This window comes from Salvelinus sp. IW2-2015, linkage group LG16 (genome assembly GCF_002910315.2).
Source record: "Salvelinus sp. IW2-2015 linkage group LG16, ASM291031v2, whole genome shotgun sequence".
NCBI lineage: Eukaryota > Metazoa > Chordata > Actinopteri > Salmoniformes > Salmonidae > Salvelinus > Salvelinus sp. IW2-2015.
In genome coordinates this window covers 27,317,338-27,461,516 of record NC_036856.1, presented here as the reverse complement: position 1 = coordinate 27,461,516, position 144,179 = coordinate 27,317,338, and the positions used below count along the sequence as shown (strand labels likewise).

At 41.6% G+C, this 144,179-nt stretch overlaps 3 protein-coding genes and 1 pseudogene across 3 annotated transcripts; all 4 read left to right on the top strand.

Moving 5' to 3' along the window:
- The first annotated feature begins 317 nt into the window (after positions 1 to 317).
- LOC111975984 (thiamine transporter 2-like) lies at positions 318 to 9,888 on the top strand (annotated as a pseudogene).
- A 36,895-nt stretch (positions 9,889 to 46,783) lies between these two features.
- Positions 46,784 to 72,218, top strand: rgs8 (regulator of G protein signaling 8). Its single transcript, XM_024003705.2, has 6 exons — positions 46,784 to 46,937; positions 64,596 to 64,687; positions 65,791 to 65,895; positions 66,132 to 66,193; positions 70,880 to 71,046; positions 71,925 to 72,218. Exons 3-6 carry the CDS (start codon positions 65,795 to 65,797, stop codon positions 72,117 to 72,119), a joined length of 525 nt encoding a protein of 174 aa, XP_023859473.1. The 5' UTR covers positions 46,784 to 46,937; positions 64,596 to 64,687; positions 65,791 to 65,794; the 3' UTR covers positions 72,120 to 72,218.
- Positions 72,219 to 86,563: 14,345 nt separating this feature from the next.
- Positions 86,564 to 88,350, top strand: rgs16 (regulator of G protein signaling 16). Its single transcript, XM_024004431.2, has 4 exons — positions 86,564 to 86,675; positions 86,954 to 87,099; positions 87,488 to 87,654; positions 87,817 to 88,350. Exons 1-4 carry the CDS (start codon positions 86,632 to 86,634, stop codon positions 88,015 to 88,017), a joined length of 558 nt encoding a protein of 185 aa, XP_023860199.1. The 5' UTR covers positions 86,564 to 86,631; the 3' UTR covers positions 88,018 to 88,350.
- A 27,471-nt stretch (positions 88,351 to 115,821) lies between these two features.
- On the top strand, positions 115,822 to 127,644 carry LOC111975983 (regulator of G-protein signaling 5). Its single transcript, XM_070447660.1, is given in 5 exon segments — positions 115,822 to 115,964; positions 118,430 to 118,547; positions 119,861 to 119,921; positions 125,294 to 125,460; positions 125,571 to 127,644. Coding segments are annotated over 5 exon segments (552 nt in total). The 5' UTR covers positions 115,822 to 115,920; the 3' UTR covers positions 125,733 to 127,644.
- The last annotated feature ends 16,535 nt before the right edge of the window (positions 127,645 to 144,179 follow it).

Sequence of the window (144,179 nt, the reverse complement as noted above, 5' to 3'; positions counted from 1 at the left end):
TGTCAAATGACTTCTGTATCACTCAGAGACAAAATTGAAACGGTTTTAGAAACTAGAGATTGTTTTCTTTCCAATGGTATTATTTATATGCATATAGTAAGAGCAATAATTGAATAAGAGGCAGTTTAATCTGTAGAGCAAATTATGCTAATGGAAAATAGCACCCCCTGTATTCTCAAGAAGTTAATAAACAGATCATCGACCATTTCGAATCCCACCGTACCTTCTCCACTATGGAATCTGGTTTCTGAGCTGGTCATGGGTGCCCCTCAGCCACGCTCAAGGTCCTAAACGATATCAGAACCGCCATCTATAAAATGAAAGTACTGTGCAGCCGTCTTCATTGACCTGGCGAAGGCTTTCGAATCTGTTAATCACCGCATTCTTACTGGGAGACTCAATAGCCTTAACTTCTCAAATGACTGTCTCGCCTGTTTCACCAACTACTTCTCAGATAGAGTTCAGTGTGCCAAATTGGAGGGCCTGTTGTCCGGAACTCTGGCAGTCTCTATGGGGGTGCCGCAGAGTTCAATTCTCAGGCTGACTCTTTTCTCTGTATATATCAATGATGTCGCTCTTGCTGCTGGTGATTCTCTGATCCACCTCTATGCAGACGACACCGCTCTGTATACATCTGGCCCTTCTTTGGACACTATACTAACAAACCTCCAAACGAGCTTCAACGCCATACAACACCCCTTCCGTGGCCTCCAACTGCTCCTCTTGACGCTAGGGGTCATATTATTATTATTTATTTTTTTAAATAACGTTCCCAAGGTAAACGGACTATTTCTCAGGTCCAGATCATAGAATATGCATATAATTTACAGATTCGGATAGAAACAAAGTTTCCAAAACTGTCAAAATATTGTCTTTGAGTATAACAAAACTGATTCTGCAGGCGAAAACCTGAGAAAATCTATCCCGGAAGTGACTTTTAATTTTTTTTTATCTGTGTATTTATGTATTTCACGTTGCTCTCTGTAATTATTCTGGCTGCTTCGGTGCTATTTGTGATGGTAGCTGCAATGTAAAACTATGATTTATACCTCAAATATGCAAATTTTTCGAACAAAACATAAATGTATTGTATAACATGTTATAAGACTGTCATCTGATGAAGTTGTTTCTTGGTTAGTGACTAATTATATCTCTATTTGGTCGGTTTTGTGATAGCTACCTATGCGGTAGAAACATGGTGAAAATATGCGGTTGAGTCTTTGGCTATTGTGGTTAGCTAATAGAAATACATATTGTGTTTTCGCTGTAAAACATTTTAAAAATCGGAAATGATGGCTGGATTCACAAGATGTTTATCTTTCATTTGCTGTATTGGACTTGTGATTTCATGAAAATTATATTATATGATATCCCTGTCCCGTTAGGCTAGGCTATGCTAGTCAGCTTTTTTGATGAGGAGGATCCCGGATCCGGGAGAGAGAATTGGTAGAGGTTCCAAGGTTCCAATTTATGAAGTTGTTTTAACCTCTCTAGGGGGTGTGGGACGGTAGCGTCCCACCTGGCCAATATCCAATGAAATTGCAAAGCACCAAATTCAAAAACAGAAATACTCGTTATAAAAATTCATAAAACAAACAAGTGTTATACATCGGTCTAAAGATGAACTTCTTGTTAATCCAACCACGGTGTCAGATTTCAAAAAGGCTTTACGGCGAAAGCATACTATGCGATTATCTGAGAACAGCGCCCATCAGACAAATCATTACAAACAGTTACCAGCCAAGTAGAGGAGATACACAAGTCAGAAATAGCGATAAAATGTATCACTTACCTTTGATAATCTTCATATGGTTGCACTCACAAGACTCCCATTTAGTCAATAAATGTTTGTTTTGTTCAAAAAAGTCCCTCTTTATATCCAAAAACCTCTGTTTTGTTCGCGCATTGTGTTCAGTAATCCACAGGCTCAAAGGCAGTCACAACAGGCAGACGAAAAATCCAAAAAGTATCAGTAAAGTTTGTAGAAATATGTCAAACATATACATATAGATATAGATATAGATACATACATATAGATGTTTATAATCAATCGTCAGGTTGTTTTTAGTCATAACAGTCAATAATATTTCAACCGGACAAAAGCGTCGTCAATATAAAAGGAAAACAAGAAAGACGCGCTCTCGGTCGTGCACATGAAAAACCTCTGCAGTGTCCACTCATTCAGAGTGATCTTACTCCCTCATTTTTCAGAATACAAGCCTGAAACAATTTCTAAAGACTGTTGACATCTAGTGGAAGCCATAGCAAGTGCAATTTGAGTCCTAAGTCAATGGAATATGTACCCACCTCCAGGATGGATTTTTCTCAGGTTTTTGCCTGCTATATCAGTTCTGTTATACTCACAGACATAATTTTAACAGTTTTGGAAACTTTGGAGTGTTTTCTATCCAAATCTACCAATTATATGCATATCCTAGCTTCTGGGCCTGGGTAACAGGCAGTTTACTTTGGGCACGCTTTTCATCCGGAGGTGAAAATAGTGCCCCATACCCTAGTGAAGTTTTAATCAATTAGTATATTTGAGTTTAACCACAATGTTTGTTATGTCTTTTCTGATGGATTAAACTGAAATTGCTGTCACATTGGTATGAAGAGATTCGGGAAGCAGGCGCAGGAATGCGTAATCGTTTTTTTTTATTGAGCCCAAATTACGGCGTGCTGAGTAAAGGCACGGGGACGAAGACAGAACAAACACTTAACAAAAACACAGGGTTGAAACCCAAACAAAAGAGCGAGGAGTACCTCGAATAAATAACACACGCGCACAATGATTATTAACACACAGGATGAGACCCGTAATCATCTGCGCAATCCACAAGGGCACGAAAGCCCAAACCACACAGCACAGGTACTCACAAGCACCAACGGACAATGTAACAATAATGGATAGCCCATTGGAAACCAAAGAGCACACTTATACAAGTACTAATCAGTGGGAATAGCGAGCGGACAGGTGTGTGTAATGAAAGTTCCGGACGGATCCATGACAATTGCAACCAACTTTCTATGACTTGTTTAAAAAAGAACAATATTTTGGAGACTATTTAGTTTTCAGATAATCTAAAGTGAGTGAGAAAAAGGCCCTTCCTGAACATGGGGTGAGACATTGTTACTCATTTGTAAATAAAGCCAGTTTGTTATTTAGAGTGATTTATTTCTGGTTTTAGAGGGAGAGAAACCAAAAGCCTACCACCACTTCATAGGTCTCCCAGTCATGGCTGGCATGGGTATTGAACTGGCATCTGTAGCAAAGCAGTTTGCGCTGTGATGCAGTGTCTTAGACTGCTGCGCCACACAGACACTGGAAAATGTCAGTCGTTGGGAGTAGGCTACAGTACTACAGTAAGAGCAAAATAATCCGAACATTTCCACACCCTAAATGTAGTCTAAGTTTCTCATAGAATAAAAACCTTAGAGTAACAACAGTTTTAGTAAGTGATACTGATTCCAGTTGCTGCTATTCCAGTTTCAACTGTTCTACCTGCGGTTATGGAACCGCCACCTGTCCCAGACCTGCTATTTTCAACTCTTAATGATCGGCTATGAAAAGCCAACTGAAAATTATTCATGATTATTATTTGACCATGCTTGTCACTTATGAATATTTTGAACATCTTGGCATAGTTCTGTTATAATCTCCACCCGGCACAGCCAGAAGAGGACTGGCCACCCCTCATAGCCTGGTTCCTCTCTAGGTTTCTTCCTAGGTTTTGGCCTTTCTAGGGAGTTTTTCCTAGCCACCGTGCTTCTACACCTGCATTGCTTGCTGTTTGGGGTTTTAGGCTGGGTTTCTGTACAGCACTTTGAGATATCAGCTGATGTACGAAGGGCTATATAAAATAAACTTGATTTGATTTGATTTGATGAGTAGTAACAAAAAAATAAGCGTATTTTTCCAGGTGTGTGCGTGCAGGACAGAGGAATAGCAATTCTTACACTATTGTTCTAAATTCAATCACCTTCTTCATCGTCATTATTCAGTTCATTGAAATTAAATTTTGAAGTCGGGCACAATTATCAGTTTCTATTTGATTAATGTCAACCATTCATTGTCAGTTAGAGACACAGTAGCGCCTTGAGACTCAAAAGCATAATCAGTGCTCTAACTCCCCCTTGCGCTGGTCTGGAGCAATGAAGTAGTGATGCAGGGTACCGTACAAAACCCAAAATTACCTCTAAATCACGCAGCATAATCACAAAACCTTTAGTTGAGCAACCACTGTAGTAAAAGTAATTCTGTCTCCCTCCATTTAGTATGATGGGCGGGCTGCTGCTGTATCATACTAATTTGGGTGTCCCGGATGTACGTTTACTTTGTTACGTCTAGTCTATGAGACCAGGCTGGACGGACAGACTGAAAGACAGACATGCACACACAAAGGAGAGTTGTCATTCTAAGCATAACGTTTGATTAGCTGACTTCTTTATTACTGTACCTTCCTTAGTATCCCTGTTGACCTGTGAAGGAGTAGAAAATCGGTCAATCGGTCAATCTCACCTTGGGCTTATCTCCACCCCCATATCACTGCAAATTAAACAGGCTGAATTAGACTGAGGTCAGTCCAGCCGTGGAGAGACATCCCTGTGGAACAACAAAGAGACGATGGGGTTCTGCTGGGACTGGAGCAGGGAGTGTGGGCCTCACGGCAGAGGCTGGGTGGACCTCACAGTGCTGCTCTGTATCTATGGCTTCTGCTCAATGATGAGGCCCTCTGAGCCTTTCCTCACGGACTACCTCACCGGGCCATACAAGAACCTCACCACCAAACAGATATGGCACATTAACCGTTTATTCATTTATTGATTTAGCTAGAGAATTCATATCACAAATTATATTTTATAATAATGGCAAATGCTTTTATGTTAATTTATTGTTGTATGACATATCCTGCCATTTTCCTTATCTTTCCACAGGTTACAAGGCAAGTGCTCCCAATATGTGCATATTCCAACCTCATCCTACTCAACCCAGTCTTCTTGGTGACAGATATCCTGAGGTACAAGCCTGTCATCGTCCTCCAGGCACTCAACTACATCTTGGCATTTCTGCTGTTCATCTTCAGCTCTGGTGTGGTGTTGACTCAGTGCGCCCTCTTCATTTACAGTATGGGCACCGCAGCAGATGTGGCTTACTATCCCTATATCTACAGTGTTGTCCATCCCCAGTATTACCAGAGAGTGACTAGCTATGCCAGAGGGGCTGTGCTACTGGGTTACGCAGCTGGAGCCATGTTTGGTCTACTCTTGGTGTCCCTGGGAGGGGTTTCCATCTACTGGCTCAATGTCATTACCCTGGGATCCCTCTGTGTGGCGCTGTTGGCTGCCCTCCTCCTGCCCATGCCCCAGAGAAGCCTTGGTCCTGGGGGGGACTCAGAATGATAACGGGCCATTCGAGGAGGTTGTGTCCAGTTCATGTGGATCCTGGGTTGTGTGGTGGCTGAGGAAGGAGAGGAGGACCGGGAGGGGGAAATGAGAGCTCTGAAGAGGTTGGCGGTGGATTGTAAAGAGTGTTACTCCTCTGTGGCCGTGCTGTTCTTCTGTGTGTGGTCAGTCATGGGGAAGTGCGGCTATCACCAGATCACAGGCTACGTGCAGCTCCTCTGGGCATCCAAACAGCCCCAATACAACTTCACAGAATACAATGGAGGGGTAGAGGCTGTCGCCACACTCTCAGGTAACATAACGATTCACTATAACACACTCGTCACATGACTCTTGGTAACGCGCTGGAGTTAAACTACATATTATCTCCACTTTCACTCTCCTAACAAATGTTGTTTAACATTGAACTTCAAGAGGACTCTGTATCATCAACTATTACACTTTATACCCCTTTTAAGGACATCCAGGACTACACATGCACTACTGTTCAAATTTTTTTGGGGGGGTCACTTAGAAATGTCCTTGTTTTTGAAAGAAAAGCAAATGTTTTGTCTATTAAAATAACATAAAATTAATCAGAAATACAGCACAGATTTTTTATGGAATATCTACATATTCCATTATCAGCAACCATCACTCCTGTGTTCCAATGGCACGTTGTGTTAGCTAATCCAAGTTTATCATTTGAAAAGACTAATTGATCATTAGAAAACCCTTTTGCAATTATGTTAGCACAGCTGAAAACTGTTGTCCTGATTAAAGAAGCAATACATCTGGCCTTCTTTAGACTAGTTGAGTATCTGGAGCATCAGCATTTGTGGGTTCGATTATAGGCTCAAAATGGCCAGAAACAAAGAACTTTCCTCTGAAACTCGTTAGTCTATTCTTGTTCTGAGAAATTAAGGCTATCCCATGCGAGGAATTGCCAAGAAACTGAAGAACTCGTACAACGCTGTGTACTACTCCCTTCACAGAACAGCGCAAACTGGCACTAACCAGAATAGAAAGAGGAGTGGGAGGCCTCGGTGCACAACTGATCAAGAGGACGAGCACATTAGAGTGTCTAGTTTGAGAAACAGACGCCTTATAAGTCCTCAACTGGCAGCTTCAATAAATAGTACACGCAAAACACCAGTCTCAACGTCAACAGTGAAGAGGCGACTCCGGGATGATGGCCTTTTAGGCAGATTTTACCTAATGCACAGCATTAATTACACTGGCTAATTACCTGTACGGTCTATTGTCTCCAGATGGCTCAGACCAGCTGGAACTCGTCACAGACAGGCTTTCCTTTGGCTTTTTAGCTCTGAAACGTTCCCTTATATCCCTGGAAACCACAGGCAATTACTGTGTTTAAATTACATCCTGCTTCATGTCTCCACTCTATACATTCTTCCTGTTGACATTTTTATCACAGTTTCTATGTGTTTGACTAAGTAAATTTACATTTGCCGATGTTTGAGGCCCAGTGCAGTCAAAAATGGGATTTTCCTGTGTTTTTTTATATTTCCACACTATGCGGTTGGAATAACACTGTTAAATTGTGAAAATGGTGATAATGCCCTTTTAGTGTAAAAGATGTTTGAAAAGACTGCCTGAAATTTTGGTGGGATGGAGTTTTGGCCTTCCATGGTGACATCACCATGCAATAAATTAGTTGATACTCCAATAAGAAAGAGAGTTCCAAACTTTTCCGTCAATTACAGCTATATGACAATGAACTTGGCAATAGGAATGTTATTGGAAACAGATTGGTGAAAAGCATGAACCAAGAATGTTTTGCATGAACATGTAATATATTCCTGATATCAAAAACCCTTATCCTCTTCATATATGAGTTCTACAAACGTTGGAGTTTTAACCATCAACATAAACCCATCCACTCCAAACAACACACAGTTCATAGAAAGGTCAAAGGGTTCTGTCCTCTCCATCCATCTTGTCTCTAAAATCTCCTGCCAGGATCAAAGGCACGCTCTGTAATACAAATTACCAGGAATGTGTCCCTGCTTATTTCATTTCAATGTATGTAATTATCTGACTCTCATGGAGGGATTAAAGACAACGCTAAGCTATTAGCAGGTCTATCTAATAACCCTCTTCAGATGGAAGGCCTCTCCTTCTCCTTCTCCTCCCCCTCTTTATCCTCCTCTCCTTTTTCTCTCTTCCTCCCCTCCTCTCCTTCTTCAGAATGAGATTAATTCCATCAGGTGAAACTGTACTCTCCTCAGGCCCAGAAATTGATTAAATACATCTCTAATACAGAGAGCGGTCAGCAGTGCTTATAAACCAGCTATTATTGATCTGCCAAGGCGGGATGGGCCAATGAATATAGGCGTTAAGTGGATTAAAACAAGCCCAAGCTAGCTATAGTAGCCTATATTGCGTTAGCATCACAGTGATATGGAGATTATACAGGGTCCTTTCCTTACTTGGTGTTGTCTCTTTCATTGTTACAATTCTGACTTACAGTTTATGTATGGACTACTCTATAGCCCAAAAGAAACATGATCAGTGGTGTATTTGGTTAAGGAATTTTTTACCGCATTCACCTCAGTTCTACCAGATTAGTGAGATTGTCTCTACCTGTGTTCCAGGGTCGGCAGCCTCCATAGCTGTGGGCCATGTGGCTCTGGACTGGTCAGTGTGGGGGAGCTGGTCCTGGGTGTGTTTACTGCTCTGACTGCTGGAGTTCTTTACCTGATGGACCTGACCAACAGCATCTGGATCTGCTACGGCTGCTACGGACTCTTCAAAACCATCTACATGGAGCTCATCACCATCTGCACGTAAGAGATATTTCAACTATAGGAAATATCAAGTTTATGGACTAGGCAGTCAATCAATCATTATTTTACTGTACAAAGTAGAATCCTGATAGAGGTGACTATGTCTAATGATTCCCTTTGTGTGTCTCTGTCAGGTTCCAGATAGCCCAAGGCTTGAGCAGGGAGCGCTATGCCCTGGTGTTTGGTGTAAACAGCTTTGTGGGCATAGCCTTGCAGAGTCTTCTCACAGCCATTGTAGTCAACACCAAGATCCTGCAACTCACCATCACCTCACAGGTACAGCAGAGAGAAGTACACTGACTACCACACACACATATACTCACCTCACTGAAATGAAATAATCTTACAAGCAATTACTGACAGTTACAGTTTGCAAGAACATACCGAAACATCAGAAAAAGTGGTAGGTATTGTGTAACTACTTGTACTTTTTAGCTTATAACATAGTAATAACAACAACATGTTGTTAGTTACACTGGTCGTTACTGTGTTATAATCATTTTGTAATGTAGCCTAATAAGAGTGTTCCTCTGATCTCCTTCCCCCGGCAGTTCTTGGTCTATGCCAGTTACTTTGCTGCCATGGTCGTGTTGTTCCTTATCAGAGGAGTGTATACTCTTCTCCAGAGCCGATTGATGGAGCTCTGCCCCGCTGAGGGCCTATCAGAGAGAAGAACTGACCTGCCACAAGTCTCACCTCTAGCATGACACTCAAACAAAGGGAAAGAACATACAGCACTGCCACCACACCTAGCCTAAATGGAGAACAAACCTATGCAAAGGATACACAACCACCTGTATTACAATTATTTATGTCCAAGGAGTGCAATATCTGTATTTAGCCACAAGACAGCACTGTAACCTTATGAACATGGCCATTATTGTTTCAAGTTTCCAGCTGACTCTTTACTAGCCTGAGTGCAAGTCTGTTTCTGCCATAGAGATTCTATTCAATTACTAGAGGGACTCATAAACCATTAATGTTCCAGAATGAAGTGAAAATGTCAGCCATATTGTTCAGGGAAAAATCCAAACCAGTCTAATTACAATTAATGTCAGTAGAAGCATAATCCTGAGTTTACTTATGCAGGAAAATAAAAGTAAGGCATGTGATTTATCAGAAATTGTGTAACAGAATTATTGTAAACATAAGATATTGTCATATAATTATAAATACAGTTTTTACATGTATTTCTTGGAATGCGAGTGCTATTATAAGATACAAGTTGCATTTACAACTTGTCTAAGTCCTATCATCAACTGATTTCAGCCAGTGTTTGGCTATAGATGGACTGCATTGTTTGAATTGAATGTTGGCATATTGGCAGTTAATAAAAAAATGTAATCATTCCTCTGAAACTGTATGGCTAGCTAGCTAACAAAGATACAGTGCAGATAAATTCTTCAAATTATTTTTTTTACAGAATATCTTATCACAGCACTGGCAGTGGTCGATCAAAATGACTGACCTTTATACCATCATAAGAAGGTTCATGTCCATTCTAGTGTTCTAATTCTTAATTACATGGTTTCTGCTTTCTCGCCAACTCCTTCTGGAATTGTAATTTAATGTCAAGTTGAATTACAATGACAATGGGGTAGGCACAAGTAAAATCAGATCTGGGACCAGGCTAACTTTTTATAACATCACTGGAAAATAGTATTTTGAATATGTCTACAGTACACCTGAAATGTATGTGCCAAACCATATTTGCCATTATATTTGTCTACAATCATGTTGATTAAAGTGACCACATGTTCCAGATTTTCGAGGACAGTAACGCATTGTGGCCCTTTGTCCCTACTCCCGCAACCAAATAATCATGTTCAGCATTTTATCAACAATTTCACACACCACTAATTTTGAAAAAAATGTAGATTTGTCCCCGTATTTCTGTCAGACATTCCAACCTGTCTCTTGTGGTCACACTGAGCTTATGAATCTATATATAGAAATACACTACCATTCAAAAGTTTGGGGTCACTTAGAAATGTCCTTGTTTTTGAAAGAAAAGCAAATTTTTTTATGTCCATTAAATAACATCAAATTGATCAGAAATAGAGTGTAGACATTGTTAATGTTGTAAATGACTATGCTAGCTATAAACGGCAGATTTTTTTTATGGAATATCTACATAGGCATACAGAGGCCCATTATCAGTAACCAACATTCCTGTATTCCAATGGCACATTGTGTTAGCTAATCCAAGTTTGAATATCTGGAGCAACAGCATTTGTGGGTTGATTACAGGCTCAAAATGGCTAGAAACAAAGACCTTCTGAAACTCGTCAGTCTATTCTAGTTCTGAGAAATGAAGAAATTGCGAGAAATTGCCAATAAACCGAAGATCTCGTACAATGCTGGGAACTACTCCATTCACAAAACAGTGCAAACTGGCCCTAACCAGAATAGAAAGAGGAGTGGGAGGCCCTGGTGCACAACTGAGCAAGAGGACAAGTACATTAGAGTGTCTAGTTTCAGAAACAGACGCCTCACAAGTCCTCAACTGGCAATAACATATCCTGACAGAATGTAAACTTTATACATTCCCCTTCTCCTTTAGTGACAAGAATAAGTATATTTCATATGTTCACGTTTATAAGTCAGAACCCATCAATACAGTGTCAAGTTACTTTTCAATGTGTTCCCAAAAAGAACAAATTGACATCTACAAGTAGCACTTTGTGTGAGTGCACAGGTGCACCCAGTTAAAACAACAATATCATTGCTTGCTAGCACAACTGAACCTGTGCGCAATTCAAAAGAAAACGCCATGCTTGTTAAAACTTCTTAAGGCTAGGGGGCAGTATTCGGAAGTTTGGATGACTCAGGTGCCCAAAGTAAACTGCCTGTTACTCAGGCCCAGAAGCTAGGATATGCATAGGCATGGTAGTATTGGATATACAGTGCGGCAGCAAAGTATTTAGTCAGCCACCAATTGTGCAAGTTCTCCCACTTAAAAAGATGAGAGAGGCCTGTAATTTTCATCATAGGTACACTTCAACTATGACAGACAAAATGAGAGAAAAAAAATCCAGAAAATCACATTGTAGGATTTTTAATGAATTTATTTGCAAATTATGGTGGAAAATAAGTATTTGGTCACCTACAAACAAGCAAGATTTCTGGCTCTCACAGACCTGTAACTTCTTTCTTTAAGAGGCTCCTCTGTCCTCCACTCGTTACTGTATTATGGCACCTGTTTGAACTTGTTATCAGTATAAAAGACACCTGTCCACAACCTCAAACAGTCAACTCCAAACTCCACTATGGCCAAGACCAAAGAGCTGTCAAGGACACCAGAAACAAAATTGTAGACCTTTCACCAGGCTGGGAAGACTGAATATCAATAGGTAAGCAGCTTGGTTTGAAGAAATCAACTGTGGGAGCAATTATTGGGAAAATGGAAGACATACAAGACCACTGATAATCTCCCTCGATCTGGGGCTCCACGCAAGATCTTCACCCCGTGGGGTCAAAATGAATCACAAGAACGGGTGAGCAAAAATCCCAGAACCACAGCGGGGGGACCTAGTGAATGACCTGCAGAGAGCTGGGACCAAAGTAACAAAGCCTACCATCAGTAGACACACTAGCCGCCAGGGACTCAAATCCTGCATAGCCAGACGTGTCCCCTGCTTAAGCCAGTACATGTCCAGGCCCGTCTGAAGTTTGCTAGAGAGCTTTGGATGATCCAGAAGAAGATTGGGAGAATGTCATATGGTCAGATGAAACCAAAATATAACTTTTTGGTAAAACTCAACTCATCGTGTTTGGAGGACAAAGAATGCTGAGTTGCATCCAAAGAACACCATACTACTGTGAAGCATGGGGGTGGAAACATCATGCTTTGGGGCTGTTTTTCTGCAAAGGGACCAGACGACTGATCCGTGTAAAGGAAAGTATGAATGGGCCATGTATTGTGAGATTTTGAGTGAAAACCTCCTTCCATCAGCAAGCGGCAATTGAAGATGAAACATGGCTGGGTCTTTTCAGCATGACAATGATCCCAAACACACCGCCCGGGCAATGAAGGAGTGGCTTCGTAAGAAGCATTTCAAGGTCCTGGAGTGGCCTAGCCAGTCTCCAGATCTCAACCCCATAGAAAATCTTTGGAGGGAGTTGAAAGTCGTGTTGCCAGCAACACCCCAAAACATCACTGTCTAAGGGAGATCTGTATGGAGGAATGGGCCAAAATACCAGCAACAGTGTGTGAAAACCTTTGTGAAGACTTACAGAAAACGTATATTTACGTATTGCTAACAAAGGGTAATAACAAAGTATTGAGATAACCTTTTGTTATTGACCAAATACTTATTTTTCCCCCATAATTTGCAAATCAATTCATTAAAAATCCTACAATGTGATTTTTCTGGAATTTTTTTTTTCTCATTTTGGCCCTGTGCATAGTTGAGAGTGTACCTATGATGAAAATTACAGGCCTCTCTCATCTTTTTAAGTGGGAGAACTTGCACAATTGGTGGCTGACTAAATACTTCTTTGCCCCACTGTATAACACTCTAAAGTTTCTAAAACTGTTAAAATAATGTATGTGAGTATAACACAACTGATTTGGCAGGTGAAACCCTGAGGACAATCCATCCAGGAAATGTATTTTTTGAGGTCATTGGACTTTCCAATACTTTGTATGGAAAGCCTAATTATTAGGACCCAGATTGCAGTTCCTATGGCTTCCACTAGATGTCAACAGTCTTTAGAAATTGTTCTATGTTTTTTTTTTTTTAAATGAAGAAGTTTTCGTATTCTTTCTAAGTGTCACTCAGGAGGACTCTAGTGTTTTGGTGCGTGTGAATGAGAGCACGCTCCTCGTTGTTTTTGTCCGGTATTGAAAACAGTTTATTCCATCTTAAATTTGATCGATTATTTACATATTAGTGTACCTGAGGTTGGATTAGAAACATTGTTTGAAATGTTTGGACTAAGTTTACAGGTAACTTATTAGATCCTTTGTAGGCATGTTGGGCGAGTTGGAACATGTGTATTTCTGAATCAAACGCGCCAAATAAACTGACATTTCTGGGATATAAAGAAGGACTTTATCGAACAAAACGACCATTCATTGTGTAACTGGGACCTTTGGGATTGCAAAAAGATGAAGATCTTTAAAGGTAAGCAATTTATTTTATCGCTATTTCTGACTTTCGTGATGCATCTGCTTGGTTGGAAAATGTTTTTAATGCTTTTGTATGCGGGGCGCTGTCCTCAGATAATCGCATGGTATGCTTTTGCCGTAAAGCCTTTTTGAAATCTGACAAAGCGGCTGGATTAACAAGAAGTTAAGCTTTTAAATTATGTAAGACACTTGTATCTTCATGAATGTTTAATATTACGGCTAGCCGTAAGGGATTCTAGCCGTAATTCTAGCCGGGATTCTAGCCGTAAGGGATCCCTAAGAGGTTGGTTAGAGCTAACACTATAAATAACCTAACTGTATAAATGAGACTGTTTTCAACACATCAACTGTTTTAAGACAATTTATTTTTAACCAAGCAAGACAAATAAATGTTAATTGGGCTCCCGAGTGGCGCAGCAGTCTAAGTCACTGCAGCTCAGTGCTAGAGGCATCACTACAGACCCTGTTTTGATTCCAGGCTGTATCACAAACGGCCGTGATGGGAGTCCCATAGGGTGGTGCACAATTGGTCCAGTGCCGTTAGGGTTTGGGGGGTTAGGTTGTCATTGTAAATATTGTAAATTGTAAAATTGTAAATTTGTTCTTAACTGATCTTGTCTAGGTAAATACAAATAAAATGAGAGAACAACAATTTACATTTTCATGTAAATAGTTAATGGTTACATGTTTATTATTTGTGTATTCTCCAGGAGCTTGATTGTGTGTCTTGAGAGATCAAGAAAAAGTTTACTCAATATTGGCTTAAATTAGTTTCATTTTTTTCGCTTCCCTCTGGAAGATCATATGTCAATATTAAATAAATACTAACAACTACATTATTTCTGTTGTCATTTGATATTATTGTTTACCTTTATTTAACTTTTATTGGTCATTATCTGATCAATGATTTTTTCACTTATAACAAAAAAAAATGTTTTGAATTCTCTGTCCATTTCCTAAATTTTCTGTACATTCTCTGGTTCTCTGTCCATTCTCTGATTCTCTGTTCATTATAAATAACATCCTAGGATATCCTGGAGCTAATATTTTAGATGAAGAGTCTTGTTTACCTGTTCTGATCAATCAATCAAATTGATTCAGGTTGTTTATGATAGGATGAGATGATTGGTGGGTGATTGGTATGTCCATATTTGGGAGATGTTATTCTAGTGTCCGGTTACATTTGAATGTCTATTTTGCAGATAATATATAATAAATATGATATTTGTACTTGTTGGCAGTTGATGTCAATTTCAAGGAATTTACCCTGTTGTATTATGTTGACATATTGCTAAGTCTACCTTTATGTTCCCATTCGTCTGCAACAGGTGTTCACAGAGACTAGAGGGCGGGGTGGGGTACTGTGCAAACAGACTATGTACACATCCTATTCTACTGCATAGTCTCTCTATCCTCATCATACCATACTGCTTCCTCTGGACAGGAAATGACAACCTTAAATGTTCATGTCACAAAGATGATGTATCTGAGTGTCTGATTTCCTTCTCTACTCCCTCTTTCTTTGTCTTTTGCTCTGTCACTTATTTAAAAAACCTGATAACAGTAAAAAAAGATGTCAGGACATAGTATAGTTTAGTGTGTTCCCATGTCTCAACTGTCACAAACAAAGAATGTCATATAGGCGTTTATGTACAACATTGCATGAAACAGAACAAAACAATTATTTATTATCTGTTTCTTCTCTGAAAACACGAGACCCCCCCACCCCACACACACACATACAGATGTAGGATCTTAATTTGAGCCAGTTTGCTACAGCAGAAAAATTATCCTGCAGCAACAGGAAATTTTAGATATTATCTGGATAATGATTAATGCACAATTTTATAGTGGTTGATACATTTTTCGTAATGGAAACTAATTTACTAATTTCAGAAGTTTTTTTAAACTGCATTGCAGGAAAGTTCTCCTGCAACAGGGTGATTMGATTGAGATCCTACATCTGTACACACAGTCTTTATATAATCAATAGCTATATACAGTGAGGGAAAAAAGTATTTGATCCCCTGCTGATTTTGTACGTTTGCCCACTGACAAAGAAATGATCAGTCTATAATTTTAATGGTAGGTTTATTTGAACAGTGAGAGACAGAATAACAACAAAAAAATCCAGAAAAACGCATGTCAAAAACGTTATAAATTGATTTGCATTTTAATGAGGGAAATAAGTATTTGACCCCCTCTCAATCAGAAAGATTTCTGGCTCCCAGGTGTCTTTCATACAGGTAACGAGCTGAGATTAGGAGCACACTCTTAAAGGGAGTGCTCCTAATCTCAGTTTCTTACCTGTATAAAAGACACCTGTCCACAGAAGCAATCAATCAATCAGATTCCAAACTCTCCACCATGGCCAAGACCAAAGAGCTCTCCAAGGATGTCAGGGACAAGATTGTAGATCTACACAAGGCTGGAATGGGCTACAAGAACATTGCCAAGCAGCTTGGTGAGAAGGTGACAACAGTTGGTGCGATTATTCGCAAATGGAAGAAACACAAAAGAACTGTCAAACTCCCTTGGCCTAGGGCTCCATGCAAGATCTCACCTGGAGTTGCAATGATCATGAGAATGGTGAGGAATCAGCCCAGAACTACACAGGAGGATCTTGTCAATGATCTCAAGGCAGCTGGGACCATAGTCACCAAGAAAACAATTGGTAACACACTACGCCGTGAAGGACTGAAATCCTGCAGCGCCCGCAAGGTCCCCCTGCTCAAGAAAGCACATATACATGCCCGTCTGAAGTTTGCCAATGAACATCTGAATGATTTCAGAGGACAACTGGGTGAACGTGTTGTCAGATGAGACCAAAATGGAGTTCTTTGGCATCAACTCAACTTGCCGTGTTTGGAGGAGGAGGAATGCTGCCTATGACCCAAGAAACCATCCCACCGTCAAACATGGTGGAAACATTATGCTTTGGGGGTGTTTTTCTGCTAAGGGGACAGGACAACTTCACCGCATCAAAGGGACGATGGACGGGGCCATGTACCGTCAAATCTTGGGTGAAAACCTCCTTCCCTCAGCCAGGGTATTGAAAATGGGTCGTGGATGGGTATTCCAGCATGACAATGACCCAAAACACACGGCCAAGGCAACAAAGGAGTGGCTCAAGAAAAAGCACATTAAGGTCCTGGAGTGGCCTAGCCAGTCTCCAGACCTTAATCCCATAGAAAATCTGTGGAGGGAGCTGAAGGTTCGWGTTGCCAAACGTCAGYCTCGAAACCTTAATGACTTGAAGAAGATCTGCAAAGAGGAGTGGGACAAAATCYCTCCTGAGATGTGTGCAAACCTGGTGGCCAACTACAAGAAACATCTGACCTCTGTGATTGCCAACAAGGGTTTTGCCACCATGTACTAAGTCATGTTTTGCAGAGGGGTCAAATACTTATTTCCCTCATTAAAATGCAAATGAATTTATAAAATTTTTGACATGCGTTTTTCTGGATTTTTTTGTTGATATTCTGTCTCTCACTGTTCAAATAAACCTACCATTAAAATTACAGACTGATAATTTCTTTGTCAGTGGGCAAACGTACAAAATCAGCAGGGGATCAAATACTTTTTTCCCTCACTGTAGTAAGTAGATAACCCATATTTACACCTGGATCTCGCAGCTAGCTAGCTGCTATCCGTGTGACTATTGGCTTACGTCGATCCCGGAGCAAACATCAATTATTCCAGAGCTAGCCAGCTGAAGAGTTCCATCAGCCACTCCTGGGCTAAAATTACCTATCCGGACCCGTTTTACTGCCGATGCGGAGCCCCACCGGGCCTTCACGAGTGGACTACCGACGTTATCTGCCCGAGGGAGTTATCTAACTGGCCCCTCCGTCGCGACGTTACCTGAACGCCCATCTGCGGCCCGCTAATCGTTAGCTGTCTTATCGGCTGCTATCTGAATAGGTCTATCTATCGGACAATTTTTCTTGGGTCACTATAACTATATCTATTTTGCCAATTGAATTGATCCCCTCTACCACACGGAACCCCACTAATCTACCGTCGGAAACGCACGAGGTGGCTACCCCAACCAACCTCACTACTCACTGGACTCTTATGATCACTCGACTAAGCATGCCTCTCCTTAATGTCAATATGCCTTGTCCATTGCTGTTCTGGTTAGTGTTTATTGGCTTATTTCACTGTAGAGCCTCTAGCCCTGCTCATTATACCTTATCCAACCTTTCAGTTCCACCACCCACACATGCAATGACATCACCTGGTTTCAATGATGTTTCTAGAGACAATATCTATCTCATCATCACTCAATACCTAGGTTTACCTCCACTGTATTCACATCCTACCATACCTTTGTCTGTACATTATACCTTGAAGGTATTTTATCGCCCCCAGAAACCTCCTTTTACTCTCTGTTCCGAACGTTCTAGACGACCAATTCTCATAGCTTTTAGCCGTACCCTTATCCTACTCCTCCTCTGTTCCTCTGGTGATGTAGAGGTGAATCCAGATCTTGCAGTGCCTAGCTCCACTCCTATTTCCCAGGCGCTCTCATTTGATGACTTCTGTAACCGTAATAGCCTTGGTTTCATGCATGTTAACATTAGAAGCCTCCTCCCTAAGTTTGTTTTATTCACTGCTTTAGCACACACTGCCAACCCGGATGTTCTAGCCGTGTCTGAATCCTGGCTTAGGAAGACCACCACAAATTCTGAAATCTCCATTCCTAACTACAAAATTTTCAGACAAGATAGAATGGCCAAAGGGGGCGGTGTTGCAATGTACTGCAAAGATAGCCTGCAGAGTTCTGTCCTACTATCCAGGTCTGTACCCAAGCAATTTGAACTTCTACTTTTAAAAATCCACCTCTCTAAAAACAAGTCTCTCACCGTTGCCGCCTGCTATAGACCACCCTCTGCCCCCAGCTGTGCTCTGGACACCATATGTGAACTGATTGCCCCCCATCTATCTTCAGAGCGCGTGCTGCTAGGCGACCTAAACTGGAACATGCTTAACWCCCCAGCCATCCTACAATCTAAGTTTGATGCCCTCAATCTCAAACAATCCTCGACTTTGGCGATGTCATTTACAAAATAGCCTCCAATACCCTACTCAATAAATTGGATGCAGTCTATCACAGTGCCATCCGTTTTGTCACCAAAGCCCCATATACTACCCACCACTGCGACCTGTACGCTCTCGTTGGCTGGCCCTCGCTTCATACTCGTCGCTAAACCCACTGGCTCCAGGTCATCTACAAGACCCTGCAAGGTAAAGTCCCCCCTTATCTCAGCTCGCTGGTCACCATAGCAGCACCCACCTGTAGCACGCGCACCAGCAGGTATATCTCTCTGGTCACCCCCAAAACCAATTCTTCCTTTGGCCGCCTCTCCTTCCAGTTCTCTGCTGCCAATGACTGGAATGAACTACAAAAATCTCTGAAACTGGAAACACTTATCTCCCTCACTAGCTTTAAGCACCAGCTGTCAGAGCAGCTCACAGATTACTGCCCCTGTACATAGCCCATCTATATTTAGCCCAAACAACTACCTCTCCGCCTACTGTATTTATTTATTTATTTTGCTCCTTTGCACCCCATTATTTCTATCTTTACTTTGCACATTCTTCCACTGCAAATCTACCATTCCAGTGTTTTACTTGCTATATTGTATTTACTTTTCCACCATGGCCTTTTTTTGCCTTTACCTCCCTTATCGCACCTCATTTGCTCACATTGTATATACTTATTTTTTTTCTACTGTATTATATGTTTGTTTTATGTTTGTTTTACTCCATGTGTAACTCTGTGTTGTTGTATGTGTTGAACTGCTTTGCTTTATCTTGGCCAGGTTGCAATTGTAAATGAGAACTTGTTCTCAACTTGCCTACCTGGTGAAATAAAATAAATAAAAATAAAATATTAGTCAATCCCTGTGTTGTCATGGAAGATTTGATGTGTGTGTGGGGGGGCATTAATTCAGACTGGTCTTTTCCCCCCACCCACCACTTGCCCAGCCCCAGTACATCACTCTGACGCATACAGGGTCTTCCTTTGCCTCTCCGCATAAATATGTGACATTACTCCCAGAGGAAGCCACAGCCTGCCACTGACTAGCATCGATCCAACCACCAGAGATATTCCACCCATGCCTCGCTTCACCCCAAGATATATTGTTCCCATAAGTGCTACCATTTAATGCCAGGGAGCAGAGTCTGAAATGTCACTGGGCACATAATTGGGAAGAAAGAGGAAGCAGTGTATATCAGTCACAGCCTGTGATCAGATTAATACCAGAGGGAGGAGAGTCGTGACGGGAGGTAAAGAACAATATCTGTCACACAGAATTCAACTAAAGTAGCTACATGGCGATATTCCATTGACAATTTACACTGGTGTTTAACCCAAAATACCTTTATTTTTCCATCTACGCAGATCGGCACCCATGTCTCACTGGGCCATGGTTACGTTTGATGTGCCCTGACTTGGGGCACAGCCCAGGCCCTGGGACCCCTTCAGCTTGTATTGACATAACAATGGCTAACTTTGAACTTGAACACCTCACAAAGCAACTGTCTTTCATGATGCAGAAGTTGTTGATTCTACTCGCCCCAAGTTCTTTGTGTCACACTCCTGATGGAAACAAGACTAGACTAGAGCTAAAACACTGGCGACCCAATGGTGTGGGGGTAAGTCTCATTGGAAAAACCCAAACAGTGTAGAGACTAGTGTTCCCTATGCTTTTGTTTGTCCTACTACAGTGCAGATGCAACCTCTCTTCATCTCGCTCTCTTTCTCTCTTGCTCACTTCAATAAAATTTAGTTCAAAGAGATTTTTTGGAATGGGAAACATATGCTTACATTTCCAAAGCAAGTGAAATATACAATAAACAAAAGTGAAATAAACAAAAATGAACAGCAAACATTAGTCACAAAAGTTTCAACGGAATAGAGGCATTTCAAATGTGCTATTATGGCTATGTACAGTGTTGTAACGATGTGCAACTAGTTAAAACACTAGTCTCAACGTCAACAGTGAAAAGGCGACTCCGGGATGCTGGCCTTATAGAAATAGTTCCTCTGTCCAGTGTCTGTGTTCTTTTGCCCATCTTAATCTTTTCTTTTTATTGGCCAGTCTGAGATATGGCTGTTTCTTTGCAACTCTACCTAGAAGGCCAGCATCCCAGAGTCGCCTTTTCACTGTTGACGTTGAGACTGGTGTTTTGCGGGTACTAGTTAATAAAGCTGCCAGTAGAGGACTTGTGAGGCGTCTGCTTCTAAAACTAGACACTCTAATGTACTTGTCCTCTTGCTCAGTTGTGCACCAAGGCCACACACTCCTCTTTCTATTCTGGTTAGAGCCAGTTTGCGCTGTTCTGTGAAGGGAGTAGTACACAGCGTTGTACGAGATCTTCAGTTTCTTGGCAATTTCTCACGTGGAATAGCCTTCATTTCTCAGAACAAGAATAAACTGATGAGTTTCATTAGAAAGTGCTTTATTTCTGGCCATTTTGAGCCTCGAATCGAACCCACAAATGCTGATGCTCCAGATACTCAACTAGTCTAAAGAAGGCCAGTTTTATTGCTTCTTTAATCAGCACAACAGTTTTCAGCCTTGCTAACATAATTGCAAAAGGGTTTTCTAATGATCAATTAGCCTTTTAAATATTAAACTTGGATTAGCTAACACAACGTGCAATAGGAACACAGGAGTGCTGGTTGCTGATAATGGGCCTCTGTACACCTATGTACATATTCCATTAAAAAAATCTGCCGTTTCCAGCTACATTAGTCATTTACAACATTAACAATGTCTACACTGTATTTCTGATCGATTTGATGTCATTTTAATGGACAGCAAATTTGCTTTTCTTTCAAAAACAAGGACCCCAAACTTTTGAACGGTAGTGTACCTATGGTGCTGATGTTTAGTTCAAGTTATGTACAGTTTTTTGTGTGCTCTATGGCAACGGTATCTAGATGGAATTTGTGTTTGTGGTCCTGGCAACTGGACCTTTTTTGGAACACCAGGTCTGACAGAATCTGTGCAAAAGTTACAGGTGTGGGCCCTCCGAGCATTGCAGAGCTGGCTACAATTTCAATTTCATCCCCCTGAAAAGGTAGAACAAATATTACAACAAATGTTATGGCTGAACTCAAATGTGCTGGTTGATAAAATACCTGTATTTATGGGAAAGATGTTTGAAAAGGGTATTTTGACCTTAAATTATATTGTAAATTGGGATGGTAGAGTTATGTATTTCATGGAGTTATCAGAATTGTATAGGAAGGTTTGCTCAATCCAAGAGTACAAACAATTGATTACAGCATTACCCAAATAGAGGAGGCAGGTGGCAGCGGGATCAGGTAGGGAACTGATCTGTCTGCGCAATATAAAGGATCAAAACTGTCAGAGGAATAAAAATTGCATAAATAGGAAAGTATACCAGTTTCATTTGAGGACCAGTATGTTGACAACTGTGCCATACAGATTGCAAAACAGTTTGGAAGAGATTTTTGATGTACCGATTCCATGGTATGAGTTGATATTTAAATGACGCAAGATTCAATACTTCGTGCTGAGGATACATAATCAATAGACAATTTATGTTGGTATTGCCCTCAGGTAGCCTGTTTCTGGTCTCAGGTTCAGGTTCAGGAATGGCTGAAAATGCATAACATAGATCTAAATGTAGAAATACTAGAAATAGTACTGTTAGGAGATCTGGAGAGACCGGGTCAGTCAATTACTAATATACTAATACTCTTTGTAAAAGTATTTATCTTCAACTCGCAATCTGTGGATTCGATTAGATAGATTGAAATTGTATGTTAAACGTCACAGCATAGTTGAAAGATATATGTTGTGTAGAAATCCAAAGAGGGTGGACAGCAGAGATAGGTGGGATGGGCTGAGGGAAGCTGAGGGTTGGGATGTGGAATTGGAGACAAGTGGGAGTGGAGTTGCTGGGCGGGAGATAGAATGATGGTCAAAGATGAAGTTTAAATAATAGAGTCAAAATTAAACATAACAAAAAGTAAGTTTGAATGACACTGAGAGTGTAATGCTCGTCGGAAGAAGTGGACCAAGGTGCAGCGTGGTACGTGTTCATGATTCTTTATTTAATCCGAATACCAAACAAAACAACAAAAGAAAAACGAACGTCACGTTCTGAAGGCTACATAGAGCTAACAAAAAACAACATCCCACAACCTAAGGTGGCAAAACAGGCTGCCTAAGTATGATTCCCAATCAGAGACAATGATATACAGCTGTCCCTGATTGAGAACCATACCCGGCCGAAACATAGAAACACAAAACCTAGAAATAAAGAACATAGAATGCCCACCCAAATTACACCCTGACCAAACCAAACAGAGACATAAAAAGGCTCTCTAAGGTCAGGGAGTGACAGTACCCCCCCCAAAGATGCGGACTCTGGCCGCAAAACCTGAACCTATAGGGGAGGGTCTGGGTGGGCATCTATCTGCGGTGGCGGCTCTGGTGCGGGACGTAGACCCCGCTCCACCTCTGGCTCACCCCACTTTGGTGGTGCCTCTGGTGCGGGGGCCAGCGGAGAAGGTCCCCGGTCCGGGTCGGCCTAGGGACTAGGACTAGGGACCCTCGTTGCGGGCCCCGGACTGGGGACCCTCGGGGACCCCTATTTTCTTTATTTTCTTGGGGGGTGATTGTGGGACGGGTCTCAGAGGGTTGAGGGACAGTTATGGGGAACTGTGGGTGGATCTTGGATGGTTCGCGTCCCCGTTTATTTTGCTTTGTGGGAGATCTGTCAACGTGCCCATGAGCAGGGCGTTGGTCCCTGGATGCTTCTGTGTGTCGCTCTGAATGGAATTCTGTTGAATTACTGGTGTGGTGTAGTTTTTGAGCGGCTTCAATGCAAGTATATTGTATGTTTTGCGTATTTAATTTTAAAAAATGTTAACATTATTTTAAAGAGTGGGCCATCCTTAGTTGAGGACAGAAGCAGCCGTCACCAATTCTTTGATATATATGTTGAAGAGGGTGGGGCTCAAGCTGCATCCTTGTCTCACCCCACGGCCATGTGGAAAGAAATGTGTGTGTTTTTTAATTCCTCTCTCACACGTCTCTATCTCTCTCTCTCTCTCTCTCTCTCTCTCTCTCTCTCTCTCTCTCTCTCTCTCTCTCCTCTCTCTCTCTCTCTCTCTCTCTCTCTCTCTCTCTCTCTCTCTCTCTCTCTCTGCTCTCTCTCTCTCTCTCTCTCTCTCTCCTCTCTCTCTCTCTCTCTCTCTCTCTCTCTCTCTCCTCTCCTCTCTTTTCTCTCTCTCTCTCTCCTCTCTCTCTCTCTACGTGTCATCTGTTTTGTCGTTTCTCTCCCCCACCGGTTGTCAGTTATTATTACTAATAAAACACCTTGATGAGAGACATCTCCATGTTAGTTGTTGTTCACAAAGAGAGGTATGAAGGAGTTGTTGTGGAAATTCTTACACAGGGACACTCTAAGTTAATCTTAATATGAATCATTGTTTATTGTCAGCACGCTGGAGAGGTTCCAACCAACTCAATGCACCATAGTACACATGTCAATCAGGAGCTCAGCTTGGGCAGTCCCAGGAGTTGTCTTATATACGGCTACACACAGACAGGTTATATTTGCATGATTTATTATAATTAATTAATCATTACCATTTTGTATCATTCATGTGACCGACCATTACTGGTCCATAACATGTGACAGACCAATATCACACAAGGCTTCTCTCTAAGCTGACACCTTTTAACTGAAATATCTTTTGTTCTCAAAACAAGGTCTGGGTGTACTGCCAAATTACAGCTAATTATAGTGAGGATTTGTTAAATCAGTCACTTGCATGAACACAGAAAATGGTTTATAGAACAGTACATGAATAGAACACAGAAATTAGTTATAAGAAAAGCACAAACATGAACATGTCCATTACATTACATCCTCGTATCACTTGTGTGATAATATTCATTACATTTTTTAATGTAAGCATTTAGATTTTAGCTTCTATTTCAAAATATTCTATACTCCTATTAAAGTAAGGGAAATTGTATTCATTTATTTTAACCTTTATTTAACTTCTCTGCGCTACGGATCCCTTTTACAGGATCATTTTCCTAAACAACCGTTAGAATTGCAGGGCGCCATGTCATGTTCTGACCTTTATTTCCTTTGTTTTTGTCTTTATTTAGTATGGTCAGGGCGTGAGTTGGGGTGGGCAGTCTATGTTTGTTTATCTATGTTTTTCTATTTCTGTGTTTGGCTTGATATGGTTCTCAATCAGAGGCAGGTGTTAGTCATTGTCTCTGATTGGGAACCATATTTAGGTAGCCTGTTTTGTATTGGGTTTTGTGGGTGGTTGTTTCCTGTGTCTTTGTGTATGTCACCAGACAGAACTGTTTCGTTTCGGTTTATTCTCGTTTATCGTTATTTTGTTGTTTTGTTCGAGTATTTCGGTTTTCATTAAAAGGAATATGAATACTCACCACGCTGCAGTTTGGTCCTCCTCTCTTTCTCCTAACGACGAGCGTTACACGCCAAATGCAAAAATATTACTAAAAATATTTAGAATCATGCAATCACAAGTGAAATATACCAAAACACAGCTTAGTTTGTTGTTAATCCACCTATCGTGTCAGATTTTGAAAATATACTTTACAGCGAAAGAAATCCAAGCTTTTGTGAGTGTAGCAATCAATGCCACAACAGCTAGCCCCAAATTAGCATGGTCACGAAAGTCAGAAAAGCAATCAAATTAATCGCTTACCTTAGATAATCTTCGGATGTTTGCACTCACGAGACTCCCAGTTACACAATAAATGTTATTTTTGTTCGATAAATATTACTTTTATAACAAAAAAACGGCATTTGGGTTGCGCGTTATGTTGAGAAAACTACAGCCTCGTTCCGGTCCTGAAAGGAAGAAGAAATTTCCAAACCTATCAGATTAACCTCTTGACGCTAGGGGTCATATATTTTACATTTTTTTAAAGAACGTTCCCAAGGTAAACGGACTATTTCTCAGGTCCAGATCGTAGAATATGCATATCATTTACAGATTAGGATAGAAAACTGTCAAAATATTGTCTGTGAGTATAACAAAACTGATTCTGCAGGCGAAAACCTGAGAAAATATAACCCGGAAGTGATTTTTTTATTTTTTTATTCTGTGTTTCCAGGCCAGTCTTTCTTCCATTTAAAAGGGTATCAACCAGATTCCTTTTCCAATGGCTTCCACAGGCTGTGACCAGGCTTTAGACATAGTTTCAGGCTTTTATTTTGAAAAATGAACGAGATCTTTCAAAAGTAGTCAGGTGTCCTCTGAATAGTGCCTTCTCTCTTATTGAATAGCTTATGGTCCGGTTGAAATATTATCGATTATGTTTGTTAAAAACAACCTGAGGATTGATTATAAAAAACATTTGACATGTTTCTACGACCATACTTTTTGGAATTTGTCGAACGGAACAAGGCTTTGGTTTTCTGAACATAACGCGCAACCCAAATGGCGTTTTTTTGTGATAAAAGTAATATTTATCGAACAAAAAGAACATTTGTTGTGTAACTGGGAGTCTCGTGAGTGCAAACATCCAAAGATTATCTAAGGTAAGCGATTCATTTTATTGCTTTTCTGACTTTCGTGACCAAGCTAACCAAGCTAATATAAGGCTAACTGTTCTAGCATTGATTGCTACACTCACAAAAGCTTGGATTTCTTTCGCTGTAAAGTATATTTTCAAAATCTGACACGATAGGTGGATTTACAACAAGCTAAGCTGTGTTTTGGTATATTTCACTTGTGATTGCATGATTATAAATATTTGTTGTAATATTTTTTAACTAGGCAAGTTAGTTAAGAACAAATTCTTATTTACAATGAATGCCTACCCCGGTCAAACCCTGTCCACGCTGAGCCAAGTGTGCAACGCCCTATGGGACTCCCAATCATGGTCGATTGTGATACAGCCTGGAATCAAACCAGGGTCTGTAGCAATGCTTCTAGCACTGAGATGCAGTGCCTTAAACTGCTGCGCCACTCGCGAGCCCTTAATCAACACAGAAAAAAACAGACACTTGATAATTTCAAACCCTTCCAATTAGTATGGTAATACTATAATCATAATAAAGGTTATATTTATTTTAATAGGAGTGAGTATCAAAAATACACACACATATACAAGGGATCTGTAGATTCAGAGTTGAATAAATCTCTCAATGTTAACCATTGTTTCCATATCTCTTACAACAATCGGGGGTTTGGTCCCTGGGACATCAACTTAGTCAAAATATAAAACCCCCAAAGGTTGGTGCTTGCTCATCAGCTCAGTGTTCCACATAATAGAAACAGGTTACGGGTTTAGATGACCTTTCCCACAACTTGTTAAAAGAAAACAACCTTCAATCATTATTCATCATCCGTATCTACAGGGGGAAATGGGGACTCATTCAGAGTTGGCAGCTCATTAGTTTCACCATCCTCTGGAGGAGCAGAAAACATGATTGCTGCTGAAATCTTATCAGTCAGAGGGGCACAGATCTCCTTACAGCATGGTAATAATATTTCACAGGGACGAGAGAGAGAGACAACACATGTTATAACAGTTTCACACCAACCTTGCTAAGAATGAGATTGTGGCAAGGTTAGCCCAAGCTACAATCTAGTGTCTCTCCTCACCTTTTAGGGCACAGCTCTGTCTCTAGAAGCCTAGCCTTTCCAAATCATAATTATAACTATTGATAAATTATCCAACCCAAATTTAGAATGACAGTCCTTAGTGCTTCACCTGTTGTTGCTGTGTTAGACTAGCACCCTGTTATTGCTGCTGTTATCTTACCTGTTGTTTTAGCTAGCTCTCCCAATCAAGACCTGCAATCACTTTATGCCTTATTGTATGTCTCTCTCAAATATCAATATGCCTTGCATACTGTTGTTCAGGCTAGTTATCATTATCATTGTTTTGGTTTGCAATGGACCCTGTAGTTCCACTCTCCGTACCTCTGATACCTCCTTTGTCCCACCCCCCACACATGCGGTGACCTCACCCATTGAGACCAGCATGTCCAGAGATACAACCTCTCTTATCATCACCCAGTGCCTGGGCTTGCCTCCGCTGTACCCGCGCCCCACCATACCCCTGTCTGCACATTATGCCCAGAATCTATTCTACCACGCCCATAAATCTGCTCCTTTTATTCTTTGTCCCCAACGCTCTAGGCGACCAGTTTTGATAGCCTTTAGCCGCACCCTCATCCTACTACTCCTCTGTTCCTCGGGTGATGTGGAGGTAAACCCAGGCCCTGCATGTCCCCAGACACCCTAATTTGTTGACTTCTGTGATCGAAAAAGCCTTGGCCTCATGCATGTCAACATCAGAAGCCTCCTCCCTAAGTTTGCCTTACTCACCGCTTTAGCACACTCTGCCAACCCTGATGTCCTTGCCGTGTCCGAATCCTGGCTTAGGAAGGCCACCAAAAATTCTGAGATTTCCATACCCAACTATAACACTTTCCGTCAAGATAGAACTGCCAAAGGGGGAGGAGTTGCAATCTACTGCAGAGATAGCCTGCAAAGTTCTGTCATACTTTCCAGGTCTATGCCCAAACAGTTCGAACTTCTAGATTTTTAAATTAAAAAAGCCTTAATCTTCCAGAAAATAACTCTCTTCGAACTGTTGCCCAGAGCCTGCTGCAATAAGCCCCCGCGCCCCCCCTCAAACTCTCTCCTCTCCTCTGACCCTCTACTCACCTCAGTGAAATGCTCTCTCACACTCAGCTCTCCAGACTGTGCATGCCTGACCACTATCTCATCTCTGTGAATTTGAACGAAGTTTCGAGGTCGCACACTATTTGGTCCTGAGTCTCTTCTCATATCGAGACTTGGTTTTCGAGATACTCACGTGGTTTGTATCTCCTTTAAACCAGTGGGACCTAATTAGCACGCTTATATCACCAGCACGTTACTCTATGTACTATATTATCTGCAGAAGCTTATATATACATGAGTCATCCGCCTTTTAGTGTGCTTTCCCTGTCTCTATTCCTACTCAGATGCTCAACTAGACACATATTCATTATTCAATTTCAAAGGGGAAACCGTAGTACACAGAGTGGTTTACATGCTCCCTCACCCTTTAATTCCTAACTCGAGGGCATCACCACACGACCCATGGAGTTCACTCATTTTCCCCTTTATACACTATATAGGGCAATGTAGTACCACTGGACACCAAAGAGCACACACGCCTGTCACCCCATCCTCTTTCAACACACATCTCCTTTTCTGAGGTGCCGATAACAGTTGAGAAAGATTCACAAGAAATATGACGACACCATACAGTGGATCACTTATGCGAAAAGCAATAGTTCAATTGTGTGTGTCTACATATAGAAAGCCAAGCACATCAGAGGATGCCTGTTCAATTATTGAATACCATACCATAAGGATCTCACGGTGGTTCAAACACGTTCCCTTAAATAGTAGCTTTTCAGGTGGCCGAGCAGTAGTTTGAGTATGGCCTTTTTTGTTTTCAATTCGACAGGCCGTTTGGGTTGGAGCCGGGGTACCTCGCCGAACGCGCACATCCTACTGCACCATCCATTATACCGTCAAAGTTGGCATGTGATCGCACTCACTGTGTCTGGATTCAATCTTTAAAAAGTCTAGCCTGCCTCACCCTCATATCTACCATGGGACACATATGACGATTGTCTTCATGAAATGGTCTAGTATGTATTGATCTTCAATTCCCCGCATAGCAATATACCCTTGTTCACTCGAGGACCCTGGACTGGCCGCTGGGGGACGAGTACTGAGAATACACATCTCTCTCTTGGCGATACTAGAGCAATAGAATCGGAAGAGCCCCTGCGATTTATGCACCTGTTACAGAGCGGAGTCAGAGACCATAACCAACGCAGTCCAAGTTCGAGGGAGAAAGGCAGAGAGGGAGCCTTATTCGAGGCACGAAAGATTGCATCTTGGTTATCACAGAACTCGAAAGAAGCTAATGGGGGATACTAAGTAAAAGTACCATGGAAGCAACAGAAGCAACCTCTCCCCAGGTCCCAACGTGTCAACTGAGGTGTAGGTATCAGCAAGGTCCTACCCGACCTGATAAAATTTTTACCGTCGATAAATTATTCGAAGTACGATGGATCATAATAGGCATGGTTTCATAGTCTCAAATGGCTGGCCAAATGCCCTTCCCTCCCTTGGCGAGTCTCTTCCAACTTTTGCCCAAAAACAGCCGCTGCCCTTCCTCTCCCGCTGCTATGAACCCGCCCAAATCAGCCTGCCAAGACGGGAGAACTACCATTACCCAAACTCCAGATAGCAGAAGTGTTGTCTGAGAACGAAGACTGAGTATGAACAATGACGCACAACGGCAATAAAACAGAATGGCAGGTTAAACTGGGCTTGACAATCTGGACCCCTATTTCTGAAACGAATCGCCCGCCCTATTGTGCGCACACCCCTATTACCAGCCTGTTCAACCTCTCCTTCGTATCATCTGAGATCCCCAAGGATTGGAAAGCTGCCGCGGTCATCCCCCTCTTCAAGGGGGAGACACCCTGGACCGAAACTGTTTACAGACCTATATCCATCCGTGCCTGCATCTAAGGTCCATACTCGAAAAAGCCAACAAAACAGATCACTGACCATCTCGAATCCCACCGACCTTCTCCGCTGTGCAATCCGGTTTCCGAGCCGGTCACGGGTGCACCTCAGCCACGCTCAAGGTACTAAACGATATCATAACGCGCCATCGATAAAAAGACATTACTGTGCAGCCGTCTTCATCGACCTGTGCCAAGGGCCTTTCTAGACTCTTATTTATTTCCAGAAAAAGCACCTCCTACACTCTGTTCAATTTCAAACTAGCTCATAAGCCCTTCGTTATCGGCAGAGCTGCTCAGGTATGCCTCGTTGGTTTTTTTCTTTAATGTGTAACTTTAGCAACTTCGATGGTTTTCCACCACACTTTAACCTTCTGCATAGACAGAGAGTTATTAAGTGTGTCAAAGTCGGAGGGCATGTTCTGGCCTCGGGTCCTTCTGCAGTCCTCCTTTATGGGCGGAGTCCAATGACAGTGGTTTCCAAGTTTCATCTGGATGCCGTACTCTTTTCTTTTTTATCATTTCAATGAATGTATGCTCCGTTGCTCACGAGCCGGGCTGATTAAATTCTCCTGGGGAATCCAGAGTTGTGAAAAGGAATCCTTCTACTGCCACTAAGCATTGACACCGGTGTTATCTCGGTCACTAAATGTTATCATTTTGTTCTCCGGCCCTTGGCGGTGGGGGAACTGGGTGCTACATTGCCGGGCGCTATATGGACGCAAATGCGATTAAGGAGCAAGAACGGAGTTCGAATTTGCCATAGGACCTTACTTAGCCTGCCTCTTCGACTACTGGCCTCTTTTCAGACGAGAGAGCTAAATGGGCCCGCTTTCATCTTGCAGATACACTGCCTAGTAATTATAACCACACACAATGCAGGTGCAACCCGCTTTTTTCGGAACCGTTCGCTAGTCTCTGGCACCTCAAGCACAATTAGAGACCCCATTTCAACCGCTACAATGTCACCATAACACCTGAGAGAAATCTACCCTTGGACGGTTTTCCTTTTTTGAAACCTTATTGAAATATCAGGATGCATTAACTATATTAGCGGCCTAACTTTAATATAGGACTGGCATCGAGACTGGCACAAACATGCTTATTCGCCTTGTAGACTCATAACGCCTTGACCAGACTCAAATAATCAAACATCATCCAAAATCAGGTCCAAAGTTAATACGAGCCAAAAGGTATCCAGTTTCTTTTCAATACACCGCAACATCGACTTTGCCCAGTACAAAAACCAATAAGGTCACTGCCGGCCAAACTTCACCCTATAAAACTGACTATCCTACGATCCTCGACTTCGGCGATGGTCATCTCAAATCGCTTTCCAATACCTCTATCTCAGAACTGGATTGCAGTGTTATCAGGCATTTCAGTTTTTGTACTACTAGTGCACCTTATACGACCCCACTGCGACCTGTATGCCCTAGTCGGCTGGCCCTCGCTACATGTTCGTCGTCAGACCCCTGGCTCCAGTCTCATCTAAAGGCTATGCTAGGTAAAGTGCCGCCTTATCTCAGTTCACTGGTCACGATGGCTACACCCACCCGCAGCACGCCGTCCAGCAGGTGTGATTCTCACTGATCATCCCTAAAGCCAAAACCTCATTTGACGCCTTTCCTTCAGTTCTGTCTGCCTGCGACTGGAACGAATGCGCAAAAATCTCTGAAGTTGGAGACTTTTATCTCCTCAACAACTTTAAAAATCTGCTATCCGAGCAGCTAACCGATCGCTGCAGCTGTACATATCCATCGGTAAACTACCCACCAATTAGCTACTAGCTTTTTCACCATCCCATGCTCGCTTGGCTATCTAAGTTTATACTTTTTCTTGGCTCTATGACACACCAGTATGCTCTTCTTTTCGCACATGATCATCTGATGATTTATCACTCAGGTGTTTAATCTGCTAAATTGTAATTTATTCGATTTATTGCCACCTCATGCCTTTTGCACACATTGTATATAAATTCTCTTTTTCTTTTCCTAACCAATGTAGTTACAACTTAGTTTTTATTGGTGTAACTCCATGTGTACTGCTCTCAGTAGCATTGCTCCTGTTTACACACTGGCCTACATGCTTTATCTTGGCCAGGTCGCAGTTGCAAATGAGAACTTGTTCTCAACTAGCCTACCTGGTTAAATAAAGGTGAAATAAAATAAAAAATAAAAAAACATTGATACTGGCAGAATGTACATTTACATTTAACGTATTTTTCTAGCATTATCTTTTCTCATCATGGCCCCCATTTGTGGTATTGACAGATTGTATCTCAATAGATTCTTGTCTAAATTACAGTACATTTTGCAGTGTGCAGACCTCCACAATCAATCTGATACCCTAAATAAACAATTTTGGATAAGCCTAAATAAATTACGGGCATGGCTGACCACCCCCCTCCATCCCCGGCATTTCTTCATGTTCTTCTTCAGATAGTGTTTCAGTTTATCCTTTTTAATGGCACATGTTCAAATTGGATGGCCCTTGATAATGTCTCTCACCTGAGCCACCAATGTCCTTTACAGTCCAGTATGTCTTTGTCCATTTCTCCTACCAGTACACCAACAGCATGAGAGAAATGTGGATGGGATCACTCTCCATGCTCACTCCACATGGACCCATGTCGTACTCCTGAGAGAAAAAGCATGAGAGAAAAAGTTGTATTATTATTACTACCTGATTCAGGAAATCCAGACTTCTAAAACAACACATAGTTGTAACCCCCCCCCCCCCCATTGGATTTTACTCCCCTATCATCTTGCATCTTGACAATCTCACTGCAGAGTTACAGGTCGGGGAATCAGAGGGTTATTCTTTAGGGAGAAATCCCAAACATCCAGCAGACCCAATCTGGTGAGATTTGTTATTGAAGCAAGACAAAAAACTAAAAAAACTAAAGAAAACAACAACAGCAATACACTTCTTCATATAAAACTAGAGGTGGGGAACTGTCATCCATTACCAACATCTCTTTATTTCCTTTTACAGGCAGATTTGAAAAAAATGTTTGCTTATTTACCAAAGGGCCCCAGGGGACCGGTAATTCCCCCTTTGGACACATGACTCACATTGTGATTCATGCGTCCCAAAAAAAAAACAACACTGCCTGTTAAATAAAAAATAAACAGATTACAATGAATCAGGAAATCAGAAGAGAGGTCAGAGGTCAGTCAGCCCTATTAAGTGAGTGTTTTTTTTCTGCACCTCAGACATTATTTAAATATATTTAAAGAACATTTCAAACATTTTGAGCATCAGGTTTACGTTGGGTTTTCCAGTTAATTTCTTCTAATCAAGAGAATTTACATGTGTGCAACTACAACTCTGACAATAAAAACATTAATTTATGTACAGCATCCTTTCTTACCCGTGAAAAACCCACGAAAACCAAATAAAAAGACCACACACTTTTAAATTAAACAGAGTATTAACCACTAAGAAATATTAATTAACAGGTGGGTTGTGTGTGGGTGCCGGCGTGTGTGCTCTATCAGTCCTGGAAGAAAGAAAATCAACTTGTATTTAGTTTCCACTATGCTACATTTTATTCAGTCCTAAACATTCTTAATCATTAATCGAGTTGGGCAGGAAGTCGGGCAGGAAGTCTTAATGTATGAGTCCAAAAATGGATGTAGTAACTAAGGAATGCCCCTTTAACAGGCAGTGACCTTCATATAGCAGAACTACACTACAAAAGTATGTGCACACTTGCTCTTCTGGGAAGGCTTTCCATTCAGCCACAAGAGCATTAATTAATGAGGTTGGGCAGTGATGTTCGGCGATCAGGCCTGGCTCGCAGTCGGCATTTCAATTCATCCCAACGGTGTTCAATGAGGTTGAGGTCAGGGCTCTGTGCAGGCTTATCAAGTTCTTCCACACCGATCTCGACAAACCATTTCCTTGTTTTGTGCATGGGGGAATTGTCATGCTGAAACAGGAAATGGCCTTCCCCAAACTGTTGCCACAAAGTTGGAAATACAGAATCGTCTAGAATGTCATTATATGCTGTAGCGTTAAGATTTCCCTTTCGCTGGAACTAAGGGGCCTTGCCCGAACCATGAAAAATAGCCCCAGACCATTATTCCTCCTCCACCAAACTTTACAGTTGGTACTATGCATTGGGGCAGGTAGCGTTGTCCTGGCATTCGCCAAAACCAGATTCGTCCTTCGGACTGCCAGATGGAGAAGCATGATTCATCATCCAGAGAACGCGTTTCCACTGCTCCAGAGTCCAATGGCAGCAAGCTTTACACCACACAGGCCGAAGCTTGGCATTGTGCATGGTGATCTTATGTTTGTGTGTGGCTGCTCGGCCTTGGAAACCCATTTCATGAAGCTCCAGACAAACAGTTATTGTACTAATTTTGCTTCCAGAGGCAGTTTGGAACTCAGTAGTAGGTGTTGCAACCGAGGACAGACGATTTTTACACACTACCCACTTCAGCACTCGGTGGTCCCATTATGTGAGTTTGTGTGACCTACCACTTCGAGGCTGAGCCGTTGTTGCTCCTAGACATTTCCACTTCACAATAACAGCACTTACAGTTGACAGGGGCAGCTCTAGCAGGCAGAAATTTGACTAACTGACATGTTAGAAAGGTGGAATCATTTGACGGTGCCACATTGAAAGTCACTGAGTTCTTCAGTATGGGCCATTCTACTGCCAATGTTTGTCTATGGAGATTGCATGGCTGTGTGCTCGATTCTATACATCTGTCAGCAATGGGTGTGGCTGAACTAGCCGAATCCACAAATTTGAAGGGGTGTTCACATACTTTTGGAGAATGTTCAGGAGCCTTTTGGTGTCAGACTTGATCCACCAGAAACTGCAAATTTCACATGTGAAACGTAGTGTTATGACTTTAAGTACTGTTCCCTAAAGAAGGGAAACGAGGTGCAACATATTATGGGGGAGTCGCACTCTGGTGACTTAGGTTGAAGGATCTACAATCACGCTTGACATGGCCTCGCTGGAAGCCCCGCATTCCACAGGTGATAAGTGTGTGGCTCGGATTCATTCCTTCAATTTAACACCTCTCTTTTCAGAGCCCAAGAATTGTCAGTGAGGGGCAAACATGTGTTGTACCTCGTTTTCTTCCATCAGGGAACAGTAGTTATAATCATAACGTTACGTTCCTTTTCAGTCAGCCAGTTTCGGTGCATATTAAGGGGAAATATAATCCCGCCCCAAGCCAACCCCAATGCATACTAAGGTGACTCACCTTAGAGTTGCCTGGGGCGAACTGAGTACCGGAAAGGTGTACAGACAACGGGTGGAGGTCCCCAACACATTTAACCAAGGCCAAAGCCATGAGCAGAGAGATTTTGTAAGAGAGTATCTTCATGTCCACTGACTCCAGAGGCTCAAAGGGGATTTCACGCAATGCCTCCAAATCCAGCGTCAAGTCCCATGTGGGCGCAATAGGTTTAGATACTGGTCTGACAAAATGTACACCTTTCAGGAACCGCACCACCAGGGTGCGACCAGGGTGCCCCAGATGAGGCTCCGTCAATTCCCACATGACAGGCTGAGATAGCAGCCATGTTCACTTTTTGCTCAAAAAGCTCCTCTAGGAACACAAGGATGTCCCTCACAGAGCACTGAAAAGGAACAGGTCTTTATTTTGGCACCAGAGCTCAAGCGCTTGCCACTTATACAAATACAGACTTTTCGTGGAGGGCGCCCTTGCAAACTACATGGTAGAAATAACATTCAGAGGTAAACCCCTAGCCAGCAGATTTGCCTTCTCAGGGGCCAGGCCCATAGGAACCAAATCTCTGGAATCTTGTGCCAAACCTGTCCTTTCACGTGGGACAACAGGTCCCTGCTCAACGGGAGTTGAGGCAAATGATCTTCGCAAACCAAGGCTGCCTGAGCCAATGGGGAGCCAAAATAATGAATTATAAGCCCTCCCGGTACACTCTCTCCAATGTGGGCTGAATCAGAACCACTGGTGGAAACGCGTAAAGGAGGATCTGAGGCCACTGGTGTGACAGAACGTCCGTTCCCAATGGGGCATTCGGATCCCTTATCAAGAAAAAAGACGACACTGCGTGTTTTCCAGCAATGAGTAAAGATCTATGTTGGCCCTGCCGAACTTCTCCCATATCTGGACAACCTCCCACTCCTGAGGACGAACCCCCCCCCCGAATAGCAGATCCGCACTCGAGTTGGAGCAAATGTGAACTGCTCCACAGCAACAGGGAGCAAGCCAAGGAGTGGGAGGGACCGACTCCCCCCGTCTGTTGATATATGCCACCGTCGTCATGTTGTCGGTTATGACCAGCACATGCAGGCCCGGAAAATGGGAGGAGGCACCTGAGTGCTAAGTACACCTTCAGAAGTTCCAGGTAATTGATATTCCCGGCACCCTGTGACACCGTCCATACTCCGAGAATTGACTAACCCTCGCACAACACGCCCCACCCTTGTAGGGATGCGTCTGTTGTGACCACCTTGCGGGACAACACCTGACCCATGAGAACCCCTTGTGATAGCAGCAGGGTATCCCTCCACTGGGCCAGTCCCCGAAGGCATATCAGGGACAGCTTAATCGAATGGTTTAGGTGGCGAGAAGCATCAAAGCCTGGAATGCCAGCATTAGAAATAGTCTCAGGGGAATGACCACTATCATAGAAGCCATTATCCCCAGAAAGCACAGGAACTGGCGAAAACGTACTGTGCGCCCCAATCAAAATTGGGCAGAAAAAAGTGATTTACGCACGAGACCAAAGACTATCGCTTCATAATGTAACTTTCTGTGACTGGGGTACATGRGCACATGAAAGTATGCATCCTTTAGGTCGATGGTGGTGAACCAGACCACTTGGGGGTACTGTTGTCACCATGGGTGTTTGGGGAGGCTGGCAAGGGAGAACCCGATCCTGTGCCACCTCCCATCCCCGAGCTAGGGCTGTCTCCTTCCCTGTGCTGTGGCAGGAACATCTCTCACCTCATCTCCACAAACTACACATATATCGTGAGTATCTTTCAGAGAAATTCTATAACCGCATGACTGAGGGCATGATCTCGACCCCAAACCAGACTTAACCATCATCGTCTCTGTTGCTTTCTTAGCAATCTTACTAATTTCGCTAGCAAAATGAAGAATAACTAATTGTTTGTGATTAGGAAACTTATGAGAACAAGTACAAACTTCAGCACACAATGTCCAGGGGGTGAGCAAGCTCTACTGCTATTGGACAGATTAGTTGGAGTATGAATCGTTCCTCTTCACACCGAGGTGAAGAGCGGAATAATTTAAGGAATAAATCCGAGCCTCACACATATCACCTTTGGCAGGCGGGGTGTCCACCGAGGCAAGGATTTTATTGGCCTTGTCAGGCGGGATTGTAGATCTTCAACCGAAGTCGCGAGAGTGGGACTCCCCCATAGTATGTTGTACCGAAGTTGTCTGTCTGAAAGGGAACTGCAATTCACATGTGAGGTAAAAACATGTTGTTCTCCTCAAGTGAATAGGTGGTGTTAACATGTAAACTCTAGATTGAATACACGTGATAATATGATTTGAAATTTAAGATCAACATGTGAAAACAGTTATTTTCAACTGCAAATTTGACGTATTTTTTTGTAATGGATCCCACATCTGAATCCTAGATATACAATACTATAAGCTGACCTACTTGTATAATATGTGCATGATAAGTAAATACTTTAATTGTGCTATTTCGGTCCAATGATGCCTTCTAACTTTCCCCAATAAAGTAATCTGGAAGTGTAACGACTTTCCTCTTCTTCTGACGAGGAGTAAGAGATATCGGACCAATGTGCAGCGTGGTAGGTGTCCATTTTAATATATAAAAACTGAACACTACAAAAATACAAAATAACAAACTGAATGAACAAACGAAAATCGAAACAGTCCCGTATGGTACAGACACAGGAAACAACTACCCACAAAACACAATAGACAACAGGCTACCTAAATATGGCTCCCAATCAGAGACAACGACTGACACCTGCCTCTGATTGAGAACCATACTAGGCCAAACACATGAAATAGAACAACAGAACAAAACATAGAAAAAACAACATAGAATGCCCACCCCAACTCACGCCCTGACCAAACTAAAATAAAGACATAAAAAAGGAACTAAGGTCAGAACGTGACACGAAGTGAAGTGAATGTGTGTGCTTTATGTGAGAGAACATAGCTGGTCAGGGGTACAGAAGTCAGACATCTGTAGAAGTATCTGCTTGCTGTGAGGCTGTGAGGAGGAGTGTGTCTGATAGAGCAGAGCTACAATACTGAATGTAGGCTTCTCAGCATGTGAGGGACGGAACATGTGCAGGTCCAGCAGACAGCGGCCACGTGAGACAGACAAAGAGACGGCAGAGAGATGAAAGGTCAATGGTTAGGAAGCAATAATAACAGGGATTCACTTTAGTTAAATGTTTAAAGAAAGAGAAAGGGGGGTGACATGTGCACACACATGACACACACTCTCACACAATTGCCGGGGAGGTTCTCCATGTCGATTAGTCATCTACAGCAGAGGTAAAGAGAAAGAATGGTTGAGAGAGAAAGAAGTGGGATTCGAATGACATCAGCGATGCCAGCAGCATTAGTTAGCTCTGACTGTAGTAGCCATATGAAAGGTGTGTGTCCTTGGTACCAAGTGGGCGGACATCTCACATCCCTTTCCTTTTGTACGGTTCTTCCTAGTATTGAAAAGGGCTCCATTTGATTTGCTTGCGGGTGATTCTCTCCTTGTGACAAACAAACTTTGCTTCCGTCTAACGTTGCCTGATGTGGAGGGAAGTTAAAGGAAAAAGACTTTGGCTCAGGGCTTTTCAGGGTGAGCATTCTGACAGCTATGTATATTTCTGATTGAATATGCTATGAAAAGCACTGGTTTATCTCTTTGTGCATTCTGTCATTCTGCCAATTGTCATTGGTGATATCAAGGGATGGCATGTTCATTGTTGTTCAGTAATTGGCAGCTACGTTCTTCCCACTCCCCAATGAGACTAGAAAGGGTTGTTCAGTAGTGAAGTGCACGTGCCAATTATGCCCCTGAACAAGAGACACAGAGAGAGAGAGAGACAAAAAGAAAGCGCTAGAGAAAGCGCTAGAGAAAGAGACAACCCTGGCTCTCTGTACTTCGGTTGTGCTGTTGCTGGAAAACGGGAAGTATTTCTGCTCCACCATGTGAAATAAAAACAAACACATCCAAACATTTCCCATGCTTAGAAAGGTTTTTTCTTCGTTCTCTACTGTCTAAGAAGAACACTGCTAACATGTATCTGAGCTGCTGCTGTGTTTGCCTCCCAACACCCTGACCCTAAGATTTCACTCCACTACAGCCCCCCTGCTGTCTCCCAACACCCTGACCATGAGACCTCACTCTACAGCCGCCCCCCTGTTGTTTCCTGCTGTGGATGAGTGCCCCTGTTCACCATGTCGCATCGCAGCACTGTATGACTGAGTTATGTGTGTGTAGTGTTTGTGTACAAGTGCATCCGTCTATGTTGTGTGCACATTCACTTAAACATTGGTGGGTTCTGAGCAAGGTTATTATAGTTTTGTGATTTTCTATTCATTTTTTTATGTCTTTATTTTAGTTTGGTCAGGGCGTGAGTTGGGGTGGGCATTCTATGTTGTTTTTTCTATGTTTTGTTCTGTTGTTCTATTTCATGTGTTTGGCCTAGTATGGTTCTCAATCAGAGGCAGGTGTCAGTCGTTGTCTCTGATTGGGAGCCATATTTAGGTAGCCTGTTGTCTATTGTGTTTCGTGGGTAGTTGTTTCCTGTGTCTGTACCATACGGGACTGTTTCGATTTTCGTTTGTTCATTCAGTTTGTTATTTTGTTATTTTGTAGTGTTCAGTTTTTATATATTAAAATGGACACCTACCACGCTGCACATTGGTCCGATATCTCTTACTCCTCGTCAGAAGAAGAGGAAAGTCGTTACACTTCCAGATTACTTTATATAAAGTTAGAAGGCATCATTGGACCGAAATAGCACTATTAAAGTATTTACTTATCATGCACATATTATACAAGTAGGTCAGCTTATAGTATTGTATATCTAGGATTCAGATGTGGGATCCATTACAAAAAAATACGTCAAATTTGCAGTTGAAAATAACTGTTTTCACATGTTGATCTTAAATTTCAAATCATATTATCACGTGTATTCAATCTAGAGTTTACATGTTAACACCACCTATTCACTTGAGGAGAACAACATGTTTTTACCTCACATGTGAATTGCAGTTCCCTTTCAGACAGACAACTTCGGTACAACATACTATGGGGGAGTCCCACTCTCGCGACTTCGGTTGAAGATCTACAATCCCGCCTGACAAGGCCAATAAAATCCTTGCCTCGGTGGACACCCCGCCTGCCAAAGGTGATATGTGTGAGGCTCGGATTTATTCCTTAAATTATTCTGCTCTTCACCTCGGTGTGAAGAGGAACGATTCATACTCCAACTAATCTGTCCAATAGCAGTAGAGCTTGCTCACCCCCTGGACATTGTGTGCTGAAGTTTGTACTTGTTCTCATAAGTTTCCTAATCACAAACAATTAGTTATTCTTCATTTTGCTAGCGAAATTAGTAAGATTGCTAAGAAAGCAACAGAGACGATGATGGTTAAGTCTGGTTTGGGGTCGAGATCATGCCCTCAGTCATGCGGTTATAGAATTTCTCTGAAAGATACTCACGATATATGTGTAGTTTGTGGAGATGAGGTGAGAGATGTTCCTGCCACAGCACAGGGAAGGAGACAGCCCTAGCTCGGGGATGGGAGGTGGCACAGGATCGGGTTCTCCCTTGCCAGCCTCCCCAAACACCCATGGTGACAACAGTACCCCCAAGTGGTCTGGTTCACCACCATCGACCTAAAGGATGCATACTTTCATGTGCYCATGTACCCCAGTCACAGAAAGTTACATTATGAAGCGATAGTCTTTGGTCTCGTGCGTAAATCACTTTTTTCTGCCCAATTTTGATTGGGGCGCACAGTACGTTTTCGCCAGTTCCTGTGCTTTCTGGGGATAATGGCTTCTATGATAGTGGTCATTCCCCTGGTACTATTTCTAATGCTGGCATTCCAGGCTTTGATGCTTCTCGCCACCTAAACCATTCGATTAAGCTGTCCCTGATATGCCTTCGGGGACTGGCCCAGTGGAGGGATACCCTGCTGCTATCACAAGGGGTTCTCATGGGTCAGGTGTTGTCCCGCAAGGTGGTCACAACAGACGCATCCCTACAAGGGTGGGGCGTGTTGTGCGAGGGTTAGTCAATTCTCGGAGTATGGACGGTGTCACAGGGTGCCGGGAATATCAATTACCTGGAACTTCTGAAGGTGTACTTAGCACTCAGGTGCCTCCTCCCATTTTCCGGGCCTGCATGTGCTGGTCATAACCGACAACATGACGACGGTGGCATATATCAACAGACGGGGGGAGTCGGTCCCTCCCACTCCTTGGCTTGCTCCCTGTTGCTGTGGAGCAGTTCACAGTTGCCTCAACTCGAGTGCGGATCTGCTATTCGGGGGGGGGGGGGTTCGTCCTCAGGAGTGGGAGGTTGTGCTATTCGTTTTTAGATTTACACTACCATTCAAAAGTTAGGGATCACTTATAAATTACCTTGTTTTTGAAAGAAAAGCACATTCTTTGTCCATTAAAAGAACATAAAATTGATCAGAAATACAGTGTAGACATTGTGAATGTTGGAATTGACTATTGCAGCTGGAATGATTTTTGGGGATGCTCCAGATACTAAACTAGTCTAAAGAAGGCAAGTTGTATTGCTTCTTTAATCAGGACAACAGTTTTCAGCTGTGCTAACATAATTGCAAAAGGGTGTTCTAATGATCAATTAGCCTTTAAAAATGAATAACTAGGATTAGCTAACACAACGTGCCATTGAAACACAGGAGTGATGGTTGCTGATAATGGGCCTCTGCATGCCTATGCAGATATTCCATAAAAAATCTGCTGTTTCTAGCTGCAATAGTCATTTACAACATTAACAATGTCTACACTGTATTTCTGATCAATTTGATGTTATTTAAATGGACAAAACATTTGCTTTTCTTTCAAAAACAAGGACATTTCTAAGTGACCCCAAACTTTTGATCAGTAAGTAGTGTGTATTTGAAATTCAGATTAGTTTTCAGGTGTGATTTACTGGTTTTTGTTCAGTTTCAGTTTGGTAAAAACATTTCTATTTTGTTTTTATTTGATTTAGTTTTGGTTTTAGTTTTAGTGCTTGGGAGGGTAGGAGCCATTTATGTGCTGTAGGCCTGTAGCAGGGGTACTCAAGTAATATTTGAGATGGTCCAGTCACACAAATGTCCTAGGTGGCAAAGACCCGGAAAGATATTTTGATTTATTGGCGTAGTAACAAACCCCCACCTTGCAAACCATAGGACCCCAAACTGTTCAAACTGTTCACACCCTTCTTGTTGGCAGAGAGACAAATTAGCAGTTTAAAGCTTATTATGCCATCAAGCAAACAAAACATTTAGCCATTTTTCCCCTGCAATTCCACAAAAATGTGTGTCTTGTGTGTTTATATCCTTACCAAATTCCTAAAATAAAATAATAGCTGTTTTACCTAGGTCTTTATCCTGAAATTCTTTGTGGGTATTGTTCAGATTAAAGTTGAGGTTGGTTGGGTTTTTCCCTTTTATCTCTGTTCTACTAAAGCTGCCATCTTCAGACACTACAATGTATTTGCTTATGTACTTTCCAGCAATTTACTCACCAGATTCAGAACCTTGAAAACACCATTAGAAAAAAAGAAGGGAAAAAAATTCAAACTAAACATAATTTATGATGGTTTTGATTTGAATTTAGTTYGTTTTGCAGTCAAAGATTATAGTTTCAGTATAGTTTTATTTTTTCAAATGTTTTTATTTTAAATTTTATTTCAGCCTATTAAATAAATAAAGGGAACACTAAAATAACACATCCTAGATCTGAATGAATGAAAYATTCTTATTAAATACTTTTTTCTTTACATAGTTGAATGTGCTGACTACAAAATCACACAAAAATTAGCAATGGAAATCAAATTTATCAACCCATGAAGGTCTGGATTTGGAGTCACACTCAAAATTAAAGTGGAAAACCACACTTCAGGCTGATCCAACTTTGATGTAATGTCCTTAAAACAAGTCAAAATGAGGCTCAGTAGTGTGTGTGGCCTCCACGTGCCTGTATGACCTCCTACAACGCCTGGGCATGCTCCTGATGAGGTGGCGGATGGTCTCCTGAGGGATCTCCTCCCAGACCTGGACTAAAGCATCCGCCAACTCCTGGACAGTCTGTGGTGCAACGTGGCGTTGGTGGATGGAGCGAGACATGTTGTCCCAGATGTGCTCAATTGGATTCAGGTCTGGGGAACGGGCGGGCCAGTCCATAGCATCAATACCTTCCTCTTGCAGGAACTGCTGACACACTCCAGCCACATGAGGTCTAGCATTGTCTTGCATTAGAAAGAACCCAGGGCCAACCGCACCAGCATATGGCTCACAAGGGGTCTGAGGATCTCATCTCGGTACCTAATGGCAGTCAGGCTACCTCTGGCGAGCACATGGAGGGCTGTGCGGCCCCCAAAGAAATTCCACCCCACACCATGACTGACCCACCGCCAAACCGGTCATGCTGGAGGATGTTGCAGGCAGCAGAACGTTCTCCACGGCGTCTCCAGACTCTGTCACGTCTGTCACATGTGCGTGTGAACCTGCTTTCATCTGTGAAGAGCACAGGGCGCCAGTGGCGAATTTGCCAATCTTGGTGTTCTCTGGCAAATGCCAAACGTCCTGCACGGTGTTGGGCTGTAAGCACAACCCTCACCTGTGGACGTCGGGCCCTCAACCACCCTCATGGAGTCTGTTTCTGACCGTTTGAGCAGACACATGCACATTTGTGGCCTGCTGGAGGTCATTTTGCAGGGCTCTGGCAGGGCTCCTCCTAATCCTCCTTGCACAAAGGCGGAGGTAGCGGTCCTGCTGCTGGGTTGTTGCCCTCCTACGGCCTCTTCCACGTCTCCTGATGTACTGGCCTGTCTCCTGGTAGCGCCTCCATGCTCTGGACACTACGCTGACAGACACAGCAAACCTTCTTGCCACAGCTCGCATTGATGTGCCATCCTGGATGAGCTGCACTACCTGAGCCACTTGTGTGGGTTGTAGACTCCATCTCATGCTACCGCTAGAGTGAAAGCACCGCCAGCATTCAAAAGTGACCAAAACATCAGCCAGGAAGCATAGGAACTGACAAGTGGTCTGTGGTCACCACCTGCAGAACCACTCCTTTATTGGGGGTGTCTTGCTAATTGCCTATAATTTCCACCTTTTGTCTATTCCATTTGCACAACAGCATGTGAAATTTATTGTCAATCAGTGTTGCTTCCTAAGTGGACAGTTTGATTTCACAGAAGTGTGATTGACTTGGAGTTACATTGTGTTGTTTAAGTGTTCCCTTTATTTTTTTGAGCAGTGTAGTTTTTCCACTTGTAGTTATTATTTTAGTTTCAATTTTGTTTACTATAATTTACTATAATGTCGCTACAATCATATATAGGGCAATATGACACCAATCTCGATGACACACTCCCCGCCATTCGTCATGAGCCGTACGTCCGTTACCAAAAACCACACACCAAATTTTTTACAGGTTCGTTAGCAGAATCTTTTGCCAGGAACTAGCTCAATATCTTGCCATTGGATAAGAACAAGACTACAGAGTCCATAAAGTGACCATTAGACTTGACACCTTTCGGACTGAATAAGTTTGTAGGGGCAACATTTTTGATTACATTTATAATTTATCGCTCTCACATGCTGATTTTTATCATCTATGCAGCACTCCGCCAATCAGGCCTTTATAGAAGTGCCCATATGGAAGCCACTCCTAAGTAAAAGGCACATGACAGCCCGCTTGGAGTTTGCCAAAAGGTACCTAAAGGACTCTCAAGCCATTAGAAACAATATTCTCTGGTCTGATGAAACCAAGATTGAACTCTTTGGCCTGAATGTCATGAGTCACATCTGGAGGTAACCTGGCACCATCCATAYGGTGAAGCATGGTGGTGGCAGCATCATGATGTGGGGATGTTTTTCAGCGGCAGGGACTGGGGGACTAGTCAGGTTCGAGGGAAAGATGAACAGAGCAAAGTACAGAGAGATTCCTGATGAAAACCTGCTCCAGAGCGCTCAGGACCTCAGACTGGGGCGAAGGTTCACCTTCCAACAGGACAACAACCCTACAGTGAGCACACAGCCAAGACAACGCAGGAGTGGCTTCGGGACACGAGGCTGTAATCGCTGCCAATGGTGCTTCAACAAAGTACTGAGTAAAGGGTCTGAATACTTATGTAAATGTGATAGTTAAGTTTTTTATTTGTAATACATTCGCAAAAATTTATAAAACCCTTTTTTTGCATTTTAGTATAAGTCTGTAACATAACAAAATGTGGAAAGAGTCAAGGGGTCTGAATACTTTCTGAGAGCACTGTATATCATTTGGCTGTATGTATTTTTAGATATAGGCCTATTGTAAATGTGTATTAACGTTGCATCACCATCTTTATTGCAAAAATAAATTAAAGTACAAACATAACTTTAAGCAACATATTATTTTAACAGGGGTAATGAATTGTCAATTGATCAGCACAGCAATTGATAAAACAGGACAATTTTTGACACACAATGGGTTCTGAGCTTATGTCAGTATTACACAGGTAATCTAACAGTTACAGAAATCCGGAATGTAGACAGGCTCTATCTATCTGAGCTACTGTGTTGTTATGTTGGGCACCTACTGACCAAAAAATTATGTCATTATGATTTTTTTTATGACACGTATTGCTAAAATAAAGGTTTAAGGAAATACATGCATACACCACATTATTACAAGACAAAACAGCTCAATCAAGCCTAATGGTCTTGTAATTATAAAAGCTTTCTTTTTTTCTTTTTTACATGAAAATGTAGCGTAATGGGATAATGTCTTACTGTGGTATGTGAAGAATCCAATACTTTACCTTGTATTCAATTCAAATCACATTATTGTGGAAGCACCTACTCTAGTATGTATTAGGTTGTTTGAGAAGGTTCGAATCCTAAGAAACCAGCCTACACATAGTTTGAAGCTGTGTGTTGGAAAACCTTGGTAGAGCATGGGTGGAATAGGCATTGTGGTGCTCATGTGAATGTCCTTTCTTTTTCGGCTTCAAACCAATGTGTGTGTGTCAGCGTAATATCTTATTTATTAGATATTCAGGGGGAGGTTTTCTTGATGTGGAAGCAGCACAGTGGTCACATCCTTGCTGTGTATATCTCCCTCTGCTGAAAGATATCAAATTCATATCTCTCCTCTCCTATCCTCTCCCTCTCCTTCCTTGCTTCTCCCTCCTCACCTCTCCCTCCTCTAAGAGAGAGGTGGATGAAAGGAAGGCWTTAGTCCATCTGCCAGCATCATTATTCTTTTTTATCAGCTGAATAACATTTCTGTCCTACCTCACCTCAGTGGTTATCCCGAAAATGTCTCAACATTCTCTGTCCAGAACAGTATTTCTATACAGCCCCTGTGTACAACTGTATATTTCTATACACTGTATTTTTGCCCATATATTGTTTAAGCAACTACTCTGCTTAAGCTTGGCTTGTCCTCAGAKAATTCTCTGAGCATTTACAGCGTTCTCTACCTCTCCCTCCCTCTGTTTCTCCCTTTCTCCATATTCCCCTCTCCCTATGCCCGTCTCTGTTTCTCTTTCTCCAACGTTTTCTAACCGATGAGCATGCTGTGTGGCTCCTAGCCTCCTACTCATCACTGCAACTGTAACAGTAACAGCAGAGATATCGCCACTCAAGAGGAGTGCCATCGCAGACATCTACACACACACAGTCACACACACACCAACGTTGGATGAACATCGGCTTATTCTTCTCAAACGTACGCTGGGGAGGTAGAGAGAGAGAGTGTCCACCTGCGCTCATCTCATACACAACAGGGCTAAGGTAAAGCATCATCCATATTCATCTGGCTAGTATATAGTTTCATTACGTAAGTAAGTCCACTATGGATAAGGGATGGGAGGCAGGCTGCCGTTATGTACATCTGCTGTTTTAATGTACTGTATGTCTGTCTGATCTTGACTGACATCAGAATATAAAAGATGGAGACTATTTGTTTACAGAACAGGCAACTGTCATCATCTGGAAAAGACACACTGTTAGAGACATAAGTGTGTTTGCTACTCCAAATATAGTTAGGTAATATTGGTAATTGATTTACTACAGCAGTGCATTGTTTACAAGTTTTGAAATGTGTGTGTGTGTGTGTGTGTGTGTGTGTGTGTGTGTTGTGTGCTGTGTGTGTGTGTGTGCTGCATTGGCGACCTGTGAAAATGTCAAAACAGATGAGGTCACAGATGGAGAGGGGCGGCTTTGAAGCACCCACACATCCCACCTACATGTTTCACACCTCTCTCTCTCGCTCGCTCTCTCGCTCTCTCTCTCTCTCTCTCCCTCCCTCTCGCACTCCCTCTCACCCTCTCTCTCTCTCTCCCCCTCTCTCCCTCAGATTTTTCAGAAAGTCAAAGCAACCCTTCCTTCCTATTTATTTTTCTTCTACTTCCTCCCTTCTCTTGTCTCTCACTCAATAGGTATCCCTCTCCCTTTCAGTTTCTTACACAAGCATCTACAGTTAGGTCAATAATTTTTGGCTATGTTGATAAAGATGCCAAAATGACTGCATGAAACTAATATTACAAATACTGAGCTATGTTGCATGCAAAAAAAATGCTAATTGATATGACTTTATATACTAATGCAATTGCTCAGAGAAAGAGATGTTTAAATCATTAAAAATATATATTAAAAAGATAGGGGTCAAAATGATGTGGATCTTTCAGTAAGAGAATAACTCCATGCACTAAGCAAAATCCACATTGAAATGGTTAGTTGACCACAAAACTGACATTTTTCAATGGCCATTTCAGTCTCYGGAATTGAACCCCATTTCCATATCTGGAAACATTCTGCATGGAGGAACGGTCTATGATCCCACCCAACATGTTCTCCAATTTCATGAAATATTTCAGAAAAAGGCACCCACCTGGTGTCCCAGGTATAAATCAGTCCCTGATTAGAGGGGAACAATGAATAAAATGCAGGGGAAATGGCTTCAAGGTCCAGAGTTGAGTTTTAGAGCGCAATAGAATTAAAAACAGTGGTGATAATAATTTTTACCCATATCTTTTTTTTTTTTTGTAATTACTTGTTAAACATTAGCTCTTTCGCAGAGCAATTGTATTAGTATGAAATAATATACATTTCCGCATTTCTGAGCATACAATAATGTAGCTCAATATATGATTTATTTATTTTACACAGTCTATTTTTGCTCAACTTTATCAAGGGTGGCAATAATTATGGACCTAACTGTCTCATCCTTGTGTATAGAGAGAATCAACATCTCTCCCTCTATTCTTCCCTCCCTCTCTTCCATCTCTCCATTCCTCCCTCTTCCCTTATCTCAGTACTCCTCCCTCTCCTGCATATCTCACACAAGCACCTGCCACTAATCCAACAGAGATTCTGTGTGGCCACTCTCAACACAGAAACACTATATGAAAGTCTACATTCAAACTGTGAACAGGATGGGTTTAAAAGAGCAAACAGCTGCCTAAACATAGATACAGCTACAATACTTTTAAAACAACTGACCCTACAGATGGTTAGCAACTGTGAAAGTTTTAAACATAATGAGCTGTCAAATGTATACTTTCTGGATGGAGTGGTCTGCAAACCTAATCCCTCAAATAAATTGATTACATAAAAAGCTAAAGTCAGGATTAAGAGCAACATTCCTGACTCTGCAGACAAAATATCAAAATACCAACAGAAGAGCAATGGTCCGACTTGTAATCATAAACTTGATAATCATTATACTAGTGGTTATTATCACCACATAGAGCATGAATCCAGACCCCAAAACGCATACATACACTGAACAAAGATATAAAAGCAACTTGTAAAGTGTTGGTCCCATATTTCATGAGCTGAAATATAAGATCTCAGAAATGTTCAGTTGCACAAAATAAATTCCCTCAAATGTTGTGCACAAATTAGTTTACATCCCTGTTAGTGAGTATTTCTCCTTTTCCAAGATAATCCATCCACCTGACAGGTGTGGCATATCAAGAAGCTGATTAAAAAGCATGATCATTACACAGGTACACCTTGTGCTGGGGACAATAAAAAGCCACTCTAAAATGTGCCGTTTTGTCGCAAAACACAATGCCACGGATGTCTCAAGTGTTAAGCGAGCGTGCATTTGGCATGCTGACTGCAGGAATGTCCACACGAGCTGTTGACAGAGAATTTTATGTAATTTCTCTACCATAAGCCGCCTCCAACGTCATTTTAGAGAATTTGGCAGTACGTCCATCTGACTTCAAAACCGCAGACCAAGTGTAACCACGCCAGCCCAGGACCTCCACATCCGGCTTCTTCACCTGCGGGATCTTCTGAGACCAGCTACCCGGACAGCTGGTGAAACTGAGGATTATTTCTGTCTGTAATAATGCCCTTTTGTGGGGAAAAACTCATTCTGATTGGCTGGGCCTGGCTCCCTAGTGGCTGCGCCAGTAATATGAAATCAATTGATTAGGGCCTAATTTATTTATTTCAATTRACTGATTTCCTTATATGAAATGTAACTCATTAAAATCGTTGAAATTGTTGCATGTTGCATTTATATTTTTGTTCAGTATATATTTTTGATGTGCTAAAATGCTTAACAAGTTTTGTTGTAAAACATACAATGATTCTAAAACAGAGACAAAAACAAAAGCTTAACATGTAATTATCTGATGCTCTGCAGAATGTCCCAATTACCGTGACCACTCTGTGCATCTATTTACTTTAAATAGTAATATCCTCATCACTCAGGGCTGGATGGGTATGGCCAATCTCAGGGTCATCACAAATCTTGTGTCTTATGCCTCAATCCTCAACTTCCACCTCCATGTGTGCGTGTGTGTGTGTGTGTGTGTGCGTGCTAGCAAGAGATGTGCAGGTGCACATGCATGTGTGCATGCGTGTGTGTCTTACTCATTCTTATTTGTCCTGGTTTAGAGTGCCTTAGAGTCTATTGTAGCCTACTGGGCAGCAGTAACTATTAAAATCAAGCAGAAGCAAACTACCACTTTGGGGAACAAAGTGACATTAACAGGACTGTACATCGATGTACCTGAAGAGAGCTAAGAGTAAAAATAGATAGACTGTATTAGTTTGATGAGCTGAGACTGAGAGGCTTCTGTCCTGGCTTTACCCCACGCCTCTCTAGATGAGCCATAAATCAGGGCTGATGTGTTCATCAGGATTAAGCCTACTCTATGAGAGTGTTTAGATAACAAGTGTAGGCTAAGTGCTAAGCTGGCGTAACAAGGCAAGGACATCAGTGAGACTGCTAGCTGCAGAACAGACAACAGGGCTATTTTTACCTGAGCGGGTAAGGTCAATGCCTCTGTGGATAAAATCATGATAGCTGGAGGTCCACATAACAATGTTGGAGGGTAGCTGTTGGCAGTGGCTACATGTAAACAAACAGTGAGGGAAGAAGAGATAGAGAGGGGCAGGGAGGAAGGGATGGAGAAAGAGGAAAATACTAATGGAGAGAGTGATGGAGGGAGAGATGGAGAGGGGTACAGGGAGAGCGATGGAATCAGTTCAAGCGGAGTCAAGTTTTCCCCTCAGAGACACAGTGGACATCAGACAGACAGACAGTCCCCAGGCTGAAACAGAGAAAGGAGAGCAGCATAGGTCTGTAAGACCAGAAATAACCCAAACAGCCCTCCCGCCGGAGGCTACACATCAGATGGCCTGACACACTGTCTGTGGGCAGCACGGCTTCCGCAGGAGGCACTTTTCTTTCAGACAGGGACATAGAGGGTAGCCAAATGCATGCAGGTGCAAGTGCACACACACACACACAGACATGGGCATCTGATTTTGTCTGAAAGTGGAGATGCAAAAGGGGGGGTCCAGGGGATTAAAAAAAAAATGCATTTCCTGCAATTCTTGGGGGAATCCATATTTGTGACTCCTTTCAGGAAACTATGCGTATGTCGCGGCGTCCTACTTCACAGGAGAGCCACCACGCAGAAATGCCTTCTGGAACATGTGAACTTTCATGTGCCTTAATAACAAACTTGTATGCCATTTGTAAATACCAATAAAATTGTTCAATTACAACCGTAGTTGTGTTTGCCTCGGAAAAAGGCAGCAACATTCAAGCTAGCCATGATGGCTGAGAAAATTTGTGGGCTGGACATGCCGAGAGATGAGTTCGGCTTGGTCTGCCATGTAGGTAATCCTTTCTAACGAGGCTTTTTTGAAAGATATCACTTGGTAGAACTACATACGTTTTGCTCTCCACTTTCTGGAGGACCGAGTTTTGAAATCAGTGGAATTAGAGTATGATAGCTAAGTAGATTGAGAAAATTCTGGCGTGTGATTGCAAATATACAAACAGAGTCGAAAAGAGAACGCACAGAAGGCTGTTGTATAAAACATCTGTCTCCAGATTACATCTTCAAACTAAGGGCAACAATGGCATCCATGACAGAGAGGGAGAAGCATCCATCCAGTCTAGTTAGCTACATTTTCAGATATTACACGTTTCTAATTTTGTCAGAAAGTTGTTTCCTTTCAAGTTAAAATGCTAGCTAGCTAATGTTCCATGTATGATCTGTGTAGTAATATTATTCGTATCTCAGAGCCATTTGCATTGCTAGTTATAGCCTAATGTTAGCTAGCTAACATTGAACCTGGTTGGTTAGCTACCTGCAGATTCATGCAGTGTGGTAAACGCTATGCGTTGGGATTATGGTTCATTGTTTCGCTAACTTGCTACATGTCTAAACAAAAGACACTATGCAAGTAAACATTTCAGTCGAATGTTCATGATGTCACTGCGACAACCATCGATAGATGTAGCTGGTAAATTTGCTCCGGCTATCTACTCCGATTTCAGATCACTCTCATCTGACWGTGCCAGAATAACTGATGAATTTATGAATGCTCAATACCTGTGCCAGTAAACGTTGGCAAGAAATAGTAATTAAATTGTTGCCAGCAGCACAGTTGCAGTCACCAACAATCTGGATAACATAAAAGCAGCATAACCAGCTCTGCTAAGGCGAGTAAAATGGTCAGAGTGAGCTGTTCTCTCATTTGTGTCTGGAAATAGCTAGCAAGCTAGCCAACGTTAGCCAGTTAGCTTAGGTGCTTGACTGCTGTTGTTAGGTCAAAACGCTCAGATAAAACCTACTCCTCGGCCAGCGCATCCAGTGTGCACTCTGAATGCTCCAAGAGAGAAACGCTCTGTCTTTATGAACTGAAAATCTGACAACACTGAGTTTATGAACACCCAGAGCACATTCTGGCACTTCAGACTAAATTTATGAACACACCCGTAATATAAACCAGCCTGGCCTTACATGTGAATCCTTAAAGAGATCAGTGGGGCTAAAGCTTATGAGGGTGTGAACGATGCTGAATGGATGTAGACAAAGAAGAGCTCTCCAGTAGGTGTACCAAAAAAATCAAGGGCCATTTTCTCAAAAGTGAGGTTACAAGTTTTCCAACTTTCAAAGCAGAATTACTTTGCCATTGTTCCTCAACTGTAGTATATGATACAGAATTGTCTAGCTCTGAGTCTCTACTTTTATCCAATGTAAAAATAAAAAACATTTAMAATTTTGCTACGTAACACAGAATCGAGCCGGTCGGTCATACTCATGACCAGAGCACAATAATTTTTCTTAGATTTTTCCATGATAAATTACATTACAAAATGTGTTTTAATGACTAGATTACTAATCTCCTCCCTTTCCTGAAAAATCTGAAACCCTACCAACTGTGACTCTCACAAATAGCCTGCTCCTCCCCTGACAATCCCATCCACAGTGATAGCTTGACAGGTCAAATTTTTAAGAATGTGGCCAGGATAACATATGACAATGAAAGGAATAATATTGTTTTACCCAATAAGGATTTTTAAGTAAAAAACATTGTGAATTTGCACATTAAGTTTACATCTTCTTTCTGCCACAAATAATGCGTTTACAATAATGTTGTAAAATTACAAAAGTGAACTTTGATTTATCTTTAAACAATGTTCACATAAAAATAATATTGCTAATGTATTATTAATTAAGCATTACCATKATCAAATGTGGCAGCTACAGTACGAGTCAAAAGTTTGGACGCACTTACTCATTCAATGGTTTTTCCTTATTTTAACTATTTTCTACATTGTAGAATAATAGTGAAGACATCAAAACTATGAAATAACATATATGGAATCATGTAGTAACCAAAATTCTTCAAAGTAGCTACCCTTTCCCGTGATAGAGCTTTGAACAATGCCACCCACAGAACAGAAGCAGATCAATCGTCAAAAGCATTTCCATCGCGCTCACCTCGATTTGTATTATACAGTATATAGCTATTAATATATATATATGTTTTTTTTATCCTGTTTATCTTAATTTACATAATTAGAAATTCACATTTGTAATAATGTAGGCAGTTTATGCAAAGTATTGTTACCTCTTACCGGTATTGCCATTACCAAAATTACATTATGGGAGCAATTATTATTTTAGAAAACAATTATTGTTTTTCATTCTATATTGTCCCTAACATATTATACAACCCCGCAACAGTTGTGGGATACACACACACACAAACACACACACACACACACAAACACTCATACACTCATACACACTCAACCCCTTTCCCCTGAAACAACCATAGACTCAGATTCTCAACAGTTGCACCATCCCAGAGCCCAACTCAAGAAAGGGCTTGATTTACAAATGCAAATAGAGTTTCAGCTGTAGGAGAAGGCCTGCACAACTGAGGAGATTTGATTAACCATTGTCACGTCCTAGGTGATGGAGATCAGATATACCCCCTTCGCCTGAAACATCCACACATATCCCCCGTTGTGACCATATTCCCAAGCATCTCCGTGAAGTCAGACCTTTGATGATTTTGTGCCACCAGGGTCGCAATAATATTTACTCAGTACTTTGTTGAAACACCTTTGGCAGCTTTTACAGCCTCAGGTCTTCTTGGTTATGACGCTACAAGCTTAGCACACCTGTATTAGTGGAGTTTCTCCCATTCTTCTCTGCAGATCCTCTCAAGCTCTGTCAGGTTGGATGGGGAGAGTCACTTCACAGCTAATTTCAGATCTCTCCAGAGATGTTCGATCGGGTTCAAGTCCGGGCTCTGGCTGGGCCACTAGATGTCAACAGTCTTTAGAAAGAGTTTCAGGCTGTTTTTTGGAAAAATTAGGGAGAAGTTGTAGTTTTCCAAGTGGCTACCATTTTGGCTGTAGTGTTTCCAAGCGCATTGCCGTGAGAGCGCGTTCTTTTTGTTAATCTCCGGTAAAGACAATAATGATTCTCTGTCTTAAATGTTATTATTTATTTGCGTATTACGGTACCTAAGGATTGATTATAAATGTTGATTGACTTGTTTGGATAAGTTTATTGGTAACATTTGGGATTCATATTGTATGCAGTTTGACAGAGGGAAACCAAATGAATTACTGACTGAAGCGCGCCAGCTAAACTGAGTTTTTATGGATATAAAGAAGGAATTTATCGAACAAAAGGACCATCTGTAATGAAACTGAGACCTTTTGGACTGCCAACAGAAGAAGATCTTCAAAGGTAAAGTATATATTATATCGCTATTTCTGACTTTCGTGTCGCAACTCCCTGGTTGAAAATGATTTGTTATGCATTTGTGTGCTGGACGCTGTCCTCAGATAATCGCATGGTTTGCTTTCGCCGTAAAGCCTTTTTGAAATCTGACATTTTGGCTGGATTAACAACAAGTTAAGCTTTATTTTGATGTATTGCACTTGTGATATCATGAAAGTTTAACATTTATAGTAATTTAATTTGAATTTGGTGCTCTGCCATTTCACCAGATGTTGAGACGCTACCGTCCCACCTATCCCAAAGAAGTTAATGACCAGTTTGGAGGGTACTATGGTGTTAAATGCTGAGCTGTAGTCGATGAACAGCATTCTTACATAGGTATTCCTCTTGTCCAGATGTGTTAGGGCAGTGTGCAGTGTGATTGCGATTGCGTTGTCTGTGGACCTATTGGGGCAATAAGCAAATTGGAGTGGGTCTAGGTCTAGGGTGTCAGGTAGGGTGGAGGTGATATGATCCTTGACTAGTCTCTCAAAGCACTTCATGATGACGGAAGTGAGTGCTACGGGGCGATAGTCATTTAGCTCAGTTACCTTGGCTTTCTTGGGAACAGGAACAATGGTGCCCCTCTTAAAGCATGTGGGAACAGCAGACTGGGATAAGGATTGATTGAATATGTCCGTAAACACACCAGCCAGCTGGTCTGTGCATGCTCTGAGGACACGGCTGGGGATGCCGTCTGGTCCGGCAGCCTTGCGAGGGTTAACACATTCAAATGTTTTACTCATGTTAGCTGCAGTGAAGGAAAGCCCGCAGGTTTTGGTAGCGGGCCGTGTCAGTGGCACTGTATTGTCCTCAAAGCGAGCAAAGAAGTTGTTTAGTTTGACTGGGAGCAAGACATCGTGGTCCACGACTGGACAGATTTTCCTTTGTAGTCCGTGATTGACTGTAGACCCTGCCACATACCTCTCGTGTCTGAGCCGTTGAATTGCGACTCTACTTTGTCTCTATACTGACGCTTAGCTTGTTTGATTGCCTTGCGGAGGGAGTAGCTACACTGTTTGTATTCGGTCATGTTTCCGGTCACCTTGCCCTGATTCAAAGCAGTGGTTTGCGCTTTCAGTTTCGCGCGAATGCTGCCATCAATCCACGGTTTCTGGTTGGGGAACGTTTTAATAGACGCTGTGAGTACAACATCACCGATGCACTTGCTAATAAACTAGCTCACCGAATCAGCGTATTCATCAATGTTATTGTCCGATGCTATGTGGAACATATCCCAGTCCACGTGATCGAAGCAATCTTGAAGCGTGGAATCCGATTGGTCGGACATCTCAAGGATGATCAATGGAAACTGGATCCACCTGAGCTCAATTTTGAGTCTGATAGCAAAGGGTATGAATACTTATGTAAATCAAGTTTTTCAATAAAAATAAAAAATGTACATTTGAAAAAAAGTTTTCAAAAGGTTTTTTCGAGTTTTCATTATGGGGCATTGTGTATAGATTGATGAGGAAACACTTTTAGAATAATGCTATCAAGTATCAAAACGTGGAAAAAATCAAGAGGTCTAAATACTTTCCAAACGCACTGTATAAATTAAGGCCCTGAATCTGCAATAGAAAGAATAAAATGTAGCTCTGTTAATATGGGTCATAGTTGAATAGTTTGGCTTGGAGTAGGTGTCTCCAACAATTTATTTCAAAGGTTACTTCATACCCCAGAAAATGTGCAAGCTACTCATATACAGCCTGCATATTTTTTTTATTATGTAGGCCTAATTTGATGAATAGAACAAAGAACAGCACTGCATACATAATGTAATTGCGTTTTGGTTTTTAACACCACACATTTTGAACAAATATTCTACTGTAAGTCTACCTTGAGAATCTAGCCTTTTTAAGATGAGAGACAATAAAATGGTCATTCTGTTTAATAGTAACCTTTTGAACAGCAACCACAGTGAGTAGGTTACGTATTTGACAACAAATCGTGAAGAAACAGACTAATAATAAAAACTATGAGGAAAGCAAAAGTGTTATCTCAGCAAGCATATTAATTGACCGTTCTGCTTTTCCTCCAACATTGACTTTATTTGACGCTGTTGTTTGAAGCGCTGTCACCATGACAATGTTTAAAATGAACTTGTCTTAGCAGCATACATATATGTGCAACAAGGTTAGAAATGGCTTAGCAGAGCTGTTTAATCAAGACTCAAATATCCTGTGCTTTTTCATTTGATCAGAGACACAGCTATGCGAAGATAGCATACCTGATAACGCTGATGTCTGAGAGGGCACTCGCCTGGGCTACGGTGGTGTGGGAGCAACAGTCCACCGTTTACCTCAGTCTGGAGGAGTTTGTGGCAGAAGTACGAAAAGTGTTAAATTCTCCATTGTCCGAGAGAGACTGCTCGTAATGTCACGCTTGGCGGAGCAGGTAAACCCAAGTGCAGACTCAGACCTTGGAGACAGAGATAAGGTAACTAAGGCATTTATTGAATAGTGGGGGGGATGGGGTACATGCCAGGGGAAGCTCGGGCGGGTAGCAGGGAATCAGGAACTGAGGCTGAGGCTGAGGCTGGGGAAAGGGGAGTAGGGGCAGGGTAAGCATGTCCGGAGTGGAATCCAAGGATGCAGTAGAGCAGGGGTCCGGGGCAGGGAAGCAGGACTGACACAATGATGGGGATTTTCCAATCGCTCACTACTCGAAAGCCCCTCTATGCTACCCTCTTATGGGGAGACCAGTCCAAATCCATCCGGGTGCTCACGGGAGCTTTATAGACACTACCCTGGTGTCGGAGCTGGGCATCTCCACTCAACCCCTTTCCATCCCGATGGACATCAGAGCGCTGGATGGGCGCTCTATTGGCAGTCACCCACAATACTGTTCCTATCAACCTGCGAGTGTCAGACAACCACAGTGAGTCTATGCAGTTTCTGCTCCTGGATTCTCCTCATGTACCCATGGTTTTGGGGTTTTCATAGCTCTAAAGGCACAACCCCCTAATCGACTGGGCTACGGGTTCCATCATGGTTTGGAGTCCATTTTGCCATGCACATTGTCTGAAGTCGGCGAAGCCTGCCCCAGGACGTCTTCCTGCAAGCTTGGGTAAAGTCTCAGATCTCTCCGCCTTTCCCGCAGAGTACCAAGACTTAGGGAGATTTTCAACTCTGCCCGTGTCACATCTCTTCCTCCACATCGACCGTGCTACGACTGTGCTATCGACCTTCTACTGGTCACCGTAGCGCCTCTGGGGCGACTTCATTCCGTTGGGTCCGGAGACCAAAGCAATGGAAGGGCACATTGAGGACTCTCTCGCAGCAGGGATCATGTGGAAATCTGCCTCCCCCAGGACAAAACCATGCATCCGTGTATCGACTACCGGGGTCTTAATGACATTAAGGTTAAAAACCGTTACCCGTTACCACTCATCTCTTTGGCTTTCGAGCCTCTCCAGGGGGCGGTCATCTTCTCCAAGTTGGACCTTCGGAACACCAACCATTTGGTTCGGATATGGGAAGGAGACAAGTGGAAGACAGCCTTTAATACGGCTAGCAGGCACTACGATGTCCATGGTGATGCCATTCGGACTGTTCCAGGCCCTGGTCAATGATGTGTTCGGTGATATATTTATCCGATTTGTGTTTGTCTACCTCGATGACATCTTCATTTATTCCCAGTCAGCTCAAGAGCATGTCCTCCATGTCCGACAGGTCCTCCAGCGTATCCTGGAGAACCAGCTTTTTGTGAAAGAGGAGAAATGTGAGTTCCATCACTCCACCATCTCCTTCCTAGGATACGTCATCGCTGCAGAGAATATTCAGATGGACCCTGACAAGGTGATAGCGGTGGTGGATTGACCTCAACCCACATCCAGAGTGCAGCTGCAACGTTTCCTGAGGTTTGCTCATTTCTACCGTTGTTTTGTCCTGGGTTAAAGCACCCTTGCTTCCCTGCTCTCTGCACTCACCTCTCCCAAGGTTATGTTCATATGGTCTCCAGCAGATGACCAGGCATTCTCAGACCTCAAGCAGCGATTCACTACAGCGTCCATCTTAATCCATCCGGACCCATCCCGTCAGTTCGCGGTGGAGGTCGACGCCTCGGACATCAGAGTGGGGGCTGCAGAAGCTGCATCACTGCGCCTTCCTTTCCCATTGTTTTAACCCCGCTGAGAGGAACTATGACGTGGGAATCAAGAAGTAAAAGGGGCGGGACATCCATTCTTTGTGTGGACGGACCGTAAGAACCTGGAATATCTCCGCACCGCCAAGCGCCTCAACTCAGCAAAGATGTGCCCTGTTATTCACTCATTTCCATTTCACTATCTCCTACCGCCAAGAATCCAAGAATGTGAAGCCTGACGCACTCTCACATCTATACAGCCCTGCTACTACACCATCAGACCCCGAGACCATCCTCCCTACTTCTTGTCATGTGACTGCAATCATCTGGGGAATAGAGAGTATTCCAATGTATTTATTGAAAAGTGGGAGAGGAGATGGGGTGCAGTCCAGGGAAATCTTGGGCGGGTAGTAGGGAAACCGGATTGAGGCTGAGGCTGGGGGCAAGGTGATTAGGAACCAAGTAAGCAGGTCTGGAGCAGAATCCAATGAAGCAGTAGTGCAGGGATCCAGGGCAGGAAAGCAGGACTGAGGAGACTGGGGACAGGTACCAGAGTCAGAGCAGACGGGACTGTAGTGGAGAGAAAAAGCAGCGTGAGGCTAGGGAAAACAAGCACAACATGATCTATGCAGGCACAAACAGCGAGAAATGCAGACTGACTGAGTAGGCTACGATTTGGCAGCGTGGAAGTGGTAGGGCTGAGTATTTGTAGGGTTCTTGACTATGGAACAGGTTGCAGCTGGTGGGAATCTGCTCTGCTTCTAGCACACCTGTCTCCCCTCACACAATCACAAACACACAGAGAGAGAGGGAGAGAGAGCACTGGGGGACTGGTGGCAGGTTAGGGAGGTCCATGATGAGAAGTAGAGGGCGTGGCAGGAGCAGATGTAACAGGTTGACTGGGAGGGTTATGGCCCGGAGGAAAGGTGTTGTGTCCCAACCAGGAATATCCTGGACCAAGCACTCATGGCAGTCTTCCACCGTCGACACCCAGGTCAACCAGGCTTGTCCCAGGGAAGGATGCCAGGTGGCCCCCCTAGAGGGAGGGTGGGTTACTGTCACACCCTGATCTGTTTCACCTGTCTTGTGATTGTGTCCAACCCCCACCAGATGTCTCCCAGTACCTCATGTGTATTTGTACCTGTGTTTTCTGTTTGTCTGTTGCCAGTTTGTCTTGTCCAGTCAGGTCCTACCAGCGTGTTCCTGTGTTTCCTGTGGTCTAGTGTTTACTAGTCTTCTCAATTCTGACCTTTCTGCCTGTCCTGACCCTGATCCTGCCTGCCGTCCTGTACCTGCCTGACTCTGATTTGGATTACGACTCTTTGCCTGCATTGACCTACCGATTGCCTGCCCCTTGTACTGTTCTAAACTCTGAGACTCGTATTATCCGCCTCCTGTGTCTGCATCTGGGTCTTAGCCTGATCCGTGATAGACATGCAGTTTTCTGCTAAGGTGCAACCTTTGGAAGGCTACGGAGCTCTCTTTTTCTAAAATTATCCTCTGAAATTGTTGCAACCCCTATTACTAGCCTGTTCAACCTCTCTTTCGTATCATCGGAGATCCCCAAAGATTGGAAAGCTGCCGCAGTCATCCCCCTCTTCAAAGGGGGAGACACTCTAGACTCAAATGGCTACAGACCTATATCTATTCTACCCTGCCTTTCTAAGGTCTTCGAAAGCCAAGTCTACAAACAGATCAAGTTAACAAACAGATCACCGACCATTTCGAATCCCACCATACCTTTTCCGCTATGCAATCTGGTTTTCGAGCTGGTCATGGGTGCACCTCAGCCACGCTCAAGGTCCTAAACAATATCATAACCACCATCGATAAGAGACAATACTGTGCAGCCGTATTCATCGACCTGGCCAAGGCTTTCGACTCTGTCAATCACCACATCCTCATCGGCAGACTCAACAGCCTTGGTTTCTCAAATGACTGCCTCGTCTGGTTCACCAACTACTTCTCAGACAGAGTTCAGTGTGTCAAATCGGAGGGTTTGTTGTCCATTCTTCTGGCAGTCTCTATGGGGGTGCCAAAGGGTTCAATCCTCAGGCCGACTCTTTTCTCTGTATACATCAATGATGTCGCTCTTGCTGCTGGTGATTCACTGATCCAACTCTACGCAGACGACACCACTCTGTATACTTCTGGCCCTTCTTTGGACACTGTGTTAACTAACCTCAAGACGAGCTTCAATGCCATACAACTCTCCTTCTTGCCGCACAGAACCCTTTTACGGGATCATTTTCGTGAACAACCGCTGAATTGCAGCGCGCCAAATTCAAAAATAATACTAAAAATATTTATAATCATGGAATCACAAGTGAAATATACCAAAACACAGCTTAGCTTGTTGTTAATTCACCTATCGTGTCAGATTTTGAAAATATGCTTTATAGCGAAAGCAATCCAAGCATTTGTGAGTGTATCAATCACTGCTAGAACAGCTAGCCTTAAATTAGCTTGGTCACAAAAGTCAGAAAAGCAATAAAATTAATCGCTTATCACCTTTGATAATCTTCGGATGTTTGCACTCACGAGACTCCCAGTTACACAATAAATGTTATTTTTGTTCGATAAAGATTAGTTTTATAACCAAAAACCGCCATTTGTTTTGCGCGTTACTTTCAGAAAACCACAAGCTCGTTCCGGTCCTGAAGGGCAGACGAAAATTCCAAAAAGTATCCGTAATGTTCGTAGAAACATGTCAAAGGTTTTTTATAATCAATCCTCTGGTTGTTTTTAACATACATAATCGATCATATTTCAACCGGACGGTAAACTGTTCAATATTACAGAGAAAGAAAATGTTGAGCCACATCTCTCCTGCGCAGGAACTAATCAAAGGACACCTGACGCGTTTTAAATCTTCACTTACCTTTGCTGATCTTCATTGGAATGCACTCCCAGGACTCCCACTTCCACAAGAAATGTTTGTTTTGTTCGGTAACGTCCATCATTTATGTGCAAATAGCTACTTTTGTTAGCGTGTTTGGTAAACAAATCCAAAGTCACGAAGCGCGTTCACTAAAAGCAGACTAAATGTCAAAAAGTTCCGTAACAGTCAGTAGAAACATGTCAAACGATATATTGAATCAATCTTTAGGATGTTTTTAACATAAATCTTCAATAATGTTCCAACCGGAGAATTCCATTGTCTTCAGAAGTGCGATGGAACAGAGCTCCCTCTCATGTGAACGCGCATGGTCAGAGCATGGTCAGSTCATGRYAGACCTKACTCATTCCCGTCTCCTTCGGCCMCACTTCACAGTAGAAGCATCAGACAAAGTTCTACAGACTGTTGACATCTAGTGGAAGCCGTAGGAAGTGCAAACTGACCCATATCCCACTGTGTATTCGATAGACGATGAGTTGAAAACCTACAAACCTCAGATTTCCCACTTCCTGGTTGGATTTTTTTTCTCAGGTTTTTGCCTGCCATATGAGTTCTGTTATACTCACAGACATCATTCAAACAGTTTTAGAAACTTCAAAGTGGTTTCTATCCAATACTAATAATAATATGCATGTATTAGCAACTGGGACTGAGGAGCAGGAAGTTTACTCTGGGCACCTCTGGGCACCTTTTCATTCAAGCTACTCAATACTGCCCCTGCAGCCATAAGAAGTTAAAGGACGGGGGCGGTGGTGCAAAATAAATTTTTCTATTATACTATATAAAAAATGTACATATCTATTTTAATACAGACTAGCTGAAAACACCACTAATAATTCAAAATTACAATTTTCCCAATGGATCATGATCATTTTCTGGTAAAAAGTGGGGGTGCAAAAAAGGACAAAGAGTTCTTCAGTGTTCCCATTTTTTTAACTAATAAACACACTGGGATATTTATTGCAAGAAATGCTTTCTTCATTTCTAATGCAACATTTAGGATAGAAAATACTGTACTGTAGCGACAGAGAGAAACTCTACAAGGTGAGACACCGCTTGCATCAATTCAGGGGTGTTGTTATTCATGCAGCGTTTTATACTGTGCAGCGTTATTTTTTTCAACAAGTAATAGATTGATTTGAAGTGATACATGTTCATTGCCAAATGGCTGCTGAGAGTGATGTTTGCTTGACAGATGGACATACCAGGATCTGCTCTCCAACTACATTCTCCATACTAAGAACAAGAAAACTAGGGCAAAGGAAAAGTCGAAAAAACGCAATGCACCAAAACGACATCAAAGGGAATTTTAAGACAGTACTTTCAGGGTCCCTTTAAAGCAACCAGGCATCTTTGAAGCGGAATTGATAATGTTGGCATGTTCAAAATTCATGATGCAACATGACATCCCCATTTTTTCTGACACATTAAAATTCAGACTCCTTTTTATAGCTGCCCCTCCAGGAGTCTGTGTTGCTGCATGGCTGAATAAAACATAAAGTGGCTTCCCCCTGACTACACTGATTTGTCAGGGAACTTTATAAATAGCTCTGCAGGCAGGCAGGCAGGCAGGCAGGCAGGCAGGCACGTGTACCCACCCCATGTTGGAGAAAAAAGATTCCGCCCACTGCAAAGCAGAGTAGAGAGAGAACAGGAAAACCCAGATCTGCTTTCCACTGCAGAGAGACTGCAGACTGGTTTGAAACCTGCAATCAGCAGACGTATATTCCAAAAAGATGAATACCTGGAAAAGATATGTATCTTGAAATGCATTAATATTTGTGATATATCTGTGGTGATTAGTATGCAGTTATCTTCAAAAATCTACGACACAGTAATCAGTGGAGCATAATTTGTTTCTCATAATACTAGCAACTATTAATGGCATTAGTCTCAAAAGGGTTCAAAATGCACACTTTGTGACATCCTTTGGTTTTATATACTGTAGTTTCATCATGTGACCTCCATACTTCAATGAAATCTTATCACTGATGCCTAAAACTATATATGCCCATATGTTAATATTTGCAGTGTTAGGCTGACTAATGCAACAAAACATTGTAGAAGATATATCAGTGTCATCAGAACATCTTCAGAAAAATGAAAAAATGAAATGCTTGATAAGCTTAGAAATCAATTCCACATCTCCCTGTTGTTGTTTTTGATTGCAAATAACAAGTGTTTTTCTCAAGAGACTCCTGGAAGTGCTGTATACCCAGTCTTTTTCTATTTCATCAAGTTACCACACACACACACAAGGACTAACGAACACACAGCCAAACACACCACACACATAAACACACACCGAGCATCATAACAAATCAGCTCTGCCTAGATGGAATCTATGAGTGGAATCTTAAGAGTACATGATAAGAAAGCCCATTAATTCCAGTAAAGTGCTTTTCTCTAGAAACATGAGTGGTACGTTTCATGCAATGTTCCCAATTACAGCAGACGGCAAAGCAATCCACCATAACGCCTCCTTCAACACCCATCAATGTTTGTAGAGGAAGTGTTTGTTCAGATAGATTCTAAAATACAGCAATATAGAACATTTTTGCAGACACTTCCATCCAAATTGACCTAGAGTTTACACATCATGTATTCAGTATGCGTGGCACATGCAGGAATCAAACCAACAACCCCAGTGTTGCTAGCACCACCATGCTCCATCCAACTGAAACATCTTAACCACAAATTGTTTTGGAAAATAGTGTCCTTTAGGGATAAAGCTTATTGAATAAGATAAGCTTTAGGGACCCAATCAGTTTGTTGATATTGTGGTGGGACTTCAGGTGGCATCTGGCATTAGGACAATGAGCACCAATGGGAGTAGTAATTACACTAACTACCTTGCTGTTGTTCACTATAAAAATGCATGACTTTATTTCTCTCCAACAGAGAACTCCAGCAACCACCAGTGATCTTAGAGGAGTCCTTGGATTACTGAAGCTTGACTGACCATTCTAACAAAACCAAAAGGCAAAGCAACAGTGAGTACTCTAACAGCTTACCTACCAGCGGGATGGAGATTGTGTCCCTTATGTAACTAACTACAGATGGGAGGACTCATTCCACTCATTCCATTCCAGCATATTAGGCACTCACTGCAGTGCTTGGTGTGTTTGGTCTGTGTGTTATCAGGGGGACTAGATGCATGGTAGAGAAGCTTGTGGCTCACTATCCAGATTGGATGTTCTCTGGTGGCTAGCTGATGGGTATGTTGCCTGCTCCATATGGAGCTACACCTGCTGTAAATGTCTATCTGGGCATTTAGAGCAATGACTCTTATCAGACCCATCAGTATGTCTGATCTGTCTAATCCTACAGCAGCTGGCCAATAGGTCATGATATTAAACATCACTTTTTGATTATATCTACAACTGGAGTGCATGGAACACCATAGACAAAACATTGATCAGATTGATTGTGTGATATGTACTGCAGTGTGAGAGAGTAAGCAGAACAATTTTGAAAGCAAATGACCATGCGTCATCAGGTCGGTGCAGACTAAACAAATGTGAAGTGATGTTTAGCAAACTTCATCAGGCACATCCTGAACCTGCTCTCCATCTCCTCCAACATCTGAATCCATGTTGTTATGCAGTCATTCGAAGGGTCAATACACTGATTGAAGACCATGGCCTTGCTCATGACTGATGCATTAACATACTGCCTATAGGCAGGAGGTTAACATTGTTACCTGTTAATCCATTAGCAGACACTTTTATCCAGAGCTATTTACTGCAGTGAGTGCATACATTTTCCTACTGGTCCCCCATGTGAATTGCACCCACAACCCTGGCGTTGCAAGCACCATGCTCTACCAACTGAGCCACACAGGACAACCGTGTAGCTCAGTTGGATCCGAGCACTTTCTGAGAAGACTATGCTCAGAGCTGCAAGCTGTATGTGTGCATGGAAATAGCCCAGTCTTTAGTTAGCTACTGTAGAAAGAACCTGTGAAGAGAAATGTATACATCAGAAGACAATCAATGTGATCTGCATCTGATATCATGTGTTTTGATGTTATGTGATCAATATTCAGAAATGTACTGTACATGCTTGTATTCTATTCTTCCCGTCATTTGAGCAGAACCATGAAGACCAGACTAGCCTGCCTGTCCAATAAGTCTGACTCCTACACCGACTTCACTGAGTTCCTGCCCCCTGCCCAAGATAGGACCACCAGATGCCTAAAGTAAGTAGACCTTTATATCCGATTGCATGGTACCAGACTCTCCCATTCATATAGTATTTAGATATTATTTCTCCCAAAACTAGGGATATGTAATAGGACTACTACACAATAGATGGTGTAGGGTCTTTTAAAACAAACCTTTGAAACTGTGAATATCTGTGTGTTGAAAACCTTCAACTGCATATTTGCATACACATTTAAAAACAGACGTCTCAGTATCTCCGTCTTTCCTTCAGGCTGACAAAAGACGAGGTCATTCGATGGGCAGATTCCTTCGATGTTCTTCTATCGCACAAGTGTAAGTAAAATTTTACTGATAGTCCCTTTTATATTAAAAAGTAACAGTCGATCCTTCTCTTTAGAGTTAGATATAAATATTTCACCTTTTATCAACCAACCCCGCAAAAAACAACTGGGAGTCCATGTCATTGTTAGCGAACTGTTCGAAGCAAACCAGGCAACTGTACTGATTACATTTTCTCCTCCGTCCCATTCTGTACTCTTTCTGTTTGTCCCTTTGACAAAATGCTTGCCTATGTATTTCCTTTGACAAGAGGATTGTTTATCTGTTCCCTATCTGAGGATGTCTTCCCAAATCAGCCCATTTCTCTCCCGCTAAACCCTTCTTATTTAACACCCCCTGTCTGTCTGGTTATTTATGTGTAGGACTCCACAACACACAATGAGACACTCTCTTGGTTGTGACCTTCTCTGTGGATTACACAATAACACACATACAAACACATGTTCACGTGCAAATACACACATGCAAACATATGCAGATGTTCACGTGCACACACACACATGTACACACAGAAATAGCTGTAAAAACTAGGCTCTCCACAGGGAGTCGGAAATTACATTGCACAGAAGACTTTAGTTGTATTATATTTGTTTTGATTTTGTAGTTCATCAATGAACACCACCTAGCTGCTTTTGAATATTACTAGTTGTTCCTGCCAAAACCAGAACCTGGATGTTGTGCTGTGCAATGCACAGGGCAGGTTTTGCACTAGAAAAAGTTGACCTCTAAACCTCTGACTGATTCTGGCTTCATAATCATTATATCAGGCTTTGTTCCTCCAGTGTTCCTGAAAAGCAAACTAAATGTCTTACATTTTCTGTTGTCTTATTGTGCTGTTCCTTTGTTAGGATGCCTAATAGGTCAATAAAGTAATTATATAATATGTTGTCCAAACTAGAGATATAAACATGTACACACAAATCAAGTCATATGGTACTGTTAAATGTTAATGTACATTTGCATAAACATTGCATGTGTGCATGTCTCATGTTAGTATTTGTCAGTAATGAGTTAATCAAGCAAAGTATACTGTATACTGTAGACCCCACTGCCAACTGTTTAACAGGTGGTGCAGTTTGTATAACATAGACAAATTGGTGTGAACTAATTTCTTATGAATCTAGCTGCTTGAAACTCTAGGTTCTGGTTCTACTTGTTCCTAAAAATATATATATTTTTATTTCACCTTTATTTCACCTTTATTTAACCAGGTAGGCCAGTTGAGAACAAGTTCTCATTTACAACTGTGACCTGGCCAAGATAAAGCAAAGCAGTGCGACACAAACAACACAGAGTTACACATGGGATAAACAAATGTACAGTCAATAACACAATAGAAAAGTCTATATACAGTGTGTGCAAATGTAGTAAGATTAGGGAGGTAAGGCAATAAATAAGCCATAGTGGCAAAATAATTACAATTTAGCAATTAAACACTGGAGTGATAGATGTGTAGAAGATGAATGTGCAAGTAGAGATACTGGGGTGCAAAGGAGCAAAGAACAAATAACAATATGGGGATGAGGTAGTTGGGTGGGCTATTTACAGATGGGCTGTGTACAGTGTGTACAGGTGCAAATATTATCTTCAAATGACAAATATTATCTTCAGACACAAGGGGACAAAGAGACAGACTTTAGTATCCGGCTTCACTGAACAAAAAGGAGTGAATCAAGACGCACGCACACACACAACTTTATAATCGCATAAGAGGAACAGAAGCAGTACTATTTGTTCCCATGCCTTGGCCACATTGGCTCTGTCCTCACCTCCTGATTTAGCACTTATTGGATCTAACAGGAGAACACAGTTATCACATTCACCCGGCCGATCATATAACCACAGCCCATTTGTATCACAGCTAATCCTATTTATCTGGTTGCCCTTTGCTTCTGGCTGGGTACCTTAGGCTACCTATCTGTGATGATGTGGTTTGTGACTGCTTCTCATTTCTATGGGAGTCCATTTTATGCTGAACTAAATAAGTCTCTATTCAACATTCATGTATATGTTTTTCAATATTTAATTATAACATTTACGTGTATGTAAGCATTATTTAAAGAAAATCGAAAATCATTTCAGGGTTCGAAATTTACACTGACCTACATTCAAACATTAGAAGGCCTTGGCTTCATTAACCTTTACTTAATACCCATCCCGGATCCGGGAGCATCCTCATCAAAAAAGCTGACTAGCATAGCCTAGCCTAACGGGACAGGGATATCATATAATATAATTTTCATGAAATCACAAGTCCAATACAGCAAATGAAAGATAAACATCTTGTGAATCCAGCCATCATTTCCGATTTTTAAAATGTTTTTAACAGCTAAAACACAAATATGTATTTCTATTAGCTAACCACAATAGCCAAAGACTCAACCGCATATTTCACCATGTTTCTACCGCATAGGTAGCTATCACAAAACCGACCAAATAGAGATATAATTAGTCACTAACCAAGAAACAACTTCATCAGATGACAGTCTTATAACATGTTATACAATAAATTTATGTTTTGTTCGAAAATGTGCATATTTGAGGTATAAATCATAGTTTTACATTGCAGCTACCATCAAAAATATCACCAAAGCAGCCAGAATAATTACAGAGAGCAACGTGAAATATTCTAAATACTCATCATAAACATTTATGAAAAATACATGGTGTGCAGCAAATGAAAGATAAACATCTTGTGAATCCAGCCAATATTTCGATTTTTAAGTGTTTTACAGCGAAAACACAATTTAGCATTATATTAGCTTACCACAATAGCCAAACACAACAATCGCATTTATTCACCGCATAGCTAGCATTCGCAAAAACCAGCAAAAGATATAAAAATGAATCACTGACCTTGAACAACTTCATCAGATGACAGTCTTATAACATCAGGTTATACAATACACTTATGTTTTGTTCGAAAATGTGCATATTTAGAGCTGCAAACCGTGGTTATACATTGTGAAAATGTAGCAACATTTCCCCCAGAATGTCAGGAGCTATTTTGGACACTCACCTAATCTGACCAAAGAACTCATCATAAACTTTACTAAAAAATAATTGTTGTATGGCAAATGGAAAGATACACTGGTTCTTAATGCAACCGCCGTGTTAGATTTAAAAAAATAACTTTACCATAACAAACAGCTTGCGTTATTGCGAGACAGCGCCCGCCAAAACGGCGGAGAATAGAAATAACATTTTCCACAGAAATACGAAATAACATCATAAATTGTTCTTACTTTGGCTGAGCTTCCATCAGAATCTTGTACAAGGAGTCCATTTCCAGAATAAATCGTTGTTTGTTTTTAGAATGTCCTTTTCTCCTGTCGAATTCGCGCCACAATGCTAGCCAAGCTTGATGACGTTCCAGTTTCTCTCGACGCAAAGAACGGAAAACTCCAAAAGTCCCAATAAACGTTGAATAATCTGATAAAACTCGGTTTGAAAAAACATACTTTACGATGTTATTATCACATGTATCAAATAAAATCAGAGCCGGAGATATTAGCCGTGTATACCGAACACTTATCAGAAGACAATATGGAGGTGCTTCTCGCGCCTAGGTAGAGAAAGGAAATTCCTGACCTGCCACTCCAAAGCTCTTGTTCGACCTCAGATCAAGCTAGACACCCCATTCCACCTTCCACTGCCTGTTGACATCTAGTGGCAGGCGTATGAAGTGCATGCATATCGATAAATATAAGCCAGTTGAATAGGCAGCCCTGGAACAGAGCCTCGTTTTCAGATTTTTCACTTCCTGTATGGAAGTTTTGCTTGCATAAATGAGTTCTGTTTTACTCACAGATATAATTCAAACAGTTTTAGAAACTTGAGAGTGTTTTCTATCCAATAGTAATAATAATATGCATATTGTATGATCTAGAATAGAGTACGAGGCAGTTTAATTTGGGCACGATTTTTTCCAAAGTGAAAATAGCGCCCCCTATTGACAAGAAGTTTTAACACATCATATAGTATTCCTAAATAGGCTGATTTAAAAATAAAGCAGCGAGAGAAAAACTTCCTTCAAGAAAGGTTCAATGCCTCAGGGATCTATTTTTATTTTTAACAATGTCTGTTGACAAGGCTACATGCAGTCACAGTGTCCTTCTGGTGATCTTCCTAGAACCATTGTTTAGTAAGAGTGTGTAATGTTGGTGATTGGGCCTGATCAACTACTCTCCTGCTGCTCCTGCTGGGCAAATGTTAAGCAAATACAGGCAAGAGAAAATAGCAAGTGAGGGAGGATGGAGAAAACATGTCAACAAGACACGGCCGATTGTAAAACAAGACCTCCCACCATGTTATCATTGATGTCAGACAAATTGATCTCATCTTTGATTGATGAAGACAAAAAGTTATTTGGAAGGTTGTGGGACACATTTTTGTGTTCTAGTCGCAGGGCTGTTTAATGTGCTGAGAATGAAAGCACACTCCTCATCTCAGACAATATCAATGCATGATAATCAACCCTGTTATTATGTGCATCACAGGTGCTCTCTGTGGAAAAAAACACATCAGTTCCAAAAACACTGGCCCATGTTCAGAAATAGGAGCTGGGATACGATATAGATCTTTGTAAAGAGACACACACTCTCTCTCTCTTGCACAGACACACACACACTTGCTGTCCATTAGCCCCTCTAACTGGCTGACGGATGTTTTGTGTCGTAGATGGCCTGGCTGCCTTCCGGGCTTTTCTCAAGACGGAGTTCAGCGATGAGAACATTGAGTTCTGGATGGCTTGCGAGGAATATAAAAAAATCAAGACTCCTGCTAAACTGGTGACCAAAGCCAACAAGATCTACAATGAGTTTATCGATGTCAAGGCTCCCAGAGAAGTTTGTGTTGGATCAACCAGCTAATGATGCAAAATACGCATTTTGTCTGTTTTAATGTGACTGTGCAGTGTTTCCAGATTTCTATGAAATATGACCTAATTAATTTCAATATGAGTAAAATAGTTTTCCTTACAAAACATGGTAATAAAGTAGATAACACTTTATTGGAATAGTCCCAAGTAGATGGCTTGTAGATGGTTTGTAGATGTTCAGCTGTTGTACATGTTCAGTAGATGGCTCAGTTGGTAGAACATGGCACTTGTAACACCACGATTGTGGGTTCAATTCCCATGATGAAAATATATGCAGTCGCTCTGGATAAGAGCATTTACTAAATGACTCAAATGTAAATGTTCAATAACTGTCAGCAACATTTTAACTAACTACCCCTTTTTCTAAACATAACGCTAACTGTAACTTTAGCAGGCAATTGCTTATTAACACATAGTCATACTATCAACAAACTGCGAGTAGACCGCTGATTGGCCAGCTCAGCCAATGAGCTAACATGACATCATGTTCTATCAGGAAATAGCAAGCATTTTTTTTAACTTTCTTTTCTCTCCAATTTACGCTTTGGCCACAAAAACGAGTATAGGATGAGTCATCAACATCATTTCTGTCCTAGTTAACAGAATATGAACTTTTAAAAGTTAGTTTTCCCTGGACAGTTACTTTAAATATCAATGCTAAGGGTTGTGTTTATTTTTAATCTGGAGTTACTATGTGTCAGATAAAAAATGCACATGAATACATGAATACACATACTTTGATTATATGGAATAAAAGTAATTTTGATACTGTCTTCCATAGAACATTGACACACTTAGATGATTCAGATATCTAATGTTTATTTTGCACTCCCTTGGTCCCTGTAGGTAAACATAGACTTCCGTACACGGGAGGTGACGAGACAGAGCCTTGAGGAGCCCACTCCTTCCAGTCTGAACGAGGTCCAGTCCAGGGTCCACAGCCTCATGGAGAAAGACTCTTACCCACGATTCCTCCGCTCCAAGATCTACCAGGACTTACTCAAAACGCAGTACACACACTGCCAACGGAACTCTGTCTGAAGAACACACACATGTGCAGCCGCAGATACATATACGCACACTTAAGTGATAATGCCGTGAAGCCAGTGTTTGGAGGATATATTGGCACGGGTGTTGCAATGCCAGAGACTAAGTCGGGGGTCGGCAGACCGTGCCAATATATCCCCTAACACCAGCTTCTCGGGCATTATCACTTTTATACAACGGGTTAGCAACATATTCAAATAATGATTGACCTATTTTCATTAAAAACATTATTTTGATAAATGTATTCATACTATTTCATCCTTCCACAAGATATTGTCCCAAATCTAGGGTTGCTACCCAAGCTGGCTGGTTGTTCGTTCTATCGGTTCGGTTGCTAGAGACCCAGTCATTCAGATTTTTTGTTCTGTATCTATGGGTGCGACACAGTCGTTCCTTCTAAATATTCCATTGCCATACTGGCTAGCAACGTTATTATCCCTTGCTTGCTAGCTAGCAAACTACGGCTAACTTACAGTCACATCAAAAAGTGCAGCCAGAATAACAGCAAGTAGCTGCATTTGCATTTGTTTAAGCTGTTTTCTAGTGACATTTATTTGGATACATCCATAACAATGAGCTAGTGAGGCGCAATTTCGCCTGGCATATAACATTTGCTCACTCATCAGGATACAGTTGTTGAGAGGAGCTAGCCAACAACACAGCTAACGCAATCACTTCAAACTGAAGCTGGAAAGACTGCAAACTAGCTGCACTTCATTTCGTTTTACCTTGTTTCAATTGATATTTCTTTGTATATATCCATAACAAATTATGCCAGCTGATTCATGATTTCGACTGGCTGAGAAACGCTGTTTGCCTGTCGGTCTCGTTCCGACTCCCGACAAGTTCATTACTATGGGACAGCTGGAGATCGAAATTGAATATTGAAACAATGTTGTAAATGGCGGAGAGACATACTGCAAGGTTTATACAAATCTCCTCTGTTGAAAACTAAATGTTAGTCTAAAATAATTGTGAGATAATATCTAGATGCTTTTTATAGTGGAGATCAAGTTAATAAATTGCTTGGCTAGGCTGATGAGACAGTGGATTGCGCAGTCAGATGGAACAAAGTAAATAGGCATTTTAAGTTAATAGATTTAGCCAGTGGTAACTTGTGGAATAGACACCGGCTGGATTGCAATTTTAACCAATCAGAATTCAGGATTAGACCCACCCGTTGTATAAACACGCACACACACAAACACACACACACACACTTCTTCAGTAGTTAGAAGAACACAAGTAACCATTATTCCTCAAGTCCTAACTTGAGATATATGTGCGTAACTCGATTTCAGTCTAGCATTGACATAGTGAATCATGTGAAAGTTTAAGTTAAAAGATTAAGTTTAAGTATCAAGTTAGGATTCTAACAGAGGGATTCATAGAATTTAGACATATCGTGATATTGTGTCGAGCTAGTTTGCACTTAGAAAACAAAATACCAGAAGACCTTGTACTGTGTATACTTGTATTACTCTTATTAGACAACGTGTTGTTTTTGTTCATGTGTATTTATCCTCTCACTATATACTTATTTTGAAGTTGATACGTTTCTGGGAATTTTATTCAACTTTTGCAGCACGTCATGTTCTATATATACTGTAATATTTTTTCAGATTATGAATATTTCGATTATTATTCTTTAAAAATGAGAATATAGAGTATATTTGAATTATTTATGATATACACACTTTAAAATATATGATTTAAACTTACTCTGGATCAGTGAAACTGCATGAGTAAAATATAAAATATACATATTTGCAATGGTTTGTTCATTGTGGTGCATACCTTGAATGTAATGTCCTCTTGAGTTTTTTTTCTATAAAAATGAAATGACCTGTTGTCAAGCTGGGTTTTGTCATACACAGACAAAATGCACACAGATACAGACCAAACCAATGAACACATAACACCTCCGGAGAGAAGGTGAGAGCGAGAGGAAAGATAAAGATAAAGAAGACAGGGACAGCATCTGGGTATTCAGGAGGGGGTTTAGTAAAAACTCAAAACAGGTACAGGTGTCAGAAATGTATGTTTGCTATGCCAGCCATGAGGGATCTGTGCCCTTTGAATGTGTAGGCCAGGTGCCCAGTGGTCTCGCCCACTGCACCACTTAGTTTCGCCTGCTGTGTATATGTAAGTTGTTGAGTCACTGTGGGGAAGAGGACCAGGGGAAATGTAGGCCAGTGTTCTCATTCATAGACACACGAGCAGTACACGAGCAGTACACGGGCAGCACACGGGCAGCACATGGGCGGATGTAGGTCAATAGACAAACAACACACCCACTGAGCTACGTTGGATATTATTGATGGTGATGATGATGGTTGTGTAATTGTGATGATTATGATGGGCATGCACATTGCTAATAGCAGTAGTAATGGTACTCCTTTCTTACATAAAATAAGCCATCAACATTATGTTTTTGGCTGATCCTTTTTTGAATGTTATTTCCACATAACAAATCTTTCTATATTTATTTGCAGTAAAGACAAAACAAATGTCCCACTCAAGCTGCACAGATTTCCAAAGCAAACTGTTGGCAAGGCAACACTTGTTCTTCTTCACTAATGAGAAATCTAACAAACGTGCCACGCTCTCTCTCTCCTCTCTCTGTAGCTTCCTAATCAATAGCAAACGCAATCACCTGCCCAGAGCCTGCTGCTGTTATGATTGCTCCTCACTCATCACATTTACAGAGAAACAACAACAACAGTCCCAAAGAGTAGAAACCCATCTGCCTCCACCCAAAAGATGGTGACTTTACATATTGATTGTTATTGCCAAAATCACTTAAAATGGCACATTGGTGTGAGTGAAGTAAGACACCTGTGATCAACATGTTATTTCCCAGGCTTCCATTGTGTAGTGAAAGATAAGCACCAAATCTCTGCATGCTAGAGTAAATCAGTTAGCAGTCTATGTTGATCATATGGCCAAAAGGCGAGATACCTCTATGCAGTCGTTAAACCCAGTCAAACAATGGGTAGCATGTGGTCAACACCTCAAGGCTCTGTTAGTGTAGTGTTCAATAAACTGGACTATTCACGCTCAGTCCCTCCTCTGAGGCAGAGGAGCTGTGAAATGGTTTTATCACAGGGCAATAAAACAGACAAAACAGTGATCACATTACATGCAGTCACTGAGCAACTGTCTCAGCCCAGTCAATATGCTATGAAGGAACCAGCCAAACGCAAGGGAAGTGCATAGCAACAAGAGGTGTTGGAGACAAGCAAAACACGAGGAAAATTTACGGCCACTCCCTTATTGAAAAAACACATGAATTTCACATGTGAACACGTGGAAGTGTTCCAAAAGTACATGTTTTCATGTGATCACATTATCTTATGTGATCACTTGTGACAACATGTAAAGCAACATGTGATAAAATGAAACTACACATCTGAAAACGTGATCACATATGAAGTGTTCCAAAAACACGTTTTCACATGATTTTACATCTGAAATTTCATGTGGAATCATGTGACTTTCCACGTGAAATCATGTGGTTTTTGATTGAATGTAATATTAAAGTCTGTAGTGTTCATGTGATGTCAACATATAAAATATGTTATTTGTCAGAGTGTGTATGATGGGAATGCAGCTTAATGCAGGTCTATATACATTCATATGGACATGCATTTTTTGCGCACAAAGCATCTTCTAAATACCGGAAGCATACACGGGTGTCAACCTGGTGATTTACCAGCACCCCATAACATGTTTTACACATGCCACTTCCTGTGCACTACAAAGTGTGTTTGATTGAAGCGGGCCCTCAAATCATGGTGAGCCAATAGGGAGAGGTTAGATTGCCTGTCCCAGTGGAGTCGTACAGTGAATATTGTGTAACGAGGCCTGGGCAGCATCTGTTGGCTCGGGGCTAAACCCTCCTCCACCTCATCCCTTTCGCTCTTCCCCTCTTCACTTGGGAACTGTCAGACAGATGAGCAACCTAAGGCTCCCAAACTCACCACATGTAATATCAACCGATACTAATCGCATGGCATTTGATTGAAAACTAGTTTCAAATCAAATTAAAATCAAATCAAACTTTATTTGTCACATGCGCCGAATACAACAGGTTTAGACCTTACCGTGAAATGGTTACTTACAAGCCCTTAACCAACAGTGCAGTTCAAGAAAGAGTTAAGAAAATATTTACCAAATAATTTTTAAAAGTAACACAATAAAATAACAATAACGAGGCTATATACAGGGGCTATCGGTACCGAGTCAATGTTCGGGGGTACACGTTAGTTGAGGTAATTTGTACATGTAGGTAGGGTGAAGTGACTATGCATAGATAATAAACAGCGAGTAGCAGCAGTGTAAAAACAAATGGGGGTCAATGTAAATAGTCTGGGTGGCAATTTGATTAATTGTTCAGCAGGATTATGGCTTGGGGGTAGAAGCTGTTAAGGAGCGTTTTGGTCCTAGCAGTAGCAGAGAGAACAGTCTATGACTAGGGTGACTGGTGTCTTTGACAATTTTTTGGGCTTTCCTCTGACACCTTCTAGTATATAGGTCCTGGATGGCAGGAAGCTTGGCCCCAGTGATGTACTGGGCCGTACACACTACGCTCTGTAGCGCCTTACGGTCAGATGCTGAGCAGTTGCCATACCAGGTGGTGATGCAACCGTTAAGGATGCTCTCAATGGTGCAGCTGTAGAAGTTTGGAATTACAGTGGGTTGTGATTTCACAGCATTCATATATTTGATTTTATTAACACTAGAGCCACCAATACTTGTTGCATACAAGAAGCATACGCATACCAATGATGCCTTTCATACGTTTACACAAAAAAAACTGCATAGATTATCTTTGTCTACTCATGGACGTTGCAATTATAGAGGTTTTGAACTGACATTATGTACCCCAGAGCCATAGAGCATGTCCGGCATCTCTATAGCAATAGTAGCTGAACACACTCCGTCAACTTTGGGTTCATGGAGGTGCAACTTCCCATGTGTCTCAAGCACTGGCGGCTGGTCACACCTTAATTGGGGAGGACAGCCTGATAGTAAGGAACAGGATAAATAGAACGGTATCAAACAAATCAAACGTGGTTACCATGTTTTGGATACCATTCCATTCACTCCATTCCAACCATTATTATGAGCAGTCATTCCCTCAGCAGCCTTCTGTTTTCTCAATGATTCCTTCAGCTGGCTGCATTCATCAATTACCTTGAGAATTGCAATTTGTCTTTTTCCTATCATCATTCTGCATCAATGATATTAACCAAGCCATCCCTTTGCTTGCTGTTGACTAGAAGGCCTCAAAAACGAACAAACATAAACAAATTGTCTGTGCTGCCGGGAACCATTGTGGGCCTTTCCGGTGGCATTGAACTGAAGTGAACCATATTCCAGGACACTCACTCACTCACACAATCACACACACACACACACACACACACACACACACACACACACACACACACACACACACACACACACACACACACACACACACACACACACACCCCCGAACACACACACACTCACACCCGCATACTCTCTCTCACACACACACACTCACACACACACACACACACACACACACACACACACACACACACACACACACACACACACACACACACACACACACACACACACACACACACACACACACACACACAAACATACACATATATCCCCACACACACTTCTTATTTACCAGATTTCACAGGCTTTATGGTGCATGCTGCTGGCCTTCAGAACAGTCACCACACCACTGGGCAATTCACACAAGTTGCTAGGGAAACCATGGTTTTGCAGGATACAGAGAGACAGACTATTATATAAAATTATGCCTGTGGATTTTGTTACATCTGTGTTAAGATGGAAACACTGAACTGTTTCTGTTGCTAGCTGAGGTGAATAACAGTTGTTGTTTTTTTAAATGGCCATGCGAGGACAGAAAGTACACTTGATCGAGAAGAGACAGAAAGTACTCTTGGTGATCAATGCTGATTGGTTTACATCAATGCAATCAATTATTGATGTTTGTGTAGTGGAGGCCCCTTTGGAGCCACATAAAGAAAAATATGTTGTCCAAGGGAGAAGGAGCTAAACTCTCCTATGTTGCTAGCAAAAACTTTACTTTGAATTTAAGAAAAATATATATATTGAATGGGGTTCGACTTTAACAAACACATTAAGTACATTAGACATCATGAAAGCACTCCCCATTTGTGTCCAAAAAGCCTTTATAATTTTTTCATGACCCAATAAACCAGAAAATGCTTTAACGTTCCAGCCTTGTCTTCAGCTGCGACCCAGAATGAGCTAGCAGTGACCAAACAATTTGTCTCGACCGCCCAATTGGTCTCAGACTGCTCTCCTGTTTCCTGAAAGAGCAGTGGAAAGCAGGACATCTTTAAAGCTGAATGCATAATCTCTGAGCCTCTAACAACAAATACCTAATAACTATAGCATCCCTCCCAGCTGGATCCAAATGGAGCTGTCATATGAGGCTTAGTGGGAGATCTGGGAAAGGCTATGATAGAATGAGATGGAACTACAGAAGGAATGAGAATGAGAAGGAACTACATTGGAGTGAATTATGATACCAAGGGGCTAGTTAAGGTAGAGTGAGATACTTTATGTAGGGGCTGTGTAAGGTAATAATAATATGTGGTGTATAATACCTAGAGGCTACATAAGGTTGAGTGATTATACCAAGGGACTACATAAGGTAGAGTGATTATACCTTGGGGCTTCATAAGGTAGAGTGATTATACCAAGGGACTACATAAGGTAGAGTGATGATACCTAGGGGCTACATAAGGTAGAGTGATTATACCAAGGGACTACATAAGGTAGAGTGATGATACCTAGGGGCTACATAAGGTAGAGTGATKATACCTTGGGGCTTCATAAGGTAGAGTGATGATACCTAGGGGCTACATAAGGCAGAGTGATGATACCTAAGGGGCTACATAAGGTTGAGTGATGATACCTAGGGGCTACATAAGGCAGAGTGATGATACCTAGGGGCTACATAAGGTAGAGTGATGATACCTAGGGGCTACATAAGGCAGAGTGATGATACCTAAGGGGCTACATAAGGTAGAGTGAGGATACCTAGGGGCTACATGAGATGAGGTAGATTATACCAAGGGGGTACATAAGGTAGACTGATGATACCTTGAGGCTACATAAGGCAGAGTGATGATACTTAGTGGCTACATAAGGTAGARTGATTATCCCAACTGGGCTACATAATGTAGACTGACGATACCTAGGGGCTACATAATGTAGAGTAATGATACCTAGGAGCTACATAAAGTAGACTGATGATACCTAGGAGCTACATAATGTAGACTGATGATACCTAGAGGCTACATAAGGTAGACTGATGATACCTAGGAGCTACATAATGTAGACTGATGATACCTAGGGGCTACATAAGGTAGACTGATGATACCTAGAGGCTACATAAGGTAGAGTAATTATACCAAGGGGCTAGGTAATGTAGAATTATGAAACCCAGGGGTAGGTAAGGTAGAATATGTTGTAATACCTACGGGCTGCGTAATGTAGAGTGATGATAACTAGCACCTAAATAAGGTGAGGTTAGGTGGTCTGAGACCAAATGTGACTAAGAAGGTACGGAGAGGCAGTGTAAGGTACTTGTCCTCAACGGCTACCCCTCATGGTGTCACACAAGGAGAGAAGAATAATTACCACAGATAAAACGTTTGTGATACTGTATTCCGCCCTGAACTGAAATGTCAATTCAGGTTTTATGCAGTGTTGTTCGGCTTTGCGGTGTCAAAAAACTTCAKGATGATAAAAAATTATTAATGCATTGATGAACATATACAGTTAGGTAAACAGATGGTTATTTGGTGCAGAATAACACCCTCAGCTGCTACACAGGAAAACTACAAAACGCCAGCAAACCTGTTCAGAGAGGCTAAGTCAGGAGATTATCAAGCACATTCCATGGAAGACCAGAACAGAATTAATAAAAGAAGAAAGATGCTTTCAATTACTATTTCCCTTTGGAGGCATGAAATTATGTGTGACAGTCCTTCTTAATGACTGTCTGTTTTGTGAACGTATATCTTTGAGTCATATCTTGTCTACTCTGCTTGTCTGCAGGGTTGGGGTGCTGTATAATAGAATAGGTCCTTATCAGGGGATCTTCTAACAAATCAGATCTTTGTGAGTGTGTTATATTGAGCATCTAACTGTTGCAGAGTATCAGTTGCTTGTGGAAATTTTCAGAATCCAAACCAAAGACTGAAAGGCTACTTACGAACTGCTACTAGACCTGAGTAAAGCATCCCTTATATGGTTTGCCTTCCAATAACTGATCTTCACCTCTATAAAGAAACCATCATCTTAGCATACATCTTGAATTACTTGTGTATATGCCAGAGCTGTAGGTTTGTATGTAGAGTATGTTACAGGAGGAGATGCATTGTGGGGGAAAGAATAACTCTTACTGTCTGGTAGTTTCTCCTAGTGTGATGTTTCAGTGTCAATTAAATTGCCAATTAAATCTTGAGTGGCACATTTACCTGGAACAAAAATAAGTCTGAGAGGGTGCACAAGACAGATAGAAAGAGAGATAAGGAAAGAAAATACAGAGGGCTATGTCCTCCCTCCACACCTCCTCCTTGAGCAAATAGCTCCCAAGTAAAGAATAGAAGAAAGTACCCTAGCTTACATCACCCAGGCAACCCCAACCTTAGGGAAGACAGCGTGAGACCTCAAGGACAGCTTCTTCACAGCTTCCGGACAGTTCCTTTTGTAATTCCCACACCTTACACAACAAACACAATATTATTTCCTTCCAGACTCTTCTTCCCTCCTTCATTCTCCGATGTTAGAACAAACAGGCCTTTGTGTGTGATGACATCACAATAATAACTGTGTGTCTGTGTGTTTCTGTGTGTGGACAGGTTCTCCCAGGCCTTTCTAGGAACCGGAGAGACCTTTTATTCCCTCATATTAAATTGAATGGTCTTTTACCAGAATGTTCCCCGTGGTATACCCATACAGTCCCCATGGTCTATTTTATGAGCCATACACTGATGATGCAGGTGAATCATCCTCATCAATGCAAACTAACCTTGATTAATGCAGCAATAAAAAATGGCATTTGTGCATTGTGCAGTCATTATGTTTGTGTATTGCACAGTCAAATGTTTATTTTCTCTACGATTGTATAAGAAGGATGGGTTATACAAATTATGCATCTATCTGACGATGTTATGATGATACTCCTAGAAAAAGGTGTTTCCAAAAGGGTTCTTTGCGGAGGGATAGGGTTCTACCAAGAACGATTTTCATCTGAAGAACCCTTTTTGGAAGAGTAGTGTTCTTTGTAAGGCAAAGGGTTCTACCTAGAACCTTTAAAATCCTAAGAACCATTTTTGGAAGAAAGGGTTCATTGATGATTTTTGGAAGGCAAAAAGGTTCTACTTAGAACCCTTCTGAAGCTTTTTTATTATATATTTTTACTTTCTTTTAAATAGTACCTGAGCATTAGTGTTTAAACCCCCTAAAGTCAATGCGGAAATCTAATTAGAATAATAATTTTAAAAAACATCTATATCCATCGGTTTAAAACTAGTTAAATGTAACTAAATGTACTCGAAAATGTAATCCCCAAAAGTAATAATTTATTATGAGAGGGCTATAAACAATAACTAGCAATACTGCATATTCAAAGAAAGGTTAAAATGTCACCTTTCTGGTAAAAAAAATGTTTAAATAAATTGCTGAGGTGCAGTCACTTTCTAAATTTAGCATAATCAAATTATAAAACGACTATAAGATTTCACCATCCTTATAATTGTAAAATACATATTTTATGTTTAGTTAGAAAAAATATGCATATTTTCTAAAGCTCTGTCTTGATCAAAATGTCTGCCCCCATCGCTGTGAACGTCTCACAGAGCTCTAGCTTGGCTTCCTGAACTCATTAGGAACTCGTCTTCCGTCTTTTTTATTTACAATCTACTAATTATTTTTGATTAATGGCTATAAATTGATCTATGAATGTGCTATCCTGATGAAACCACACTCTCTTGCTACGATGTAACGATTGCAGTCATGTGCTTTGTCAGTGGCTGTGTTGTAGGGTTCAGTCAGGAGTTGGACAGTTGGAAGAGCAAACGAAATGGTAGGAGGGACATGCCAGCTTCAAGTGGTTTCAGATTTCACATCCTATGTCACACAGGCTCAGAAAAAAAGACTACTAGTCTGTAGGAACCAGGGGCTATCGCTAAATGAAAGCCATTTCAATCTACAGATCAATTTATAATCCACAGATTATCCACAGATCAATTTATAAGCAAAAATGTTGGCCGGTCGGAACCAGTACCAGAACCACACAGGTCCCCTAAAAAGGGGACCTTACATCTAAGAGGTAGCTAGAGATATCTGTTTTTGCATGGGCTGCATCTCAATCCACCACATTCGCCGATGTCGGCCTTCTGCATCTGCAGTGGAAGGTGGAAGAGCAGGAGATGTCCCGAAAATTGGTCTTCTCACGGAAATGTCTGTAGCTCCAAACCGCTACAAACGAATATGTCCCCTCTATGGAAAGATGAGAAGATGAACACATACAATACATGTTGGTTGTTTTGCTCTAAGACACCCACAAGCCTCACAAGGTGGCACAGTACCAGTTAAAACAATTTATGGAATTATATTATATGGAAGTAGTTTAGTGCCCCAAAAAAGGGGTTAAACATGGGTCGAATTATATACACATCAAGTCAAATGTTATTTGTCACATGCACCGAATACAACAGGTGTAGTTGTAACGATCGTCTGTTGAAGAAGGTGTGGACCAAAGCGCAGCGTGGGAATTGTTCATGATTATTTATTTTAAAAAACTGAACACTGAGACAAAATAACAAAATGTAACACAAAACAGTTCTGTCTGGTGAAGACACAAAAACATAAACCAACTACCCACAAAAACCATGTGGGAAAAAGCTTACTAAGTATGGTTCTCAATCAGAGACAACGATAGACAGCTGCCTCTGATTGAGAACCACACCCGGCCAAACATAAAGAAATACAAAACATATAAAATGAACATAGACTACCCACCCAAATCACACCCTGACCAAACCAAAATAGAGACATAAAAAGCTCTCTACGGTCAGGGTGTGACAGTAGTAGACCTTACAGTGAAATTCTTACTTACAAGCCCTTAACCAACAATGCTTTAAGAAGTTAACACTTATTTTTTGGAAAAAATTGAAATAATAATTTCAAAAGCAGCAGTAAAATAACAAGCGAGGCTATATACAGGGGTTACCGGTACAGAGCCAATGTGCTGGGGCACCTGGTTAGTTGAGGTAATTGAGGTAATATGTACAGTACATGTAGGTAGAGTTAAAGTGACTATGCATAGATTATAAACAGAGAGTAGCAGCAGCGTAAAAGAGGGGTCTGGGTAGCCCTTTGATTAGCTGTTCAGGAGTCTTATGGCTTCGGGGTAGAAGCTGTTAAGAAGCTTTTTGGACCTTGACTTGGTGCTCCGGTACCGCTTGCCGTGCGGTAGCAGAGAGAACAGTCTATGACTAGGGTAGCTGGAGTCTTTGACAATTTTTAGGGCCTTCCTCTGACACCACCTGATATAGAGGTCCTGGATGGCAGGAAGCTTGGCCCTAGAGATGTACTGGGCCGTACGCACTACCCTCTGTAGTGCATTGCGGTCGGAGGCCGAGCAGTTGCCATACCAGGCAGTGATGCAACCAGTCAGGATGCTCTCGATGGTTCAGCTGTAGAACCTTTTGAGGATCTGAGGATCCATGCCAAAACTTCTCAGTCTGTTTCCTGACTTATATCGCTCAGATATAGGAGAGACACTTCCACACAAAGTTCTTTCTGATCTATTTTTTGACTATCTGTTTGCCATGTCTAAATATGTTATTCAATGTGTTTCTATGGGCTAATAGCAGTAAGGCCAAATTAAATGTTTAATCAAATAAGAAAGTAAGAAAAATTGATACCTACAGGGGTCCAAAAATTTAAAAATCAAATAGCAAAATGATCCATGGTATGCTTAGTAAAGATCCCCCCCACCCCCCCTCCTGAAATCCCTCCCGAAATTCCTCCCGAAAGGGTTCTACCTAGCACCAAAAAGGCTTCTACTATAGGAACAAACAGAAGAACCGTATATAGTTCTACTTAGCACCTTTTTTTCTAAGCGTGTCTACAAGCAACTATGAAGGCAGAGATGCTTTGTAGAGATGTTGTTTGGTTTGAATGTTTCTGAACTCTTTTCACCTGAGTTGATTGAAAAAGGGCTCAAAACAAGGTATTTCTGTTTCATTGTAGTATGTGTTTGCATTATTACTGTTTGTATATACTGTACACTCAGTTTACAAAACATCAAGAGCACCTTCCTAATATTGAGTTGAACTCCCTTTTGCCCTCAGAACAGCCTCAATTCGTCAGGGCATGGACTCTACAAGGTATTTAAAGCATTCCACAGGGATGCTGGCCCATGTTGACTCCAAAAGTGTGCTAAGCTGTCATCAAGGCAAAGGGTGACTACTTTCAAGAATCTCAAATATAAAATATATTTTGATTTGTTTAACACTTTTGTGGTTACTACATGATTCCATGTGTGTTATTTCATAGTTTAGATGTCTTCACTATATTCTACAATGTAGAAAATAGTGAAAATTAAGAAAAACCCTGGAATGAGTAGGTGTGTCCAAACTTTTTACTGGTACAGTATATCCAATCGAATGTTGTAATGAGAATTAAACTTTACATAATAATCAAACCACATTTCCTTCCCTGAAACAGGCCCTGGACTTTTTATATCTATGAGATCATCTTTGTTGAGGGGTAATTCCTACCATTGTAAGATGTAGTATTATTACTGTATTCTCATCTTATCTCCCCTGTTATCTCCTGGGTGTTTGTGTCCAAGCAGTGATCACTAACAGCAGACAAAACAGCAGCCCCAGACTTTGCCCAGTCAAGGTTAACAAAAATACAGCAGACAAAGGAAGAGCATAATAATTGTGCTGACATCCAACAGGTGGCGGATATAACAGTGCACATGTTGGCACCTCTTCCTTATGGTTAGTAAGCACTGCCACACATATGTAACGGATGTGAAATGGCTAGCTAGTTAGCGGGTACGCGCTACTAGCATTTCAATCAGTTACGTCACTTGCTCTGAGACTTAAGTAGGGTTTCCCCTTGCTCTGCAAGAGCCCGCGCCTTGGTGGAGCGATGGGTAACGATGCTTCGTGGGCGACCGTTGTTGATGTGTGCAGAGGGTCCCTGGTTCGCCCCCGAGGTCGGGGCGAGGGGACGTACTAAAGTTATACTGTTACATTGATGCTGTTGACCCGGATCACTGGTAGCTGTGGAAAAGGAGGAGGTTGAAAGGGGGTGAGTGTAACGGATGTGAAATGGCTAGCTAGTTAGCGGGTACGCGCTAGTAGCGTTTCAATCAGTTACGTCACTTGCTCTGAGACTTAAGTAGGGTTTCCCCTTGCTCTGCAAGGGCCGCGGCTTTCGATGGGTAACGATGCTTCGTGGGCGACCGTTGTTGATGTGTGCAGAAGGTCCCTGGTTCGCGCCCGGGTCGGGGCGAGGGGACGGTTTAAAGTTATACTGTTACATTGATGCTGTTGACCCGGATCACTGGTTGCTGCGGAAAAGGATGAGGTTGAAAGGGGGGTGAGTGTAACGGATGTGAAATGGCTAGCTAGTTAGCGGGTACGCGTACTAGCATTTCAATCAGTTACGTCACTTGCTCTGAGACTTAAGTAGGGTTTCCCCTTGCTCTGCAAGAGCCGCGGCCTTTGTGGAGCGATGGGTAACGATGTTCGTGGGCGACCGTTGTTGATGTGTGGCAGAGGGTCCCTGGTTCGCGCCCGTGTCGGGGCGAGGGGACGGTTTAAAATTATACTGTTACACATACACACATGAACTGAACACATGCACGCACACACGTGAATGGATGCACACACACCCTGAAATGGACACACACACACACAAATACCCACTGGCCCATGTAAGTGGGAGATTAATTTTGTCCAATTAGACAATAACATGTTTTCAGGGAGCAGAAAGAAAACAAACAACATGAAGGACATGTGTGATTTCAGGGATGTCGAAAAATATATATAAAAAAATATCAGAAGCTTTTATCATTAGGTCACACGGTCATTTCCCAGCTTCACCCTCCCTCCATCTCTCGCCCCCTCTCTCCTCTCTATCCCTCTCTCGTTCTCTCTCTCCTTCCTTCCTATTCCTTTTCCTCCTTCCCTATCTCTCTCTCCCTATATCTCTCTCTCTCTCACACACACACACACACACACGCAGAGTCCTCAGGCCGTGTCATTGGCTGAGCAGGCTGATGATGAGTCGCAGGCTGGAGGATAAAAGCTCTCTTCTCCCTCACTGCAGACACACTCTGTTGATATCAGTTCAGCTGCTACACATCTACCTATCTTGCTATCGCTCTCTACCATCCACAGCAACTATGTGCAAAGGACTAGCATTACTGCCTACCACCTGCCTGGAAAGGTATATAGAACCATTTTTTTTACCATCCACAGGTTTACTGTTGCTGTCTCTGGCATTTGGATTAGAGGATTAAAGGGGATAATTATTGGGTGTTGTAGCTTCTGTAATGGTGAAAGTGAAGGCGGTTTTGGTAGATTCTAAATTTAGACCTTGTAGCGCGGTAACGTGTCTAGATTTTTTTGTGACTATTTTGTAGCAAAATATTGTGCTGAACAAGGACACAATTCAAGGACTTGTGGAGTATTTATCTAACCTATGATGTTATTCTCTCTCTCTAGGGCCAAGGAACTAAAAGCAAAGCTGGGCAGCTTTCTGCAAAAACCCGACTGGAGTCTAGCAAGCTGCAAAATAGGCAAAACTAGACCTACTCTGGAACAATGCATGAGGTGGAAAGAGTCTTTCGAAAAGCTGTTGTCCAATAAACGTAAGTAAACCTTACTCTGAAGACACTGCAAAAACACATGAAAACATATACACGATTAGCCTAGTTCCAACATAAATAATCGTTTAAGATTAGAGTGGGACATTTTGTCCAATTTTAGCCCCAGATTTTAGCCCCAGTATTACTGGGAGCTTGCTAATTACGAAGATAAGAGAAGACTTGATCCTCACCACATCACACAGCCGCTACTGTAGATTAGAACACACGTGCTGGCACTGTGCTGGTGGCTATACCACAAGATATAGACACATGCATACATGTGTCCAGACAAACACAGCAGATAATGCAAGGACACAGATGCTAGGATAGCCCACTGCACAGCATCATTGTTATTGCACTGTACCAATATGAATCTCTCTCTCTCTATCAGATGGACTGATGGCCTTTACAGCTTTCCTGGTGTCAGAGTTCAGTGAGGAGAACATTGCGTTCTACGTTGCCTGTGAGGACTTCAGGAGCACTAAGTCTGCTGCCAAGCTGGCGGTGAAAGCCCAGAGAATCTACGATGAGTTCATCTGCACCGACGCACCCCGAGAGGTATGCATCCCTCAACAGCTTACTTTACTCTCCCTGACCTCTGGAATTTCCATAGCATCCCACGTTCAATAATCTTAATTATAACTCAAAAGTGATATTAAAAAACCTTCATTCAGACTGCAGCAGATGACTAACCTCCCTCTCTCCATTCTCTCTCTCCAGGTGAACATTGACCATGAGACTCGTGACATCACCAGGGCCAACCTGAAAGATCCATCTACATCCTGTTTCGACATGGCCCAGCATAGGATCTACCTTCTCATGGCCAAGGACTGCTACCCTCGCTTCCTTCGTTCCCCGGCTTACAAAGACCTGATCAGCCAGCTCCGTGCCAAGTGCACATCCATCTCCAAGAAGGCGTGAATTAGTAATAAAGGACCTACTGTGGTCGTCTAAAATGTTAAATAGAAAAGGAATGCATCGCCCTTGAGCATTGACCGTGCGTGAAGCCTCAAGACGGGAATTGTACAGATGGACGAATGTCTCGTCATGAACCAGAGGTTCTGGTGCCAGCTACTCTGAAAGATGATGAGAGTCAATCACCATAAAGCTCTGAAGGAGAGAAAGAGAAAAGTGATACCCCATGAGGACGGAAGTTGAAACTTGAACAAGAACTGTGATGGCAATATCAACACATGATGTCGACTATCATCAGTGAATGTACAGAGACACAGAGTGGGCTGAATGAAGGGTGATAAAAGATGCATTGACAATTTGCATTGACAAGTTGGACATTTGCAATCAAAGACACACTGTTACAGTGTCCCAGTCTACTGCATCAATGTCTAACACTGTGTTCATGACTAGGCATGTTTTCTACATGTTTTTTTAATGCTTATGGGAACTGAGTATTTATTCTATTGATTTGTTTCTACTCTGTTCTGTTGTCTCTGTGTTAAATATTTTGTTTGACAAGACCAACAAATGATGAAAAACTGTGCAATATATTTCTACTGTTATCTGATTTGTGATGTTTTTTACTGTTATTTGAATAAAAAACAAAACCACAATATTAAAACAGTGTATTTCTCTTTTATATTTTATTCTAATATCACTTCACATATCACTTTTGAGTCAGTTCACTATATTGATGAGGTAACTGAATAGTAGGTTGTGATCAGCAGTTGGGGAGTAATCTGATTACAAACAAACGGTAACTAATCAGTTGCGTTACCAGCAAAATTATGGTAATCATATTACAGATCATTTTGCTGGTAACGTATGCGGGAAAAAATACATTAACACCTTTATGTTTTCTCAATGACATTCAATTCAGCATTGAAAATAAATTGTGCTTTATTGTCACATACACCACATAGGTTGTTGTTTTACAGGGTCAGCCATGGTTGTACTGCACCCCTGGAGAAAATGAGGGTTATGTGCCTTGCTCAAGGGCACATAAACAGATTTTTAATATTGTTGGCTCAGGTATTCAAACCAGCAACTTTTCGGTTACTTGCCCAATGCTCTAACCGCTAGGCTACTTGCCACCCTACAAAAGGCACAAGTTTAAGTTTGCTCCACCTCAGCGAGTCTGACCACAATTCAGATCACTGTGATGACACATCAAATGTGTTTGATGGATCCTTTTAGTCTTCTTCTAATACTTCTTAGACGGAAAGTAATCCAAAAGGAACTGAARGTAATCAGATTACGTTACTAAATTTGGCTAATCCAAAAGTTATGGTTCTGATTACAATTTTGGACAGGTAACTACAGTAGTCGCTATAACGGATTACATTTATAAAGTAACCTACCCAACCGTGGTGATCAGTACATGATTATGCCTGCGTAGTACAACACTGGCAACGTGCCATTTAATAAAATGTTCACTATATACTGTAGTTAATAACTAAGTAGCACAAAATATGTAATTTAGCTATGCATTTTCTATATATTTACTATTCATAATACCGATCACAGCCTCTSCTTACGAAGCTAGACAACATCCATTTCAGTGTAACAGGATATCAGACATGCAATACAACGGTCATCTCCGGATGATGATAGAACATGTTTGCTCATACTCTATCATTACTATGATTATTATGAGGCTGTGATTATTTTCATTAAAACCAATCGGCAGTGATATTAACTTTACACTAATTGGGTCACCAAGGCAACCGTTTTGGGATGTATTCCAAATCACCAGGAACACCAAATGTTCCTGCCAGCTAATAACTGTGCATTGTATGTGCATTGTGTAGACTATCTGAGCTTTTGTTTCATATGGTGTGAACTGGAAGCTAGTTCTTGGAAACAGGAAATAAAAGAGAGATAGTGTGAGAGCATCTACGTAATATAGAGTCATAAAGCCTTGTTAGTTATTATTGTTTGATCAAGTCATCTATATTTGCAACCAATGATATAAATCAAACTAGCATTGTGGCAGAACAGTTCTCAGCATATATCATATGCCTACCGAACTAGCTTTATTGACACTCCTCAGCTGCTACAACCACGTCAGTCATCTAACATATTCACAATGGTTCATAATCCTGGTGAGATTATGTAAAACCAGTTGTATGACTTCATTTAGATAATGTTGAGTTAACACTTTTAAAGTTCTGTCACTAATACATGCAATGTAACTAAGTACATGGTAACTATTCAAGTAATGACTTTGTTGGTAGACTACACAATATTGCATAGTACCCACTACAAATGTGATAAGAATAATTATCTGATTTAGAAAATGTACTTTTGAAGATGTCTTTTAATCAGCCAATGTCTTAATGACAAGTGTCCAAGTCATGGTTATTTAAATGTCATCAGTGAGGAGTGGACCTAGCACAGGTGGAACTCAGAGCTGCTGAATTTTTATTTAAATTAGATCTGATCTTATTTGGAACAAAATTTCCATTAGTCCCAGCCGAGGAGTATCAATAAAGCTAGTTTGTAGGCAAATGCTGAGAGATGTTCAATGCATTTGGGATGCTGAAGAGGGGTACTCCAGACTATTTTGATGAAGCCTCTTCAGCATGGACACACAGATGTAAATTCCCTTTAGTGGAGCACCAGGCAATGTTCTGACTGGGAAAGCAATGTTCCAAACCAGAGATAATGGTTGTTTGACCTTGAAGGTAAAAGTAACAAATATAAAAACTGAGCTCTATATCTGACATGGTACAGGTGACTTCTTTTTTAAGACCATAACCATGTGTGTGAGGTGTATATTTTTGTTTCAAAGTAGACTTGTTTAAGACTACAAATAAACACTCTGTGTGACCCTGATTTAGCCCAATGCAGTAAAAGGTTTAATGATGATCTTAGCCGGTACCCAGTTGGGTTAATATTTTGGGCCAGAAATGGGCCTCAAAAATATATTTTAATGGGCTGTAATTTAGTCATCTGGTGTTATTTTTTCAGAAATTATGATTGGAACCTAGTCGGGTTAACCAGTTTGGTCACACACAGGCAAACCCATGTGGGCAACATAGGTCCCAAATGGGTCCTTTACCATTTGTAAATGGGTTGTAAAGTGGGCTATCTGGCGTGAATATGGTCAGAGGTTGTCTCTGGGACGCATACGCACACAATATTGGGCACAATACGGAATTTCTAATTCAAGCGCTAAACGTTGGAGATGTCCAGGCAAGACAACGAGAGGTGGAAATCTTGTTATTCGACCGGTAAGTGGAACTGACTAAATGTAATATTTTTGTAAGTGTTGTAAGCTAATCGTTTTTTGTATCTTCTGCTGCTGCCTGACTGTAGAATCTTTATGGCTATCATTAGCTAGTTAATGTTTGGCATGGTTGCTAGTTAACGCTATTTGGTAACGTTAGCTAACCCAAGACGGGCTGAAATACAATGGCTAGCTAGCAACTTCACTCTGAGTCACCTTGTTGTTGAGTTAGCTAGCTAGCCTTGTTGTTGAGCGAATTGACGTGTGTTGTCGAGTTAGCTAGATAGCTGTGTCAGTCACGCACAAACTATAGACTACATCCTGTCGTTTTCAATGGAAGGCAAGTGAGCCGAGTAGGTGGGATCAAGTGTCGAGATGGGTTTTTCAATGTCGCGTTTATTGGTCTATCAGAAGTCAGTCAGATGGGTTCCTCCCTGTTTCATTACAGCTTAGTAATATGGCTGGGCACATTGGTAAACTAACGTTAGCTAGCCATGCTGCCTCATGCTAGTTGTGATAAACCCAGCTATAAATGTGTTTCATTACTGGTAGCTAGCATGTTTTATCTATCAGTGATCATTGCTTTGGCGATTGATTCGATGGGTAGTCATAGATACAGCACATTACTGATTACACAGCCAATGACGCGTGACTTACCATGCAATAATTACTCAAAATGCATCTTCTCATTGTTTATTACATACATTTCAACGTCTGTTGGAAACTGGAAAAAGGATGTAACACCCTTCCATTTGGCAGTAAACAAGGTATTTGTTGATGAGATATGTTTCTATCGTGAAAAAAACCTGATTCACAGTAGTAACTTACTATTAGTGGGAAAACTTGCAAATAAATGTACGTATTTTTTTGTGAATTACCTAGCCAGATATCTACTTGGGACAAGCTAGCTAGCTACCGCCAAGAGGATGAAGACCATTTGTGCCTTACTGAATATGCATGACGTTCATTAGGAAAACGCCCACTATCTAGTGCACTCGTCCTTACCAAAGTAATCTCTATAAACAATTAGGTAAGTCAGGTCTACCAAACTTAGTGCACTCTGTTTCTTATAGATTCTATTTTTGGAAACAGAAAACTGTATGGAGATCAAATGTTTCATTTATGAGAAAATGTGCAGAATATGTTGCCAAAATCCATCTAGCTCAATCTTCTCCCACTGCCGGCTACAGGGCTTCCATATTTGGTAGTGAGAGGAAACGCCAACCGGATGTCTCACATTTATACATCCAGTGAAATATCTGTCTCATCTATCTGTGCTATAGCCGGCTTTGTTTAATTATCTAGTTAAAATTGGTTAGTTAGCTTGTTTTACATTGGACCTAACTTTAAACTTTAACATGGTTTGCTTGCTGAACAAGCTTGCATTAGTAGTAAACGAAAAACTCGTGTTTGAACTACTCGGAGTTGATTTTGTCGTTCTTTGTGAGTGAACATTTCTCAGTAGCTAATTATACGGCCCTCGCTGTATTTATCTACTGTTGGCCGACTCGGTCCAAGCCATGTTTGTACCAAGGCAAATACAATTTTACAGGACTGTATTAAATGGCAGCAGCCATTTTGGTTGCACAATGCTGATGAATTGTTCACAGTTCACATGCTATAATGTGTTGGGAATTTATTATTTTTAAGGAATCAAGTCCTTTTTTTGTGGAATCGATTTAAGGACTCGGAAGTATTTTTTTGTGGATTTTTTGTAAAAAAATATAAAGAATAAAACGAACCCAAAACTGAAATGAGAAACTTTGCCTCCTACACTAACTAAAATAAAATAMATATAATGTTAAATTATTGAGCTGGCTAAACTCAGCTTGTTAGAACAGGCTGATTACAAAAGTTGAAATTAGATTTGATTTTGGAATTGATTCTGAATTCTCAATGGTCAAAAATATTAAGATTATATAATCATAAGCAACTAAGTGGTAAAGGGTTATTTTGGCTGCGTTTACACAGGGAGCCCAATTCAGATCTGTTGCCCAATTATTGGCAAAAGAGCTGATCTGATTGGCCAAAAGACCAATTAGTGGAAAGAACAAACTGAATTGGGCTGCCTGTGTAAATGCAGCCAAAGGGGCACATGTAGCCCACATGGGCTTATCCATGTCTGGGCAAAAGGTTAACCCAACTAGCTACAGTACCAGCTAAGATGACCATTTAGAGCTCTTAGATAAAGACTGAAATGTTGCACTAGATCAGTAACCTTTAAATAGGTAATGTTTTCTTTTCACAGCTACCTATGAACAGGCCTGGATCAAACTTAAAAAGGCAGAGGAGACTTCTGATCTGCAGACACTCAGACATGGATGAAGAAGAGTCAGGACCTAACTGGTAATACACCAACAGCAGCACTGCTCGAGGGGTGGATTTCCCTATGAATACTATCATAAATGTGGAGGCGATGGAGCAAAAGTTTTTTGACAGCTTTCCTGAATGGAGTGGTAGGTGCTATGAAAGGGATGTTTTACAACAGCAACATAAAACTATTGTACTATTTTATTAGTCCACTCTTAATACATGACCAAAAATGTTGCATGTTAGCAATCATGATAGAGTACTTTCAGTACAGGGCAAAAAGTGTGATGATGCAAATTACCAAAATGATTGTTCTATATGATTTGCATCACACTTCTTGCTTTGTACTGCAGTGTTTCCCCAATCCTGGTCCTAGGGACCCAAAGTGGTGCACATTAATGTTTTTTGCCCTAACACTCACACACTTCCCTTCACTAAGCAACTCATCATCAAGCCTTTGAATTGAATAAGGCATGTGAATGCAAGGGCAAAAACTAAAATGTGCACCCCTTGGGACCAGGATTGAGGAACACTGGTGTACTGAAAGTCCTCTAGCTTGAGAACTTCACTACTGACATGCACATTTTTGGGATTGTATACAGGGTGAGGAAACCAATGTGTACATTTTGTAATTTTGATTGAGCTATCGCTTTACTCAGAGTTCCTGCATTGCATTTGATCTGAGCATGTGCTATAAATAAACATTTATATATTTTACAAAGAACTGCTTTAGTCATCTCTTATTAAGAAAGCGTGCTTGGGCAGCAGCATCTGGGGCCTACGTGGAGACTGAGAACAAACCCAGGTTGGTCCCAGGTGGGCAGCCCAATTGAAAATCACATTCACAGCCTACCTATTGCCCATATACTGTAGGTCTCACTACACACCCATTGGGGCTCCCGAGTGGCGCAGTGGTCTAAGGCACTGCATCTCAGTGCTAGAGGCGTCACTACAGACCCTGGTTTGATTCCAGGCTGTATCACAACCGGCTGTGATTGGGAGCCCCATAGGGCGGCACACAATTGGCCCGGCATTGTCTGGGTTTGGCCGTGGTAGGCTGTCATTGTAAATAAGAATTTGTTTTTAACTGACTTGCCTAGTTAAGTAAAACGTAACCCATTTGGATAAACCACTTGGGCAACTTATGAAGCTCAACATTAACCCACATAAAGCCCAGCATGGCAACCACATGTGGGGCCAACATGGATACTGAGGACAACTTTTTGGGTCCTAAGTGGTTATCCTATTTGGGGGCCACATGTTAAAACCCTTCTTCAACCCATGTAGGCTTAACTTGGGGCCCCTGTGGGTGAAAGCACATTTGTCCCCTGGAGTCCCTCAAGAAGCCCAAAATGAATCCACATATAGTCCAACATGGCAACCACATGTGGATACTGTGGACAAAACTTTCTGGGTCTCTGTTGGGTTTCCCTCATGGGCCCAACATGGAAATGTTGGTTGGGTTCTAGCTTATTTTAAGGGAAAACATATCTATTGGCTAAATGTGTTGACTCTGATTTTGTTTGTCTGGTAATGGACATTTCCAATCATATTACACAATTTTAAATACCTTGCAATGCTATTATGTTTGGAGAGAATACAACATGATTATGATATTTTTCTCACGTCTAACAACCCTGAAACATTGCTTTTCTTTCGCTTTTGTATTATTATTATTAAATAATGTGGAACTTGAGCAAGTTGAGATGACTAAACTGCTTGGAGTAACACTAGATTGTAAACTGTCATGGTCAAAAGATATTGATGCAGTAGTAGCTAAAATGGGGAGAAGTCTGTCTATAATAAGGTGATGCTCTGCCTTCTTATCAACACGGCAGGTCCTACAGGCCCTAGTTGTGTCGCACCTTGACTACTGTCGTGTGGTCAGGTGCCACAAAAAAGGACTTAGGAAAATTGCAATTGGCTCAGAACAGGGCAGCACGGCTGGCCCTTGGATGTACACAAAGAGCTAATATTAATAATATGCATGTCAATCTCTCCTGGCTCAAAATGGAGGAGAGATTGACTTCATCACTACTTTTATTTATGAGAGGTATTGACATGTTGAATGCACCGAGCTGTCTGTCTAAACTACTTGCACACAGCTCGGACACCCATGCACACCCCACAATACATGCCACAAGAGGTCTCTTCACAGTCCCCAAGTCCAGAACAGACTATGGGAGGCACACAGTACTACATAGAGCCATGACTACAGTACATGGAACTCTATTCCACATCAAGTAACTGACGCAAGCAGTAAAATTTGATTTTAAAAAACGATTAAAAAACACCTTATTGAACAGTGGGGACTGTGAAGCAACACAAACATTGGCACAGACTCATGCATACACACACACACACACATACGATAACATACGCACGAGACATACACATGGAATTAGTACTGTAGATATGTGGTAGTGGTGGGGTAGGGGCCTGAGGGAACACAGTGTGTTGTGAAATCTGTGAATGTATTGTAATGTTTTAAAATTGTATCAATTGCCTTAATTTTGCTGGACCCCAGGAAGAGTAGCTGCTGCTTTGGCAGCTAATGGGGATCCATAATAAATACAAAAATACCAATACTACCGAGTTCCAAACTTCCTCTGGAAGCAACGTCAGCACAATAACTGTTCGTAGGGAGCTTCATGAAATGGGTTTCCATGGCCGAGCAGCCGCACACAAGCCTAAGACGAATCACGCTTCACCATCTGGCAGTTCGACTGACAAATCTGGGTTTGGAGGATGCCAGGAGAACGCTACCTGCCCCAATGAATAGTGCTAACTGTAAAGTTTGGTGGAGGAGGAATAATGGTCTGTGGCTTTTTTTCATGGTTCGGGATAGGCCCCTTAGTTCCAGTGAAGTGAAATCTTAACGCTACAGTATACAATGACATTCTAGACGATTCTGTGCTCCCAACTTTGTGGCAACAGTTTGGTCAAGGCCCTTTCCTGTTTCAGCATGACAATGCCCCTGTGTACAAAGTGAGGTCCATACAGAAATGGTTTGTTGAGATCGGTGTGAAAGAACTTGACTGGCCTGCACACARCCTTGACCTTAACCACATCAAACACTTTTGGGATGAATTTGAATGCTGACTGCGAGCCAGGCCTAATCGCCGAGCATCAATTCCCAACCTCACTAATGCTCGTGGCTGAATTGAAGCAAGTCTCCTCAGCAATGTTCCAAATCTAGTGGAATTCCTTCCCAGAAAAGTGGAGGCTGTTATAGCAACAAAGGGGGGTGACCAACTACATATTAATGCCCATGATTTGGAATGAGATGTCTGATGAGCAGGTGTACACATACTTTTGGTTGTGTAGTGTATGTAACCAAGAGCCCCCTGCATGAGGTCGACCACTGGGATAACATTCACAGGAGAGTACTGCCACCATGTGGGAATAAACTGATACAGCACAACATCCTTTCAATTCAAAGGGCTTTATTGGCATGGGAAACATGTTTACATTGCCAAAGCAAGTAAAACAGATAATAAACAAAAGTGAAATAAAACACTCAAAAAGGAACAGTAAACATTAAACACAAGTTTCAAAAGAATAGAGACATTTAAAATGTCATTATGGCTATGTACAGTGTTGTAACGATGTGCAAATAAATAAACATAAATACGGGTTGTATTTACAATGGTGTTTGTTCTTCACCAGTTGCTCTTTTCTAGGGGCAACAGATCACAAATCTTGCTGCTCTGTTCGCACACTGTGGTATTTCACCCAATATAGTGGTTCCCAAACATTTTATAGTCCCGTACCGCTTCAAACATTCAACCTCCAGCTGCGTACCCCCTCTAGCACCAGGTTCAGAGCACTCTCAAATGTTATTTTTTGACATCATTGTAAGCCTGCCACACACACACAATACGATACATTTATTAAACATAAGAATGAGTGTGAGGTTTTGTCACAACCCGGCTCGTAGAAAGTGACAAAGAGCACTTATAGGACCAGGGCACAAATAATAATATAATTATAATCAATCATTTTGCTCTTTATTTAGCCATCTTACATATAAAACCTTATTTGTTTATCAAAAATGGTGAATAACTCACCACAGGTTAATGAGAAGGGTGTGCTTGAAAGGATGCACATACCTCTGCAATGTTGAGTGTTATTGGAGAGAGTCTCAGTCTTAAATCATGTTCTACAAGCAGTCTATGCCTGTATTTAGTTTTCATGCTAGTGAGGGCCGAGAATCCACTTTCACAAAGGTAAGTGGTTGCAAAGGCCATCAGTGTCTTAACAGCACAATTTGCCAAGGCAGGATACTCTGAGCACAGCCCTATCCAGAAATCTGGCAGCGGCTTTTGATTAAATTCAATTTTTACAGAACCGCTTGTTGCAATTTAGAGGAGGCTCTCTTGTTCAGATATTGGTAAGTGGACTGGAGGCAGGGCATGAAAGGGATAACGAATCCAGTTGTTTGGGTCGTCCATTTCGAAAGTACCTGCGTAATTGCGCACCCATCTCACTCAGGTGCTTCGCTATATCACATTTGACATTGTACGTAAGCTTGAGTTCATTTGCACACAAAATATATACAATGATGGRAAGACCTGTGTGTTGTCCTTATTAATGCAGACAGAGAAGAGCGCCAACTTCTTAATCATAGCCTCAATTGTGTCCCACACAGTGAATATAGTTGTAGAGAGTCCCTGTAATCCTAGATTCAGATCATTCAGGAGAGAAAAAACATCACCCAGATAAGCCAGTCGTGTGAGAAACTCGTCATCATGCAAGCAGTCAGACAAGTGAAAATTATGGTCAGTAAAGAAAACTAAGCTCGTCTCTCAATTCAAAAATACGTGTCAAAACTTTGCCCATTGATAACCATTGCCCATTGTAAAAGCGTTACATGGTCGCTGCCCATATCATTGCATATTGCAGAAAATACACGAGAGTTCAGGGGCCTTGCTTTAACAAAGTTAACCATTTTCACTGTGGTGTCCAAAACGTGTTTCAAGCTGTCAGGCATTCCCTTGGCAGCAAGAGCCTCTCAGTGGATGCTGCAGTGTACCCAACTGGCGTCGGGAGCAACTGCCTGCGCGCGCGTTACCACTCCACTATGTCTTATTAATTAATTATTTGACTAGGCTACCTGTATTTGACATTGTGTTGTTATTTCGCTGAACACTAGATGGTTTAATTTTATTTTTGGCAAAAAAAACATCACCCAAATGTATAGCCCTGATGGAAAATCTAAATGGACAGTTTTAAAATGTGAATCACATTTTTATTTGGCGTACCCCTGATGGCATTGCGCATTCCCCAGTTTGGGAATAGCCGACCCAATAGATATGGTAGTTTATCAAAATTGTATTTGTGTATTTTGTGGGCAGTGTGCACATTGCCTGTCTTCTCTTGAGAGCCAGGTCTGCCTACAGCGGCCTCTCTCAACAGCAAGGCTATGCTCACTGTACATAGTCTGGACATAGTCAAAGCTTTCCTTCATTTTTGGTCACTCAAGGTGGTCAGGTAACAGGAGACGCTGACCATTCTCCTGCAGATGGGTGTAAAACTAGTCAAATAAATCTATGTTTATTTGAATGGGCGAGGGAGAAATAACTTGTAGTCTGTATATATGAATGGACAACGCCATCAATCACGTGACACCATTCATTCCTATGTGAAGACTCACTAGTGCATTGAAGCCAAAGGAAGTTGGTTAAGATGGCTTCTCATGGAGACATAAAATGTGCAGATTGAGCTACTCCAGGAGGTGACATTCCAGGCTAGCTCAGTGCTGCCCCTCTTATTGAATAACTCCAGTTGAAGGCCAACCGGGGTACTGCAGGCTGCCATTGGCAAGTCAATTATCCTCATAACTTCTTCTGTGTGATTTTTAGATAATCGGTTCAAGGACATACATCTGGTGTAGTAGAAGCAATTATTGGTACCATGATTGTGTTGGACACATGTTTTTATATACACAAAGATTGCCATTTTTTCATTCACTATAATGGGGAGATCCTGTTTTCTGAATGCAACGCCTGCAGTAAGCGGTTGGTCTTGAACTTACATGGCTTCAATGATAGGGGGCAGTCGTTCTGCACTTAGGCGGTAGTTCTATGAGGGAACCACCAGTGGGGGTACTAGGCTTCTAAATATAACAGAAGCATTGAGCCCAGTTCTGTTTCCCCCCCTAATAGACTGGGGGGAAAATGTACAAAAAAAGAATGCTTTCCAGCCAGCATTTAAATGTTTTTATTTTATTTATCTGCTAAATGACTTAAATGTAAATGTAAAATGATTTAAGGGCTAGTAAATAAATACACCTGGGCTAGGAACTTATCAGACTAAGCTACAGTTGTTTACAAACATTTCGCTACACCTGCAATAGCATCTGCTAAATATGTGTATGTGACCAATAAAATTTGATTTTGTCCTCTTCCACCTGTGGTCATGGTTGAAACGTCTGCCTGTTCACATCCCAAGCTCTGAGGCCATCGTCCTCCCAACACTCTCTAACCCCCAACAAATACTGTACTTTCCATAATATTTTGGCAGGGTGACATACAGTATGTTATCATAAGTTATGAGAAAGAGATGTTGGGGGAGATGGAGAGAGGGAGGGAGAGAGGGTCCATATTTTCCAATAACTGCTAGGGAGGGATTTTTGGGGGGGGGGGGGGGGGGGTCCGTTGATGTCCCTTGAGTTTAAATACTTCTGAGGTTAAATGTAGATCCAATTTGGTTACATCTAACCTCAACTAGGGAGGATAGAGAGAGAGGGTGTGAGAGAAGGAGCAAGAGAAAAAGAGAGATACGCAACTGCATGTTACACTCGAAGCGTGGGAAATGTTTTGTTGCGTGTCCCTAACGGAAAGGGAAAACTGTGCTATCCCCTGACCTTGGTCTCCATGGGGTTTAGATGCTCTATCCTCTGTGGATCACAGAGAGACCATCTCATAGGCCATTTCTCTGTTATTTCATTCAACTCACCATAAGACAAAGAAAATACTAAAATATCCTCAAATATGTATGACTTCCTACTGAGTGCCTGTTCATCACAGATATGTTCCACTCACAATATCAGAAATGTAAAAACCTTCTATAAAAATTGTCTATAGTTAATTCAAGAAAATTTGTATTTAATTTTTGTTAACCTGAACGTGTTGGCTAACCTTATCTCAATCCACGGGCTCTGTGTTAGATGAAGAGTGGCAGGAGACTGGACTGCTGTGACCTCAGCAAAGCTTTGACTTGGCCTCTCCTCTCTAAGATCAACTAACACTCTGATAGAGCCTCCACCTTCACGTTCTCTGCTTTTATTCCCCTCCTCTGCACTCTGTACCTGCGTGAGAAATCCCTTCTGCGCTCCCCTGAGAACATTCTGTTTCCTCTGAATAGAGGCACCCTTGATGAGGAACATAGTGATGAATATGAAGTAAGAAACAGACTGATGCTTTCTGGGAGACTGCACAAAACAAGCAGCAGGTTATTTGTTGTTGTTTAGCTCTCCGAAATTAATCTCAGCATGCTTTGCATGTTGCTCCATGTTTCAATTTAACTCACATAGGACTGAGAAAAKTAACGATCAGGCCTAATCTGCTCATTTCTGATACCAGGGAATGCTTGACATATTTCTACACAAGAGGTCCTGGTAATCAAGACAATATATTGAGAGGATAATCTGGCTTTCTAGCTTTGATAGCTATAGTACTGTACATCTCTATAATAGGGAGAATAATGAGAGACTACATGAAATGTGTTCAAGTCTTGCAGGCCCAACAAAGGGTGAAATCTCTCCTGTGAAAATATAATTTTGCTCAATACCTCAGATCTTATCTGACCTACAATAGTCCAAAAAGTATGCAGTTCTGGCACACACAGTCATTTTAGTCAAATCTCTGTTAGATGTGTTCCTCTGTGTGAACCCCCTCCTCCCTCTCCCTGTCAGCCAGCCAAACACTATAGATTACAGTGAGCTCCATAGGCTACAGGGTATTTAAAATTCCACAAAGGGGATGTTACACAAGCACAACTCAGCCTTCCGTTCCCCTCGCCATCTCCAAGATCACACAAGTGGTCACCTCAGACTGCAGCCATTTTCCATTATAACTTTAGTTTGGTTTGGCTGTTTTCTAACTCGCCTCTTTAAGGGCAAGCAGTCTGATCTGCATGCTTCTTCTGCTAAACAAAACACATTGAGACTTCAGGCCCAGATTGAATGTTTTGCCATAATCATCCTCATTATTATGTGGAGAGACATCGGTTTCATCAGACACTGAGGTAGAGGTCTTCTGATTATCGTTAGTGCATTTTGTCCTTGATAACAACACATGGAAAATAAGTTGAGGTTCCTTAAGTAATACAGGTGGTGCGATTCCTGTTTCTTACCCTGTATGCTTGGTTTTTGGTTCTTGCTCATGATTGCTACTGCAATAAACAGCATCAGTGCCTACCAAATATACAGTAATTACAGTTGAAGTCAGAAGTTTAGCCAAATACATTTAAACGCAGTTTTCACAATTCCTGACATTTAATCCTAGTAAAAATTCCCTGTCTTAGGTCAGTTAGGATCACCACTATTTTAAGAATGTAAAATGTCAGAATAATAGCAGAGAGAATTATTTATTTCATCACATTCCCAGTGGGTCAGAAGTTTACATACACTCAATTAGTATTTCGTAGCATTCCCTTTAAATTGTTTAACTTGGGTCAAACGTTTCGGGTAGCCTTCCACAAGCTTCCCACAATAAGTTGGGTGAATTTTGGCCCATTCCTCCTGACAGAGCTGGTGTAACTGAGTCAGGTTTGTAGGCCTCCTTGCTTGCACACACTYTTTCAGTTTTGCCCACAAATTTTCTATAGGACTAAGGTCAAGGCTTTCGAATACCTTGACTTTGTTGTCCTTAAGCCATTTTGCCACGACTTTGGAAGTATGCTTGGGGTCAATATCCATTTGGAAGACCTATTTGTGACCAAGCTTTAACTTCCTGACTGATGTCTTGAGATGTTTCTTCAATATATCCACATAATTTTCCTACCTCATGATGCCATCTATTTTGTGAAGTGCACCAGTCTCTCCTGCAGCAAAGCACCCACACAACATGATGCTGCCACCCCCGTGCTTCATGGTTGGGATGGTGTTCTTCATCTTGCAAACGTCCCCCTTTTTCCTCCAAACATAACAATGGTCATTATGGCCAAAACAGTTCTATTTTTGTTTCATCAGAACAGAGGACATTTCTACAAAAAGTACAATCTTTGTCTCCATGTGCAGTTACAAACCGTAGACTGGCTTTTTTATGGCAGTTTTGGAGCAGTGGCTTCTTCCTTGCTTAGCGGCCTTTCAGGTTATGTCGATATAGGACTCGTTTTACTGTGGATATAGATAATTTTGTACCTGTTTCTTCCAGCATCTTCACAGGGTCCTTTGCTGTTGTTCTGGGATTGATTTGTATTTTTCGCATCAATGTATATTCATCTCTAGGAGACGGAACGCGTCTCCTTCCTGAGTTGTATGCCGGCTGCGTGGTCCGATGGTGTTTATACTTGCGTACTATTGTTTGTACAGATAAACGTGGTACCTTCAGGCGTTTGGAAATTGCTCCCAAGGATGAACCAGACTTGTGGAGGTCTACAATTTTTTTCTGAGGTCTTGGCTGATTTCTTTTGATTTTCCCATGATGTCAAGCAAAGAGGTACTGAGGTTGAAGGTAGGCCTTGAAATACATCCACAGGTACACCTCCAATTGTCTCAAATGATGTCAATTAGCTTATCAGTAGCTTCTAAAGCCATGACATCTTTTTCTGGAATTTTCCAAGCTGTTTAAAAGGCACAGTCAACTTAGTGTATGTAAACTTCTGACCCACTGGAATTGTGATACAGTGAAATAATCTGTCTGTAAACAATTGTTGGAAAAATTACTTGTGTCATGCACAAAGTAGATGTCCTAACCGACTTGCCAAAACTATAGTTTGTTAACAAGAAATTTGTGGAGTGGTTGAAAAACGAGTTTTAATGACTCCAACCTAATTGTATGTAAACTTCCGACTTCAACTGTATACACTCGCTTATACATTATGCCTGTGGAACAAAGTTCATATTTATCCGACTGACAAAGTGCTCTACGGAACAAATCAAATAGTGCCTAATGGCATCTATAAACTACTTACATTGAATTCAGAAAGTGTTCAGACCCCTTGACTTTTTTCACATTTTGTTACGTTACAGCCTTAATTTAAATGTATTCTATTGTTTTTATTCCTCATCACTCTACACATAATACCCCCAAATGACAAATCAAAAACAGGTTTTTAAAATACGGAAATATCACATTTACATACAGTACCAGTCAAAAGTTAGGACACACTTACTCATTCAAGGGTTTTTCTTTATTTTTTACTATTTTCTACATTGTAGAATAATAGTGAAGAGATCAAAACTATGAAATAACATATATGGAATCATGTAGTAACCAAAAAAAGTGTTGTTTTTTTGTTTTTGAAAGAAAAGCAAATTTTTTGTCCGTTAAATTAACATCAAATTGATCAGAAATACAGTGTAGACATTGTTAATGTTGTAAATGACTACTGTAGCTGGAAATGGCAGATTTTTTATGAAATATCTACATAGGCCTACAGAGGCCCATTATCAGCAACCATCATTCCTGTGTTCCAATGGCACGTTGTGTTAGCTAATCCAAGTTTATAATTTGAAAAGGCTAATTGATCATTAGAAAAACCTTTTGCAATTATGTTAGCACAGCTGGAAAATGTTGTCCTAATTAAAAAGCAATAAAACTGGCCTTAGACTAGTTGAGTATCTGGAGCATCGCATTTGTGGGTTCGATTACATGCTCAAAATGGCCAGAAACAAGTACCGGCAAAACACCAGTCTCAACGTCAACAGTGAAGAGGCGACTCCGGGACGCTGGCCTTCTAGGCAGAGTTCCTTTGTCCAGTGTCTGTGTTCTTCTGCCCATCTTAATCTTTTATTTTATTGGTCAGTCTGAGATATGGATTTTTCTTTGCAACTCTGCCTAGAAGACCATCATCTCGRAGTCGCCTCTTCACTGTTCACGTTGAGACTGGTGTTTTGCTGGTACTATTTAACTTAGCGCATTCGACAACATCCTGTGAAATAGGAGCGCGCCAAATTCAAAATAAAAAATCGTCAAATTAAACATTCATGAAAATACAAGTTTCATACATGATTCTTTAGCTTAGAATCTTGGTAATCGATCCGCGTTGTCCGATTTACAATAGGCTTTACGGCGAAAGCATAGCATTCGATTAACTGAGGACAGTGCCCCACAACAACATATATTTTCRAACCAGCTCAGGCGTCACAAAATCATAAATAGCGATAAAATAAATCACTTACCTTTTGAAGATCTTCCTCTGTTTGCAATCCCAAGGGTCCCAGCTACACAATGAACGGTCGGTTTGTTCGATAAAGTCCTTCTTTATTTCCCCAAAAGTCAGTTTAGTAGGCATCATTGAGTTCAGTAATCCACCCGTTCAAGATGCAGACAAAGAAGTCCCAAAATTTGCTGGTAAAGTTAGTCCAAACAAGTCAGACGACATTTCTAATTAATCCTCAGGTAGTCTAATATCTAAATAAATGATCATATTTCATACGGAGACTAGTATGTTCAATTGGAAAGGAAAATAACGAAGAGCGCGCCCTCGTTCACGCGCGCAAAGAGACTGCTTTTGCCTTAGTGCTACCCTTGGATAAACTACTATTCCTYGTTGGTTTTTCAAAAAACAAGCCTGAAACCATGTATAGAGACTATTGACATCTAGTGGAAGCCATAGGAACTGCAATCTGGGAGGCGGAAGTCATAGTTTTCAATAGCTTCACATTTGAAGTGGCTGGGAGCTCAAAATAAAAACATTCTGGAGGGATTTTCCTCTGATTTTYGCCTGCCATATCAGTTTTGTTATACTCACAGACATTATTTTAACAGTTTTAGAAACTTCAGAGTGTTTTCTATCCAATTATACCAATGATATGCATATCCTAGCTTCTGGGCCTGAGTAACAGGCAGTTTACCTTGGGCACGTCAGACAGGCGGAAATTCAGGAAACTAGACCGTGTGCTGAAAGGTTAATGAAGCTGCCAGTTGAGGACTTGTGAGAAGACACTATAATGTACTTGTCCTCTTGCTCAGTTGTGCACCGGTGCCTCCCACTCCTCTTGTTATTCTGCTTAGCGCCAGTTTGCGCTGTTCTGTGAAGGGAGTAGTACACAGCGTTGTACAGTTTCATGGCAATTTCTCGCATGGGATAGCCTTCATTTCTCAGAACAAGAATAGACTAACGAGTTTCAGAGGAAAGTTCTTTGTTTCTGGCCATTTTGAGCATATAATCAAACCCACAAATGCTGATGCTCCAGATACCCAACTAGTCTAAAGAAGGCCAGTTTTATTGCTTTTTAATTAGGACAACATTTTTCAGCTGTGCTAACATAATTGCAAAAGGGTTTTCTAATGATCAATTAGCCTTTTGAAAATGATAAACTTGGATTAGCTAACACAACGTGCCGTTGGAACACAGGAGTGATGGTTGCTGATAATGGGCCTCTGTAGGCCTATGTAGATATTCCATTAAAAAATCTGCCATTTCCGGCTACAATAGTCATTTACAACATTAACAATGTCTACACAGTATTTCGGATCAATTTCATGTTATTTTAATGGACAAAAAAATGTGCTTGTCTTTCAAAATCAAGAACATTTCTAAGTGACCCCAAACTTTTGAATGGTAGTATATTTTAGATTTTAGATTCTTCAAAGTTACCATCCTTTGCCTTGATGACAGCTTTGCGCACTCTTGGCATTCACTCAACCAGCTTCATGAGGCAGTCACATGGAATGCTTTACAAGGTATGCCTTGTTAAATGTTAATTTGTGGAATTTCTTTCCTTAATCCGTTTGAGCCAATCAGTTGTGTTGTGACAAGGTAGGGGTGGTATACAGAAGATAGCCCTATTTGGTAAAAGACCAAGTCCTATTATGGCAAAACCAAATAAGCAAAGAGAAACAACAGTCCATCCAATTAAATATTGTGTCCAAACTTTTGACTGGTACTGAAAGTATTCAGACCCTTTACCCATTACTTTGTTGAAGCACCTTTAGCAGTGATTACAGCCTTGATTTTTCTTGGGTATGACACTACAAGCTTGGCACACCTGTGTATGGGGAGTTTCTCCCATTCTTCTCTTCAGATGCTCTTAAGCTTTGTCAGGTTGGATGGGGAGCCTCGCTGCACAGGTATTTTCAGGTCTCCAGAGATGTTCGATCAGGTTCAAGTCCCTGGCTTGACCATTCAAGGACTTTCAGAGACATTTCCCGAAGCCACTCCTACGTTGTCTTGGCTGTGTGCTTAGGGTCGTTGTCCTGTTGGATGGTGAACCTTCGCCCCAGTCTGAGGTCCGGCAAGCGGTACYGGAGTGCTAAGTCTAGGACCAAAAGGCTCCTTAACAGCTTCTACCCCCAAGCCATAAGACTGCTGAACAATTAATCAAATGGCCACCGGACTATTACATTGACCCCACCCCCCACCCCTCCATTTGTTTTGTACACTGCTGCTACTCGCTGTTTATTATCTATGCATAGTCACCTCACCCCTACCTACATGTACAAATTACCTCAACTAACCTGTACCCCCGCACACTGACTCGGTACCGGTACCCCCTGTATATAGCGCCGTTATTGTTATGTTATTGTGTTACTTTTTATAATTTTTTACTTTAGTTTATTTGGTCAATATTTTTTGAACTCTTTCTTGAACTGCGCTGTTGGTTAAGGGCTTGTAAGTAAGAATTTCACGGTAAGCTCTACACTTACCGTCAAATAAAGTTTGATTTGACTGCTCTGGAGCAGGTTTTCATCAAGGATCTCTCTGTACTTTGCTTCGTTCATCTTTCCCTCGATACTGACTAGTATCCCAGTCCCTGCCGCTGAAAAACATCCCCACAGAATGATGCTGCTACCACCATGCTTCACCGTAGGGATGGTGCCAGGTTTCCTCCAGATGTGACGCTTGGCATTCAGGCCAAAGAGTTCAATCTTGGTTTCATCAGACAAGAGAATATTGTTTCTCATGGTCTTAGTCCTTTAGGTGCCTTTTTGGCAAACTCCAAGAGGCTGTCATGTGCCTTTTACTGAGGAGAGGCTTCTCTACCATAAAGGCCTGATTGGTGGAGTGCTCCAGAGATGGTTGTCCTACTGGAAGGTTCTCCCATCTCCACAGAGGAATTCTGGAGTTTGGCCGGGTGGCCAGCTCTAGAAAGAGTCTTGGTGGATCCAAACTTCTTCCATTTAAGAATGATGGAGGCCACTGTGTTCTTGGGTACCTYCAATGCTGCAGACATTTTTTTGTACCATTCCCCAGATCTGTGCCTCGACACAATCCTGTCTCGGAGCTCTGCGGACAATTCCTCATGGCTTGGTTTTTGCTCTGACATGCACTGTCAACTGTGGGACCTTATATAGACAGGTCTGTGCCTTTCCAAATCATGTCCAATCAATAGAATTTACCACGGGTGGACTCCAATCAAGTTGTAGAAACATCTCAAGGATGATCARCGGAAACAGGATGCACCTGAGCTCAATTTCGAGACTCATAGCAAAGGGTGTGAATACTTATGTAAATAAGGTATTTCAGTTTTTATTTGTAAACATTTCTAAAAACCTGTTTTCACTTTGTCATTATTGGCTATTGTGTGTAGATTGATGAGGGGGAAAAATAACTTCATCCATTTTATAATAAGGCTGTAACGCAACAAAATGTGGAAAAAGTCAAGGGGTCTGAGTACTTTCCCGAAGGCACTGTATATCTCTATAAAAAATGTTTTATAGAGCCACTTAAAACCCTTTAGACTGACACCGTCCTTTCATTTGTGGTGGAAACTCATTTTTCTCTCAATGAGGATTCATTTATTTCTCTAAGGAGAGGAATGATAACTCAAATATCTATTTATCTCCTGGCCTGTATTTAGCTTTGGCTACACTTGCATAATGGGAAAGAGAGAGAGGCATTGTAATTTAAAAGCAAATAATTTTAAGCAGGCGGGTTCTCCGGAAAAGCCTTTGCAAATAAACCTCCTTTATCTAAGCAATTAATGGTGCTGTGGGAAAATCCATTTAATTTCCTCTCTCTTCTGGCCTGTGATAGCATTCTGGAGAAACATGACACCTTTGTAGGAATCCATCCAGGCCTGCCTGTCCTGGGTCAAGTCCAGTCCAGTTTTGAACAGTTTAAAAGTGTTGAGATCACTGGTGTAGCTCACACCCACACGATTTGGGGGCCCCAACCCCCATCTTCATCTTTTTCAGGTTGGGGTCCCCTCGAAGATCAGGCTCCGCAGATTGTATATGAACACGTATGTTTTTATTTATTCTATTACAGGAAATGTACTTTCAAACTGCAACATTTTCTCTTAGACTCATGGCAAAATGTGTAGAATAGCAGGAAAATAACTCTAAAACAACAAAATGTTCACTCGACCTCATTGCAAAATGACTAAAATAGCATGAGATTAGCTAAAAAAACGCACATTTTTCTCTCTGCTTGGAAATTGCGGGCTTCCTTGCTAAACTGTGCTACGCCACTGGTGGAGATAGCATTGGAAATAACAACGTGATTCAGAGGAGTTGGGTTAAATCCTTTCCTTACCTTGGCATCCCATTTGGTTTCATTGATCAAGCCTAGTCTCCATTCCATTGGTTTCATTCATACAGCCTCCATGATGATGCTTGTTCTATGGTAATCTGCTTTATCAGCCTCTCTTGCTGTTGACCTTTGCCAAGGAGGAAGTAAAACATCAGAGGGGCAGTCTGAGAGCCACGCTAAGGCACTCAAGGAGTCATAACAAAGCACAGAGATTACAGCAGGATTGGTGCTCTGTGGTATTTCTGGAGAAATRTCAATGTGAGATTACACTCGCCTTCCTGTTTCGTCAAACACTCTGGCACCAGGAAGCCTGATAAGTTCTGATTTCCCAGGAAACCAGTGATTATGGCAAATACCACGGCTTATTGCACTTAAACGACCAAATAACAACATGATTATTCATGTTAAGTGGAGATGGAGATTTGAACGATACTTCCATTTTTGGAGGGTTTTAGAAATTATAACTGGACAAMTTGTTCTTTCTTCAGATCCCTTAGAAGTGAGGTGATTTTACAAATAGTTCTATTGTACTATAAAATATCCACGCAGGTGTTCTGCCTACTCTTTGAAGTTTGATTGGAATTGCATTCCAAATATTGTACCAAGATTAAAGTCAGATTTCATCCAAACTGAAATCAATAACGCGGTAATAAAACATATGACCTCATTCACATGATGTAACCAAAGTTCAGATAACCTGCTGCCAACATTACAGTTATTGAATCTTCATCTTGGTGATAGAGCATAATGTGAGGGTTGAAATACTTGGCCTCGCTTTACATTACAAGACCATGTATTTGCTAGTTTAACTAACTACCATGTAGTACATAGTTAATATGTAATTACACCATTTGTAGGACCACTTATTCATTACGTCCAAATAGTTAACGCATCTGGACCATTTTACAGAATCCTGTCTAATTGCTCTCCATATAAGCACAAACTGTATGTGAAATGACAACTAACAATGAAAAAAATGACATCCCAGCCAGTGGGGTTGCATGGCAGTGTTTTCCCTTGGCAGACCTTTCTTTGGGTCATTACATCTCTAAGCTGAGCATAGAGCATATGTCCATGGAACAAACAAACTGCCCGGCTGCCAACTGGTCCATGTTTATTTGAACTGCATTATAACTATCGTCTTTGGCAGTTTGGGCTTCCAGTAAAGTCTGTAATCAAAACAAAGCTTTTGTGGTTTTGTATGCTTACATGGTCTCTGATCCGTTACCACTGATGTTGCTGCCTAGAGCACACAAACACTTTCCAAACATGCTAGCTTTTGATGGAGCTGCCACTAACAGAGTTATTTAGCTTTTTTTCTCAACCCCCATCTGCCTGACACAGTGCTGCTGTTCTACTGAGGCGGGGAAAATTGGGGAAAATGTATTGTTCACCATGTCATCAAGATAAGCCAAGCTGCTTGGTGCCCCTTTATGGTCCACTTGAGAACATGCCAGATGCCATTCTGTTATCAACAATACTGAACCAATTTCCCTCTCTTCAGTTTCCATTTCTACAAACAAATGATCTGTCAATAGTCCAATATGTCACTGTTTATGTCTGGAGGTCTATAGATTAGATCCATAGCCTACATGTTCTATAGACAACACAGCACACATGGAGCAAAGACAAGTTAGCAAGTCTCAACGAATCTGGTCAAAATATTAATTCTTTGGCCTTTGTTATTCTAACTCAGGGGAAAACGTTATCAAGAAAGTTTGATATTTCAGTAGAACAATGTTAAGCCCCTTGTTTATGTAACTGGTGTGGTCCTGGATTGTCTGGGACAGGAACGGCACCTTCTCCTATTCAGGAAACTGGCCTCTGTTTTCCGTGTGCTCTCCAAATATCCCTCCCTGCCAAGCAGCCTGGTCTCTATAGCATGGCTACCGGCTGTAAATCCTGTTCCGTCGACCAGAGAATGGTATTGTTTTAGTTCCTGTCTTGGATCCTATTCAGAGATGCTCTCCAGCATCTCTGAGCCAAATTAAGGGTTCTCTTTTTTTCTTTGTACACAGAATGTTCTTCAGACAGTAGAAGGATCAGACTGTATGTCATGTTTACTTGTTCTTTGAGTATCATGAGTGTGTAATTGCAATTTTCCAAGCTTGTTCATCTTTTGTTTTTGATATTTGTTGTATTTTTTTCCCCATGTTCTTCTCAGAAGATTCCTCACATCAGATTTGGAGGGATTGTTTACTTTCAATGTACTGTAAACATGCAGATGAAGCATAAATGGTACCAAGGGACTGATTTACTGCATTATGGTAATTTGTTCAAAGCAACTAACGGTTAACATTTATTGAATATATGTTGGACTTGTGGCAATTTAACCTCTAAAATGCCAGCACCATGATCCAACAAACCATGCTGATGTCAGCCATGTTATTGTGTGAGAAGTTGTTACAAGTTTTAAACAAATATTTTATTTAACCTTTATTTAACTATGCAAGTCAGTTAAGAACAAATACTTATTTACAATGACGGCCTACCAAAAGGCAAAAGGCTTCCCGCGGGGACAGGGCCTGGGCTTAAAACTAGTGTCTAGTTTGAGAAACAGACGCCTCACAAGTCCTCAACTGGCAGCTTCATTAAATAGTACCCGCAAAACACCAGTCTAAATGTCAACAGTGAAGAGGCGACTCCGAGATGCTGGCCTTCTAGGCAGAGTTGCAAAGATAAAGCCATATCTCAGACTGGCCAATAAAATGAAAAGATTAAGGTGGGCAAAATAACACAAACACTGGACAGAGGAACTCTGCCTAGAAGGCCAGCATCCTGGAGTCGCCTCTTCACTGTTGACGTTGAGACAGGTGTTTTGCTTGTACTATTTAATGAAGCTGCCAGTTGAGGACTTTTATGCATCTGTTTCTCAAACTATACACTATAATGTACTTGTCCTCTTGCTCAGTTGTGCACCGGGGCCTCCCACTCTTTCTATTCTGGTTAGAGCCAGTTGTTCTGTGATGGGAGTAGTACACAGCATTGTACGAGATCTTCAGTTTCTTGGCAATTTCTCGCATGGAATAGCCTTCATTTCTCAGAACAAGAATCGACTGACGAGTTTCAGAAGAAAGTGCTTTGTTTCTGGCCATTTTGAGCCTGTAATCGAACACACAAATGTTGATGCTCCAAATACTCAACTAGTCTAAAGAAGGCCAGTTTTATTGCTTATTTAATTAGCACAACAGTTTTCACCTGTGCTAACATAATTGCAAAAGGGTTTTCTAATGATCAATTAGCCTTTTAAAATCATAAACGTGTCATTGGAACACAGRAGTGTTTGCTGATGGTTGCTGATAATAGGCCTGTCACGCCCTGACCTTAAGAGAGCCGTTTTATTTCTCTATTTAGTTAGGTCAGGGTGTGATGTGCGGTGGGCATTCTATGTTTTCTATTTCTTTGTTTTTGGCCGAGTGTGGTTCCCAATCAGAGGCAGCTGTCTATCGTTGTCTCTGATTGGGAATCATACTTAGGTAGCCTTTTTTCCCACCTATGTTGTAGGATCTTGTTTTTTGTTAGCTCTGTGAAGCCTGCAGAATGTGACGTTCGTTATTCTTTTTGTTGTTTTTGTTTGGTGTTCTGAGTATTAAAGAATCATGAACACTTACAACGCTGCACCTTGGTCCACTTCTTCAGACGAGCGTTACAAGGCCTCTGTACGCCTATGTAGATATTCCATTTAAAAAATCTGCCGTTTCCAGCTACAACAGTCATTTACAACATTAACAATGTCTACACTGTATCAATCAATTTGATGTTATTTTAATGGACAAAAAATGTGCTTTTCTTTCAAAAACAAGGACATTTCTAAGTGACCCAAACGTTTGTACGATCGTGTATGTTCATCGTTACAACCTTCGTAGGCACATTGTTAAATCTCAGAGCTGTTTCCAAAAACCATCATTACTAAAGTTGCACTTGAAAACACTCATTATTTACCTACTACCTCAGACCACTCGTAGAATAGCTAACTGGGTCTTTAGAGGTTTTTATGCACTGACATGCCCCTTTATAGAAAGAAGATCTCCGCTAAACATAAACATCTTGATTCTATCTGTCATGATTCTTTCTGTCGCTCTATTCTATCTATCTGTGACCGCTGATAACTTCCGAACGAAGTTGACTACAATACAAAGTTGCCAATGTCTTTGCAATTGTTATAAACAAGCAAAGGTTAAAAAGATGCTTCGGGGGCCTCCCGGGTGGAGGAGGGAGCGCTAGCTGCGCCACCAGAGTCTCTGGGTTCGCGCCCAGGCTCTGTCGCAGCCGGCCGCGACCGGGAGGTCCGTGGGGCAACGCAAAATTGGCCTAAGTCGTCCGGGTTAGGGAGGGTTTGGCCGGTAGGGATATCCTTGTCTCATCGCGCTCCAGCGACTCCTGTGGCGGAGCGCGCAGTGCGCGCTAACCAAGGGGGCCAGGTGCACGGTGTTTCCTCCGACACATTGGTGCGGCTGGCTTCCGGGTTGGAGGCTGTGTTAAGAAGCAGTGCGGCTTGGTTGGGTTGTGCTTCGGAGGACGCATGGCTTTCGACCTTCGTCTCTCCCGAGCCCGTACGGGAGTTGTAGCGATGAGACAAGATAGTAATTACTAGCGATTGGATACCACGAAAATTGGGGAGAAAAGGGGGTCAAATTTAAAGTTAAAAAATTTAAAAATAGATTCTTCAAATGAAAACCGAGATGACTGCATTAAAAGATAAATACAGCTGGCTATATACTGTAGGCCTATACATTTAAATCATATTGAAATAAATTTCAATTTCATCAATTTCATGTTCAATCAATTGAGTTCTATTTTACTGTCTGTAATTTTTGCCTACATTTTTTGTGTAGGCCTAACAACATGTGCGCGCAATAATGTGCCAAATATTACATTTTGAATAGCAACACTGATCCGTGAGCAGCACTGCCTTTCTTTCAATCCTATCAGTATCGACACATGCTCTAACTATGCACTTATTGAAAGTTCTCCTTACGTGGTGTTGTGGGAAATGCATGTGAGTTCTTCGGTCGTTATAGAAACAATGTATCCTTAAAACACTTGTAAGCTTAAATTCGGTCACTATTGGGAAACCAGGACCTGGCTATTAATTCATAGACACATGGCTATTTATACAAAACATGGATTCTCCCTTTAAAGAGGAGATGGAAACCTCAGTCAAACCTCAGTCTACTTGCTAGTGCCAAAGAAAGCTGGAGAGTGTGGGTGTGGCCTCTATGTCTACGCATTCCATTACTTGTCAATGGGGAAATGCAATCACTGTTTACTATTGTCTTCTTGATTACAGCATGGTCAGTTACATTTGTCACACTGTCTAATCAACACAATGTTGCAAACAATTCAACACACAACTACTTTACATTGTTGTATTTCCAACATTTTATAAACTTCTTCTAACATGAGGTCCAGTCCTCTTGTAATAATTATATATGAACAAAAAATGACTGTCTCTAACTCCCATATGGATTATGGTTTGGTCTTTCACCTTGTTTTCTTAAATGGCTGTAGATGGGATATCTGTGACTGAACGTTTCCTATTTATTTGCTTTGTGTGATGGTTGAAAAGGCCTAGCATACATTGCTCAAATAGATCATGTTTATCTGAAAACATGTTTCTCCAGCTCCACTGGAGTTTGGGCCAGTCCTGGGACCCCCTGTTTGCAGTCGACACTCAAACTTGAATTCACAAAAAAAAAATCTAATTGAGAAAGATAATCAAAAGGAATGGGAACACTTTATTTAAAGGTCCATAATAAATCATTTATAAGGCATTTACAGTTTGCTCACCATTTATTAAATCATTATGCCAACATTTGTAATATTAGTATGCTAATTATTCATACGTATACATATATATATATATATATATATATATTTCCTTAAACATCCTGTTTTGCGTGATAATTGTTTTACCAGGTACCACAGGAATGTCTAGCAATGGCATGCCCATCTTTCATCTTTCTGTATTTATAAAGTTTAGATAGAGTTCACTTTAGATTAGGGACTGCAAAAATACTTTACTAATGATTAGTAAATGGTTTATAAATGTGGGAGTAATTATTAATAAATGGTGAACACAATTTATAAATGCCTTTGTTTATTAAGGACCCTTCAAATAAAGTTTTACTAAAGTAATCTTGATTTGCGTGTTAATAAAAGGAATACTTCGGGATTTTGGCAATGAGTCAGATGAACTCGTGGATATACTTTTCATGTCTCTGTGTCCAGTATGAAGGAAGTTAGAGGTAATTTCTCGAGCCAATTCTAATAGAGTTAGCACAATGAATGGAAGTCTATGGGTATCTACTAGCATGGATTTATCTAATAAATTACTTAACAAATTTCTCTTTCACCACCTGATCAGTGGTTGAGTTCAGTGCAACTTTTTTTTCTTTGTAAATGTAAGCATCTGATCCCAGATCTGTGGTTAGGGATTAACCTCTACTTCCAGCCATACCAGTTCTAGCAGATCACTTCTCATGCAGTCGACCCTGACTCCTCTGCCTGCAGTCGTAGACATCCGTTTCATTGGCTAATGCTCTTGTCCCAAAGCCAATAGGCTCTCTGTATATAAACTCCCCAAGAGTGCTGAAGGACAAAGTCAAAAAGAAAAGGGACTCTGAATCTTACGGTGGTGGACTCACTCAACAAAACATCAAAAAGGAAAACTTTATAAAATGTGTAAAGGATTAGCTGCGTTGCCCCAAACATGTCGGATAAGGTGAGATACCAAAAGCAGTATGCTCTTCTGTTTCTCTGAAAGGGTAATTTCTCCTATTTTTGCCTGAAATAAGCCCAGAGAAATTACATTCAAAACATTTCTGAGTTGATTTCTTAGTCAGAAAATGTTTGATCTATATTCAAAATCTGATTTCTGTATTTATCGTTTTTTTTCATTTTGTAAAAATGCTGAGATGTTTTTAGTATGGTTTAAATTATTGAAAGATTCTGTATGGTAATCTAGATTATTGTGAATATCGTTTGCTCTTCATTTTAAGACAAGTGGAAAGTTTAAAGTTTATTTAAATACTTGATCAAACATTTTCAACTGTCCAAAAAGTTACACGTTTCCAGTTGCAGAGATAAAGGTATTGTTTCATGATCTTAATACCTAGCATTTTGCTGACTGTATTCCCATTTGCAGCACCAACTCAGCTGCAGGTCAATTGCGTCCACATGCAAGACAGGAGCATTTAGCCAAGCTGAAAAGCATAACAGAGGTTCACTATCTGCTCTTTGTCATCCTTTATAAAACAGCATAAGCAGCCAAAAGGGAAAGCGGAATCAGTATGATATACTGCACAGCCCTGTTCCTGTTAAATGGTTTGATTAATATAGTATTCATGCATATGATGTTTACTTCTATATTGAGTTATGGATTTCCTAAATCAGACTATTATCTGGAGAAGTATTTTTATGAAATAGTAGGAAGTTCATAAATAACTTATGGCGATAATGCAGGGCTGTTTTTCAAACAGGCATTCCCTGAAAGCCGCTCATCAGTCAAACAATTAGAACAGTTACCAGTTGATCAAAAAACCCAAATTTAAGATACAGTATATTATCCTTTTCATGGGTGATTTCTTTTTTAATTACACATCGTTACTTGGAGATGTCCTAAAAGAAAGTTGCCTAGACCAATGCTACTAACACGTCTAAAAATCGTAACAAATTATTTTATTCTTCATGTGGGCTATCCTGATTTAAAATGTCAATGCCCTGAACTCCTGGGCAATCTCTTAATTACAGCTCTGGTTAGAATGAATATTCTGTAGAAACCCATGGAAATGTGTGGTCAGTCGTAGTTAGGGTTGAAAATTCCTGGAACTTTCAATAAATTCCTGGGTTTTCCGGAAATTGCAGTTGAAAGATCCCGGAGATAGGAGGGAATAAGCAGGATATCTGGAATCCTCCAGCCAGGATTTCTGGAAAACCAGGAAATTGATTTAAAGTCCCTGGAATTTTGCAACCCTACCTGGAATCTATACTCTTAGAAAAATGGTGCTATCTAGAACCTAAAAGGGTTCTTTGGCAGTCCTCATAGGAGAGCCCTTTGAAGAACCCTTTTTGGTTCCAGGTAGAAACCTTTCACCAGAGGGTTCTACGTGGAACCCAAAAGAGTTCTCCTTGGAACCAAAAAGGGTTCTATCTGGAACTAAAAAGGGTTCATCCTATGGGGACAGCCAAAGAACCCTTTTGGAACCCTTTTTTCTAAGAGTGTAGATGTAGTTGGGTGTCATCCCCGGTCAGGAACAACAAGGTCTGTCTTGCTAACAAGAGGCTGCACGTGTGTCTGCATGTGTGGCTGTGGTTTTAGTTGAGCCCATCTATTGATCGCTGACTACATGGATCGATGAAAGTAACAAAGAGGAATCAACTACGTGAGGCTCACCACGTCATGAATTATTGATCAGACTTTGTTTTGTTTAGTTGTCTCTGCTGTTTTTCTAACCTGAGTAATGGGACCAGTAGATAATGATAAAGGTGGGTATTCTATTCAAAGTATTTTTGGTTTACTCACTCAAATGTTCTCTTTGTAAAAAAATGTATTTTGATTATTGCCTTTTTGCAAATAGCAAGTAAAATTGTTAGTGTGTTATTGTGTCCAAAAAATATTGTGGACACTCTCTTTAAGTTTGAGATGGCTTCAGAAGTGGGTATTTTGATTATTATGATTAATAGTTAACAGAATAAGCTGATTGAAGATTAAAATGAAAGTCATATTATAAAAATGACATAACCTTTTAGCCCTTTTACATGTTATGATTACATTATAGTGTAATCTAACTCCTGACACTGTGCCATTGAAAACAAAGGCTACATCACAGGACCTCTACTAATGGGTCTGATTCATCTGAGGATGTGTTTGTATAATCCTGGGTCTGAAAGGGTAAATTTAAGATCCAAATAAATGAATGTGTAGGCCTAGTTAATGATTAGTCCCTCCTTTTTGAGGTTGGGTACGTATTTTGCACTGTTGCTGATTGCTGTTCAACTTGTATTATATTGAACTTGATTGACTAGTTATAGCTATCTATGTCTCACTTGTTTTTTCTGAATACAATCTGCATTAGCCAAAGTCATTACTAGTGTTGTTATACTGATCTAACTCATGAATGTGTGCCATTTAAAACATTACAGCAACCTCCTAAATGGCCTTATTTCCTCATGACTTTCCTTTCTTAGGGCTAAAGAGATTAAGTCTAAGTTGGGGGTTCTCCTCCAGAAGCCTGAGAATGGCATTGACCTGATCATCCCATACCCAGAGAAACCAGAGAAGAAGCCAGAGAAGCTTCAGAAGTGAGTAGCACAGACAGTCCTCGCACACACAAAGATTAACAGGAACGTATTCTCTCTCGCGTGAGTGCGTGAACAGACCTTATCGCTACATGGTCTGTCAGTTACATCCCTGACTCAGATTCAGTCAATTTTCAAGTGATAATTTTACTTCAAGTGCTYCTCAAAGGAGTGAAACGTTTAGGCCTTACTCTACTTCAAACAGTGTCAAATAGACAATTGTAAATTGCTTCCACTGCTTGGCTTTCATCTCCAGATCTGACTTAGAAAGAGAGGGAGAGCTTGTCTCCGTGCCTGTGGAATGTCAGTATGCACGTTAGCCTCATAATTGATAGCCGTGCATGGACAGAGACCATTGCATGTACTGTATCAGATGGAGAGTTCAAAGGTTGAGACATCTCCATCCCAGGCACTGAAACTGACAAGACCAAGATAATGGTTGTTTATCACAAAAATGCATATACTGTACTATATGTGTTCAGTCTCTACAGTTTATCATGCACTACCTTCTACAGGGAAATAATCAGTTGTATGTATGATTACAGAAAGTGAGTGTTGAAGGAAGAGGAGAAAGAGAATGCAGGAGAGAGAGAATGAGGGGGAGAGAACATCCTGTGAAGTGTCACAGTAATGTTTACATATTAAATAATCTCCAAATTGACCATAAATGCATTGCATACTGCGGCTTTGTCTTTCACTTAATTGTGTAACCTCTTACATAATGGATGTTTGCAAGCTATTTCCCCCACTAGCTCAGTAGAACAGCCATCAAAAAAGATGAGATGCTGAAGGGCTCTCTCTCTCACTAGTGTGTGTGTGTGTGTGTGTGTGTGTGTGTGTGTGTGTGTGTGTGTGTGTGTGTGTGTGTGTGTGTTGTGTGTGTTGTGTGTGTGTGTGTGTGTGTGTGGTGTGTGTGTGTGTGTGTAGTGTGTGTGTGTGGTGTGTGTGTGTTGTGTGTGTGTGTGTGGGTGGTGTAGGGCAATCGAGAACCTCATGACTCTTACAGGGAGCAGTATGAAGAGGCTGTGAGTGACAAATTTCTGACCCTGGGGTTAAAACACTCCGGGTGGGATTCTCTGAATCCAGCTGTTAACATGGCCTTCTGATAATGGGCTGACTTGGTGAAGATGATAGGCAGGAAATATATTCCAACCAAAGCCTAGTATTGTTTTGGCCTTCCAGAAGATAAGTTTTCTCCTTCTTTGGTTAGTAAGGACTGACCGTGCTCATTCGCTTGTCTCATGTTAATATAAGTTTACGGTGATTGACTAGAATATGTGGGTGTTTGTATTGTGTAATATTGTGTTTGTGTGTTGTCAGGCCATTCCTGAGGAGGCTTCTCAGTGGCGTGAGTCCTGGACCATGTGCTGACACAACAGCTGTGAGTATGCCCAGATCTACAGGCATGTGCACGCAAGCACACCACACACACACAAACAACAAATAAGTCTTACGAAAAGCCATGAGGTCTTGTGTAAAACTATATGTTTCTTCACCCCATCATATGAAACTTTAACGAGTCATGCCAAATACAGAGCAGACAGACTAGTATAAGGATTACAGTAACTCTGATGGTATTGATTACAGTAACTCTGATGGTATTCACTCTCGTTATCCAGATCCAGAGAAGTAACATTTCATATCATCTGTGGGCATAACATCTATATTGTGTAATAATGAAACTGTGTCTAAAATTAAACTGCTGGAAAAGGCTGTGTGTGTGGTGTGTGTGTGTGTTTGTGTGTGTGTGTGTGTGTGTGTGTGTGTGTGTGTGGTGTGTGTGTGTGTGTGGTGTGTGTGTGTGTGTGTGTGTGTGTGTGTGTGGTGTGTGCGTGTGCGTGCTGTGCGTGCGTGCGTGCGTGCGTGCGTGCGTGCCGGTGCGTGCGTGCGTGCGTGCGTGCGTGCGTTGCCGTGCGTGCGTCGCGTGCGTGCGTGCGTGTGCGTGCGTGGTGCGTGCGTGCGTGCGTGGTGGCGTTGTGCGGCGTGCGTGCGTGCGTGCGTGCGTGGTGCGTGCGTGGTGCGTGCGTGCGTGCGTCGCGTGCGTGCGTGCGGCGTGCGTGCGTGCGTGCGTCGTGCGTGGCGTGCGTGCGTGCGTGCGTGCGTGCGTGCGTGCGTGCGTGCGTGCGTGCGTCGCCGTGCGTGCGTTGCGTGCGTGATGCAGGAATTCTTCTTACTCATAAATACGTGCATTCTGTAAGTATTCTGACCATTGACTTTTTTCCACATTTCGTTACGTTACAGACTTATTTTAAAAATTGTTAAGAAAAATATTCATATCAATCTACACACAATACCCATAATGGTTAGCAAAAACAGGTTTTTAGAATTTTTGGAAAATGTATAAAAAAATAGACCTTTTACTCAGTACTTTGTTGAAGCACCTTTGGCAGCAATTACAGCCTTGGGTCGTCTTGGTTATAACGCTACAAGCAGTGTTTGGGGAGTTTCTCCCATTCTTCTCTGCAGATCCTCTCAAGCCTTGTCAGGTTGGATGGGAAGCGTCGCTGTACAGCTAATTTCAGGTCTCGATTGGGTTCAAATCCGGGCTCTGGCTGGGCCACTCAAGGACATTCAGGTCACTCCTGCGTTGTCTTGGCAGTGTCCTTAGGGTTAGTTGTCCTGTTGTAAGGTGAACCTTCACCCCAGTCTAAGCTCCTGTTTTCATCAAGGATCTCTCTGTACTTCCATCTTTCCCTCGATCCTGAAAAGTCTCCCAGTCCCTGCCACTCAAAAATATCTCCACAGCATGATGTTGCCACCACCATGCTTCACCATAGGGATGGTGCCAGGTATCCTCCAGAAGTGATGCTTGGCATTCAGGCCAAAGAATTCAATATTGGTTTCATCAGTGTCACGATCTATCACAAGGATGACGCTGGAGAGACGAAGCAGGTACGGGGAGTCATATTTAATAAATAACGGACATGGAACGAGACATAAACAGCTTAGCAAACAGAAAAACAATCAATGCAGAAGCAGGGAACAGAGCTGGGGAACTGACACATATAGGGGAGGAAATGAACAGGTGATAATAGAGTCCAGGTGAGTCCAATAACGCTGATGCGCGTGACAAGGAAAGGCAGGTGTACGTGAAGGATGGCAGGAGTGAGTGATGCAAGGCATACTGGCGCCCTCAAGCGCCAGGGGGAGGGAAAGAGCGGGAGCAGACGTGACAATCAGACCAGACAATCTTGTTTGACATGGTCTGAGAGTCCTTTAGGTGCCCTTTGGCAAACTCCAAGTGGGATGTCATGTGCCTTTTACTGAGGAGTGGCTTCCGTTTGGCCACTCTACTATAAAGGCCTGATTGGTGGAGTGCTGCAGAGATGGTTGACCTTCTGGAAGTTTCTCCCATCTCCACAGAGGACCTCTGGAGCTCTGTCAGAGTGACCATCGGGTTCTAAGTCACCTCCCTGACCAAGGCCCTTCTCCCCGATTGCTCAGTTTGGCCGGGCAGCCAGCTCTAGGAAGAGGCTTGGTGGTTCCAAACTTCTTCCATTTACAAATTTACGGAGGCCACTGTGCCTTGACACAATCCAGGCTCGGAGCTCTACGGTCACTTCCTTCGACCTCATGGCTTGGTTTTTGCTCTGACATGCACTGTCGACTGTGGGACCTTATATAGACCGGTGTGTGCCTTTCCAAATTATGTCCAATCAATTGCATTTACCACAGGTGGACTCCAATTAAGTTGTAGAAACATCTCAAGGATGATCAATGGAAACAGGATGCACCTGAGCTCAATTTTGAGTCTCATAGCAAAGGATCTGAATGCTTATGTATATAAGATATATACTGTATATATATATATATCTTTTTTTATATTACATTTGTAAAACTTTCTAAAAACCTGTTTTCACTTTGTCATTATGGGGTATTGTGTGTAGAAAACATTTATTTAATCAATTTTAGAGTAAGGCTGTAATGTAACAAAATGTGGAAAAAGTTAAAGGGTCTGAATACTTTCCGAATGCACTGTACATGTGTAAATTATATATTAATCTGGGATCAGATATGTACAGTGCTTACGAACATAAGTACATGATTTAGTGGGTGAATGTACCACATGCTGTGATCTTAGGTGTTATGGTAGTAGCACAACACACAAACAACCAAAACACACACACACCACACACACACACACACACACACACACACACACACAACACACACCACCACACACACACACACACACACACACACACACACACACACACATCAGATTAACCCAGTGGTGCAAATCCTCTGAGCAGCCCCATCAGTCTCCTCTCCAGCAAAACTCATAGCTTGTAGAGTAGCTATGAAGCTATGAGAGGTTAGGGCTGTTATTGTAACATCCCCAGATAGAGCTCAGCTCAAAATTAAAGTGATTAATTACCCGGAACTGGAAACTGCTGTGCTCTGATTATCTAATGAAGAACTTTTGACATTAACATTACAGTTAATATGGATTCCCCCTGAGTTTCCCTCATGGGGTTTAAATAGGTGTTGTTCTATATTTATTCTCAACCAATTTACTCTAAAGTGTTACGTTCCACCAAGACAAACTCAAAATGTCACTCACAACAAAGGGACCTAACAAAATAAATTATTGACAAAGAGAAAGGGATTCAAAAGGGGTTCTGAAAGGCACCCATGTGGGTGCCCCCTGAAAGTTGGCAAAGCCAAGTAAGGGGTTCTGAAAGACACCCACCATGGATGCCCACTTGGATTGCCTCCGGAAAGACCAACTGAAAGAATAACCCACAACAACTTAGGACAGAGAGTGAAAACAATATGGAGCAAAACAAACATGGGAAACACCAAAACTCTGGCTTCTTTCAAACTTAAATAAGGTGCGCTCGAAATCGCATCACAGCTGACATAAAGTGCAGCTCTCCCCAACATCTCTCACGCTCAACTGGAGCACTCGGCCAGCCACCCCTAAATAGCACCTGGGCCAACACAGGTGAAACACCTTCCTACTAACGAGATGGCAAGCACAGGTATAACACATACTGACTGGCGAGGTGACACCAAGTCCAACCTCAAAATATAAATGGAAAAACCAAATCCTGTAATTAAAGCAATATTGTAAAATAGGGAACTTTTAGTCGTAGGGGCAGAAATCTTGCAGGAGGCAGGCAAGTTCTGTTGCAGAAGCTATGCTTTTACGTTCAGGTGATGATTGAATCACAATCTGAAATATTTACAAAATAATACAATTTACATTTACTGAAATGAAATGAAATGAATAGAAATGCCTTGCAGGCAAGCTGTCTATTCCATAAAGACTCAGGTTGGGGTATACCAGGCTTACATAAGCCTCCCCTTACAACTACCAAGATCACTCTGCCAAAGAAGCCAAAACCAGGAATTTAAATTCTCTCTGCCCCTCCCTGGGACATACCACTTTCGAAATGACAATTAAGCCACATACTGTAACTGGTGTTAAATGCAAAAGGCATAGGCCTAGTTCAAAATCCTTAATCACATATTAGTGTTAAGCAAACAATCATAATCAGAACTCGTTCATAAAAATGTATTTCACAATTCACACTCATTCATAATATTGGCGTCCTGCTGGAAGGCCATGAAGGCACCCGCGCACACACATAACTTTTACAAAACAGGTACTCTGGCAAAAGGTAACTAACAACAGGAATGCTGGGAGGCTGTGAAATATCTAGGTATCTAGCTACCTCCTCATTTGACTCAAGACTAAGCTACTACCTTTCATTCAGGCAACCTAGCTAGCTAGCAACACTTCAAACTCTAGCCCTCTAGGGATATCAGAAAATTTTWGCTAGCTAGCATTTAGGTTAGCTTAGTTATCTAACTAGCTAGCTAGAGAAAAACGTAACCACCAAGTCATGTGAAATGTGTCAAATAATTGATTTCCTCACATCCGCTAGCTAAATTGCTTTCTCAAACAGGTTTCCACTTATTGGTTCCTCAGTTTCCCCGTTGCACCTCTGGCGCCAAAATCGAAATGAACGTTGGAACTTTGAACCACCACCTGAGTGTTCCTTCGTTTGCTAAATTGCATCAATTTTAGTTTGTGACATTGGAGGGTGTGGTTAACAAAACAAATCATTTCCTAATGTTTGTTTTGCAGTTTGAGTTTAAAAAAATAATTTGTTTGTTCTCCAAAACTTCTCTTGAAAATGTTTATGGCCGCCATGCACTTCCTGTACATTTTAATTTAGACATGAAGTGCTTCCTGTGTGGCAATGATACATGCACAGTTTCTTCTCACATTCAATGTGGGAATTCTGCCTGGGACCCACAAGCAACAAATAACCTTTATTTTAAAGTGTACACTAAAGAACATTTGACACAGATGAGGAGCTCCAAGAACTAAACATCAAACAATCACATTTGATGGAAATAAATAAAGTGAAGTGGCTGGATCAGGATGCTGATTATTTATTTATATATAGTCAGGCCCAGTATAATGTTCTCAATTCAGCAGACACTTTTATACAAAATGACTCACAAGCAACACATATTGAGGATTAGCGGGCCATGTAAGAATCCAACCCAAACTCTGCTGTTGTGAACACTGTGCTACTGTACCAATCACATAAGCTATCGGAGCTAGTCCTATCACATCATCTAACAGTTTAAAACAGAGGCACAGTGGCAGTTTGTCTCTGGAATTCAGGTCTCATGGGAGATGTTAGAGGATTGGTGCAATGCTCTCTGTGTGGCAGGAAAATATGGGACTACTTGTTCTCTCTCTCTTTCTCCATCTTTCTCTTCATCTCCAAGGTGGCCTGGCCATGTTTCGTAGCTTCCTGCGCTCTGAATTCAGTGAGGAGAACATTGAGTTCTGGGTGGCCTGCGAGGACTTCAAGAAGACCAAGTCTCCCATGAAGATGGCTGTGAAGGCCAGGAAGATCTATGAGGACTTCATCCAGACCGAGGGACCCAGAGAGGTGACAGAAAATGTGTCCATCAAATCTGTGGTTGTATTTGTTGTGGAAGCCCAGACTTACCTTTGCCTGCCTTTCTGTGTCTCTTTCTCGCTCTCTCTTCCTCCCTCCAGGTGAACATTGATCATTACACCAAGGATGTGACCCTGAGGAACCTGGTTGATCTTTCCCCTGTGACCTTTGACCTTGCCCAAAAGAGAATTTATGCTCTGATGGAGAAGGACTCCTTTGGCCGCTTCCTGAGATCTGAGCAGTACCAGGAGCTGGTCAAATAAGGAGATGATCGCAGAATAAGGGTCAATTCCAAACCAATTGGATGTCATTTGAAGTGGATGGAATTAGGCCTTTTTTAAATAATTTGATGCAATTGACACAAGCGAGACTGCAGGTTTGATAACTAAGGGCCATCATAAAGATTGATCTCATTCTAGACCAACTTAAATCTATATTTCAAATGACTTCTATATTTGTCTTATCTACCTGCAGCCAATCAAAATGTCACATGTCAATTCAAAAAGTAAAGAGTGTGGAACATACATTATGACAGTATTTGTTAAATGAGAGACAAACAAACCACCAATCAATTAAACAGTGATTTAAACAAATACATTGGAACATCACAATCTCTTGGGAAGATTTACCAAAGGTCATAAATATTGCAGACAAAATCTCTCGCAATCATTTTGTCCCATAGTCTAAATAAAAAGGAAGATCCTAGACAGACAGATAGACACACCATATTTGTACATCATAGCTTTCCCAGAAAAAAACTGAAGTGGCTTTCAGAGTTTCTGGAGAGAACAATCTGACCTCTGCCTTGAGACTCTTAGTGACACATCCAGTACCCATCAAGTGTTCTAAATGGGGGAGAACGGGTGACGGACTTGGCCACACTAGTGTTCACACAGCCAAGTGATAAACAGTTTAAAAACAACAGACATAGAGACCAAGTGTCTTGAGGAGCTGTGAGTTGGCTCCAACGTGCTCTCAGGCCATCCTTGGGATAAGTGGTAGGCAGTTTGTTCAGTGGTTCACGGGCCACTGCGTTGTAAGTTGCTAAAATGGGAAAACCAAGTAGAGGTGGATCTCAGAAAAGAAAAGAACTCAGTATTTTCTCCAGATAATAATTTTTTACCCATTTGAACTAAGTAGGCATAAATTAATTAAATCCATCTTAGGTCATTTCAGCCATTCATTTCACCTACAGATGGTCATGAAGGAAAGGAGATGAGGAAAGGACACACGCAATACAACAACATTTTAACGTTTAGGGACTTTACTAACCTAACCAAAGAGAAAGATATGCACTCCATTATTGACTAACTAATATTATCCGGTATTTCAATACAGCTTTCAGCATTTCTGTTTGTCACTAACCATTCACTATAATAACTAGCCTTCACACCTTTTATAGTCAGAGAAGTATATGGTTTTGAGGGTGGAGGTCTTTGGTTATGCAAAGGGTCTCTCAGTCCCATGTAGCAGTTTCTATAATGCTCTTCTATGTTTTTATGTATTTAAGAAGTGCAGCTGTCATAGCCATATCATTGAAGTACTATTACACAAATACGCAATACCTTAATAAGTCCTTATTGTTGCCCAATACAGCATAATTTGACTTTCTGCAACACTGCAGGTCAGGAGTTGACAATTGTGGTCATTTTAATTAACTGATTTTCCCATTTATTTTCACTTGAAGCTAAAGTGCCAAAATGTTAGATCACATACTTTGTAATCACTTGACATCATATAGTAATTTAAAGTTTAGTAACAATACCAACACAAAAAACATGTTTCTAAAGTGGCATTGATAAGGGTATCCAGTAGCATATATTGGCCAATCTACTGCTATTGCCCAAGATGTCATGCCTTTAGTGAAAACACTTGATGAAAACATCAGTAAGGACTTATGTGGTGCTAAGTTAATATCTGACTCATACAGTCTGTGCATGTATTATTTGTAGTCACCCACATAAAAGGCATCAATACATTAAATTCCTGAAAATGTATTTATTTTTCTTTGTAAATACAGTATCTACCAGTATTTAGTAGTATTTGTGTTGATTAAGTTATTCATGACTACCCCACTGGAATGAATGGGAGTTGTGACCAAGAGAGCACTGGGGTCCAGGAGTATCTAGGAGAGAACTGTCTTTTCATTGTCATAAAAGAGAAAACATCTGACTATCTATTGTCACTCTGTTTTTATTATCCAATATCGGAGGATTTTTTTCCCTTTTTGTGATCACAAGTTTATCATTAACTGAAAACATCTCTCGACATAGTACCCAAGAGAAGCTATACTCAAGGATTACACAAGCATATTTGTATCTTATAAACACCAAGTGTTTCATTATAAGTAATTATGTGTCTTTGTGTGATGACATAAGGGATATTTTTTACACAGATACATACATATACAAAAGGAATAAAAAACCCAAATAACCATTTAAAACCTTGAGCATGATAAAGCTCATTGAAAATTAACACCCACTAGGAAATCTTCCAACAACAAAACACGCAGCTTTTTGAGGCTGAGTTAGCTAACGTCCTTACTCTTGACTTGTCTTTTTCCCAGACGGCGAGTGAGGGTGTTTTTCTTCTTCAGAACAAAGTGCGTCAGTCGGACCCCGGAGGAGTGCATCGTTCGCCGGCGAGCGAATGAAAATGTCAGAGTAGCGAGGGGAAACAGAAAGGAAGCAGATGCACTCTGGGAGATACAGCCAACACAAACAGTGTCAAGTCCTAACATGTACACACTCCTTATTACGGTCACAGTTCCTAGAATCACAGAAGGGTTGTGATGGCTGCTTGGGGGCATCGGTGAACCTGATAAACATCTCATTTGGTTTCTCTCTTCTCTTTTACATGTATTCACTTCTCACACAGTAGCGTGTCATATGTGTTGACATCTACCCAAAGCTGTGTCATTGGAAAAGATCAAGAATATCAGTCAGACATCTTAGTAGATCTTTATAATATACCTTTCATGAGCAAACCAACCCATTGTTAATAAGGAGTGTAAATACTATTAAAAGCCAGACCAGACAACATTACTTTATAATGTTAAGAAATAGCTGACATCTCTTTATACTGGCTGGCCAAGCAACACCACTACCATTCCATGAACCATGCAGGCCACTAGTCATATGTCCAAATATATACCCAGAGAGTACACACAATGCTAGCCCGGAGATGACAACCCACACACTGTGTAGATGGGCAGATAGCACCTCAATGCTTCTTATATTGTTATACCATGCAACATGAAGAGATTGTGGATTACAAAGAGGGCTAGGATTACCGAAACATCAAGCCTGCTCTTATAAATTATGTGTTTACAAACATAAGAAAAAGAGCTTCACCTTCTCTCCTCATTTGAACTTTTCAACTGCTCCTAGTCTGTTATTCTCTAGAAGCAAAAGCTGTCTCATCCTACAGCATACAGTGAAGAAGCTTCTCAGCTGAATTTACTCATCTGTCAAGGAACATCGCCATTAAGACTTGGGAAGAAAACTAAACTGTGCTTCCTAGGGTCTCTAAGTTTAGATCCCACTGATGGATGGTGACCATAAACCTCCATATAATGTTRACACTTTATTTGGATAGTCCATCTGTCGATGCTCTATAGACTATCTACAGACTATCAGTAACATTTCAACTAACTTTCTACTAACCCTAGCCCTAAACTTAACCCTAACCGTAACCTTAGCAAGCAGTTGCTTATCAACAGATAGTTGGTTGATAGTATGACCATCTGTAAAGCATCTACAGATGAACTATTCAAATAAAGTGTGACCAATATGATTGATGTTTACAATAGCTTTCTGAGAGCATTGTGAGCTTCTTACTCACTTGGCTCCACTTTAAAGACTGGAATGTTCTGTCCCTTTCACTGACATAGTCTGTAACATATGCAGGCACACACACACTGAGGTCATTCATACCCGATAACTCTGTGGCAATAACTCCAGAACTTTCTCATGAATGCTCTGAAAATAGTTTTGGTTTAAACACTGATGGTGAAAAATAAAACAATGATAGACTGAACAAACCGCACACTTGAACTTCATTCTTATTCATTCAGATCCATAATTGCAAATGCCACGGGTGAAGGAGCCGGGGGGGGCGGGGGGACATGTCCCTGCCCCAATTTTAGAAGCAGGTAAAATTGTCCCCCCCACCCCAATTATTTTTAAATATAAATTTTTAAAAGCAGTCGGGTCTAAACTTACTGTTGTGCATTAGAAAAGTCGAAAATATAAGGTGCAATTTTAAATGTTGGTTGAATGGACCGGAAAAGACTGGAATGTTCTGTCCCCTTCACTGACATACTCTCCTAGAGCAAGGCTCCAGAGCTGCAGGCCCCCAGAACTCCAGAGATGCAGAGCTGCAGCCTGGAGGACTCAGTGTGATGACATTACTAACACCAGGCCCTCTCTGTTACTCTGTAAAGACCAGACATGCATGGCTTCTGTCCTGCCTGCAGCTACAGAGACACAGAGAGGAGAGGAAACAGAGGGAGAGAAAACAGAGAGAGAGAGAGAGAGAGAGAGAGAGAGAGAACAGAGAGAGAACAGAGAGAGAGGAAGAGAGAACCAAGGGAGAGAAAGAGAAAGAGAGAATAGAGGGAGAGAGAGATAGAGAGAGAGAAAATGGGGGGAAAGTCTGCTGTAATTATATGCTGCGGTTGGGAAGTATAATGTAGTTTTGTTAACAAATTGGCAGCCAATTTGTAACTTATTTGGAGAGTCATTACTTTATTACATTGCTCAATATTTTCTTAACATTTGTCATAATTAGTTAAAGCAATGAAATTGTATCCACTCTTGTCCGACTTCAGCTGCATATTTTCCGCCATTTTCTTGAAATCTGAAAACGTTGTGAAGCCACGCCCATTTTCGGAAGAATTGTATTATGGGCCCTAAATGCACGGAAATAATGTACACTGCTTGTATACTTCGTATTTTGGCGATTTTGGTATGACATACGGGACCTTTTGGCATACTAACWATATCCATACTATGACCAATAGCATACTACATACTAAATTTACATCACAAATAGTACGGTTAGTGCAGTTAGTATGAGTATTCAAACACAGCTCACATGGCTTTCTCAGATATCTCAATTCTTATTAGCCAATACCCATCATGTGATCAGGTCCTTCTCACAGGCATTTCAGCTAAGAAGTAGGCTACAAGTGAATGATGACAGACACATCGTGGACGCAACTGCACGTGTCCCTTTTATCGAATTCCGAGGCGCATATTGAAGAATTTAGAACTGTCCACATTTAGCCTACTTTCTATCAGCCAACAGGATGTGTAGGCCTAACAAAGAGCAAAAGCACTAACCTATGTCAATCTACTATCCCCCATAAATAAATATTCCAAATATACTCTGGGACAGTTGTGGGATGCGATAGATCCCAAATAAATACAACCACTCACATAAAAAAGGCATGCGTTGTTTCTTGCCTTACTGCACAAGCTTGGCATCATTCACAAGTGATAATACATTATTCACAAGTGATAACTAACATTGTCACCCATCAGAATATTCTTAACTTAATATTGTCTTTAAAAAATATATATATTACCTATTTTTCTCCGCAATTGGTAGTTACAGTCTTGTCCCATCACTGCAACTCCCGTACGGACTCGGGAGAGGCAAAGGTCGAGAGCCATGAGTCCTCCCAAACACGACCCAGCCAAGCCAGACTGCTTCTTGACACTGCTCACTTAACCGGAAGCCAGCCGCACCATTGTGTCGGAGGAAACGTCGTTCAACTGGCGACCGTGTCAGCGAGCTTGCGCCCGGCCCGCCACAGGAGTCGCTAGAGCGCGATGGGACAAGGACATCCCAGCAAGCCAAATCCTCCCCTAACCCGGACGATGCTAGACCAATTGTGCACCGCCTCAAGGGTCTCCAGGTCGCGGCCGGCTGCAACACAGCCCGGGATCGAACCCGGATCTGTTGTGATGCCTCTAGCACTGCGATGCAGTGCCTTAGACCGCTGCATCAGTCTGGAGGCCCACTTTCATGTTGTCTTTACAGATCTTTACAAATAATATACATGTGAAATTAGTTTTGATTTAGAATGGACAATTATAAAGCACCCGTCTCGGAACAGGGGCATGGGGGAAGAAAATACAGCACGTCATCTATGTACTTACAGTGCATTCGGAAAGTATTCAGACCCCATGACCTTTTCCACATTTTGTTACGTTAAAGCCTTATTCTAAAAAAAAATGTTTTTTTTAAGTCCCACATCAATCTACATACAATACCCCATAATGACGAAGCGAAATATTCAGATAATTTGCTATGAGACTCAAAATTGAGCTCAGATGTATCTTGTTTCCATTGATCATCCTTGAGATGTTTCTTGATCGGAGCCCACCTGTTGTAAATTAAATTGATCGGTCATGATTTGGAAAGGCACACCCCTGTCTATATAAGGTCCCACAGTTGGCAGTGCATGTCAGAGCAAAAATCAAGCCATGAGGTCGAAATAATTGTCTGAAGAGCTCCGAGACAGGATTGTGTCGAGGCACAGATCTGGGAAAGGGTAACAAAAAATGTCTGCAACATTGAAGGTCCCCAGGAACACAGTGGCCTCCATCATTCTTAAATGGAAGAAGTTTTGAACCACCAAGACTCTTCCTAGAGCTGGCCGTCCGGCCAAACTGAGCAGTCAAGGGAGAAAGGCCTTGGTCAGGGAGGTGACTTAGAACCCGATGGTCACTCTGAAAAAGCTCCAGAGTTCCTTTGTGAAGATGGGAGAAACATCCAGAAGGACAAGCCTCTCTGCAGCACTCCACCAATCAGGCCTTTATGGTAGAGTGGCCAAACGGAAGCCACTCCTCAGTAAAAGGCACATGACAACCCGCTTGGAGTTTGCCAAAAGGCACCTAATGGACTCTCGAACCATGAGAAACTAGATTCTCTGGTCTGATGAAACCAAGATTGAACTCTTTGGCCTGAATGCCAAGCATCACGTTTGGAGGAAACCTGGCACCATCCCTACGGTGAAGCATGGTGGTGGCAGCATCATGCTGTGGGGATGTTTATCAATGGCAAGGACTTGGAAACTTGTCAGGATCGAGGGAAAGATGAACGGGGCAAAGTATAGAGAGATCCTTTAATAAAAACCTGCTCCAGAGAGCTCAGGACCTCAGACTGGCGCGAAGGTTCACCTTCAAATAGGACAACGACCTTAAGCACACAACCAAAACAATGCAGGAGTGGCTTCGGGACAAGTCTCTGAATGTCCTTGAGTGGCCCAGTCAGAGCCTGGACTTGAACTCGATCAAAAATCTCTGGAGATGCCTGAAAATAGCTGTGCAGCGATGCTCCCCATCCAACCTGACAGAGCTTGAGAGGATCTGCAGAGAATAATGGGAGAAGCTCTCCAAATACGGGTGTGCCAAAATAATGTCTGTGAGTATAACAGAACTGATTTGAAACCCGAGGAAAATCCATCAGGAAAATTTGTTTTTGAGGTCACAGGCCATTTCAATGCTAGCCTATTGGAAAAACAAATAGATAGGACCCAGATTGCAGTTCCTATGGCTTCCACTAGATGTCAACAGTTTTTAGAAAGGGTTTCAGGCKTGTTTTTTGAAAAACAAACGAGTAGTTGTAGTTTTCCCAAGGTGTCCCTCGTTAGAAAATAAGTCTTGTTGCGTGCGGGAATGAGGTGCGCCCTCTTCGTTATTTATCTGCCCTATTGAACATACTATTCTCCGTCTTAAATTTTATCATTTATTTAGATATTAGAGTACCTGAGGATTAATTAGAAACATCGTTTGACTTGTTTGGACGAACTTTACCGGTAACTTTTTGGATTCGTTTGTATGCATGTTGAACGAGTGGATTACTGAAATCAATAGCGCAAACTAAACTGACATTTATGGATATAAAGAGGGACTTTATCGAACAAAACAACCATTCATTGTTTAGCTGGGACCCTTGGGATTGCAATCAGAGGAAGATCTTCAAAGATAAGTAATTTATTTTATCGCTATTTGGGATTTTGTGACGCATGTGCTGGTTTGAAAAAGTATTTTGACGTGGCTTTTTAAAAATCWGACAACGCGGTTGGATTAACAAGAAGTTGAGCTTTTTAACGATGTAAGACACTTGTATTTTTATGAATGTTTAATTTTACGATTTTTGTATTTTGAATTTTGAGCTCTGCAATTTCACCGGATGTTGTCGTAGTGGCACGCTAGCGGTACACCGATCCTAATGCAAACAGAGAAGAGCTCCAACTTCTTAATCATAGCCTCAATTTTGTCCCTCACATTGAATATAGTTGCGGAGAGTCCTTGTAATCATAGATTCAGATCATTCAAGCGAGAAAAAAACATCACCCAGATAGGCCAGTCGTGTGAGAAACTCGTCATCATGCAAGCGGTCAGACAAGTGAAAATTATGGTCAGTAAAGAAAGCTTTAAGCTCATCTCTCATTTCAAAATAACGTGTCAATACTTTGCCTCTTGATTACCAGCGCACTTCTGTATGTTGGAAAAGCGTTACATGGTCGCTGCCCATATCATTGCATAATGCAGAAAATAGCAGTACTACCAGTACAGCTGGTATGTGTCTCTATGGACGTGGGCCTTATTTTTTAAATATATTTTTTAACMATTTTTGAGCAAACAGAATGAGCAGCAGCTACGTTTGGCTACATACGGACCATTAGTGGAATACCCACGAGAGAGTAACGGTTAATGTGATTGGATGTTACTTATTTGACTAGGCTACTGTACCTGTATTTGACATTGTGTTGTTATTTCGCTGAACACTAGATRGTTTAATTTWATTTTTGGCAGTGAAACAAGGCTACTGAGGCAAGAAAAAAACATCACCCAAATGTATAGCCCCATTGGAAAATCTAAATGGTCTGTTTGAAAATGTGAATTACATTTTATTTGACGTACCCCCGATGGCACTGCACGTACCCCTACAGGCATAGCATATAGAAAGGTTGCGCAACATGAAATCATGGGCTCTCATTAAATGTTTGATTAGATTTTCAATTACATTTGCATTGATGTCAAAGTGATTAGAGGGACAATAGAGGGCTGAGTACCAGGCAGTTAGCAAGTTTGGTAGGCTACTAATGACCATTATGACCATTCAACCAAGATCTCAGCGATCACTGCCTCATTGCCTGCATCCGTAATGGGTCAGTGGTCAAACGACCTCCACTCATCACTGTCAAATGCTCCCTGAAACACTTCAGCGAGCAGGCCTTTCTAATCGACCTGGCCGAGGTATCCTGGAAGGATATTGTTCTCATCCCGTCAGTAGAGGATGCCTGGTTCTTTTTTATGAATGCCTTCATCACCATCATAAATAAGCAAGCCCCATTCAAGAAATTTAGTACCAGGAACAGATATAGCCCTTGGTTCTCTCCAGACCTGACTGCCCTTAACCAACACAAAAACATCCTATGGCGTTCTGCATTAGCATCGAACAGCCCACGTGATATGCAACTTTTCAGGGAAGCTAGAAACCAATATACACAGGCAGTTAGAAAAGCCAAGGCTAGCTTTTTCAAGCAGGAATTTGCTTCCTGCAACACAAACTCAAAAAAGTTCTGGGACACTGTAAAGTCCATGGAGAATAAGAACACCTCCTCCCAGCTGCCCACTGCACTGAGGATAGGAAACACTGTCACCACTGATAAATCCACTATAATTGAGAATTTCATTTTTTGACGGCTGGCCATGCTTTCCACCTGGCTACCCCTACCCAGCACTGCACTCCCCACAGCAACTCGCCCAAGCCTTCCCCATTTCTCTTTCTCCCAAATCCAGTCAGCTGATGTTCTGAAAGAGCTGCAAAATCTGGACCCCTACAAATCAGCCGGGCTAGACAATCTGGACCCTTTCTTTCTAAAATGATCTGCYGAAATTGTTGCAACCCCTATTATTAGCCTATTCAACCTCTCTTTCGTGTCGTCTGAGATTCCCAAAGATTGGAAAGCAGCTGTGGTCATCCCCCTCTTCAAAGGGGGGGGGACACTCTTGACCCGAACTGCTACAGACCTATATCTATACTACCCTGCCTTTCTAAGGTCTTCGAAAGCCAAATCAACAAACAGATTACCGACCATTTCGAATCACACCATACCTTCTCCATTATGCAATCTGGTTTCAGAGCTGGTCATGGGTGCAMCTCAGCCACGCTCAAGGTCCTAAACGATATCTTAACCGCCATCGATAAGAAACAATACTGTGCAGACGTATTCATTGACCTGGCCAAGGCCAATCACCACATTCTCATCGGCAGACTCGATAGCCTTGGTTTCTCAAATGATTGCTTCGCCTGGTTCACCAACTACTTCTCTGATAGAGTTCAGTGTGTCAAATCGGAGGGCCTGTTGTCCGGGCCTCTGGCAGTCTCTATGGGGGTGCCACAGGGTTCAATTCTTGGACCGACTCTCTTCTCTGTATACATCAATGATGTCGCTCTTGCTGCTGGTGAGTCTCTGATCCACCTCTTCGCAGACGACACCATTCTGTATACTTCTGGCCCTTCTTTGGACACTGTGTTAACACCACCATCCAGACGAGCTTCAATGCCATACAACTCTCCTTCCGTGGCCTCCAACTGCTCTTAAATACAAGTAAAACTAAATGCCTGCTCTCAACGATCGCTGCCTGCACCTGCCCGCCGTCACAACATCATTACTCTGGACGGTTCTGACGTAGAATATGTGGAAACTACAAATACCTAGGTGTCTGGTTAGACTGTAAACTCTCCTTCCAGACTCACATCAAACATCTTCCAATCCAAAGTTAAATCTAGAATTGGCTTCCTATTTCGCAAACAAGCATCCTTCAATCATGCTGCCAAACATACCCTTGTAAAACTGACCATCCTACCGATCTCGACTCGGTGATGTCATTTACAAAATAGCCTCCAATACCCTACTCAAATAATTGGATGCAGTCTATCACAGTGCCTCCGTTTTGTCACAAAGCCCCATATACTACCCACCACTGCGACCTGTACGCTCTCGTTGGCTGGCCCTCGCTTCATACTCGTCGCCAACCCCCTGGCTCCAGGTCATCTACAAGACCCTTCTAGGTAAAGTCCCCCCTTATCTCAGCTCGCTGGTCACCATAGCAGCACCCACCTGTAGCACGCGCTCCAGCAGGTATATCTCTCTGGTCACCCCCAAAACCAATTCTTCCTTTGGCCGCCTCTCCTTCCAGTTCTCTGCTGCCAATGACTGGAAAGAACTACAAAAATCTCTCAAACTGGAAACACTTATCTCCCTCACTAGCTTTAAGCACCAGCTGTCAGAGCAGCTCACAGATTACTGTACCTGTACATAGCCCATCTATAATTTAGCCCAAACAACTACCTCTCCCCCTACTGTATTTATTTATTTATTTTGCTCCTTTGCTCCCCATTATTTCTATCTCTATTTTGCACATTCTACCACTGCAAATCTACCATTCCAGTGTTTTACTTGCTATATTGTATTTACTTCGCCACCAAGGCCTTTTTTTTGCATTTACCTTTCTTATCTCACCTCATTTGCTCACATTGTATATAKACTTTTTTTTCTACTGTATTATTGACTGTATGTTTGTTTTACTCCATGTGTACCTCTGTGTTGTTGTATGTGTCGAACTGCTTTGCTTTATCTTGGCCAGGTCGCAATTGTAAATGAGAACTTGTTCTCAACTTGCCTACCTGGTTATTAAATAAAGGTGAAATAAAATACATTTAAAAAAATTAGCAGCATCAGAGTTTGKAGAAGCCTAATTACCGTGAATAAACAGTGACGTGGAATTTGACAGCCATCATGACTCGTGACCGCCATTGTGGAGGTAATACGGTCAGTGCCGTTTAAAATGAGGCTGGACAATTTTTGGTAAAAAATGTTTTTCAAGACCATGGCCTTATTTCTATTACAGCATATACTCTCATTCATATTCCATTCACCCAGTTAATTGTAACAGTGATAGGTTTAGGCCCCATCAAGACATCAAACTATGAAATAACAGATATGGAATCATGTAGTAACCAAAAATGTGCCAAACAAATCAAAACATATTTCATATATTTGAGATTCTTCAAAGTAGCCACCCTTTGCCTTCATGACAGCTTTTCACACTTTTAGCATTCTCTCAACAACAATCATGAGGTAGTCATCTGGAATGCATTTCAATTAACAGGTGTGTCTTCTTAATGCGTTTGAGCCAATCAGTTGTGTTGTGACAAGGTATGGGTGGTATACAGAAGATAGCCGTATTTGGTAAAAGTCCATATTATATGGCAAGACAGCTCAAATAAGCAAAGAGAAACGACAATCCATCATTACTTTACGACATGAAGGTCAGTCAATACGGAAAATTTCAAGAACTTGAAGAACTGAAAGTTTCTAAAAGTGCAGTCGCAAAAACCATCAAGTGCTATGATGAAACTGGCTTTAATGAGGACCCCCACAGGAAAGGAAGACCCAGAGTTACCTCTGCTTCAGAAGATAAGTTCATTAGAGTTACCAGCCTCAGAAATTTCAGCCCAAATAAATGCTTCACAGAGTTCAAGTAACAGGCATTTCTCAATAAATCAAATCAACTTTATTTGTCACTTACTTACAAGCCATTAACAAACAGTGCAGTTCAAGAAGAGTTAAGAAAATATTTACCAAATAAACTAAAGTAAAAAATAATCAAAAGTAACACAATAACATAACAATAATGAAGCCATATACAGGGGGTACCGGTACCGAGTCAGTGTGCGAGGGTACAGGTTAGAGGTAATTTGTACATGTAGGTAGGGGTGAAGTGACTATGCATAGACAATAAACAGGGAATAGCAGCAGTGTACAAAACAATTGGAGGGGAGGGGGTTAATGCAATAGTACGGTGGCCATTTGATTAATTGTTCAGCAGTCTTATGGCTTTAGGGTAAAAGCTGTTAAGGAGCCTTTTGGTCCTAGACTTGGAGCTCCGGTACCGCTTGCAGTATGGTAGGAGAGAAAACAGTCTATGACTTGGGTGACTGGAGTCTCTGACAATTTTATGGGATTTCCTCTGACACCGCCTATTATATAGGTCCTGGATTGCAGGAAGCTTGACCCCAGTGATRTACTGGGCCGTACGCACCACCCTCTGTAGCGCCTTATGGTCAGATGCCGAGCAGTTGTCATACCAGGCGGTGATGCAACCGGTCAGGATGCTCTCGATGGTGCAGCTGTAGAACTTTTTGAGGATCTGGGGACCCATGCCAAATCTTTTCAGTCTCCTGACGGGGAAAAGGTTTTGTCGTTGCCTCTTCACGACTGTCTTGGTGTGTTTGGACCATGATAGATCATTGGTGATGTGGACACCAAGGAACTTGAAACCCTAGACCCGCTCCACTACAGCCCCGTTGATGTTAATGGGGACCTGTTCGGTCCGCCTTTCCTGTAGTCCACGATCAGCTCCTTTGTCTTGCTTACATTGAGAGAGAGGTTGTTGTCCTGGCACCACACTTCCAGTTCTCTGACCTCCCTATCATCGTTGTCGGTGATGAGGCCTACCACTGTTGTGTCGTCAGCAAACTTAATGATGGTGTTGGAGTCGTGTTTGGCCACGCAGTCATGGGTGACCAGGGAGTACAGGAGGGGACTAAGTACACACACCCAGTGTTGAGGATCAGCGTGACAAAAGTGTTGTTGCCTACCCTTACCGCCTGGGGGAAGCCTGTCAGGAAGTCTAGGATCCAGTTGCAGAGGGAGGTGTTTAGTCCCTGGGTCCTTAGCTTAGGGATGAGCTTTGTGGGCAATATGGTGTTGAACGCTGAGCTGTAGTCAATGAACAGCATTCTCACATATCTGTTCCTTTTGTCCAGGTGGGAAAGGGCAGTGTGGAGTGCGATTGAGATTGCCTCATCTGTGTATCTGTTGGAGCGGTATGCGAATTGGAGTGGGTCTAGGGTATCCGGGAGKATGCTGTTGATGTGAGCCATGACCAGCCTTTGAAAGCACTAGGGTTTCCCTTTGCAGTCCGTAATAGTTTTCAAGCCCTGCCACATCAGACGAGCATCACAGCCAGTGTAGTAGGATTCAATCTTAATCCTGTATTGATGCTTTGCTTTTTTGATGGATCGTCTGAGGGCATAGAAGGATTTCTTATAGGCGTCCTGGTTAGTGTCCCACCCCTTGAAAGCGGCAGCTCTAGCCTTTAGCTCGATGCAGATTTTGCCTGTAATCCATGGTTTCTGGTTGGAATATGTACGTATGGTCACTGTGGGGACGACGTCGTCGATGCACTTATTGATGAAGCCGATGACTGAGGTGGTGTACTCCTCAATGCCATTTGACGAATCCCGGAACATATTCCAACCTGTGCTAGCAAAACAGTACTGTAGCATTGCATCCTCGTCATCTGACCACTTCTGTATTGAGCGAGTCACTGGTACTTCCTGCTTTAGTTTTTGCTTGTAAACAGGAAACAGGAGGATAGAATTATGGTCAGATTTGCCAAATGGAGGGTGGGAGAGAGCTGTGTATGCATCTCTGTGTGTGGAGTAAAGGTGGTCTAGAGTTTTTTTCCTCTGGTTGCATATGTAACCATGCTGGTAAAAATGTGGTAAATCTGATTTAAGTTTGCCTGCATTAAAGTCCCYGGCCACTAGGAGCACACCGGGTGAGCATTTTCTTGTTTGCTTATGGCCTTATATAGTTGGTTGAGTGCGGTCTTAGAGCCAGCATTGGTCTGTGGTGGTAAATAGATGGCTATGAATAATATAGATGAGAACCCTCTTGGTATATAGTGTTGGTCTACAGCCTGTCTCTTATACACATCTAGATGTGTATAAGAGACAGAACCAGAAGTACAGTTGAAGTCGGAAGTTTACATACACTTAGGTTGGAGTCATTAAAACTCGTTTTTCAACCCTATACAAATTTCTTGTTAACAAACTATAGTTTTGGCAGTCGGTTAGGACATCTACTTTGTGCATGACACAAGTAATTTTTCCAACAATTGTTTACGGACAGATTATTTCACTTATAATTCACTGTATCACAATTCCAGTGGGTCTGAAGTTTACATACACTAAGTTGACTGTGCCTTTTAAACAGCTTGGAAAATTCCAGAAAATTATGTCATGGCTTTAGAAGCTTCTGATTGGCTAATTGACATCAATTGAGTCAATTGGAGGTGTACCTGTGGATGTATTTCAAGGCCTACCTTCAAACTCAGTACTTCTTTGCTTGACATCATGGGAAAATCAAAAGAAATCAGCCAAGACCTCAGAAARAAATGTAGACTTCCACAAGTCTGGTTCATCCTTGGGAGCAATTTCCAAATGCCTGAAGGTACCACGTTCATCTGTACAAACAATAGTACGCAAGTATAAACACCATGGGACCATGCAGCCGTCATTCCTCTCAGGAAGGAGATGCATTCTGAGATGAACGTACTTTGGTGCGAAAAGTGCAAATCTATCCAAGAACAACAGCAAAGGACCTTGTGAAGATGCTGGAGGAAACAGGTACAAAAGTATATATATCCACAGTAAAACGAGTCCTATATCGACATAACCTGAAAGGCCTCTCAGCAAAGAAGAATCCACGGCTCCAAAACCCCCATAAAAAAGCTAGACAAAGGTTTGCAACTGCACATGGGGACAAAGATCGTACTTTTTGGAGAAATGCCCTCTGGTCTGATGAAACAAAAATGGAACTGTTTGGCCATAATGACCATCGTTATGTTTGGAGGAAAAAGGGGTTGGCTTGCAAGCCGAAGAATACCATTCCAATCGTGAAGCATGGGGGTGGAAGCATCATGTTGTGGGGGTGCTTTGCTGCAGGAGGGACAGGTGCACTTCACAAAATAGATGGCATCATGAGGCTGGAAAATTATGTGGATATATTGAAGCAACATCTTAAAGCATCAGTCAGGAAGTTAAAGCTTGGTCACAAATGGGTCTACCAAATCGACAATGACCCCATGCATACTTCCAAAGTTGTGGCAAAATGGCTTTAGGACAACAAAGTCAAGGTATTGGAGAGGCCATCACAAAGCCCTGACCTCAATCCTATAGAAAATGTGTGGGCAGAATTGAATAAGTATGTGCGAGCAAGGAGGCCTACAAACCTGACTCAGTTACACCAGCTTTGTCAAGAGGAATGGGTCAAAATTCACCTAACTTATTGTGGGAAGCTTGTAGAAGGCTACACGAAATGTTTAACCCAAGTTAAACAATTTAAGGCCTCCCGGGTGGCGCAGTGGTCTAGGGCACTGCATCGCAGCGCTAGCTGCGCCACCAGAGTCTCTGGGTTTGCGCCCAGGCTCTGTCGCAGCCGGCCGCGACCGGGAGGTCCGTGGGGCGACGCACAATTGGCCTAGCGTCGTCCGGGTTAGGGAGGGTTTGGCCGGTAGGGATATCCTTGTCTCATCGCGCTCCAGCAACTCCTGTGGCGGGCCGGGCGCAGTATGCGCTAACCAAGGGGGCCAGGTGCACGGTGTTTCCTCCGACACATTGGTGCGGCTGGCTTCCGGGTTGGAGGCGTACTGTGTTAAGAAGCAGTGCGGCTTGGTTGGGTTGTGCTTCGGAGGACGCATGGCTTTCGACCTTCGTCTCTCCCGAGCCCGTACGGGAGTTGTAGCGATGAGACAAGATAGTAATTACTAGCGATTGGATACCACGAAAATTGGGGAGAAAAGGGGGTAAAAAAATTTTTTTTTTTTTAAATAATAATAATTTAAAGGCAATGCTACCAAATACTAATTGAGTGTATGTAAACTTCTGACCCACTCGGAATTTGATGAAAGCAATAAAAGTTGAAATAAATTCTATCTCTACTATTATTCGGACATTTCACATTCTTAAAACAAAGTGGTGATCCAAACTGACCTAAGACAGGGAATTTTTACTAGCATTAAATGTCGGGAATTGTGAAAAACTGAGTTTAAATGTATTTGGCTAAGATGTATGTAAACTTCCGACTTCAACTGTATGTATACTGTACCAGTCTAAAGTTTGGACACACCTACTCATTCAAGAGTTTTTCTTTGTTTACTATTTTTTACACTGTAGAATAATAGTGAAGACATCAAAACTATGAAATAATTCATATGGAATCATGTAGTAACCAAAAAAGTGTTTAACAAATAAAAATATATTTTTGATTTTTGATTCTTCAAAGTAGCCACCCTTTGCCTTGACAGCTTTGCACACTCTTGGCATAAAGAAAAACCCTTGAATGAGTAGGTGTTCTAAAACTTTTGACCGGTAGTGTATACTGTATATATAATATATTGTATGCTGTATAAACTTCCATACATTTTTTTTACTATTCTTTTTGGGCCCAGGTGCTTCATACCCGGTAAGCCACTGCATTAATCCGGCCCTGTGTGTGTGTGATTATGTTCTTCACGGACTGTTTGAAAGATAAGGTATTTTACACACACATGCTCAACATCTGCAGCTCTCTGTGTATAGCGTATATGTCAGGCCTCCGCTTTTCATTAGCTAGATGCAATGAAGGCTCACTCTTATTTTCAGTAAAGAGCTCAGAGTCAATGCCAAACATCTATCAGATTGTTCAGTAAAAGTCTAAGCTTAAACCTTTTTATGTTTCTTGGASCCAGACCTGGGTCAAATAGTTGAGCTGGCCGAGATTTACAGTAATTACCAATGGAATAGTTCCAAAAGAGCATACTCCAGCTAAATCAAGCTAAACTACCTTAAATATCTCTAAGTATTTGAAAGTATCTGACATATGTATTGTACACAGGTCATGTCGAGGCCGCCTGTGTAGTCCCTTGTAATAGCTCCGTTAGACAGTATATAGGTGACAGGCCTTCTCCTGCGTCATCCAACAACCACCTCAGGCTACCGATTATACTGTACCTCTAAATATCAGCCCAGACCCATTTTCCTCTGCTTAGTCAATCCAGATCCATTCACACTAGTTAGCTATCTAAATCTGTACAGACTCATTCTTCTGCTACAACCAGGTTGGCAGCATGATCACACTATCTTGGCTGTACTAATATTTGAGCATATTTTCCCTTATTCTGTCAATTGAAGTTAGAATTTAGACTCACCAAGAGAATATTTATGTAACATTGGATTAAAAGTAGGTACAGATTTGATCACACTTTTGTTGTTGAGAATATTCCTGTACCGCAGGAAATGCAGATGCAGATGAAATGCAGCTTTGTGATTGACATACATTTACTGAAAACCCACACTAACAGACGGTTATATTAACAGTATTGCAATTTTCATGTAGCCTAATTTTGGCCAGCTATAGCCTAACAACCAATCAAGCAACATTATGGAGATTGCATGGCTGTGTGCTCCATTTTATACAGCTGTCAGCAACAGGTGTTGCTGAAATGGCCGAATCCATTTATATGAAGGGGTGTCCATATTCTTTTAGTCTTGTAGTGTATCTTCAGTGTGGTTCTGAATAAACAAGCTTTAATGGTCAAACAAATTACCCTGACTGTTGTTGGCACCCATGAGAGCTGTGCGAAAGGTAACATTAAAATTAWTWTTTTTTAAATACTGTATGTCCACTYGTTGTTTGCTGCTCACACAAGTGCTTTCAGTGACAGACAAATAACCTTTAAATCGACKTGATCTGCATTAGGCCACTGACGTAAGACCTTATCTTTCTAAATATGGCTTGTTATAGGACGAGTCAAGACTACGTATGGGAGTAGCAAAGAGTGAGTGAACCTAGT

What these genes read in the sequence shown, in the direction of transcription:
- rgs16 (XM_024004431.2), top strand. Translation starts at nt 86,632, where the DNA reads ATGTGCAAAGGACTAGCATTACTGCCTACCACCTGCCTGGAAAG. An exon ending in CCTACCACCTGCCTGGAAAG is followed by an intron (nt 86,676 to 86,953) that starts GTATATAGAACC and finishes CTCTCTCTCTAG; the next exon opens with GGCCAAGGAACTAAAAGCAA. An exon ending in AAAGCTGTTGTCCAATAAAC is followed by an intron (nt 87,100 to 87,487) that starts GTAAGTAAACCT and finishes TCTCTCTATCAG; the next exon opens with ATGGACTGATGGCCTTTACA.
- rgs8 (XM_024003705.2), top strand. Translation starts at nt 65,795, where the DNA reads ATGAAGACCAGACTAGCCTGCCTGTCCAATAAGTCTGACTCCTACACC. An exon ending in AGGACCACCAGATGCCTAAA is followed by an intron (nt 65,896 to 66,131) that starts GTAAGTAGACCT and finishes TCTTTCCTTCAG; the next exon opens with GCTGACAAAAGACGAGGTCA. An exon ending in ATGTCAAGGCTCCCAGAGAA is followed by an intron (nt 71,047 to 71,924) that starts GTTTGTGTTGGA and finishes TGGTCCCTGTAG; the next exon opens with GTAAACATAGACTTCCGTAC.